The sequence below is a fragment of the Opisthocomus hoazin genome, chromosome 17 (genome assembly GCF_030867145.1).
Source record: "Opisthocomus hoazin isolate bOpiHoa1 chromosome 17, bOpiHoa1.hap1, whole genome shotgun sequence".
NCBI lineage: Eukaryota > Metazoa > Chordata > Aves > Opisthocomiformes > Opisthocomidae > Opisthocomus > Opisthocomus hoazin.
Window position 1 is genome coordinate 1,306,514 of NC_134430.1, and position 138,301 is coordinate 1,444,814.

General features: G+C 53.6%; 7 protein-coding genes across 11 annotated transcripts in view; 2 read left to right on the plus strand and 5 right to left on the minus strand.

The window, feature by feature from the left end:
• Positions 1-7,772: 7,772 nt before the first annotated feature.
• Positions 7,773-34,737, minus strand: ADPRS (ADP-ribosylserine hydrolase). 2 transcript variants are annotated; one of them, XM_075437816.1, is made up of 6 exons: positions 34,490-34,737; positions 33,295-33,391; positions 32,245-32,452; positions 31,952-32,136; positions 31,742-31,842; positions 7,773-8,123 (listed from the first exon to the last, which is right to left on the minus strand). In XM_075437816.1, exons 1-6 carry the CDS (start codon positions 34,722-34,724, stop codon positions 7,792-7,794), a joined length of 1,158 nt encoding a protein of 385 aa, XP_075293931.1. In that variant the 5' UTR covers positions 34,725-34,737; the 3' UTR covers positions 7,773-7,791. The 2 variants fall into 2 exon arrangements, with proteins under 2 accessions (XP_075293931.1, XP_075293932.1); XM_075437817.1 differs by lacking the exon at positions 7,773-8,123 and adding an exon at positions 28,984-31,183.
• Positions 22,885-27,861, plus strand: COL8A2 (collagen type VIII alpha 2 chain). Its single transcript, XM_075437818.1, has one exon. The coding sequence runs from the start codon at positions 22,887-22,889 to the stop codon at positions 24,804-24,806; it is 1,920 nt and encodes a 639-aa protein (XP_075293933.1). The 5' UTR covers positions 22,885-22,886; the 3' UTR covers positions 24,807-27,861.
• A 559-nt stretch (positions 34,738-35,296) lies between the features above and the next one.
• On the minus strand, positions 35,297-40,629 carry TEKT2 (tektin 2). Its single transcript, XM_075438244.1, has 9 exons — positions 40,467-40,629; positions 39,952-40,077; positions 39,116-39,321; positions 38,404-38,547; positions 37,725-37,839; positions 37,253-37,360; positions 36,690-36,833; positions 36,349-36,428; positions 35,297-35,773 (listed from the first exon to the last, which is right to left on the minus strand). Exons 1-9 carry the CDS (start codon positions 40,620-40,622, stop codon positions 35,464-35,466), a joined length of 1,389 nt encoding a protein of 462 aa, XP_075294359.1. The 5' UTR covers positions 40,623-40,629; the 3' UTR covers positions 35,297-35,463.
• Positions 40,630-42,400: 1,771 nt separating this feature from the next.
• AGO3 (argonaute RISC catalytic component 3) lies at positions 42,401-83,934 on the minus strand. The gene is made up of 19 exons (XM_075438243.1): positions 83,837-83,934; positions 75,052-75,223; positions 70,260-70,380; positions 69,497-69,705; positions 68,697-68,833; positions 65,957-66,091; positions 63,647-63,734; positions 63,348-63,495; positions 62,917-63,036; positions 61,529-61,651; positions 61,194-61,327; positions 60,550-60,734; positions 60,128-60,287; positions 58,833-58,923; positions 57,798-57,992; positions 57,306-57,440; positions 56,158-56,259; positions 54,410-54,609; positions 42,401-53,776 (listed from the first exon to the last, which is right to left on the minus strand). Exons 1-19 carry the CDS (start codon positions 83,853-83,855, stop codon positions 53,668-53,670), a joined length of 2,583 nt encoding a protein of 860 aa, XP_075294358.1. The 5' UTR covers positions 83,856-83,934; the 3' UTR covers positions 42,401-53,667.
• A 2,508-nt stretch (positions 83,935-86,442) lies between these two features.
• LOC104333362 (argonaute RISC component 1) lies at positions 86,443-111,742 on the minus strand. Of its 3 annotated transcripts, none has more exons than XR_012765732.1 (20): positions 111,644-111,742; positions 103,806-103,989; positions 102,946-103,066; positions 102,653-102,834; positions 102,245-102,381; positions 101,976-102,110; positions 101,610-101,697; positions 99,821-99,968; positions 99,366-99,485; positions 98,379-98,501; positions 97,879-98,012; positions 96,457-96,641; positions 96,131-96,290; positions 95,764-95,854; positions 93,546-93,740; positions 93,325-93,459; positions 92,351-92,452; positions 91,298-91,497; positions 90,428-90,910; positions 86,443-86,754 (listed from the first exon to the last, which is right to left on the minus strand). XR_012765732.1 is itself a non-coding variant. In XM_075437747.1 (19 exons), the coding sequence occupies exons 1-19, from the start codon at positions 111,666-111,668 to the stop codon at positions 90,802-90,804; spliced, it is 2,574 nt and encodes an 857-aa protein (XP_075293862.1). In that variant the 5' UTR covers positions 111,669-111,742; the 3' UTR covers positions 86,444-90,801. The 3 variants fall into 3 exon arrangements, 1 of the variants encoding a protein (XP_075293862.1); XR_012765731.1 differs by having other exon boundaries at positions 86,444-88,878; XM_075437747.1 differs by having other exon boundaries at positions 86,444-90,910.
• Positions 111,743-112,949: 1,207 nt separating this feature from the next.
• Positions 112,950-130,334, minus strand: AGO4 (argonaute RISC component 4). Of its 2 annotated transcripts, none has more exons than XM_075437731.1 (18): positions 130,221-130,334; positions 125,275-125,440; positions 124,454-124,574; positions 123,115-123,296; positions 122,589-122,725; positions 122,374-122,508; positions 122,111-122,198; positions 121,562-121,709; positions 121,363-121,482; positions 121,007-121,135; positions 120,710-120,843; positions 119,737-119,921; positions 119,280-119,439; positions 118,360-118,675; positions 117,988-118,122; positions 117,119-117,220; positions 116,721-116,920; positions 112,950-116,612 (listed from the first exon to the last, which is right to left on the minus strand). In XM_075437731.1, exons 3-18 carry the CDS (start codon positions 124,556-124,558, stop codon positions 116,504-116,506), a joined length of 2,385 nt encoding a protein of 794 aa, XP_075293846.1. In that variant the 5' UTR covers positions 124,559-124,574; positions 125,275-125,440; positions 130,221-130,334; the 3' UTR covers positions 112,950-116,503. The 2 variants fall into 2 exon arrangements, with proteins under 2 accessions (XP_075293846.1, XP_075293845.1); XM_075437730.1 differs by lacking the exon at positions 130,221-130,334 and adding an exon at positions 128,773-128,870.
• Positions 130,335-132,375: 2,041 nt separating this feature from the next.
• CLSPN (claspin) overlaps positions 132,376-138,301 on the plus strand; it is a 16,279-nt gene continuing 10,353 nt past the window's right edge. The window contains exons 1-8 of the mRNA XM_075437901.1: positions 132,376-132,708; positions 133,019-133,148; positions 133,701-134,155; positions 134,861-135,025; positions 135,384-135,473; positions 135,713-135,785; positions 136,330-136,438; positions 137,112-137,665. Coding sequence (XP_075294016.1) covers positions 132,376-132,708; positions 133,019-133,148; positions 133,701-134,155; positions 134,861-135,025; positions 135,384-135,473; positions 135,713-135,785; positions 136,330-136,438; positions 137,112-137,665 — 1,909 coding nt within the window. The remainder of the gene's footprint in view (positions 132,709-133,018; positions 133,149-133,700; positions 134,156-134,860; positions 135,026-135,383; positions 135,474-135,712; positions 135,786-136,329; positions 136,439-137,111; positions 137,666-138,301) is intronic.

Consider the following 138,301-nt stretch of genomic DNA (forward strand, 5'->3'; position numbering starts at 1 on the left):
GGAGGGCTGAGCCCACGCAGCCAAGGATCGGGTCCACCCGGAGCAGCCGAGTCCGCTCTGCACAGCGCTCGCGGTGAAGCTTCCAGCCCGCGGCCGGTTCACCTGCTGTCCGAGTTCATTACAAGTCCGAAAACTCAGCCCGGGTTGGTTTTAAGCAGTTACCAGGGGCTGAGAGAGCCTGGGGCTGATGTATGGCTTCCCATCAAAGTCATGTGGTTTTACCACGAAACTTGGAAGCTTTGGCTGCATTTTTTAATTTGGAGATTTTGGCTTCGCTCCAGGCTCGGCGCCGAGGGGCCAGAGTGTGAACCCAGGGTGTGCATCAGGGCTGGAGCGCTCGGGAGCTCCGGGTGGAAAGGAGGAGCTGTGGATCACTGCAGAGAGAATATTTAATGTCAGGACGACACAGCCATCTTTTTCAGGGAAGCGGCGATCGGGCGGCGGGAGGCTTGGCACCGAGGGGAGCTGCAGCAGCTCCTTTGCTTTCAGCCTAGCTTTGATTTCAGCACTTGCCACTTATCGCCCTCGCGTCCTGCGCAGGGCTCGGCAGCTCGATGCCAGCGGCCGAGAGCAGCGTCTCGCACGGCGCCTGCGTGCCCGCGGCGGCGGTGAGGTCCCGCTGCTCTCCCCAGTGCCCACCGGGGTTAACGATGTGGGCTTGTGCCAGGGAAGCATATTTTCAGCCTCAAACGTGCATTGTCAGTGGCTGCAGAAAGGTATTTCTCAGCTGCTCCAGTGTCCTGTAAGCCGGCCAGCCAGCGGAGAGAAACAAGTCTACTTTTATTGCTATTTCTTCATATTTCCTGATATTGCCAGTCTGGCGCTCACAACCCCCAGGCAGATCCCCGAAGGTCCGGGGTTTGGATTACAGCAGCGATACTTTTGTCTTTTCTCTGCCTTTGCTTTCAGATGCTTTGGGCCCCGAAGGGGTCAGGCTGATAACGCGCCCGCTGCAGCCGGGCGGGCCGAGCCCCCAGCCCCGTGTGGGACCCGTGCGGGTGCCGAGAGCGGAGCTCAGCACGGGGCAGCGTGGGGCATCCCCCTGGCCATGGCAGCACGAGGGTCCCGCAGCCCAGCAGCCGCCGTGGGCCCACGGACCTCCGAGGGTCACGCTGGGGGAGGCTCGGCTGCCGGTTCGTGGACGATGTGAGAGCAGAAGAAAATGGTGCTTTGCGTTACACAAACAGCCAGGTCGGGGCGGCTGCGTGCGGCTCCGGCCACGAGCGAGTGCCGTGTGCCACCGAGCGTCCCCGGCGCGGGGGCTGGCGGGACAGCAGAGTCACTCGGGGGCTTGGGTCGCTTTGTGGTTTGGATTCTGTTCCTGCTGTAGGTGACCCTGCTTCGGCAGGAGGGTTGGACTGGGTGACCCACAGAGGTCCCTCCCAGCCCCGACCATTCTGTGATTCTGTGATTTACCGGCTGCTGAAAGATGAAGGGGTGAGACGGGCAGCATCACACCAGTTCCTCTGTCTGGCTCTGAAGGAAGCTGGTGGGGCCGCGCTCAGCACCGGTGGCTCCACGCCTGCTTCCCGAGCCTCCGCCCGCTCCTCCCGCTGCCGGCACGGAAACGTCTCTGCCGCAGCCGGACCTCGTCTGCGCCCAACGCCGCGCTGCGCCGCACCGCGCCGGCTGGGAAGCGCTGGCTCCCGTGGCACGGCCCCGGTGTGAGACGCTCAGGTGTCGGGCACCGCTGCTCCGGCTGGGGCATGTTTGGTGCTGCTCGGCACGTCCACCGATGCTTTTTTCCATTACGTGTTCTCCCGTAGCGTTTTCTTCAGGATCTCGTGTGATGTTATTGCCAAACATGAGCCACGAGCTCGGGCGAGACCCCGGAGCTCCTCCGAGCAGTCATAAGCAGAGCTGTACGATGAGTCTGTAATTATTTTATACCAAGCCCGGTATTTTCCTCCCCCCAGGGGAAGGCCAATCGAGCGAACAAGAGCGGGCCCGTGCCAAACCGTGCCCGGGCAGCGCTTTTATGAAATCTTGGGTTCGTAAGAATTAATTTCATTTAAAACATTCTTTTCATTTTTCTCATAAAGCACAGCAAATCCGCGGTACTTAGGGCAGGAATGCAGCGAGCGCGCTGCCGGGCAGGCAGCGAATTACCCGCGGCAGAGGAGCCGCGGCGGCGGGGCCGCCCGTGGACCGGAGCTCGGCCGGCCTGGGTTTGCTCCGGGCGTCCGGCTGGGAGGAGGGAGATGCTGGGGCAGCCGTCCCGCCTGCAGCCCCCTCGCGTTCTGCGCTCCCCGGGGACGTGGGAGTTGAGGCGCGTCCATGCCCAAAGGTCAGGCGAATGCCAGCGTGGCCGTTTCCCAGCCCAGCGCCCGTGTGCTGCGGGGCTGTGGCATCCTGCACCGGTGGGACCGGGCATCGCAAACCCTCTCGGAGTCCCCTGGCTGGTGGGGGCTGGGCCAGTGCCGAAACCGGGCCTGGAACCCAAGCAGGCTTGCTCAGGTGATGGGCTGCAAAGAATCCAAGTGAATTCTGGGGCTGGGGGTGCCTGAGCGGGGCTGGGGGCCAGGGGCCGGGGCAGTGCCCCCGTACTGGGGGCTGGCAGCCTGTCCTGCCCTGCGAAGGCGTGAAGACCGGGGCTGTGGGAGAAGCGAACCCCAGTCCACCTTGGTGCTAGAGGCACGGCAGGGAGCACCTTCCCGTAAGCAAGACGCCCCCCAGGGCCGGCTGCTGGGGGGCCCTTGGCACGGGATGGGGTTTGCTCCCTGGCGCCCAATCCCTGCTGAAGGAGCAGCCCCAAATCCCGTTGTTCTGGAGGGCAGCCCCACGGGGAAGGGGTTGAACCCTCCTCCCTACAGCCATTTCCCTGTTGCAGCTTCCCAGGACAGGGCACCTCCTGTGACGCGTCCTCTTGGGACGCACAACGGGCGCTCGTGACCTTGGGTGCGCTTCCCCGGTGACCGTGGGGGTTAGACACGGGAGGCAGCCGGTGGGTCCGTCCGTCTGTCTGGTCCTGCTGCTGGGCTCGTCCCTGCCGCGCTCCCTCCCGCTCCCCTTGCCTGCTGGAGAGCTGGCGGTGACGAGGAAGAGGAGGATCAGAGGGCTGAGCAGGTGTCAAGCCTCATCCTCCATCCCGCGGCGAGGGAGTCCGTGGCTCGCTCTTCCCTGCTCCTGCGCCAGCCGGGGCTGCCCGTGCCCTCGGCGTGCCGGCTGCCGAGCTGGTGGGAGCGGGGGGGTCTGCGGCAGCGCAGGGGTCTGCGCCGCGCTCAGAGCCCTCCGGGAGCCGGCCAGCTTTGCGCAGTGTGAGTTTTCACAGAATCACAGCATCCCAGCATGGTCAGGGTTGGAAGGGACCTCTGTGGGTCACCCAGTCCAACCCCCTGCCCAAGCAGGGTCACCCAGAGCAGGCTGCACAGCACCGCGGCCAGGCGGGGCTGGAATGTCTCCAGAGAAGGAGACTCCACAGCCTCCCTGGGCAGCCTGGGCCAGGGCTCCGTCACCCTCAGAGGGAAGAAGCTCTTCCTCAGGTTCAGCTGGAGCTTCCTCTGCTTCAGTTTGTGCCCGTTGCCCCTTGTCCTGTCGCTGGGCACCACTGGAAAGAGTCTGGCCCCGTCCTCCTGACCCTGCAGATATTTATCAGCATTTCGAAGGTCCCCTCGCAGCCTTCTCTTCTCCAGGCTGAACCAGCCCAGCTCCCTCAGCTTTTTGCTGGACAGACGCGGTGTCTCCGAAGGAGAGGTCGGCAGCTCTGCGGCGCTGCGCGGCACGGCACCGCCGGGATGCCCAGGCACGCAGCGAGCCGGGCGATGGGGTCTGCCCGCTGCGGCGTCGGGCTGAGCCGCGGTGCTCTGCGGTTTGCCGGGGAGAGCGCGGGGCTGGGCGTGCTGTTTATTTTGGTTAAACGGAGTTTTCTCCGGGAGATTGGGGGGCGCGGGGGGCCTCCAGACAAGGGGCTTTTGTGAGCCGGGCTGCAAGCCGATCCCCTTTTGTGGTTTTGCTTTTTTGGATGATACAATTTGTTATTCCAAGAACTACCCAGCAAATGGACCCCGTTAGCCAAGTCCCCGAAGCGGCTGGAGCTGGAGCTCGCGGCGCCGCTGTCTGCGCCCACCTTGGGCCGGGTGGGAGCTGCCGGGGCCACGCTGCCGCGGTGCCTTTGTCCCCAGACGGTGCCCGGGGGAGACGGGGGGGCCAGGAGCTGCCATCCGTCCTTGCAGGCTGCGGGGCCGCGGCTTTGCCAACGGGGCATCTTGCGGAATGAGCCTGGGCTGGGGAAGCCAATGGGACCGGCGGAGAGCACCGGGTTTGTTGAATTCCTGGCACACTCCTGTCCCCTCAGCATGCTGGCAATAACCCGGTTGTTGCTGCGCTGGGGGGCTGGAGCCAGTGCCAGGGGGGAGCCCATCCGTGGGGCAGACCCTTTGCCCCCTTGGACGGGGCCGGAGCATCACCCTGACCCCCAGCCACCCGAGGTCGGCAGCTCGGCGGGGGCTGTGCAGTTCGCATCCCTCTCTGCCCGTGGGCACGAGGGCTCTGGCCCCAGCCCCAGTGGTATTTAAGGTACTTCCCCCCCCCCCCCCCAGCTTCTGTGGGAAGAGCACGGGCGGTGAGCGGGGTGGGACGTGAGGGCATCAGGGGTCCCACGGCGTCTGCAGTTCTGCAGTTACCCACTACCCACGGAGGCTCTGCAGACCCCGAGCCGGGCACGGGCACTTCTGTGCCAAGCACGCGGGTCCCGCCGGCAGCCCCCCACCCGCTCCGCCGCAGCCCCGGCACACGTGGGTCCTTCCAGGGCGGCTGCACGGACGCAGCTGCGGCCTCGCGCTGCCGAAGCCCGTCCCCGCGCCCCGGTGCCAAGGCATGTCCGTCCCGGCGGGCAGCCCGGGGCCGTCGGTTCAGCGGGAGCATCCTTGGCCCGCTCGGCGCTGCCTCCTGCCGCGCGGGGATGCTGCTGGCTCTGTTTGTCTTGGCTCCGTTGGGCTTTTTCCTGCATGCGAGCCGGCTGGAGCTGGGCAGGAGCCAGTGGGTTTATAAATAAAAGCATCGGACACCTCTCTGGGTGGTGCTGAAAGCTCCCGAAATAGCCCAGCCGCTCCACCAAGGCGCGCGTGGCCGGGCCGTTCGCGGAGGCAACCCCGAGGCTGGGTGTCCCCAGCTCCCACCCCGGCCGCCCTCGCGCAGCAGCCCCCGGGTCACCCTCCCGAGCCGGGCAGGCACCCACCGTCCCGGCAGCACCGCGTCGGGCTGCCCCGGCCAGCCGGGACGCATCCCTGCTCCCGTCCCGACGGGATGCGTCCCCGGGGCTGGCTGGCTGTCCCCCGGGGCTGGCCGTCCCCCGGCGTGGGGGGATCCCCCGGGTCGGGCAGCGGGGCTGGGTTTGCCGCAGGGGCTGGGTGCCCGCGGAAACCTCCGCGGCAGCGCGGGCACACGGTACCGTGGAAAAGGGGGGTCAGCGGCTGCGGGGACCCAAGGAGAGCAGAGCAGCCCCAGGGCGCGGTGCGGGCCGGATGCCGCGCGGAGGGGACATCGGCTGCAGCCGAAGAGCTGGGAGGAGAGCGCCGGCTCAATGGCTTCACCTCCCATGCCCGGCGTTGCCTGGCCGCGTTTTTGCCGCGGTGCTCGGGCAGGGACAGTCGAGGCCGTGGGACACTGGCCTTGTGTGGCATTTGCTTTCTGCTGGCGAAGGAAGCCGTGGTCCGGCCCTGGCAGAGCCCAGTGGGGGCCGTGGGAGGGGGCAGCCGCAGCATCCCGACAAAAGGAGCCGGGCAGTGGGCAGGAGACGGCGCCGGGAGCCAAGCGCAAGGGCAGGACCCTGCGTCCGGGGCTCCTCGCACCGGCCGCCTCCGCTCGCCGCTGCCTGCCCTGCCCGCGGCGCTGGCCTCGCAGAGCCCGCTGCCTCCCGCCGAGCCCCCGCCAAATTCCACCCAGGGCCTGGCATTTCCATGTGCCGTGCCTTCGGAAAACTGCATTTTAATGCTCTTGTAAATGAGGTGGAAAATGTCCGTGGGTTGTGCGGGAAGGCTCCCGGGAGCCCGGCCGCGCCGCAGGCACGTTGGGGTCTGGCTGAGGGGGTGGGGTGCTCCGGAGCCCTGCGTCTCTCCGGGACTTCCCTGCTGTTTCGGGCCAGCTCTGCTTCTTCCCGTCCCTTCCCTTGCAGCCGCGGGGCTGGGGCTGCACGGCCCCGGGGGGGGTCCCGCCAGCCTCCGGGTGCGGGGGTTTGGGGAGCGGCCGGACCCTCCCGCGGTGAGCGCGGCCAGGGGCTGTCACCCCCCGGGCAGGGATGGGGGGCACAGCCCGTCGCCGTCCCTGCACCGTCCCCAGCCCGGCCAGCGTCTCCACTCCTACACAACAGCTCCTGGGCTGAGGGCCGAAGGGTTTCTTGGGTTCCGTTTCTCTTTTTCTTGGTGTGTATTTTTTTTTTTTATAATTGTTCTCTAGAAAAATGGGATGAATAGGGCGATTTAATATTTTCCCCATGTTCCACTGCCACATGTGAAGGCTCATAAATGCCAGGGGAGTGTGGCAGCGCGGCACCCGCAGCCGACGGCCGGTGCTCCCCGGAGCCGGGGCTGCCACGCACTCGCCGTTTCCTAGAAGGCAGCAACGGGCCCACGCCTGCCCCGGGTCGAGGTCTGCTCCCCGGGCTGGGGTCTGCTTGTGGGTTGGGGTCTGCTCCCTGGGTAGGGTCAGCTCCCTGGGCTGGGGTCTGCTCACCAGGTTGGGGTCTGCTCCCTGGGCTGGGGTCAGCTCCCCGGGTCGGGGTCTGCTCCCTGGGTCGGGGTCTGCTCCCTGGGCTGGGGTCTGCTCCCTGGGTCGGGGTCAGCTCCCCAGGTCGGCTCAGCTCCCCAGGTTGGGGTCAGCACGGAGGGATGACTGGGATCAGCTCTGGGTTCCCTGGGATGTGGGAACAGGTCCCAGTCCCCTCCCGAGGGCCACGGCAGCAGCCCGGTGCCTGTGCCCAAACACGCGGGTGTCCCCGTGCAGAGGCGGGGGGTCCTCGCCGGGGCCAGCGCCGTGCCACCCGCATGGCCCTGGGCAGGATGAGCCCCTCTGTGTTCCTGAGCCGGGATGGAGGGGGGTTCCCACACAACACAGCCCGGAGGAAAACTCTGCCTGGAAAACAGGAGCTGGGTGTTTTTCCAGCTTGAAGCCCAAACAAAAGATTTTGTAATAAATGCGGCCCCTGGCCTCGGCTCGGCACCCGGCTCGGCCAGCCGCGGTGACCAGCGCAGCCCTCCGCGTCGCCCCGAGCTGGTCCCCGGCTTCGCACCCCGGTGCATGGCCCTGCGCCCTCACCACTCTGTCCCTTCCTCCAGCAAAGCCTGTCCCCGGGCGGCTGCAGGGACGCGGGGACAGCCCGGAGCGCCGCTGGCTGCCTGTCTGTCCGAGCGCTGGCGTCTCCAACAGAAATAAAGAAGTCCCACTAAGGAAATATTCTGTATATTCTGCACTGACTTCCACCAGTCCTTGACCTCCAGGTCCCCAGTTTTGCTTGGCGAAGGGTCTGTGGTGGCAGAGACACCCAGGGCAAACGCTCCGCACCGGCTCGCTCCTGGCTCTGTCCCGGCTGCTCCCACCGCTCCCTCCTCCCGCCTGGCTCCAGCAGCGATTTTTCACCTGGGACGGTCGGGGTGCACGAAATCCACCCCGCTTGGCCCTGGGCCGCCCCGGTGCAGCTCCGGCGGCCGCGCAGGGCACCGTGTGCCGCGGGCAGGGCAGCGCTGCCGGCTGGGGCCGCGCCAGGAGACGCAGCAGCAGCGGGAGATGGAGATGGTTTGTGGGCGCAGGGGTGCAGCCCGGCGCGGGCGAGGGGGGTCTGGAGCCCTGCAAAGCCAATTAACTGCGATACTCGATTGCCCTGGAAATTAGGAGCCTGATAATAAGGTTGTGGCTTCGGGCAGCGGCACGTTGGCGTTGCCTGAGGTTGGAAGCTCTGTGTTCAGGACACATGGGGATGGCACACGTGAGAATGGCGCCCGGCCCCTCGCGTCCCCCGGGAGGTGGCACCCGGCTGGTGGCAGGAGGGAGCGGAGCTGCCCGGTGGGACCCGCTGCTGCCGCGGCCACGGGGCTCGGGGAGAGCGGGGGCTTTGGCGCAGTCCCCAGGACAGCGGGGCCGCTGGAATTCCCTGTGAGGCTTTCGGCTCCCAGACAAAGGAAATGTGGTAACTAAAAAAAAAAAAAAAAAAAGTATAAAAAATTTCAAATTGAAAAATCAAAGCAGCTGATTCAGCGATGTCAAAACATCTTGTGACAGCGTCGGGCAAATTTTTTCCAAACATAATTAGGGGAAAAAAAAAAATAAGATCAGCCTGATTTCACACAAGCGGTGTCTGCCCCGACGGAACGGCGCGTGCTGGGGGGTGTCGCGGGGGTCGGCCCGCGGAGCCCCGCGCTGCTGCGGAGCCGGGAGCGCGGCCTGGCAGGGGCTTTGCCCCCGCCGCGGCGCCGGCCCCGCTGAAGCGGTCATTACAGAGCACGGGGGAAAAATCTGAAACCCAAGCCGGCAGCGCGGGGCCAGCGCCGGCCGGGCGGCGGGAGCGTGGTTTATGGTAGCGTCGTGTCAGAGTTTCCACTGAACACCTCAGGCTTGCTGGGATCTCGCATCAGCTCGCGTAAATTAAATTAAATAACATAAACTAAAATACTGCCTGAAAAGCGTGCGCTCCAGCCCCTCGCTGGGGTGTGAATACGTGTAAGCGGCTCTGCTGCTGCTGCCGTGCCAGAAAAAGCTCCTTCGTGGTGTGCGGCCCCGGGGCAGCAGGGGATGGGATGGGATGGGGATGGGATGGGATGGGGATGGGGATACAGATGGGGATGGGATGGGGATGGGGATGGGGATGGGATGGGGATGGGATGGGATGGGGATGGGGATGGGGATGGGGATGGGATGGGGATGGGGATGGGGATGGGATGGGGATGGGATGGGATGGGATGGGGATACAGATGGGGATGGGACGGAGATGGGATGGGGATGGGATGGGGATGGGATGCGATAGGGGTGGGATGGGGATGGGATGGGGATGGGGATACAGATGGGGATGGGATGGGGATACAGATGGGGATGGGATGGGGATGGGGATGGGGATGGGATGGGGATGGGATGGGGGTGGGATGCGATGGGGGTGGGATGGGGATGGGATGCGATAGGGGTGGGATGGGGACGAGGATACGGATGGGGATGGAGCTGGCAGGGTGGGGGCAGCCTGGGGAGCAGGCAGGGCCCCGAACCGGCAGGTACCCCCCTCCCGTGCCCCCCGTCCCCGCTTGCCCGCCGGGGAGGGGCACAGCTGAGGCTCCCACTCCTGAAATTTATTTTAATGTAAACCTAGCTCTAAGGCAGCTTTTTCTCATTTTTAAACTATTTCATATCAATCCTTGGCCTGACATTTGTTTTCTTTGAGTGCGGTGGGAGCGTGGTCGGCATTGCTGAGGAGATCTCCTCAGGAATCTTGGCAGGGGCGGCTCCCTATCTTTGAAGAAACGGCAAATGCAAACCAGAAGGCAGATATTAGAGAAGCACAGACACGATTTTCCCCCTGCTAACCCCAGGAGCGGTGCGGCAGCCGGCTCGGGGACGCGGCGGTGGGGGGACCCCGTGCCCGGACCCCACCGGTGGCACCGCAGCTGCCTGGGGTGACCCCGCGCAGGTCCCCGGCCACGCCGCGGCGCAGGGCACACGGCCAGCCCGGTCCCCAAGGGCTGCGACCGACCCGCCGGGACGGGGAGCGGTGGCAGCCGAGGAGCGATGGCACCGGGAGGGTTTGCAGTGGGGGGGGGGAGGCTGGCACAGCGGGGGGCCGGGAGCCGGGCTCTGGGGTCGCCCCCCAAATGCTGAACCCCCAGGAGAACGCTGCTCTGGGTGCGGAGCCGGTCTCACGGGCGCGTTGTCGCAGGGGGGTCACGGGGGACGTGCGTGGCGAGGGTGTGCGGGAGCGGGGGCGGCTGCCCGGCCGGGTGTCTGCGGGCAGCAGCGCGGGCAGCAGCCGGGCTCACCCGAGGGTGTTGCTAAAAAGCTGGAAGAGGAGAGGAAATGGAGATCAAAGGACCCAGCGAAACCAGGGAGACGGGATTTCAACCCCTGACAGTAAAACAAACCGACTGCTAGGCTAAACACCGCGAGGCAGCGTCCTGGGCCTGGGCTGCCCTGCTCCTCGCTTCCACACCGCGACGCTCCCGCAGCAGCTCCCGCCTTCGCCGTCGTGTCCGGGCAGCGGGAGGGCGGCAGTGGCGAGGCACGGGGCAAATGATGGCACGGGGGCCACCACGGCAGTGACGCTGCGCGGGGAGCGAGGTGCCGGCCGCAGCGCAGCCCTCCTGGGGACACCGGGTGTCAGCTCAGGAGCTGCTGTCCCCGGGCAGTCCCGCTGCCCCGGCGCCCGCTGGCAGCGTGGTACCAGACCACGATGGGCACAGCGAGTCCGTCCCGCGGCAGGGCAGGCGCGTGAACCGGGGCTGGGATGGCGGCGGTGGGGTCTGGGGCGGGAGAGGCTCCTGGACACGGTCACACGGACGGGTCCTGCAGAGCGGCCGCTCGCTGCTTAAAACCGAATCCGCCGAGGAACGGACGTCCGTGGGTTCGGACCCGGCCTCTCCCCTTGTTCACTCTCGGCAGCTCGGGCGGTTCTTGCCTCCTCCATCCCCGGCCCCAGGGTTTGCCCTGGTGATGGGTCGCTGGGTGCTGACGGTGCAGCTGCGCTTGCCGCGGGTGCCTTGGGAAGAAGGGAAGCGACGCCCGGCTTCGGGCAAGGCCCTGTCAAGGGAGCCTGAAAGCCAGCGCAGGGCTCCCGGCCTCGGCAGCAGCTCCCCGCGTGCTGTCACGGGCTCCCACTGCTCCTCCATCGCCCGCATCCCCCTTCGCGGGGGTCGCCTTCCCACAGCGTGCGTGGACGGGGGCTGGAGCAGCCATAGTGCACTCGGCGCAGGAGCCGCGTCCCCCGGCAATGCTCGCACCGCCGCGATGGGCTCCAGCAGCACCCGGCTGCTCTGTGCCGCGCCACCGCCCCGGCTCTCGGTGGGGACAGTGGGGACGGGGACACGGGAGGTCTCCAGGGCATCCCTGCCGCACGCAGCGCCCGAGCGAGCTGCCCCAGCCCCTCTGAGCACCCTGCCCCAGCCGGCTCTGCCCCGGACCGCAGCGCGTTGTGATCACGCCGGTGACCCCAGCGCGAGGCTGGAAGTTCCAATGTCTGCGGTTGATGGCCGCTTGCCTGCCGGTTCCCCGAGATGGGAATCGCTCCCCGTGGGTCCCTCCAGGCTTAGCAGATTTCTTTGCAAAACACCCTCTGCATTAGCAAACGCTGCTTCCGCGCAGGAGCTGCGAGGGCGAAGCCGCGTCCGACCCGCGGACCCCGGGCGAACGCCGTCCGCTTCCCACCGGCACGTGCGGGGCCCTGGAGCGGGGCTGCGGGGCTGCCGGTGCGGGTCCCTGGGGAGTGAAGCCCCGACCTCCTGCGGCTCGCAGCCCCCCACCCTGGGCAGAGCCTCCGCGTCCTGCGCCAGGACCCAGGCGCGAGGGGCTGTGCTCAGGTCACGGCGTGGGCTGCGGCTCACACAGCAATTTGGGGTCCCACAGAGCTGGGCCCCCGCTGCTGCCACTGCCCAGACCCCAGATGAGGGGCTCCAGACCCAGCCCGGCGGCTGCCGGGGCGGCGGGGGGGACGGGACCCTCCGGCACTGCCACCCTCGCCATGCACCCCAGCCCCAGCCCTCCGCTGGCGTTGCCGCAGCCCCCCGGGCAGGCCACCGTCCCCCCGGGAGGAGGAGGCGAGGGGAGGAAGAGGGGAAGGAAAAAAATGAATCCCCCCACAAAAATGTCTTCATAACAGGAAACGTCTCATAAAATACCTGTGGTTTGGCATGTGCGGCCCGGCTGGTCGGGCCGTGCACCTGGCAGGCAACCCCGCCATTAGTGCCGCGCGGTCTGGAATTCGGTGAGCCGGGGCTGCCGGGGGAGCAGGACGGCACCGGGGGGCTCGGGGCGCAGAAGCCGTCCCTGGGGGCTGTGGCGAGGGGGGGGACGCGTCCCTTGGGTCTCGCTCGCGACGCGGTGTGCGGGGACGCATCCCACCCGTGCGCGGCGAGGGGATCGCGGCGTCCCGGGGATGGGGTGAGCCGGGCTGAGCCCCCCGCCCCGGGCAGGAACCCGGCGTTTCTGCAGCTCCGGGCCAGGGTTGTCCACCCGGACTCGGGTCCAGGCCGGCGCAGACCCGGAGGTCTCTGCCCGGGTCCCCAGACGCCGCGGTGCCCGCCGATCCCCGGATACGGCTTCGCCTCCGTGCGCGCCCGCGGCGGCAGCCGTCAGCAGGGGAGTTCTGGCAGCGGGAGGCGAGGGATTAAGCCCTGAGCTGTGACCCGCGGCGGGCTCACGCCTTGCTGCGCGCCCGGCACGCACACGCAGAGCGTCGTTAATCCGCCTTGGCTGATCCCCGACCCGGCGGCCGCGCGATCGACCGGCGGCACCGACCCCGTCGGCAGCACTGCCGCCAGACCCCGGGCTCTTGGCTCGCGGCGTGCACCGCACAGGCCCCCGCCATGGCCCCAGCGCCAGCCGGACACCGGCACCGGGCATCGCCCCGCACGCTCCCCGCTCCCCGCACGTCACCGATGGCCCAGGCGCACCGGGAGGAGAGTCGAGGCGGGGAGAAACACCCGGGCCGGTTCTGCGGCAAGCTCTGCCTGCGACCCAGCGGTGTGCGGCCGGCGGAGCGAGCGGGGCCCGGCGTGCCACCGCCTCGTGCTGCGCACCCGTCCCCAGCGTCCTCGCGCCGCGCAGCCGCCCCGACGCAGCCCCTGGCACGGCCGCGGCTGCCCTGGGCTTCGAAGCGCCGGCTGGCCCATGGCTATGGAGAGCGGCTTGGCCCGTGGCCTTTCCTTCAGCCCGCCGCCCGCCTGCGCGGCACGTGCTAACGCAGCAGGAGTTAATTAGCACGGAGCCCCCAGCCTCGGCGTTAATTTGGCTGCAGCTCCTGCCTGGACCGGAGCGACGCAGCCACCACCCGCAGCAAGCCGGGCTGCAGGTGCTGCAGGGCGATGTGCCGTGTTGTGCCACGCCGTGCCATGCCATGCCACGGTGTGCCGTGCTGTGCCATGCCACGCTATGCCATGTCATGCCATGCCACGCTGTGCTGTGCCATGCCATGCCGTGCTGTGCCGTGCCGTGCCCGTGCTGGGGCCAGGCGCAGGCGCTGCAGGGCTGGCAGGGTTGTTGCCTGCCGACGGGGTGGGGTGTTTTTCTTTCGTCAAGGAAAATGTTTTCTTGTTCCCTCGGCTGAGGGGCGGGCGAGGCTGCGGGGCCGCGCGGCGCGTTCAGCGGCTGTTGGATCGGATCCGGTGTCGTGCATTTAAGGACCGGCTGGTGCCAAGACTCCGACCGGCGCTGCAGCCGCTGCCTCTGGCTTTCACAGCCCGGCCTACGGAAACAACATCCTCGCTCTCCATTTTCAATAGCTCACTTTTCGTTTTTGACTCGTGTTATTGTTATTTTTAAAGCATGTGTAGTGCAAGCGAAATCACCTACCTCCCGCTGGAGCCGGGCCAGCCCCGTGTTGGGCTTGGAAAACCTCCCTGCTTTATTTTTTATCGTAAATGACCGGAGGATTGAGCGGCTCGATGGGACACGGCGGCGTCCAAACCCGCGCTGCTGCAGCCCACCCACACGCAGCGGCTCCTTCCTCGGTGCCGCTTCTCCCCGCAGCGTCCACCCGAGCCGGGCGAGCCCGCGAGGTGCTCCCGGCCGCTCGCCGCAGCCTGGCCGAGCTCTGCCGCCGTTCGCAGCGCCGGTGGCCGTGCCCCGCTCCCGGGGTGCCACGTGGGGCCGCGGCCATGCCAGTGAGCCCGAGCGCGTGGCTGGAGCACATCAAAGGCCCCGTCCTGGCTCACCCCCGCGCCCCGGCAAAGCTCCGCGGGGGCCGGGGTCGATGCGGGGACGGAGCTGGAGCGAGCAGCATGCGGTGCATTTACCGCCGGGTTTGAACAAGCTCCCCAATTTACCGACCTTCGACCGCAATCGCAGATCCCCCCGCAGATCCCACCTACTGACTTGGAAAATAATTAGCCTGGAAGGGAGCGGGCGCGGTGCCCGCCTGCCATCGTTAATACCGAAATAACCAGGGCCGTAAATCAGCCGCGGCTCGGCCAGCGTCCCCGGCAGTGTGCCCCGGCGCGGCCGCCTCGCTCGCAGCGGAGTCACCCGGGGCGCGTGGGCACGGTGCTGCGGGCGAGGGGGCACGGTGCCGGGCGGCTGCGGACCCGTCTGCCGGGAACGGCCGGGAGCTCGCCGGGCCGGCGGCGCGATCCGCAGGCTGCTTCTGGAGCGAGGGGGCCGGCGCGGGCTCCTGCCAGAGCAAGGTGACATTTCTCGTCTCCTTTCTCATGCTTGAAGTGTGAGATTTTTTTTTTTCTTCTTCTTTTTTTCCCCTTTTCCCGGAGCTTTCATTGCCTGCCAGGGGTTTTTAACACGTCTGCTCGCCGCCTGCCAGGGGAGCAGCACTCGCGCCGTCAGCGCGGCGGCGAGCTCTGAAGCCGTGCCAGGGGTCTCCGTGCCGCGCCGCCGCCCCGGCTGCAGCCCCCGCGCCCCGGAGCCCAGCACTGCGCTGCTGCCGAGCCCCGGCCCCGCTCAGCGCCACGGGGAGCAGCTCCCCGGCCCCGCCGTGCCCCCCATCTGCGAGCCCCCCTGGGTCTGCTTTCTGTGGCCGGGGGCTGGAGCTGCGCCGGGGGCTGCAGCCTGTCCGTGGTCCCCGGGCGGGGGGCAGGAGGGGCTGCGATTCGGAGCCCCTGGAGCATCTCCCCTGCTCCAGGTGGGGAAGAGGTGACTCCTGGTGGGGTGTCAGCCGGCTCCCAGCCCACGGGAGGGTGGGTGGGGGGCACCCGGCCGTAGCGGCCACGGCAGCCCCGTCCGCGCCGTTCATCGGCCGGCGTTTGCACCCTGCCCTGGGAGACGAGCCCTGTGCGCGGCCGCTCCTCGTGATTAATTATCATTTCATAACGCAGGAGCTTTCAGGCATGAAAAAGCCTCTTCGCAGCCGCGTTGTGCACACTTTATCCATCATATGAACCTCCAGATGTTTCCATTTTATTCTCATTAAATCACCGCCTGGAGAGCCCGGGTGACGCGAGGCCTCCTGCCCCGGTGCCGGGCAGTGAGCGAGGACGGCGAAGCACCCGAGACCCCTTCCCCTGGGGGACGGCGGCTCGTGGCCGGGGGTCTCAGGCCAGAAGCCCCATTGCTGCCGCAGCCCCTAGGGAGTGGGGGGCAGCTGGAGCGGCGCGTCCGGACGGAGGGGGAGCGTGCGGGAGCTGAGCCCTCGCCGGGAGGCACCGGGTTCGGACGAGCCCCTCGGTGCGGAGCCAGGGGCCCTGAGCTCGCGTCCGGCACGCAGTGAAACCGCCGCGGGAGCCAAAGCCGACAGATCACCCCGTCCTCCCGCTCCCTTCCCCCGGCTCCAGTCTCCCCGCCGTCCCGCGTCTCTCCCAGGGCTGGGGTCTCGCAGAGGGGCGGGGGGACGCTGCCAACGCTCCACAGCCCCCGGCAGCGAGGGGCTGAGCCGCCCCAGGGTGCTGCTCCCGGGGCGCAGGCAGCCCATGCAGGCAGCCCAGTCGAGGGGATGGGTGACGGGGCACAGAAAGCCCAGGTGGGAGAGGAGAGAGCTGGGAAGGGAGGGGGGAGCTGGAGACAGAGGCGCAGGGGTCATGCCAGGTAAGGAAAACAAATAAATAGCTGATTCAGGGGTTTGTGCTCCTCTTTCATTTAGCAGGAACTGTATTTTTACAGCTGCGATCCCTTAGAACGGGATTCTTTTTCCCTTAAACAAATCCTTGTAAAATAATGCTTCATAAAAATAAGCGTTTCTCTTCTCGGCCCCGAAGACAGAAACACAGGAACGCCGGCAAGGCCCTCCCCGCGCCGCCGAGGAGGCCGATGGCGGCCGTCGCCTGCATCCCCGCGCCGTCGCGCGGCTGGAGGCAGCCGTGGCCTCCCCGCCGGGCACCGCGGCGCGTCCGGCACAGCACCGGCACCGCCGCCACGTGCAGAGCAGAGCTCCTCTCCCAGCGCCCGCCGCGGCCGCCGGCATCGCCCCAGGGCCCGGGCTCCATCGTCGCCTCCAGCCCCAAGCACCGCGCGGGGAGCCCGGCTCGGTGGCCACGGCTGCCGCGGCGCTGGGGACCGCAGCCACCGTGCCAAGCACCCGCAGCGTCAGGAACAGTCCCAGGCCAGGGCTCCCTGCTCCCTTCACTTCATTTGCTTTAATTTTAATTTGGGGGGTTGTTTTTTCTCTAGGCTGCACCTTTTTTTGGTTTTTTTTTTGGTTTTTTTTCACCACTTCTTCAGCAAAAGCGATTCAGGAAATTCCAACGGAATCCCGGCGCGCAGCAGCCCTGCCCCGGCTCCCCGGCGGGAGAGGCACGGAGCTTAATTCTCATTAATAACCACCACGGGTCAATTATTGCGAGGAGGAGGAAAGCTCTTCGGTATCGCGTGTTCCTTCAGCTTCCGAAAATAAATGTTCTTTGCAAATCAATCTGTTTGCAGCTCTGCGTGCGGAGCTGGCACGGAGAAGTTGCTGGAGGAAAGGTGTATTTAGAGAGAGCGTTTATGTTCAATAAACAGGCACTGCAGGCGGTGGCCACGGCTCCCGGGTGCCGCAGCCCTCCCCGGGGCTGTCCCGGCCGAGGGCTCCCACCCCTCGCGCTCCGAGCGAGCTCCGGGTGCTGCCCGCAAGGAGCCACGGCTGAGCCACAAACGCAGCCGACCTCGGGCTCCGGCGTCGCAGCTTTGGGCCAGCACCCATCAGGGAGCCGCGGCACCCGCCCAGCTGCTCCCGGGGCGGGCTGGAAGCGCCAGCAGCCCACGCTGCCCATGCTGCCCACGCTGCCCACGCTGCCCACGGCCAGAGCTCGCGTGGCTCTGCCATTGGAGACCCTGCTCGCTGCAGAGACGCACCAGCCACGCCGGGCTCAGCAGGTGGGGTTTTCATCCTGCCTTTTTCCCCCTCTCTTCTTACGTATGTTAAAAATATACGAGGGAAGCCCAACACGGGCACAAACGCAGACAAAACCCGAGAGCCTCGGAAAGGCTCTGCTGGGTGCCGTGGTTGGTTATTGCTCGTAAACCGTGGATTTATCGCGCATCTCCTCACCAGTGCGTTGGGATGGGTGATGTGTTCAGGGCATCCATGGTCCAGAAAAAGGCAAATTTGAGGGAGTCCTGCTCCCACCGGGATCCTCCCCAGGTTCCCGGCTGATCCTCGTGGGACAGAGGGTGCGGACGGGGCGGTGGGTGCCCGCTCTCACTGTCGCTTTGCCCGCAGGAGCCGTGGGGTGCAGGATGCTGCCGGACGCCGTGGGGCTGCTGCTGCTGGTGGTGATGATGATGGTCGGCCTTCGCGCAGCGGCGGGAGGAGGCGCGGCGGGCTACGCCCAAGTGAAGTACATGCAGCCCATGGTGAAGGGACCCCTGGGACCCCCCTTCCGTGAAGGCAAAGGGCAGTACCTGGGTAAGGGACGGGCTTGGGGGGCTGGAGGGGGAGATGTGGCTGCCTGCAGAACTGCCGGCACGGCGGGAAGGGGCCACAGCGTCCCGCAGCCATCAGGCGCCCGTCACCCCTTCCCCTGGGGTCAGGGCCCCCGGGGAGCAGCCTGGCATGGCCAAGGGTGCTGCTGCCCAAAGCATCATTGGCCAAGCCCGGAGGGGCCGCTGAGGTCTCCTCAACCCCTTGCAGAAGGACACGGACAGGCTCAGCAGAGCAGCGGAGCCCTTCGCTCGGGCTGGGCGGGCACCCTTGGGTGCTCAGTCTGGGGGCTGGTGCACAAAGGGGACCCCCGAGCCCTTGGCTCCCCTCCTCCTCCTCCTCCTCCCTGCACGCGTGCCGGTAGCTTTGAGGCTCAGCCCCGGGTGCCCCGGCGCTCACCGTCTCTCCCTGTCGCGCTGTTAAACCGGAGCCGTCCCGGGGAGGCTTCTCCCTCTCCTCCACCCGTTCCGGTTTCCCGGTCTGCGTTCTGCACCAGCTGGGGAAGGAGAGGGCCACGGTCGGAGCCGAGCCCCAGCCCAGCGAGGGGCGAGCAGGAGAGCTGCAACCAGGAGCTCCACGCGTGCTAAATCACTCCCCACCGAGCCACACGTGCCGTGCGGTGGCACAGAGGTGCCGGGGTCACTGCTCCACGCAGCCAGGCCTCCCGCGCTGCGTCCAGCCCCGCGTCCAGCCTGGGGTCAGCGCCCGGCCCGTGCTGCCCTGCCTGCCTGTCCTGCCTGCACGTCCTGCCTGCACGCCATCCCCTGCCTGCACGCCATCCCCTGCCCTTCCTGTCGTCCCGTGTGCCTGCCCAGGGCTCCCTTTACGCCCAGCCGCAGGTGCTGGAGGTCGGAAGGCACAGGAGGGTCCGTAAGTGCCCCACACCGGGGGTCATTAGCGTGTGTTAATTGCACACACCCTGGGGAACTGCTCAGGAACTTGGGGTCTTCACAAACAGCGAGTGCTGGGTGTGACCGAGTGTCCCTGGCGCTTTTTGGCTCACCAGGGTGTCCCTCTGCCAGCCCCCAGCACCTCCCCGAGGCGCTCGCAACCAGCACGCTGCCTTCGGCTCAAACAGGGGATGGAGGGAGGCTCTGAGCCCTTCCCTTGACCCCAAACACCGCGGTCCCCAACGCTGTCCCCAGCGCCAGCCTCGGCTGGCAGCGCGGCGGGACAGGGCAGTGCCGGGGCTCGGCTGCCGCGGGAGCCGTCCCCACGGGTTCGCCCGGACCCGGACCCTCCGGCAGCCGAAGCCTTGGCTCTGGGAGAAGACACTGGAGAAGGCTCTGCTGCCGGTGGCTGTTTTACGGCGGGGCTGAACGGCTTATCGGGAGTTCCGCTCAGCACGTGTGTCAGCAAACACACAGCAAAACCTGGAGCCGACGCAGGCTGCGAGCCCCCATCCCTGCCCCCTTCCCAGCTGTTGTAAAGCTGCTCCCTGAACCCCAGCCAGAGACAAAACCTTCCAGCGTAGCGCAGGAACGTTTCAGCTGCTGGTGGGACCGGATTCAAATATCTCCCTGCTGTTTTCCCTTCTTTTTTTCCCTTTCCTCCTATGCCTCAGAGCGGCCTGCGCTGCCTCCGAGCAGTGCTGCCTGCTAACCACGGCGGAGAGGGGAGCGGGCGTCTGGGCTCTCTGCAGGGTGCAGCGTGGGTGCAAGCTGTGCCAGGTTAGAGCGGGCACGGGTCCGAGGAGACGCTGAGGCAGGGCAGAGTGAGAGTCCCCTGGACATCACTCTCCTAAAACCCTTGGGCAAAGAGGGGATGGGCAGGGGGATGCGGGCAGGGGGTGGCTGCAGTCCGTGCCACCGGCTGCGGGGCCGCACGGAGGGGGCTGGGGAAGCTGGTGCCTCCTGGATCCCACCGAGCTCCCATCTCTGCTGAACCTCCCATTTGGCAAGGAAAATCCCCGCTGGCCTTCTGCCCTGCGCGGGGAGCTCAGCTGACTCGCCGCGACGGCGCAGGGCCGTGCTGTGCCCCTGCGGGTTACCCCCACCTCAGCGAGGAGCTGCGGGGCCCCCGCACTGGCCCAGCCTGGCCCCAGGGCAGGGACCTCCACCCGGGGGGCTGCGGGGGTCCCACTGGCCTGTGGGTGCCATCTAGTGAGAGACAGGGCTGGCATCCTCCGGGTACCAGACCCCTCTCCTGCCCCAAAACAGGCTCCCCAGGAGCACGGAGATGCTGCTAAATGCTGAAAGCATTCCAGCCGGTATCCGTACAGTTGGGTTTTATTTTGGCTTGGTTAAAACCACGGCGGTGCAGCTTGCAGCCAGGTGAAACCACGGCTGGGTGCTGGCCCGGGCTCCGGGACCCCAGCCTTTCCCCACACGTGCGGGGAGCCAGGCCAGCAGCACCCTGGCTCGGGGCACTGATGCGGCACAGGCGATGCCCAGGGCGAGGGTCCGTGCAGGCAGGCAGTGGGGTTCCCCTGCAGCAGCAGCACGGAGGGCTCACCCGGGGCAGCAGCCTCGGCCGCAGAGGTTAAAGGAGCACTTGTCACCTGCCCAGGCTTGGGCACGCTCAGCGGAGAGCCAAGGGCCGACCTCTGCCCTCAGGGCTGTGCTGCCGGGCGGTGGGAGCCGGGAGATGCTGGGCAGCGCCTGGGCTGCTGCTGCCCGGTGTCCCCAGAGAGGTGGCCCACAGGTCCTGCTGCTTTTAGAGACTCAGTCCTGTGGTCCCCGTGGGGCCGCTGCCCGCGGCCAAGAGGCCTCGGGGTCCCTTAGCTCCTGCTAACGGGGAAACATTTGCCACTTCCACGCTTTCTGGAGCCTGCTCCCATCTCACTGCCATCCCCTCGCACGGCAGCTCCGTCCGTGAGCTGGGGCCTGCACCGAGCCTGCCCCGATGCCACGCAAGACGGGACGAGAGACGCAGTAACACCGCTCCCACGCAATGTCCCTACCAGCCTGCAAAACTCACTCTCACGAGACAGGGCTTGGCAGCAGCACCGGAACGAGCTCAGCCGGGCTCTGCCACGGAGCAGCCAACCTCTCCTTCCCGCAGCGTCATCCGGCCGCGCTGGCCAGACCCGCTGCCGACTGCTCGTGGCTGGGAACCGTGTCCCATCTTGCTGGATTACTCCTCTGCCAGCCAGCCCGCGCTGCCGGGGTCCTGCCTCAGGCATGCGGGGTCCTCACCGGGACAAACACCGCTCGTGGGGGCTGCGGGGTCCGCTGGGACACGTCCGTGCTCCTCAGGAGGCGAACAGTTCTGGGGTGCCCGGGCGAGAGCCCTCAGGGGCCGAGCCGGCTCCTTGCCCTTCCCGCTGCCCCAGCGGGCTCCTCGCGTTAGCGCTCACGGAGCTTCGCTCCCGCTTCGAGGGGACCCACAGCCCCACGCTGCTGCTGCGAAACGCAGAGCTCGCAGACATGCGCCTGCGGTGAGACAGGGTCTTCTGAAATCGGATACCGCAGGGGCTGCCATGTCCCAGTTTCTCTCTGCTAACGGCCCCGGTTTGGTTTTCCCGTCTGCTTTTTTGGCCGCCTGCGAGCTGGCAGCTCTCGCCTGGCGTTCCTATTCGCTGCCTCGTGTGAGAGTGTGTGCGCGCTTTTTCCTTCCTTCATGGGCTCAGCTGAGGATCCTTGTTCTGATTCCATGCAAAATGACCTAGAAAACTAATTCTTTTCAAACCATTGCATGAAGAAAAGAAAAAGGGGGGAGGAGGAGGAGAAAACACATTGAAATAATTTTCCGGAGAAAAATTCTTCCAGAATTCCAGCCCCAGAAATCTGCTTCAGTGCAACGCTTCACATCTCCCTTGCCTTCTTTCCCACACCATTTTCTGGGGTGAGGAGCAGGAGGTTTGCAGAAATCCAGTGGCAATGTCACGACAGACAAGCATTTCCTTAACTCCCACAGCCAAGTGCCCTCCATCACGGCCCAGGATGCGGGCCAGGCTTTGAGAAGTAGATAAGCTCTGAAAATGTTTCCATTACCAGAAGAAAAACAAGCAGGCAGCAGGCTCGGAAATGGCCCGAGCTAACTGCTGTGCTTCGGAAAGGTAAAGCTGCCCCGATGCACCGGCAACGGCGCCTGCCGCCGCCGCAGTTAGGCCTTTCACGTGTCTCACATCTCCCCGAATCTTCTCCCGTTGACAGAGAAAATCTCTGCGTTGGCGGATGCCAGCGCTACGGCTGTCCGTGCTCCCGGGGCCCGGCTCCGCTCGCTGAGTGCCCAGGCTGGGGGCCAGGCTGGCAGGGCTCGGGGACCCCTCGCCTCCTCCTGGGGGCCATGCCCGGGCACCCAGCCTCGTCTCCTGCTCCCATCCCAGGCGGGATCCATCCCCACGTCGGGAACTCGCCCGTACAGATCTGTTCCCGACTGGAACGTTCAGCTTTGGCTAGATTTGGTTAAACTTCGCCCAAGGTGTCAAGGCCTTCTGCTCTGCCCTTCGCATTGCTCATCACAGCCCCATGTGTGTGCGGCTGCCAAGTATTTCCTCCATTTGGAGCTTCCCAAAAAAGTTTGTCAGATTTATTCTTTCTCGCCGGTTCCCGGCGTCACGTGGGAAGCGACACCCTGCCGGGGCCGGCCTCGGGGAGTTATTTATGCTCACGTCTGCGCTTCAAGTTCCGAGCTGCAGTGGGCATGTAATCTGGCTCTCCTCGGCTTTGTAGTCTCTCAGCCCACTAGTTTCTTTCTTATATCCGTTTGCAAAAGACCTCTGTAAATTCTTTAAATGTCAAGTGGTTGCGGCCTATTCCCAGCTGGGCTGACTCACTTGGACCTAACTGAGGTTGCGTTTCCCTTGCAGCTATTGGCTTTTCCTCCATCCTCAGCGCTTTTTGTCTGTTTGGGGAGCTTTGCTCTGCCCTGCTGGACACGGGAGCTGTGCCAGCGAGCACCGCAGGCATGTCTTAACCCATACACCAGTCACCTCTTCGGTCTCTCAAGTACACGTCCAAGAGTTTTCTTTCTAATCCAAAAGGATTAAAGGTCTCCCGAGGCCCGGGACTCGAGGGATGGGGTGGAGGGATTATCCGCAGTCTTGGCTCGCTCTGTCGCCATCCTCTCAGCTGAGCCCAGGCAGGAACGACTGAATCCCACGGTGCTTTCGAGGCCGCTGGGAAGCGAGGCAGTGGGAGGTTTGAATCCAGCTCCTAAAAAAACCCCACAGCAGGTCATTGCAAACCAACGATGCCAGAGCCGGCGGCGACTGCTGGTCTCGCTGACACGCTCTGTGGAGGGACGGATGGAGTAAGGCTTGAATTAGCACCCTGGGCTCTGGCCAAGGTCTTGCCTCAAGACAGTCCTGCTGATGTGGTGGCCCAGGAAGCCACTGTGGTTGTGTTTAAATGAAACCATTTCTAAGGAAGGGCACTCATGCCCCTGGCTTCCACGCCCAGAGGGCACCATGCTCCAGGCACGCTCCTCCATCCACCGCCAGCCCCAGTAAAGCTCCGTGTCTCCTCTCTCCGCAGAGATGCCACCGCTGCTGCCCATGGACCTCAAAGGGGAGCCAGGACCTCCAGGGAAGCCCGGCCCGCGTGGACCCCCCGGGCCCCCCGGCTACCCAGGAAAGCCGGGCACGGGGAAGCCAGGAATGCACGGCCAGCCTGGGCCCGCCGGGCCCCCCGGCTTCTCGGGCATCGGGAAACCCGGCATCCCAGGACTCCCCGGAAAGGCCGGTATGAAAGGGATGCCCGGAGCCAAGGGTGAGCCTGGCATGCGAGGAGAGCAAGGGCCAAGAGGACTGCCCGGCCCCCCAGGGCTGCCGGGGCCAGCCGGCATCTCGGTCAACGGGAAGCCGGGCCCCCAGGGCGGCCCTGGCCTGCCCGGGTTTCGGGGCGAGCCTGGCCCAAAAGGAGAGCCGGGTCCCCGCGGAGAGCGAGGGATGAAGGGTGAAAACGGCGTGGGGAAGCCAGGGCTCCCGGGGCCCCGGGGGAATGGGGGCCCTCCCGGCCCCGCGGGGCCCCCAGGGCCGGCCGGTGTTGGAAAGCCCGGCCTCGACGGCCTGCCGGGCGCACCGGGGGAGAAGGGCGACGTGGGCCCCCCGGGTGGGCCTGGTGTCAGCGGCGAGCCGGGCCCCGTGGGGCCCCGGGGCCCCCCTGGCATCGACGGCATCGGTGTCCCGGGCGTGGCGGGCGTGCCGGGGATACAGGGCCCCATGGGGCCGAAGGGAGAGCCTGGGATCCGCGGCCTCCCCGGTCTGCCGGGCCCGACGGGCTACGGGAAGCCGGGCTTGCCCGGCCTCAAAGGTGACCGTGGGCAGCCCGGGGTGCCGGGAGCCATCGGCGACAAGGGGGAACCGGGCATTGACGGGGAGCCGGGCGAGCCGGGCCCTGCCGGCATCATCGGGCCTCCGGGGCCACCGGGGTCCATGGGCCTGCCGGGCAAGCACGGGCTGCCCGGCTCCAAAGGGGACGTGGGGCCAGCCGGGCCCCCGGGAATGCCGGGGATGCGTGGCGACCAGGGCCTCAACGGCTTCGCGGGGAAGCCAGGGGTGCCGGGAGAAAGGGGCCTGCCTGGGTCACAGGGACCCCCCGGCCCAACGGGCCCAAAAGGAGAGCCGGGGTTCATCGGCCTGCCGGGGGTGCCGGGATTAACGGGTGGCCCCGGGCCGAAAGGGGACGGTGGGATCCCAGGGCAGCCGGGGCTGAGGGGCCCCTCTGGCATCCCGGGCTTGCAGGGACCCGCAGGTCCCATGGGCCCTCAGGGGTTACCGGGGCTGAAAGGGGAGCCTGGGCTCCCCGGGGTTCCTGGCGAGGGGAAGACTGGCGAACCCGGCATGGCCGGACCCATCGGGCCCCCAGGAATGCCGGGAACGCCGGGGCTGAACGGGCCGCCGGGGCCACCGGGGCCGCCCGGGCCGCCGGGAGCGCCCGGGGTGTTGGACGAGACGGGCATCGCGGGGCTGCACCTGCCGGACGGCGGCGTGGAGGGGGCCGTGCTGGGCAATGGCAAGCCGGGGAAGCCGCAGTACGGCCGAGGAGAGCTCTCCGCCCGCATCGCGCCAGCCTTCACCGCCATCCTCACCTCCCCCTTCCCGGCGTCGGGCATGCCGGTCAAGTTTGACCGGACTTTGTACAACGGGCACAATGGCTACAACCCAGTCACCGGGATATTCACCTGCCCCGTATCCGGCATCTACTACTTCGCCTACCACGTGCACGTCAAAGGGACCAACGTTTGGGTGGCACTTTACAAGAACAACGTGCCCGCCACCTACACCTACGACGAGTACAAAAAGGGCTACCTGGACCAGGCCTCGGGCAGCGCCGTGCTTGAACTGAAGGAGAACGACCAAGTCTGGGTGCAGATGCCCTCGGACCAGGCCAACGGGCTGTACTCCACGGAATACATCCACTCCTCCTTCTCCGGGTTCCTGCTTTGCCCCACATAACGGCTGTTGGGCACGTTTCCTTTTCACCAACTTTAGCCATAAACTGTCTTTTTTTTTTTTTTGATAAAAAAGTTTTTGTAAAATTAATACAAAAAAGAAAAATCACTGGGAAGAACGTGCAAGCCGTTGTCGTGGGACCTTGCTTCACGCTGTTTGATCCACGAGTCAAGAGGGTAACTGGAAAGGAGACCTCTCTCTCTCTCTCTCTCTCTTTATTGGGGGAGGGAGAAGGCAGAGAGGGGAGTGACTTCCTCAGCAATGCATATTTGGGATAAATTTTACCCTAGTGACTGTCCATCAAACACAGGAACGTGCTTGGGACAGCAAGGATCTGGCTCTCAGTACACCGCTCTGCGATCCAGAGAGGGTCGTCTGGAAGACCGGACCCTTCTGGGCTATAACCAAGTGCCCTCGTTTCCCATTCTGAGGCCTAGTTAAATAACTACAGCTGTTGGAACGGATGGCGTGTTCGCTAAGCAGCACGGGAGTCCTAGGCACTTAACAAAAACCTGTACAGCCGCAGAGATCCACGATGGATTGAGAGATTTCCTTCCCAAACCATCAGATGCCCAAGTTTCAGTCTCGCTGATGCCTGTTTTTTCAGACTGTGCTTTGAAGCAGTCTCCCCGATTCACTCCGGATTCAGTGTGGTTGGATTTATAATCATAAAAAGTGGAAGACTTTGCATAAGCACCTTCTTAGAAGAAGTAAATATTATTTCTAACCCTTCCCCCCAGCACCTTTAGGACTAAAAACGTCCAGGCATTGGCATCTGGCAGGATGGCAGACGACCTATTGCAAAGCCGCTGAGGGAAGCCGGGACCCCTGTGAGGATCCTCTCTCTGGGGTTAATTCATCCACCAGCGAGTCCGAGGGCTGGCTCTGTCCTGCCTGCTTCTTCGCAGCCCAAGGACTTGCTCGGCCTCGTGAGCATCTTGCTCTGACAACACAAGGATGGCACTGCCAGCCCGGCGCACGGTGCTTCTAGCCTGGTTTGACAGAGGGTTTAGTTACGCTTTCTTGAAAGTGCCACGTACGGACAACTTGCTTGTACTGTCTCACTATTTCGGGATGTGTAAACTTTTGTGTTGGTATCCCCCCTTTCTCTGGGGACCTTTTAATTAAGAAAAATAGTGTTTGTTCTAACATTCCATTCAGTCATTTTACAACGGTGCTATTATCTACTTAACAACGTTATTTACAAGTCTAGTGCAATATGTACCCGTAACAGCGCACCGTGCCAGGTGCCAGTCTGTGACTTAGGTTAAAAAAAAGAAAAAAAAACAACAAAAAAATCACAAGTGTCTGTTGTTACCACTTTCTCTCACTAATGCTTGAAACGTTACCGACCTGAACACGAGCTACAAGGTTCTGGGAAAGGTGTGCACGGACGCTGACCACTTGGCTGCTCTGCCCTTTGCTAGAGGGAGCAACTGCACCCCGTTGCTTTGCCGATTTTCCCACGGTAGAACAGCCATTGCCACTTGCACTTACAGTAAAGCGATTCTTCTCATCCCAGGCAAGCAGCACGCTGCTGGAGTTAGTCCACACGCGTTAACACCGCATGTCCCTCTCTCTGCAAAGGCCCACCCCTGAGAAAACAGAGCAATGTGGTCACCAGCTGAGCGACTATTACCCTTACGTTCTCCTAAAGCCTGTTCTATGGCCAAAGAAAAGAAATGCAGCAAGAACGGGACTTGGAATTGTTCTCCAGATGGACTGTACAAGATATTTAAACAACTTTTTTCCTATATGTTTTGTTTGTTTGTTTTTCTCCTTAAGCCTATCCTGTGTTTCTGCCTCTTGCCATCCAGGGCGTCCTATCCCTGAAATTAAGAAACACAAAAAGGAAATTTATGGTTGAAAGCTACTTCAGCTTCAGCTACTGCCCCGCTGCGGCTGGGCCTGGCCTGTCCCACTCCTGGGGATTTTCTCCACACAAAGCTGGAAGTTTCATCTAAAGATGAAACCTCCTCAAGCTGAAAAGCTGCCCGGCGCGTCCAATCCCACTGGACGTTTTTAACTCCTGAAGGCAGGGGGGTGTCGGGGCCATTCGGGTTTTGATCGCAACAGGTCACTTCCCAGCAGGAACAGGAGCCATGCAAAAAGAGTCCCTAAAATTAAAAGTGGAAGCTCAGATGTTTTCTTCAAGCTCAGGCTTGCGGGGAGGGTGCTAAGGTGGGGCCCGCGTCTCCTTAGTTGAAGCACCTTTCCTGTGGAGATCAGCAATGGACCCGAGCTGGCGCCGGGCTCCGCCGCGCGGCACCGCTGGCGACGCGTGCCCACTGCCTGCAGCAGGGCAGGAGCTTCCCGCGCCGGGGCGGAAGCTTCGTCCTGTTCAGCACAGCGACTTATTTATACTGTTCTAATCTACATTCCATCTCTTTTTGTTCCATTTTGTTCTCAATTTCTTGTTCTAGCTGGCAAAAAGCGATGACAAAAGTAGTCACTATAACCACACCGAGTAACTCGTGCAGCGCTGTAGATACTGTTTTGCAATCTCACTTTCCCTTCACGTGCAGAGCATAAACCATAATCAACCCTCCGCAGCTATATAACCCGTTACATTTACACAGCAACTGAAAGGCAAAGATATCACACACACAGGGTTAGGCTAGAAAAAACGATGCACAGGATGAGGGAGGCTGTTCACTAAACCGGACACTGTCGGGAAGAATTGTTTTTCTGGAGTACTGAGCACGTGCTATTCGCCAGCAGAAAGGGTCATTTTGTCGTGTGTGTGAGCGCGTGGGATTTTGGTTTCAATCACAATAATAAAAAAAGGTTGGGTTGGATGAAGTATGTCTATTTTTAATTATGAAAACTGCATTACAATGTGCATTTTTGTATACAAATTCTTACTATTTTTTTTAAATTTGCCTCCAATATCTTCATTTCTAACCTAGTATATAGAGGTTTTTAGTTTTGTAAATACTTATTACATGCACTGTCTGTCATAGTAAAAGTTGGTTTAAAATGCACTCTTTTTGTGATCAGAAACTGGCCTTCAGAACTAAAACTACAGTACTTGATTGTATTGACAAAACATCAATAAAACTTCTTGTATAAACGGTGGTCTCGGCTGTGCCTTTGTCCTGTTAGTAAGGGGCTGGCTCAGCCTCGCCAGCAGCACCATCCACCCAGGCCTCCGGCGCACACCCGGCTCACTTTTTCCCAGCAGAGCAGCAGGTTTGCTTGCTGCTTAACGTTCTCATGTAAGCAGGCACTGCATGTTTGTTGTGATGAAGGAAATGATCCCTGTCTCCAGAAGATCATTTTTTAAAGAAGGATGAAATCTGGACCCTTCCAGACTGACAATTTGAGGAATTTAAGTTAAAGTGTTGGAGATTCCCTTCCCCTTCTGTCGTTTTTTTTTTAATTTTTTTTTTTGCTACATTACACAACCTCGTCTACAGCCAGCTCCTGCATCCTGAGCAGCAAAAGCAGCCCGTTCAGCGGCACCCAGAAGAAATGGTGAATCACGTGTAAGCAAATCACTTCCAGAGGCTGAAGAAAACATGTTTTCCCACCCAATCTCTTACCTGGAAGAGGAGACGCTACTTGCTACAGCTGACACCCTCCAGCGAAGCCTGGCTGCCATGCTGGCTGCCTGTGAAGAACAAGCCACTCTCCTCCCGGAAGTCGCAGGGACCCCCAGCACGTCTCCCAGTGCCCATCGCACGCAGGGCTCCAGCAGCTGAACTCCTTCCACGCGCTGCTCCTCGCTGCAAACAGCCACAGGGCACAGCCAGCAACGCGAAAAGGCCTCTCCAGCAACCCCCTGCCATGCGCCTGACCGGTGCTCCCCACTCGCCCTGCCGATAGCCAGAACCACCGCTGCCGGGCTTCGAGAGCCCTCCGCCACCCCGCACCGCTCACAGGCAAGCGGGGCCACCTCCACGTGTCTCTGCAGCAGATTCCCAGCGCTAAAACTCACCCCAGATGAAGCACAAGTCTTGGCTACGCGCACGACGTCTCTAACCGGCACCCAACAACTCCCGTTCTGCTTTCTGCAGAAAGAGCTCAAGAAGCTGTAACAAAGCAGTTTCAGGCTGAGTCTTAACGTGAAGTGTGGGGTGGGGAGAAATAGCCCAGAGGTTTTCCAACAACTCCTCTTGTCATTTAGTATGGAAGCACAATTTCATGACTTCAATGAAAAGACAGGAGCAGTGGCTAATTAACAAAGATAACTAAGTGATTTTATTTCTCTCCAAGAAAGTCAGAGCTAAATGTTTTAGTACACATTTAAATCCTGGCCTAAAATGAGCTATATTTTTTAAACAGGAGCTCTTCTGCTCTTCATGAATTCCAAACATTTAAAATTATAAAGCTGCTTTAAAAGAAAAATACCTTCTTTTAAATAACTCCATGAATATGTTCACATCTCTGGCAGAATAACGTGAAAAAACCTGACATTTTACACCTCAGATCTGCAGCACAACACGTAAATATACAATAGGCCAAAATCCCACATGTTCTCAGGACAAGATACTCATTTATACAAGGAAAACCCGTTAAAGCATCACACAGAAGACTGGCACTTGAGGGAGGCAGACTACAGGAAAAACTGGAACGAGCCACTGCAGCCAGATTTCCCCCACGTGCATGCAGCCCGACGCGGACAAGCAGCATCTGCCGATACCACCAGGGAGCGAGCGCCGTTTGCGCAGAACGGTCGCTTCCCGGTGTCACAAGAAATACCAGAGGGATTACAGAGAATGACATTGTCACATTCACATTTATAAACATTTCCGTATGTTGACTGCTTGCCTCCTTCCTTCGTTTTCCTTTCAGTTATTAAAAAGCTCCTCACCCTTTTTAGACATGCCCTACCCAAGCTGTTACTCCCTTTCTGACCAGCTCCACCAGACAAAGGTTTTAAACGTGGAACTCTGGAACAACACAGCTCTGCTAGAATACTCTTGGCCACCAGTACCAGCTTCAAATGCACAAATTCTTTGAAAATCTCATTTCTCCCCCAATTAACCCACCTTTCCCTTTATTTTCAGATAATTCTTACCAAGTACAGCGCTTTAAAACTGTGGGAAATAACTCCTCCTTCCGACTGAAGTCATTTCTGTCACCGACTGCAGCAGAACCAGGAATTCAATCCTTGTGTAACACTAGGTTTCACAACTGCCTCCACTACAGCTCTACACAGCGATCTCGCTTGGTGCTCGGGACATACACAGGACTGAAAACGCAGGGGGCACGGGTCAGGAACAAGGGGAATGGCTAGGATAGCTGCAGCAACGGGACAGCCAGCTACGCACAGGAAGACAACAGGCAGCAGAAGAGGACGGTGGCAGGTGGATTGCAGAGCAAAGGACACCAAAGGAGCAGGAATTAGCTACGCCCTCTGCCAGCAGTAACGACCAGCTGGGACTGCGTCTGCGTTCACCAAAGGCACTTCTCACGCCGCCACTGGCAATGCAAAGGAATCCCTTCTCCAACCCCCGGCACTTCCCATTCTGCCTTTACGGAAGAGAACCTCCCGGAGGTCTCCCCTCCAGCACCCTCCCTCCACAAGAGAGGCGGCAAGCCCTGCCGCCACACAGGTCGTCCTCCCGGCTCTCCAGGGACGTGCCTCTGTGGTGACCCCCATCCACCCCCCTCGGCTGGTCAGCCGAGTGTGAACCGGCGTTTCGAGGGGGGGGTGCAGCCTTTCAGAGCCACCGCAGGACACGTCACCAACAACTGAAACACAGGCCGCGGCACACGGGAGGAGAGGAAAACAGCAAGAAAGTCAGTGGATTCAGAGACCCACCTGTAACTGCAATGACAAAATGACACAACGGCAGGACAAAGCAAGAAGCAGAAATCTTATACAAAGCTAGATGCTCCTGTACGCTTCAGAGACGGGCCACACGCAGCCACTTCCCCGCTGAGCCGTAACTGCAGGGTATGTCCCCTCTCCCCAGAACCCGCTCGTGCTTCCAGCCCTCAACTCGCAGCAGCGGGCGTCTGTCCCAGGCGGAGGCCCGCTGGCATCTGCCAACGGCGCGGATCCACCACCACACTTCTGACCAGAACAGCAGAGGTGTCCGCCCACTTTGCCTTCAGAAAACACACTCCCCTTTGAGCTCAGAGCTGCTGGCAGTAGAGTTCGTACAAGCTATTTGCCAGCTTCTGTGTCTCTTGAAAAGCTTCACAGCTCTGCTCCCAGCTTGGGGGTATCTGTTCCTCCCCATAATACGCCCCTGCAATGGCTCCTGCCATGGTCGCAATGGTGTCTGTGTCTCCCCCCAGGGAGATACAGTAGATGATGGTCCTCTGCAGGCTGTTGTAGTGATCAGGAATATCTGGGTCAGCTTCCATACAGTGCAAGAAGGAGTAAATTGCAGTGGGGACAGACCGCAAAGCGGCAATGCCGTTGCCTGTTAACAAAACCAAGCATCTTCAGTGCTGCAGAACGCTTGTGTCTTCCTTCCCGCAGAAGAGCCTTTTCCCTGCTAACTGCAGCTTCCCACTGCCCATTACTTTCAATACCAGGATCTCTGGTTTTGTCATGACAGGTGGACAAGTCTGCATCTCAGAACAGACATCTCCCCCTGGCTCCCCAGTACGACTCGCATCCTGGTAAGCAACTCCCAGCTACACCAGCACAGTCTGGCAGCACACATCTACCCGTTCCCACCCAACACGAAGATCCAAGAGCCAGCAAGACAAGTGACCTCAGAACATTACGAGATGTTATGCACGACAGTTTTTCTTAGCAAGACATTTGTCTTCCCAACCAATACAGAGAGGGAGTCACTGGGTCAAGACTCAGAATTGCTGACTGGCGAGCACAGGCAGCCTTCCCAGCAGGCTCCGTGCCTGACAGGCAGCCGAGGCTGCAGTGGGAATCTGGGGCAGGACATGTGAACCGGGCTTGCTGAGGCAGTTCTACTTCCAGCTCTTTCCTAATACTTGTAGTAAAGAAAGGTACTTACCTAATTCAAACAATACATCTGCTTTGGGAACACTGCTGAGCTCCAAAAATTCCTTTATTTTCTTTAGACGCCTTGAAAATGGTAAATCCTCAAATCCCAGCCTGGGGGGGGGGGGGAAACCAAAACCAAAAATGAGTACAATGAAGAAGAGAGAATGCGAAGAGCCAGAGCAAACTGAACACAGAGTTAGTGCTCCTCGCAGCTACTTACGCTCGGGCATCAGTGAGAGACTTATCATCTGCCTCTACATCTTCCATGTGGCTAATGAGCTGCTCGAGGAAGGTCTCCTTGCTGAGCCCTCCCTGCAGGGCGAGGTGCACGGCCAGGGCCTGCAGGATGGCCCCATTGTAGCCCAGGGAGTTGGCGTGGGTGAGCTCAGCACTCAGCTTCGCAAACTGCAAATGAAAACACATCGTTACAAACCTCCCCAGGAGACCATGGCGAGGTTGGCCTGGAAGCAGGAACTCCCAGCGCCGAGGTGCCCACGGAGCCAAGCGCGGTACCTTCTTCACATCCTGGACATCAGGATATGCCAGGGAGACGCCCGCCACCCTCATGGCACCGCCATTGCCGTAGGAGCCTTTCCCGTTAAACTGGGCTCTCGCGGGTTCAAACACATCGTTGCACTTGGGGCTCAGGAGCTTCTTGAAGACGTTGACAACGGCCATCCCATAGCCCCTGTTGGGCTCCTTCTTGTACTCCTCAGCAAACCTGGCGTGGGCAAGAGAGCAGCAGTTGTGCAGGTGAGAGAAAGCACAGGGGATATTTGGTCCATTCCCGACGTTTGTAAAGAAGCTGTACAAAGCCACCTGACAAAGTGAATTAATAACACATGGATAACTCAGTGACAGCCAGGGTTCAAGTGGCTCAGTTCTGTAGCAAAAGAATCCGATTCCCAAAAACAGGTGTGAAAGGAGGAAAGGGTGTATAAACATCACCTTTCTCAACTCACTTATTTCCCACTCAACTTTGCCTTGAAATAGAAGCAAACTGGAAACCTTTCCGTGGGTCACAACCACAAAGAAAGTCTTTTGTTCAAGTTCAATGGAAGAGTTTTCTAAACAAATAAATGCTCTCCCTTAAGTGGAACCAAACGCTACCAGGGCTGTGGATTCCAAAGGGAAATGGATCACACCAAACTGAAGCTGACCTCACTAATACACACTAACTAAATGAAGGGAGGTACAAACATGAACAGCAACAAAGAAACATGAAAGGAAATGCTTCTGAAATTTCTAAGCATTATCTTCCAACAAAGGTGAACACACAGACACGCACTACAGTGTGCCCCTTCTGCTTCATTTCAAACCAGACTCTGAACCCGCACTAAAGCTGACGCTGCTGCATGTTCCAGGACAGTGCAAAGCACACAATAAACAACAGGATTAGCCCTTACTTTTCTCATTTTTTTTCCTCCACAAATTAACAATGACTTTGCCTTCGCCTCTGTCCCCGCTCAGAGACAATGACCACGACCACTGAGTCTTAAGAAAGTTTTGCCTGCGCTAGGAAATGTCAACACCCCGGCCTCCAAAGCTGGCTGCAGTCCTTACCTCTTGGCCATATCAACTTCATCAAACTCTCGCTTGGCTAGCAGGGACTGCACCACCGACCTGCTCATGGCCGTGTCGTCCGTGTACGAAAGCGTTTCTAGAACAGAAGGTCAAAACATAACGTGACCGTGCAGGGAGAACCTCCCCTCCTGGTCTTCTCTGCTTTCAGCACCTCCCTCCTCTCCAAGGACTAATCATCTGTAGAGCTGGAGGTCAAACATTACCACAAGTTCCCCAGCACCTTGAGCTCATCACTAGCTACAGTCAAAGAAAGAAGGTGCAGAGCAAGAGAGACGCACCCGCAGCAAGAACGAGACAGAAAGCATTTCTAGGTTAGTAAGAGCCAAGAGAAAATGTTTGATATCCCGAGGCACCTATGGACAAGGGAGAGACAAACGTCTTTCTCAAGGAGTTTACAGTGTACACTGACAAGTAGGGAAAAGAAAGCACAGTTGCATTCCTGGACAAGACTGCAACAAAATCAAGCGTGTTTAAGATCCTACAGGAAGGATTTACAGGGCTTGTGGCACTGCTCAGAACCCTGAGGCGAAACCATCATCAGGTGCTGAGAGTTAAATAACCGTTCTTGTGCTTCTCTCACTCTGCTCCTTATCTGTTTCTGGTACACCTGCTCCTTGCTGACACCCCTGCTGCAACACCCTGGCTCCCAGCACACTACGGCTGCACTCGAGCAGCGCTGGCTGAGCAGAGCAGAGCAGAGCAGAGCGAACCATGGCTCCCTCCACACCAGCCCAGTGCGTAAGGAACCAGGAACTGCCCTGGGGGAGCCAGAAAATGGGTGCTGCTTCAGCAAAGTCATCCTCATCCCATGGGGGGGGGTGTGTGTCCCCCCAACACTCCACAGCGCGGGGGACAAGGGGCAGAGCAGGGCTGGGGACAGTCACAGGTGTCCCAGGGGAGCTGCCCCACACTTAGGTGAGGGGCAGGGAGGGGGGGACCCAGGCTGAGGTGAGGGTCAGGAGCGGGGACCCAGGCTGAGGCCAGGGGCGGGAGGGGGGGGGACCCAGGCTGAGGTGAGGGGCAGGAGCGGGGACCCACGCTGAGGTGAGGCACTGCGGGCCTGGGGAGTGCGAGGACGCGGGGGCAGACGCACCCACCCCAAACCCCGACTCTAGGGGTGAGGCCCGAATCCGTGGGGACACGCTCCGGGCCCGCCCCTCCCCGTCCCGCTCACCTCTGCGGGCGCTGCCAGCCGGTTCCCCCGCCTCGGGCTGTTCGGACGCCGGTTCCAGGCCTCGGAGGAAGCGTAGCAGGTCGGGCAGCTTCACGACGCTCCTGCCTTCGAAGACGGCGCCCAGGCAGTCACCCAACAACGCTCCGGCTAAACAGCCCCGGAACCGAGCGGCTCCCGGCCGAGGCCGCGCCATCGCCCGCCCGGTGCCGGGGCCTGAGCCGGCCGCCGCCGCCATCTTCTACCGCGCCGCCGCCGCACACCTCCGGGCCGCCAGGGGGCGGTGTCCGCGGCAAAGCCGCTGCCGCAGACACCGCCCCCTGGCGGCCCGGAGGTGCGGGCAGGAAAAAGTTGATGGGAGCCCGTTGTCTTCTTTTTCGTTTCCCCTTGAATTTCTCATTATCAAAATTTAGTCAAATCCAGGCTGATTTCCACCGGGCGCGGTTACTGAGCATCCTCTCGGGGAGGAAAACCAGGCCAAGCTCCGGTCCTGTCGCAGAGACGTGTGCCTGGAACGGAAGCAATAACCTCACGGCACAACGCAAGCGCCGCCATTCGATTTGAACAAGTTCTGTGGCCACAAGATCCAGAACGGACTCCAGCTCTTGCTTCTGTCGTTGCGTTAGCTCCGCAGGGCTCGCAGGCAAGGGGAAATCCCAACCCAGACTTCACTTTAATGATGAAAGCGAGCAGATTGGAGTCAGTGCCACCCCCTCAGCGCAGACCTGGCCCGCTGCCACCATCACACAGCCCCTTCTCCGAACGCCGCCTTGCACTTTAAAGGACTTAAAACCCTCAAGAGCCCAGATGGATTCAATCACCACGAAATGCTGCCAACGCTGCTGGATGACAACCTTTCTTGGGGACAGACTCTTTATTGTTTGTAACGCTCCTCGGCGTGCGGGAGGCTGCAGGCATCGTAAGGGGGGCAGACAGTTGTGTAACGAAGCAGGCGGAGGGAGGAGAGTTACACGATCCTAACACGACGCAGATGTCCGCTCCCCTCGCTGCGGAACTGAGTCACCGGTCGCTTTCTCCTCGGCGCAGCTCGCTGCACAACACGCCCCGGCGCACGAAGCCAGCTCCAGCTGCCCGTTCCTCAGCGGGGAGAGCGCAGGGTTCGTGGTCTGGTTGAAAGTGTCAACCTCAGGCGCAAACTTCTCGGCAGGGACCACGAGCTTTCTCCGGCTGTCCATGCACTTGTTGTCCAGCACCAGGGAATTGCCTTTGTAGCCAATATCTGTCTGAATGCGGTGAAGCTGTCTGTGAAGAGCGTCCAAGACATCCCTGGGAACAAGCAGAAGTGAAGAGGGGTTGGGTTCAAGTGCTGCATTTGCTTCCCAAGTTGGACAGGAAACACCCAACTTCCCACTTGCTGGCAGCAGAAATATCTGTGCAGCGTTTGCCTTTGTATGAAGAACGAACACATCAGATATTTATTTCTTGGTGCGCAGCGGCAGCGTTGTTCGGGTCTGCGAACAGCAAGCCCCCGTGCTGCTCCCGACTGCAGCGCGGAGATGTGCACCCTGGCAGCCCACGCCAGCCCAGCGCAGCGCTGCTGTTTCTTCCTTTACTTTTCACCCATTTTTTTCCCCCTTTCAGAGCTCTCTGTGCCTGGCCGAGGTCAGAGTCAAGCAGGGACCGTGGGAACCCCGCTCACCCTCCCAGAGCACAGAACCCCCGTGCTTTGCCTGCACTCCACTGCCCAGTCCAGCTCCCTGCCAAGCCCAAAGGCTACTTCCACTCCTGATCCGAGCAGACACGAGATTCTGGGAGCGTGCCAGGCCCCGGGCTGCATGCAGCCACGTCCCTCACGCACGCAGTGCTGGGCCACTGCTCTGCCCAGAGAGCAGGAGACTTACTGCGACTCTGCCAGCTTCTGCCGGAGCGCACGGATGGTTCCCCCCAGCTGGTGGACCTCATCGGTTAGCCCGTACTGGGCCTGCGAGGCGAGCAGGGAGAAGGCACAGCAGTTAACAGGGCTGAAGTGTTGTTTCACAAAGGCCGCGGTTCTCTCGTTCCCCTTCTAGCCCAGCTACGACATTTACTTCCTTGCTTTGCTACACAACTGTTGGATCCATTGCTCAGCCCCTCTGCAGTTTTCTCCAGAATGCACCCAGGTTTCTCAGACCCCCGCAAGCCCCCTTCCCGGTCAGCTCCCCCAGGCCCTCCCAGCAGGGAGGGTGCCAGGCAAGGCTGGTACCTGATCCCAACAGAGCTCCATACTGGGCCGGCACATGCGGGTCTCCAGGCGGGTGTGTGCCAGCTTCAGATCTTGCGTTTTCCTTCGAAAATCTTCCTCCAAGCGTCGGATGTCCTCCTCCATCTCAGCAATTTCCTCCAAGGTCTACAGATAAAAGACATGTATCATGAGGGACAGCCAGGGATACAGACTGGAAAACAGCCCCCAGGCGTGCCGGGCTTTTACTGTGCTGGGAACGGATTTTGAACAAGGGCTGGTGGGCTTCCGAGCACTGAGCCCCTCTGCTCATAGATTGGGCTTTTCAAGCAGACCAGGCGTGGTGTTGCTGGTGCTTTATGGCCACAGCGGTTGAGACCAGGGGTGAAGTAAAAAGGCCAAAATCTGGCACTTGCTGCTGGGAAGTGTCAGAGCAGCAGCTGTGACAGCAGGAGGTAGGATGTTGCAGGGATCGTACATATGCCACTCCACATGCTCAGGCCAAGTAGCTTCCCACACAACAAGCAGCCCTTTGGATTCATTTCCCACCCAAAGTTGTGGTCGATAATGAAGAAAGCAACATTTACATTCTGCTCCTGCCATTTCAGCTCATCATAGGCTCTCTCCAGGTCTCTAATCCTCTTGCGCAAGGCAAACTCCGTAGCTACGCGCTGAGCCTCCAGCTCGTTGTTTGTCTGCAGAGAGGACAGGCTCCAGTCACACACGACTCCCAGGCGCCTCCCTCCCCGCTGCTGCCTGCGAGGCTGGGACAAGCCTAGGAGCAAAACCAGCTGGGTGCTGGCAGCTGCCACATGTGTGCAGGTCTGGCACCCCCCGTAGCCAAACAGACAGGAACATGTCTTTGCAGTTGCCGAGACTGCTGCAAGCTCTGCAGCACAACCAAGATCCCCTTTTAAGCCAGGAGAGCAGCTGCTCTCAGAGGCCAATGCTGTCTCTCCAAAGACTCCCTTCCCCTGGCCACAGCACACGCCAGCCCATCCTCCCACACCGGACCCAGAACTTCTGCACCACCGATTCACAGCCAAGGGACTGATTTACCTGGGCAATGGCAAGCACTGTTGCTCCTCGGAGCTCAGTCGAGGCTTTCATTTCTGCCTCAGCGTGCTCCTTGTTACACTGGCTATTCTGTTCCCACTCTTCAATTGTAGTTGACCTGTGAACAAATCAGCAGTTATGAAAATAAGCTGAGTGTCTGCAAGACAGTTCAAAAGGAACCACTTGCTGCAGGCCAAGAAAGTTTTGTGCAGTGCAAAATGATCCAGGAATTCTGGAGGTCAAGTCCTGTCTGATCTCCTCACGGCACCAGCTGGAGACTGCTACCCCATGGCTCCCGCACCGAGCCCAACATCTGCTCGAAGCAGGGACACATCCAAACCACGCAACGAAATGCCAGACAAGTGAAAATCTGCAGCAACTCCCCCATAAGCTGTGCCAAAGGCTGATACCACACTGCTCACCGAGTGTCACCTGCGACCAAGCCCCAGGGAGGCACAGCAGCTAGCTTCGCTGGTTTTGCAGTGACAATCTAGACAACTCCCAAAAGCCTGTGGCTCCAGAATTCCAGAGCCACAACAAATCCCAGCAGCCAACTCCTGGTCTGAGCTCTCCCTGTAACTGCACCCATCAAGCCAGGACACAGCAGGGAAGGAAAGAGCACCCCAGGGCTCCTTCAAGCACCAGCACAGATTGGCCACGCAAGGGCAGGCTCTTTCCTTACCTGTCTGGGACCCGTGTTGGGTTGACCTTCAGGGAGATGTTGGGAGAGTTCACGTTGAGGGATAAGCACATGCGATCTATTTCCAACGCTTCCATCTTGCACCGGTGGTCACAGCGCAGCTGCTGGCGAGCTTCCTGCAAGAGGCTACAGAAAGCAGGGCTGGAGTCAGCAGGGAGCACTCAGAAGGGAGAGGCAGCTCACAATTTCCAAAGCTTTTATCACCACCTCAGCCATCTTTTCAAACAGAGTGACGAGCTCCTGCCCTCCCAGTGAACTGGGCCCAACCTGGTAAAGCAGCACACGTGCTTTATGGCCGGCGTGGCTCCCCGTGCTCTGCTCTGGCATCGCACTGGTGAACTGAGCTGCCGCCCTCCTGCAGTGCGGCAGGGACCCACGAGGGATCAGGGCCTGGGAGCTTCAATACCTCTGGGTCACTGGTTCGTGAACCGGGGCAGGTGGCACAAGACACCTCTCTGGGCCAAAATTTTCTGAGGATGCTTATGCACTCTCCCTCGATGTGCCCTCCCCTACAAACCCTCAAACTCCGCAGCCCTTGACAACAATCATCAAAAGCTCCTCTGAGGGGCTCACTGCCCAGGGTAACCACGCCTGGCCTGCCCGCCCATCTCAGCGTGACATTAGAGGCACATTAAACTTCTGGGGCCAAGCAAGGAGGGCAGAATCCAGTGAGAAGCTGTGTCATTCGCCTCACCAGAGCTGTTCGAAGATGTCATTCACTCTCTGCTGCAGTTCTCTCTTGGCTTTGTCTATCACCTTCACCTCCTTGTGCAGCTCCTCCTCCACGGGGTCCCTCACCACATCGATGGCACGGCGGCTCTCACGCAGCGTCAGGCACTCAATGGAAACCTCCAAAGGCAAGTTCTTTGCCTGGAGGGCACATTCTGCTGCTTCCTTCACCTGGAGGAGGAAGCCAGCTGGGTGTCTGTGGGGTCTCCTCTCTTAGGGATGGGAGGAAGAGAGGAAGGGGAACCCACTGATACCCATGTTAAGAGGGCCTCGCACTGCCTGCCTTTGCAGTTCTGAAACCTTTTAGCAAGCCTGGAATGGAAACTGCGAGGGCCAAGCACACTAGTCCTCTACATCTGCTGCTTGCCTTGGGAATCACACCTTGCTGGGGGCTAACAACTCCAGGCACAGCAGCCTCTGGGTTTAGAACTGAAAGAATCAGAGAGATGTCCCACCACTCTCCTCTATTTAAAATAAAACATTTTTGAATGATAGTGTTAACATATTTCTTATTATCCTTTCAGAGCTTTAAAACAAAACAAAACAAAACAAAACCAACCATCCAAAACCCCAAACATGAGCATGCAAGGTACAGCTCCATAACATGGCCTGGCTCAGCCAGGAACAGAGTGGCTTGCTTTCCAGGAAGTCACTTCACCAGGTGCGGATCTCAGTGTACCTGTGACAAGGCCCCCCTGAACTCCATATGGGCTTGCCCACTGCAGAAGACAAGCCTCAATTATTTAACATCCCATGCTGCGAGCGTAAGTTGATTTCCAGCCATCTGTCCTCCCAACGTACTTTGGCTAAGGCATCGATTTCCGCATCTATGTCTGCAAGGCATTTGTCCAGCGTCTCCTTCCATCTGTTCACACTGCTGATACGTTCAGCCAGGCGGGTTTGGTTGTCATGCTCATCCCACTTTGTCTGGAATTAGAGGAAAACCACCATTACTGTTTTTTAAATTGCAATTGTGAATCTTGCTGAAGTCCTTCTCCATTTTCAGGGCTGACTGAGCCCTCACAGGAGTACAACTTGTTGGCATTTGGTCTAATGGACATCTACACAAATGGAGAGCACAGAAAGCAACACAAATTGCAAAGGATGCAGGAATCACACCCAGGGATTTCATGACAGTACACAGGCATCATTGCACGTAGTTTTATAGCAAGTAAAGGCACGTATTTAGCGGGTTCTGTAGAGGTAAAGCTTTCTCCTGTTCCCGTGTCTACACACCCAGATCTAGATACTCTCCCGTACTCCTCAGCCCGCTGTTCTGACAAACCCGGGAGGAGCCAAGCTGCTGGAAGGCTCACCTGGTTGCTGGTTTTGTTGCGGAGAGATCGGGCTTCTTGTCGGACTTGGTGGGAAGCAGAACGCTGGCGTTCAGCATCAGCTGAGATGAGATGGGAGTTGGTGTGCCAGTCTGGCACGGTGAACCGCTGCCCTGGCTTCACACTCAGTGTGGCCATCTTACTAAACAGGTGACTAAAAGGGAGGAGAAGATTTTCACGTTTATTCATGGAAACACACCAGAAATCAAGATGCATCCACAAACTGGAAAGCTTTTCAATAGAAAAGCAGCAGCAAGCTTTAACCTGGCACCTCGCCTAAGGCAGACACACAGGTCCACACAACTGTGGAAGCACAAGGGTGGGCGATCAGAGCCACCCCCAGCCCCCGGGCCAGGAGTAAAGCCCTGTCCGCCTGCCTCTCCCTGGAGAGCGGTGCTGTTTGCAGAGAGACAAGGAGCCGCTCGCAGCACCATCTCCCACATGGTGTTACTGAGCTCGGACAAAATGGCTGGTTACGGTACTGATTCTGCTTTTGCTACAGCTGCGTAGGCTCAGCCCAGGGTTGCAGGCCCAGGGGATGCGTAGGCTCTGCAGGAGCAGTCTAGCTTCCAGCCATCCTCCCTGCTACCCAGCACATCCCCGCAGAGCTGGCAGGAATCGCAGAGACCGCTCAACAGGATCAGAGCAGCTCCTGAGCAGACTGCAGGTCCCAAAAAACCCAGTCAGGTGGAGCTCCAGGGCAGAGTGTATGTCCCATGCTTGTCCCCCAGCCCTCTCGGGCCCAGGCAGTGGGGACAGAGCTCCAGCAGCACAGCCGTCGGCGCCAGAGGCCACTGGGGAAGGCAGCAAGGGAAGGCAGCCCGGCGGGCAGGACTCGGGGCTGCAGAGACAGCGGGAGAGGAGGCTCGAAGGGCTGGGGTCCAGCGGGGAAGGCTCGATCCCCCGGCCGGGAGGGGGAACGGGGACAGGGCTCAGCCCGGTTGGACGCAGGCAGCCCTGAGCAAGGTGCCCCAGCTCCACCGTGCCAGGGCCCCGCTGCTCCCCCGGGGCTCATCCCGAGCCCGGTTCTGCTCCCACGTCCTCGGGGGCCCTGATCCCGGTACTCTCCTCTTGCCGCCGGGCCCCGGCCTCGGCCCCGCTGCGCTCACCGCCTCGGGCCCCGGCCCCGCTCCCCTCACCGCCTCGGGCCCGGCCCGGCCCCAGCCCCACTCCCCTCACCGCCTCGGGCCTTGTCCCGGCCCCGGCCCCGCTCCCCTCATCGCCTCGGGCCCGGCCCGGCCCCGCTCCCCTCCCCTCTCACCGCCTCAGGGCCGGCCCCGCCGCTGGGCCGGTTGCCAGGCACGCGCGAGGGCCGTTGCCAGGCGGCAGCGGGAGGGCGGGGCCGGCGGCCCCGGGTGCCGGTGGGTGCCGTTACCAGGGAACGCTGCCCTGCGGAGCCCAGCGACGGGGCCACCGCAGCCGTTATCACCGACAGCCCCGCACCCCCGGGGGAGCCACGGCCCGGCCCGGCCCAGCCGAGCAGGGACAAAACCCCGCCGAGGGCCCTGCGCCCCCCGCAGCCCCGCTCCTGCCCCAGTTTCGAACGCGAGCCCCGGCCCGACACCGACCCGCAGACCCCGAGCCGTGGCCCGACAGCGACCCGCGGACCCCGAGCCCGACACCGACCCGTGGACTCCGAGCCCGACACCGACCCGCAGACCCCGAGCCAGGGCCTGACACCAACCCGCGGACCCCGAGCCACGGCCCGACACCAACCCGAAGGGACGGGGCCAGCAGGGAACTGCAGGAAGCTTGCTTTCTGGCACCGGTGGGGCAGCCATGCCCCCTCCCTCCAGCTGCCCCCAGTCCCGGACACCACAGCTCCCATCGACGGCTCCGTCTCCATCTGCTCCTGCGGGCAGGGCTTTGGCAAGAAACTAAAACGATGCAAGTAGATTAAAAAAAAGTATCACATATGCATTTCAAAAAAAATTTATTTTTCAAATGAATACGGTTCGTTTACAATACACCCAACTTGATGGTATCTAAAGCCAGCAGAGAGCTGATGACTGTTGTGTGTACTATACAGAGTCACACAGAGGTTACAGATGCCTACGAGAGGGAAGGGACAGTGAAAGAAGTCTGACATTTTACTGTGCTGGAAAGAAAGCAACTCTTGCAACAGGTAGAAAATTTTGGCAAGAACAATTTGTCTGGAAAGGGAGGACGGGCAGAGGACACCGCTTTTGCTTAGCAAGTACATCTGGGAACACGCCGACGCGCACACGGCTTCCCTCCCCCCCCCCGGCTGCAGCCCACATCCGCAATACAAATAGGCACACATGGTCAAGATGGTTAAGTAAAAATAAAGGCTTTTACCAGTTTGTTTGCCATCCGCCTACCATCTATTTGTGCAATATCTCAAGTCACAGCTCTGCTTTATCCTTGAAACAATTCCCTTTTGCTTTGAGAACCCCCAGTACCTTCACAGTGGGAACGCATTCCAGTGCCTGCCCGAGCAATGGTGACACCACGACGAGAGGGGAGCAGCTCCCAGCAGATGAGAGCGAGCAAGACATACGCATAGAAGGGAATCTCAATCCACCGGACTGTTTATTAGAATTTTATTCTGAAAAGGAATCCCAAACAGCACAATGTCTTCAATTTCAACATATGGTATTAAAAATGCAAAGTTATATGCACGACATTGCTTCCAGCAGTCTCCTCAACAAACACAGCTCGATCGCTAGCAGTGATTATGGCACACACCACGCCATGCGAGCCACCTTCTCCTGGAGATACCTTAACACCCACACTGGCTCATAACCGAACGCTCCCAATTACCACGAAAGCTTTGACGTTAATACCTGCTGACACACAACGTTCTTATCCATGATCACACGCCACGTGGACAGCCGGGTTTTTCCCCACGACAAGCAACAGCACCGTTTATCCACCAGCAGGCTACCTGGGGAAGCTTAACGGCTGACATCGAGGGAAGAAACAAGAATATCACGACAGAAGAATCTGTACCCTGCGAGCCCCAAGTGCGTCACCCAACCCGCAACATGCGGATCTGTCCACCAGCGTTGCTGGCCGTGGCCTGTAAAATCAACATTTCAGACCAAAAACTCCTTCTGCCAACTCTATTGCTGAGCTGAGGTTAGCTTTTAGAAACTGCCTGCAAAACAGACACAAAACGCAACTTTCTAGAAGCACGTTTTTCTACAGGAAAACAACATTAAGTTGTCCCAAGGCTAGATTCAACACTGAAAACTGCAGAAATGAGAACATTTCACTGAAGAATAGAAATCAAGTCCAAAGAAAACTAAAAACTATAGCCACAGGAGGAAAGTGATGTACAAAACCGAGTACCCAAAAGAAGCCATTCTTCACTGCAAAGTTGCCAGAAGTCAGAAGACAAACTTCATCTCTAGCAGTCTCCCTCTCACCAAGTTTTTTTGGCATTCCATTTTCCTCACCAGTTAACGAGCACTACTCAAGTTTCCACTTTGCTGGCACCATCAGGTTCAAAAACTTCAGAAGGTTCTTTGAATTCGCATTGCTCCAGTGGGTATTACTTTGCTATTACGTCTGAGTGAACACTAACCGGCAAGACATGGATTTTCTATCCAAGAAACTGTTTTTTTATATATTTAAGAGATCTGCAAGTGTAAGCACAATGAAAGTTTATTAGCAACTATTTTAATAGCTAATTTTTGCACACCTGTACTTAAATGGGCTGTGGACCTGTGATTTATGGGCTAGCATAGCGCTGAACTCAACACATCGTCACAGTTCTCCGTGTTGCTGGATAGTATTACAGTAGGTAGTAATTTTCCAACTGCCAAATGTGTTTGAAAGACCTATATAATTCTCAGCAACGAAAAAAACACTTTTGTTTAAATAAGCTTGCCCTCTGACAGTCTGTTTTGCAACAAATGGATTATGTTAAAAGAAAGCATCAGGTAAACATCACGGGAGCAATCCCAAGGGCCCTCCTGGGCAGAGCTGCGATGAGATGCAAGTGGAGAGCACAGGCTCACATCAGAGAGACTCCGAACAGAACTGCATTAAATGAAGATGCAAACTTGCAAGAAGGTGCACAGGTTTGTACCAAGAATTTAGCACTTCTTCAATGCAGTTGATCCTCAGAACACCCAACAGCTGGCTCTCGTAAGGCGATGTGAAGCATCAACAACATTTTCTAGGTAGGGTGAAAAATGAGGCAGAACCATTTAACTGAGTCAGAGAGGGAACCCATTTCAGAGCCAGCACTGATACCAGAGTTCCTGGCCAGGTAACTCATCAATATCTCAAAAAATGCATAAAATAAGACCTATTTGAAAAGCTCTTCCATTTCCGTCTTAAAATCCACTTTTTTAGCAGCTTTAAGCCCAAACCAGCACCTAAGGACACAGGTGCCTGCTTTTGCGCAGCACACCGCCTACAACAGCCGTCCCACTACTAGCACCCAGGTGTCAGAGGAGAGGGGATCCCTTCTCCCCTCGTACCACTCTGCTAGCTCTCTCCATACCCAAGAGACCACACGATTTTGCATGCAGACATCACTACTCTCAGCTGTGGGCAAACCGTTTCTGGCAGGATTGTCTGTGATGTTTAACCCTCACCTCCACGTTCCGACGCAATCAGACCTCGGCACTGCTCCGCGACATTCACTGGACAACATTCTCCATGTCCCTACAGCCACCAAACGGGGTAAGGGGAAGAAGTAATGGAGTGAACGGAAAGCTGCAGGAGCACGGTAAAGAGTGAAAACACTACTGGACAGGCAACATTCAAATAAAGGCAGAACTAATGATTCTCATTAGAGAAACATATCAAGGTTACATTTTATTTAAAAAAATTGCAAGTCTACCAGGAAGGAGGTTTATTTGATGACATTACTCTCCAGAAACCACTTATTTTAAAAGCTTCTCCTCTCTGGATAGTTCTAATTCACAAATAATTCAGGCCTCACTTTGATTAAGTAATTCAATGTAAAACCAACTCCATTCTGACCAAGGATTCAAGCGTTAACAACAGTCGAAGAAAAATACTATCCACACTACCAATGCAAACGCAAGGTTTTCCAGCTTCTGTTCTTGATCAGAAAAAGGCACGTACTTGCTCTCCCCGAGTTCAAGTCCGACACAGAACAGTTCGGGACACCTAAGCTACTGTTTGATCTCCCCATCAACTTCCCTGCAGGGCTCGAGCTCACCTGACACCCACCCAACTCCTACCGAGCCCTTTATTTCCACAGGCAGCTGCTTTCCTCGCCATCGCACTACCACCACGCCTCGCATCCAGACTGAGCTGCTTCGCCTTCCGCACGGCTGCAGCGTCCCAAACACGGCTCATTCTGTACAGGCAGTGGAGGGAGAGTCATCCTGCCCAAGGGAACAGGGAGGTAGGTCAGAGCTGAGGAAGAGCAGAGCAACTGTAGTGCTACGGCAAAATTCACTCTACAACTGCCCGCTGCTGTTTTCCTTGGTAGCCAGGCACACATCAGCGTGAACTGTGTGAAAACTGCAACCAGAAATCTATCAGAGCGTCTCTGTTTTACAGAGGGGTCAGATATTGCTCACAAAACCCCTTGGCTCCGTTGTTTCAAATAGCACCGATCCACTGGAACTTGTATCTGTTTTGAACCAAGTAAGGTAGCTTCAAGGTTTAGATACAAAGCACAGACAGTTCAACTGCACAGCGGTTACAGGCACTGCCACCGGCTTCTCGGCACAGTCCCTTTAGGAGGCGAACAGGCACTCAAAAAAATATGGGAAAACACTTTTCCCCTCCTGTATCAGGTTTTGAAGTAGTCATGTGGGGTCTTTTGGGTAAACAGTGGATGCAAAGATACAGGTTTACAAGGCTCCAGCAGCATGAGCTTTTTTTCAGTATATTCAGCTCTTTCAATATGAAGGCAGGTTTCCTCCCTGCATTTTTAGAGCTTTCTACTGTTGGTTTAATAGCACAATCACCACTACCACTTCTCCTCCTCATAAAACACACAGCTGAGTCCATTCAGTTTTAGGATAATCCCAGCATGATTTACTATGAGTAGCATCAACTACAGCAAATTCTCAGCCTCAGACTTCGCCAGGATGAATTAAAACTATCCATGTTCTCTAGGTGTTGGGTTGGTTTGGTTTGTTGTTTGGTTTTTGTTGTTGGCTTTAAGTTTGAAGTATTTTAATAGAGTGTCTACATCTTCAGCAGTTTATTAGCTTATATTTAACTTGGATACTTTAAAACATCATGCACCCTCCAACGAATGCAACAGAAACATACAGAACATTTCTCCTGTAATCAAACCCATGTGTGCTACAGTTTGTCCTCACCGAGGCCAGACTTCTAGGAAGAGCTCTGTGCCCAGCAGAAATCAGCATCGTCAGATTCAAGTCCATTTCACTACTTTTGATAGAAAGAGGAAGCAGCAACTTCCTTCTAAAACTCAACGCCTTCAGTATTAGCTAAATGTAGATAGAAAATAAACTGGTTGATAGGCCAGGGAAGAGATGGAGACTATTGCTGCAGACAAGCTGAGGGTGCAAGATTTTTGGCCCTTTTTAGTCTAGAAGATAAAAACACCTACTACTAAGAGGGACAGCAGACAGTTTTGGCTCAATTGAGAGTGACAAAAATGCTTTCTAAATCCTAGCCTAGTGACATTAAGAAATTGGGAATATAAAATAATTGAACATCATTGCAAGCTTAAATACCAACAAAGTGGCATTGGGCACTGTAATAAGACAAAAAAGTTGGTAAAAAAACTACAAGAAACATCAGCTAATTTCTCTAACTTGAATCAGAAGAAATCTACACAGCAAAAAGCTACTGGATTTGTCGTCTCTGTGGGCAGCGTAAGCGGGAGCGCTGTACTGCGCATTAGTCGGACAGCGTCCCTTTCAGCAAAGAGGTGTGGGCAACTCCGAACAGGGGTCGCTGCCCCACGCTGGGACGGGGTACCTTCAATATTTGGTTGATTGCATCCAAATTAATCCATGTCAAAACGCTCTGCTTACTCCTAGTAAAAGGCTGGACATGAACATCTTCCTGCAAAGATACCGCTTGCAGTTAAAGTGGGAGTTTTGCGCTTAAGCTCCTAATATGAAAATATATCCTGACCGACTTCAAGTTATTCTACACCTTAAATGCCCAATACTGTATGAACAGTAATAAAATGAACACAAAGTCATTTTAGGTTTGACCTTCAAGAAACAAGGTACCAATTAAAGTAGTCTGTCTATCAAGCTGTTTTATTCAGTCTCCGCTCAAATATGACTAGTTAAGCTGACTCTGGAGAAGAAAAACAACACATTCAGAAACTTCTCCCACCTAAAAATAAGTGTTAAAAGCAACACACAGACCAGACACAGACCTATGAGCTGCACACAGATGACCAATAAATATACAGAAACACCACAATAAAGGACAAGGTTCATCATAAAAGAAAAAAGTCCAATAACCGTTATTAAGACCATTACAAAAATGAAAGTTAAGGGTGTATTTTTTGCAGGCATGTGCAAGCACATTACAGTGTAATCAAAGCAGAACTTTGCTATTATTATTACTTTATGCAGCATTACAAGGTTACTGAGGTGCAGTGTTTAATAGTCTAGTCTACAGCTTTTCCTGACCGGAGGAACGCCCACCAAACTCACCATGGACCCACGCCCTCTTCAACCCTCGGAGCAGGGCAGCAGCTCCCACCCCACCGAGCTGTTCCCACCCGGCGCATCCAAGCTCCCAGCTGGGAATTACAAGTCCCACGGATACATGCACATCACTCCTTTCGACACCCACGCCGCGTGAGCCCCGCTCACAGCAGAACTGACCGCCTCGCAAGGCTTCAGACAGCTTTCAGTTCGCCGCCTCCGTCTCTGGGAGCTTGCTGCATCCACGAGGCAACACCCGTCGACAGCGACGGGTTCCCGTAGCACATCGCCCCAGGAGCCCCGCGCTGCTGCCTCTCCTGCGCTCCCCACCCGCCCACCCCCTCAATGTGCAGGGATAAATCGCATCGACCACACCAAAACTGCGCTAGCCTACCAGCTGGATTTGGTGATCGCTCCTCAACGCCTCTCCCTCCACATGAAAACACCTTCCTGGTTATTCTTGGTCCTGACTCAGAGAAGCTGATGCTTGAAAGTACCTGAAAGATACCATCAAACACTTGGCATTTTCAGTAATTCATCTTAAATTTTCAGCCACGTACAACTGGAAAATAAAAATCTACAGCACCATCTTCTAAAAAGGCACTTTCTGAGGACTGTCTCGCTTAGAAAAAATAAAAATCACTCCAAGTTTTAAACAGTGGAACTGCTTTGTTTTGAAAGGACCCTACGTCAACTACCCGTGTTAGGTGAGGGGGTACCTCAGACGAGATCTGAAAAGGCCAGGGCATGCGGGATGGAAAGTGGATGGAGTCTCTCCACCAACACCCTTGTTTCTGTAAAACGGGTGCTTCGGCATCTGCCCTTGCAAGCCTCTCCCTTGCAGCTCCTCCCCTCCACACGCACCTTTGCCTACTCGGGGACAACAATCTGGTTTTGTTTTAGTGTTCTAGAGATCAGGATTCTCGAGACTCTGCTAGGGAGGTAAAGTGTAGGATCCTGTACCCATCTCCTTCATACCTCAACTACTGAAAGTACAAAATCATCTACTAGCAAAAAGCATTAATTAGCTCAAGCTCTAACCACTATTTTTTTAGGTTTACAAAAAACGAGTGAATTGGCTACGTGAAGTTTTATTTAAACATGTTGCGAAACAAAATGATATCCTAACACCCACTATCAACCTAAAGTACCATCTTTGGGTAGAAAAGACAGACAGGAATCTTTCCCTTTGACATCCCTACGGATTTTTTCACTGGATCCAACCAACCTGCCAGTAGCAGCCACAAAACTCCATAGCACTGAAAGGGACAGAGTATCCGCCTGGCACAACCAGAGACTGAGATGGCCGTTTAGAAATAACGATCTCTGAAAACAGAATTTATAGTTTCAAGGTACGTAATCTGAGCTTTTGAGTCCTTGGTTATAAAAGTGCTTTGAGTAAGGATCTAAACCCTCAGTTCACAAAACTGGGAAAATATCAAAAGAGGACAAGATATGAAGAAAGTGTAAAAGAAGGCCTCAAGATTTTTTAAGTGTAGGCTGAGCTTGGAATTTCACCAGAGTGAACTTCAAGACTAGTAGAAAACCAGTATTCGCCGCTGGAATTTGTACAGAAGATGACTATCTGGTATCTTATAGGACAAAAATTTGTACATGAAGAAGTGAAAATAGTTTAGGACCAATAGCATCTTGAAAGAATTTGACTGACAACTTCCAGAAACCCATTTTACTCCTGAAAACCACTTCAATGGCCAAACAAACTACCAAAAGGATGCCAGAATGAACCCTATAAAAATAACTTTTGGACGTGTTTAACCAGATTACACACTGAACAGTAATACAGCGATCCTGAGTAAAATGGCCACGGCTGAAGCGCCCTACAAAGAAAAAAAGCTACTTACAGTGGAGTCAGTCATTCTGTTAGCAGATGTTGCCAGTTTAACATCTCAACTACCACACACTCTACTTCTCTCCAACTCTGGATCTACTAGTCGCCAGGTCGCGTGTGTTGGCCGGGCGAAGCGGTGCCGCCAGCCCCGGGGAGCGGCCCCGCTCTCGGCACAGCACCAGGCTCGGGCGGCCGATGCCCCACGGCTGCTCCTTCCCCAGCCCGGCGCTGGGGCCGTTGTGCGTGCTCCCACCACGGAAGCGATTAGTGGCACTCGTTAAGTACACGTGAGGCCTCGGCGCAGCCAGCTGGTACAGTGCCTCGGGAGACGGGAGCCGTTTTCTAGACAGGCATACAGCCGAGGCCAGCACGTCTGCGGAGTACGTACAGCCGCCAGCCTCTGCCCACGTCCCTCTTTGGACTATATACAGACAGCTCCCAGCAAGAGAGGGGGACCTGGTATGCCACTCAAGATTTCCCCAAACAGCACATAAAATTTTGAGATATTTTTTTTCTTTTTAAAGGAGAGCAGGTACAAAAATAAAAGAAATCCATATACTCTGAAAATATACTGGAAACTGCCACCACAGATGAGGTACCATTTATCCCAACCCCCCACCCCCAAACTGCAAACATCAAAATATATATGTTTTTAAACAAAGGAAGAATATCTGGCTATTTAATCTCAGTTAAAATGACAGCACCCTTTGTTACACTTGATATTTCACACCAGTAATTCTCTTCTGAAAAAAACAAGATATCTAACTAACCTTGATTCCTTGCTTATCTCCTCATTCCTTAGTGCAGTAATTGTCCATCTCCATTTAAATAAATATAGCAGCTACAGCATCATAAATGTGTGGCCCTCACAACGCCAGTAACTTGATATCTTAATACAAATAAGTATCGGCACTTTACGTAGATATTTGCAAAACCAAGAACAGAGATTAAAACTTCCAAATACCCTTCACATGAAAACCAGGCAGAATGCTAGCTCGACAATTTAAGTCACTTTCCCAATGGAGTTTGTCGTTTATTTTTTGGTGAAAGTAGCAAGCAAGAAAGCTTCTCAAATCATAGTCACTGAGAGCAGGCAGGATGGGAAGCGTACAGTGTCTTTGAAAGGAGCATTAAAAGACTTTTCAAAAAGGAATTTTCATTTAAACGCCAGAAATCCACAAGAAGTCTTCGTAAAACAGTTTTTTCAAAAAAACCTCTCCATCGTAAAATAATTTTCTGTAAAAAGCCTAACCTGAACCTCTCATGAACAGAGCCACTAGCTAGCGCGCTGCCGAGAGGAATCTGCCAGGTCACAGCTGGCGAGCAACACGCGCCAGACTTGCCTGGGGAAGCCCCGTGCCCGAGCGATGCCGGCCCCGGGTCTGCGGGCGCAGCCCACCGAGGCAAGCGGCTCCCCGGACCCCAGAGACTCCCGGGCTCGTCAGGGTCTGAAGAGCCCCCCCCTCCATCCCCTCCCAGCTCCTCGCTGGGGACCCCCACGCCACAGCCAACTGCCCGCCGTCACGACTATTTCCAGTGCAATTTTAACTTTGCAAAGTTAGTCTTCTTACATTATCTTCCTTGATAGTGGGAGATAAAATGCATATATACACCAACTGTTGAGTAAAGCTCTTTGAGACAGTGTCGTGAACAGCACTACGCACACTTCCATACGATATACAAATGCACAAAATACAGTACTTTGCTTTCTGGCAGAAAAAATGGGGTAGATTCATGCCTGGTGAAGCAAAATGGGCTCAGATTTTAGGCTCAAAATACAGTATATTGGCAAACAGCGGATTTCACGAGAATGACAGGAGATAAGCGACTTCTACCAACCCACTGGTTTTCATGTGGAGAGCAGGAGGAGTTCAGAAGGGCTGGGATAACAGCAATGCCCATACAAACGATCTGCAGTATATATACTATGAACCAGTGCAAATAAAAACAGTCAAAAATGCAGTTCACGAGTTTACAAAGTGCAAAACTCCCCAGTCCCCTCACTGAATAAATGCTCGTCTCTGACATCTTGAATATTGTTTCACCTTTAAAGTGGAATGAAAGAGTCCCATTAATTTGTTTCACATTTCAGTGATTTAACATGTTAGAACTATCCCAGCCCTCTTTATTTGCAAAGTGAAATGAAGTTACCAATAACTTAATTTTAAAAGGAAAGTCATTATCAAAGAGGAAAAAAGCCTAAAAACTTTTATTAATTCCAGACATTTTACTGACGTCAAGTAGATTTAACTAAGCATGTAAAAACTTAGATCATAATAAAAAACCCTTTCCATTTAATTCAAATATCCTCTGTGTTTCAAAGCCAAAAATACAGCCAATTCCTTTGTTAAATCAAAATACTGCAGTGACAAGTAAAGCTTGCAGAAGTCTAGAAGCATTTTTGCTATTTTTTGATTTAAAAAAGGAAAATTCAAGATTCCTTCTGACTATAAAACTTTCCTTTCAAAATTAAGGCTTTTACTTTGTCCTTTTAAAATCATGGAGGTGTCCATTCTTCCACAGTTAGTGGTACAAACACTGCTTTAGTACAGCTCAATGGACACAGTTTTCCTTTAGAACGCTTATTGCACTAAAAGATAGCAAAACAAGTTGTCAGTTTTTTAAAAATAAACATGGTTACATTTCTAAAAAATAAAAGTTGATGTTGACCATATGTTCTGTAATAATTAAATTAAAGCATTATTATTACTCTAATAAATATAAAAGAAACAAAAGGAAGCTAAACTTCAAAAACACATACATATGAAATCACATTAAGGTGTGAGAGGCAGCAAGTAAACTAGCATTTTTCTTATTTCCAAAAGACCTTAGCTCTAAAGTTTCAGTTCTGGTGTTTACTGTATGTAGTCCCATAAAACTTGGGACATCTGATCTCACGTGAAGCTTCAATGCATTTGACTTGCCAGATAGAAAGTAATTGAAACTTTCGGACTAGGTAAAACAGCAGCTTTAGTAAATTCACCAGGGAGCAAGAAGAGTTTGGGTCACTACTGCCTGCACATAATACCATGAGCTTCTTTGTTTGCTTGTGAAAAGGGAACTATTGGAGCTGAGAACTCCAAAGCTGTGAAGAAAGACAAAGGCAGCAGTTGGCTAAATTATGTTCAAATTATTGGATTAGTGTGCAAAACATCTTCCTCCCCTCAATTTTTTCTAGCTAGTGCTGTACATTCAAATGTACTTGGATATGTTCACATTTGAATGCTTGATAGCAATACTGAGAGTGAAAGATTCCTCAATGCAGTGGGGTAAAAAAAATTGTATTTTCTTTTGCACACTTCTGTCCCCCAAACAATCATTGTGATTGTTCCTACAAAGGTGGTTTGTGGGTTTTTTTTTTAAATTACACCATCGATTTTTTTTTTTTTTTTTTTTGCAAAGATAGTTGTGCTGCCGAGCAACTTGAGGTAAAGGCATAAGAGGGTTAAACTACGAGAAATAAAAAAAAAAAAATGATGGCGGTGCTTCCTCCAGGAGACCGCGCCAAAAAAGCAGTTGGCTGGTTTCATATTGCATAATAGTGCTGTGTTCCTCGATGAAGTAAACAATCTTCCTTGTGTCAATTTAAGGGTGAGCCTCTGGCCCCTGCACAGCGGCAACTCCAGCACGATCGGAGGCACACCCCCTAAACCAACCCCACTGGAAACATACATTGTATGTGGCTTAAGTTTTCAGTTCTTCCTTTCAGTGAGTATGCTCCCATTTTATTGACTTAAGCGAAGTACATCGTGCGTAAGGTGTCTTGGTGAATTTGTACAGCCTTCGCGAGGGCCTGTGGATCTCTCCCATTGCTTTGTCCTGAAACATGGCTTCCTTCAGCACTGCAAGGAAACGAGAACAAGACAAGCAGGGCTGTAAACCATACTAATTTGTATCAAAAAGCCACCTTCACACTTCTTCAACGTTTAAGAGAGCAACACGGCAATAGTAATAGAACCGGATACTGAAAAAGAAAGATCTACTTGTCTATTCGCCCAGTAGCCTCAAGGCTTTTGACAAATCCCTTTACCTTAGCTGCTCCATTTGTTCATCCAAAAATAAGCCTGCTACAAACATATTGATGGCTTGAAGGTTATAAGATACTTACGATGTATAAAGCAGAGTTAGGTAACTGGAAGGCACTTCACATTTGCTTCACTCATGACTACTCTTAATTCTAAAGCAAAAAATTAAATGCGTGGCTTGATTCCCTCAGACCATGTCAAAGTAATAACAGAATCCTTTATTAAACTAAACTTGATTCTTTCAGTCCGAGTGTTACTCAGTAGAACCCACCAGCCCACTCTTGTCTGATACTGAGCAGCAGCTGTCAGAAATGATGTTAAGACTAGTCCCAGGGGTAACTAAAATTAACTGCAAAACGAGCAGTCACTACCTACAGTCAGATGGCTTTATGCCTGACGATGGAGCAAAGACCAACGGGGAGAAAAACTGAAGCACATATTTTAATTTACCTGTCATGTTCTTTGTCCACAAGATGGTATCGTGCTCTGAATGCTACCAGGTGAGCATAATACGCTGGTGCAGGTATAGAAACCGATCGTGTACAGCGCACATATGTGTGGCAGAGCTGGTAAGTCAGCAGCTGAAGTTCATCTGCAGTAAAACAGTTATCATCCCACAAAACATGATAGTGTGAAGGACGGCTGGTACCCTAAGAAGAAGGGAACATGAATTCACTTATCTTGCTTTTCCACACAATAAAGTCAGATTTTTAAGTTCAGTAAGGGCCAGACTATCTAGTCTGAACTCCTATGTTAACAGCAGCCAAAGAAAATTCAGTCCTGTGTCAGCCCTAAATGTATTTAAAGGTGAATAAGAAGTCTAACATTTACATTGATTATGCTGCTCTAATGAGACTTGCTTGGGAAAAAACCCACATGCCTTCTAGATAACCCTCAACAATCAAAACCTGCTCCCAGCATGACTAAACCATGATTACACCACCTCTTACCCACCTTCAATTAAAACTGTCTCTCGCCACAGAGAAGTAACTGCTGCTTTTACCTCTTTCCAATTCCTCAGCGCCCTAACTTAAACGTATGAACACTAGAAACAGCTCCAGATACACGTCACTCGTGTCAAGGCTCCCCCCCAGACACACACTTTCACCATCAGCACTTTAACGTTTCCTTACAGATCATTAACAAGTACTGAATAGTGACTACAGGTCTCAGGAACTCTAAAAGTTCTCTATTAAACGACTGACCTCACTCACTTTGAAAGACACTCTTTTGGAGCGAACACTCCTCTTCCCTCCTGTTTCCCCCCACAAAAGGTGTGACGCACTACATTTAAATCTTACAGTGTAACTGAATTAGGTCAATAGTTGTGGTTTAGCCAGGCTAGAAGTCTTTCTTCCGAAAAAAATTACATAAAGTATCAATCTAGTTGAGACTTCTTTGTGGCTTGCTATATTAAAAACAATGAGCTGCAACTACATCGGGCACTTCTGCTTCAACTTATATTGATACTATTTTTTTCCAAGGGGCCAAAAACTGGCTTGCCCAGACCTAGCAAAGAGATAGACAAGTAAATGGAGAGAAGCAGCAGCAGTTTTGAACCCCTGAATAATAAAAAAAAAACATTGCAAAGATTCAAAACTGGAAAAGAAAACATGCCCAGCCAACCTAAACAAAACCTGTGACAACGTGGTCAAACTCACATGATAAAAATTTAAAGAGTTGTGGTTCTTTTCCATTGTTAAGCAATATCCTGATACAATTTTTGTCATTAAGTTGACTCTCCACTGTATTGCTGGCAATACCACCACATTGTTGGATTTAATTTCCGCAGCCTGTAACTCACTAGTCTGCATTTAGTCAGCAAACAGCCAGACACTGCCTTCAGTCTTTTAAACTGTTTACATCTGAAAACTTGATTCAATGTTAATTTCATTGCAGGTATAAATCCTAAAACTAGCAAGCTTTATTCTCAGAAATAACAAAGATACAAAATAAAATGACCATTTTGAAGTAAACTTAAAGCATCACTTACCATCAATGCAAGTTTTAACAGTGTAGCAGAGACCACCTCTTAAGCAAGTAACACTCTTCATCCCACAATAATGTGGTATCTCAGATAAGACTGAATAAAATCTAAACGACATTTCCCTACTAAATAACTGTAAACACAAGTGTCACAAAAGGGAGAAAAACAACATGTTCTAAATTCACATTTACTTACACAGAACCAATCATACCTGTATTCCAGCATGGCTACAGAGGTAAAAATCAAACTCATATGGATGTGTAATGTCTGTATCTACGGTTGTTCCAGCTGGAATATTGCCACTTCGTCCAACCTAGAGAAAAGGTTTTTTTTAAGAAGTGCAGCTAACAACTGTTTGTACATCTCAACTGTCATTAAAACCACAAGCTCCTATTCAACACGTGCACGGTTTCAGTGAATGAACCACCTCAGTACTGCCTGGAATGTGTCAACGCAGCAGCCCAGGATGTTTGACAAGGGCACAGTACAGCTCTCGACCAGCTCAACACAGAACACCGCACCTACAGCACTTTAGAACGAAGGACAGAAGAGCTGCACACACATTTGTATTCAGAATTGTCAGCCTGAGTCTGGATTGACTCACTCCAAAGAACAGTAAGAGTTCCATCATTTTGCATTTTCATCTATTACAATTGCTGCAGATTTGGTCCCAGTGAGCTACACATTAGCTATAGTTCACCAACAAACACCAGTATCATAGAATAATAGGCTGGAAAAGACCTCTAAGATCATGAAGTCCAACTGTCACCCCAACACCACCATGCCTACTAAACCATATCCTGAAGTGCCATATCTGCACATTTTTTAAATGCCTCCTGGGACGGTGACTCCACCACCTCCCCGGGCAGCCTGGTCCAGTGCCTGACCACTCTTTCAGTAAAGAAATTTTTCCTAATATCTAATCTAAACCTCCTCTGACGCAACTGGAGGCCATTGCCTCTCGTCCTATCGCTAGTTACCCGGGAGAAGAGACCAACACCCGCCTCACTACACCCTCCTTGCAGGTAGCTGTAGAGAACAATAAGGTCCCCCCCTCAGCCTCCTCTTCTCCAGACTAGACAGCCCCAGCTCCCTCAGTTGCTCCTCATAAGACTTGTTCTCCAGACCCTGATGTGCAACATCACAAACCCTGATGGGGATTTTTTATTTTTATTTTTTTAAATATTAAGGTCAATGATTTTTCAATCTGGGACCACACGTTGTGCTTATCAATTCAACATCTTTGCTCAACACAAAGACAATCAGACTGACGGAGAAGCCCATGCGAGTATTTTCTGCAGCAACATAAGAGTTTGACATCAAGCTTTTCACATAAGGCTATGAGAGGGCAATGATTACCCTTTCTGTTCTGTCAGCACAGAACAGTCGTGTATGATGTCGCTTCTGCACCACAATATAGGTTATTCCAGGCTGGTAATCTTTCTCCAGACTGATGCAGGCTTCTCTAATGGCTAGCAGTTCATAATACAAAACCTACAAACACAAGAACAGAATAGTTTAAGTTCTCCTTCCATTGTATTCTACATACAACACCTAATAAATGGCTTGTAGTTAACACTAAGTGCAACTTTGCCACACAATTAGTAATTTTAGGAAGTACTGAGACATATATTGTTTCCCAAGTTCTAAGACCTTTCCTTCCCAGACAGGAGAGGAGTTGCAACTTCTCTTACCCAACATGCTTGAGAAATTCTCTCCTTGAAAGTCTCAACTATTTTGTGGTATCTCACTGTACTTGTAAGCAACTCCAACAGTACAGCTATTCAAATACAAGAACTGGAGTTACCATGTAGTAACACAGTCCTTCAGGAAACCCACAAATGAACCAACCTGCCGAAACTGTCCTTCAGAGACCCCGTCCCTATAGAAGATGATACGCGTGGGCTTGAACCGTGTTGACTTGTAGAACTGGATGAGAAGCTCTCTCACCATGGAGGCCAGATCTTGGATGATTTCCTGCCGGGGTCGCTGAACTCTGACCGTGGCACAGTACCGGCTTGGATGAGCATCCATACTACCTACAACCTTCAGGGGAAAACAACGTGAGTGAAGGCTTCAAGATCAAATCTACAGCAAAAAAACCCCCTAAAATAGCAAAAAAAAGCCAAGAAAAGCAATTTTCAAGTAAAAGATGCTTATGTTAAAACAACAGCCACAGTAACATTTTTAACTGGAACTTGTAGCAGGTCCAGGTTTAACACCTTTTGAAGGGAGGTATAAAACATGCCCTCCCAGCACCCTGAAATGCATCTGCAGAATTGGAGTCTTCCTGACAGCACCCTAACGCATATTCTTACAATACAGACTTTTATTTCTTTGAAGTTTTCTCACCTTTTACACAGAGACACACTTCAGAGTTTGCCTTAGTTAATTTAAACAAGGATACAGTTTCTGTAACTGCAACCAATGCTAAGTAAAATACCAAGGGGACAAAATAGCAAGGGGCAGATCAAGTATCCAACCACCACCTTGATCTCCTGGACTGTACCAACACAAAAGGTAAGAAGTATCAAAAACATTCCCGCCAAACCAGGCCTTTAATTACATTTTTCTCCTTTAAAAATACAAAAATGTTATTAACTATTAACTATCACTGCATTATTTCCTTTAGAATATTTTTGCAGAAATGTGACTACCATTTTACCTTGATTTAAAAATTAAAAAGCTAAGCAAACATTCAAGCAGTCTGAAGATTCAAGTAGTGTTTTTATTTTAAAGACATGATTTTTAATTACATTGGAAATGTGCACAGAGAACTGGCATAAACCCTGAAAGATATCCAACACAGACATAGCCCATGAGTTGCATTTACTATTCTAACATTTACCCAAGGTGAAAAAACACTGCTAATTTAATAAAACTTACAGCAGCTATGGAAGGCTTCTTCCCGTCTCCAGCAGGAGGGTGAGTGACATCGGCTCCCAAAAAGATGACTGGCTGCTGGAACACAGAAGGTCTTCAAAAAGAAAAAAGTGCTAAGTCACACTTGTAGATGAACAGTTGGCGCAAGGTTGTTGCTCAGTACGAGGTCTTGTTTCTATTTCAGCTAAGCTGCACAGAGAAGCCTTCTTATCAGGTAGTCTGGCCAGCCCTAAACAATGAAATCTCTGTGCACAAGATGCGAACTTGAAACCACCATAGCAGTCATTCCAAAATACGCTGCCATTTAACTGTGGCTTGATTCTAGTGGAGAAAAGCCACAGAGCTGCACCTGAACAGGACAGACAGCTTCTTACAGAAACTATCATTCTACAGGTTGATTACCGTAGTGCTTGGAGGTCAGCTAAGCGCCACTTCGGTACTGCCCCAGCTGTGCAACAAATAGCTGGGTGCAGTAGCACACACATTATTCTGGTTTACAAGATTTAAGCAGCAGGATGATCTCCCATTGCCTTCAAAATACCCTTCCACGCACCACTGTTTCACATTTAAACTTTGATTCCAGGCTCTCAGGAAAGAATTCTTAAGACTTGCACTCCAAAAGTTTTTCTGGCTTGCTACCTTGCATCATGCATATTTCCACTCAAAGAACAGATATGCCCTAGTAAAGGTCAGAGTCAACCTGAATTTCTAGTCTTCAGAACCGAAAGACTTGTGCTTCTCTAGAATAATCCATGTGAGAAAGATGGCAGCACAAGCGGGTTGGACTTCTCAACCCTTCTCACTGAAGGCATCAAAGCACGTGGAACGCACATACAAACAGAGCACAGAACAGCCACGCAAAGAACAAGTGTGAGCTGAATTACCCAGCCTATAAAAGTGAGAGAAGATGCCTCCAATATTCTTCTCCCTTTCTAACAGTACATTGATAGGTTAACCCAGAGTTACATTCTTCTGTGATGTGTTGAGTGCTCCAACACCTGCAGAAAACTTCCGATTATATTAATATTTCAACATCTCTAGATCTGCAGTTTCTCTTCAAATTTTTGGTGGTGATAAAACATTTGGAAAGCACCTTGGCGTAAGACCTAACTCACAAGCCAACTACCTCTCAGAGCCTATGCTAGAAGAAATTTAATTCTACCTCAAATATCAAGTACTACTACCAGAAGAATATTTCAACCTAAAACTTGGCCGTATTTAAATTTTGTGTGCTAAATATCAAACTTAACCACAGCTGCAAAAGCAAAACCCAAATAATTCTCCACAAAGAGTCTTACCGTTGATGAGGTACAAGGATGTTGTTGATTCCTCCTAGTTTAACATTAATCTTCAGGCACAGATTTGATAGGGTCTGCGGAGATGTTTTAATGACGTTCTTGACTTGAACACACTGCGTGGCCATTCCCAACAGCGTATCTCCCACACGCTTCACCTCCGCTGAGAAGCAAATATTAGGACACAACATTTGAAGCTATTACTATATTTTGATCTTAGCTTAAGTCACAATAATTTTAATGCATACACTCTGCAAAATAACTTCCAACTCAACTGCATGCTTCCAACTCGTTTTAACTTCAGGCAAAACATTGGTTTCTAATGCCTCAAGAATAGTCCTTAAGAATTTTCTAGCATATGCTGGGCAGCAAATTTCTTAGAACGATATTTGACCAAACAGGTGAAGACAGAGGTATTCCCTTACCATACACCGGGGTTTTCCCTGGCAGGATGACAATGATGAGCTGAAGCCCTGAATAGGTGTTCTTGAGGTGTCGAAACATGGGCTCCACGCTGTCTGCACCCTGGGCGTATTTACAGAAACAGGGCTGGCCTTGGATTGGCATCCCTGCATCTTTGGAGATCTTGCGCAGCTGGTCTGTGAAACCCCTAAGGATGAGAAGTTATTGGAATTTTCGCAGCAGCAATAGCACACAGTAGCCAAAGCAGAAGGGGACAGAAGAACTGTATTACTCAAAGGAAGACAATTCCAAATAGATTTTAAAACAGCATTTTAAAAGCATTCATTATGTGGAGGCCATAGAGTTTTGAACCATCATAGGCCAGAAAGGTAAAAAAAAAAAAGTTTAGACACCTTTAGTACTTCATTGAAGATGCCAGAAGTAACCAGATACAAAGCAGCAATATCACCAACACCTCATGGTGTACCTAGGTAGAGTGTTTTGGCTGTAGCTTCCAGCAAGGAAGCAAACCAGCTTGGATTCCCTCCCTAACATCTCAGATGATTAAAACCAGGCAAAACACTCATTATAAGTCCTATGTTCATGTTTCCACTAAGATGGCTTCCTTAAGGGAACAGTCCAAAGCCTGAACGCTGACATGCCTTACTTCAGTATTTCTTCTCTGCATTGTCTCTGTGTTGCAAAGCAAGCTATAGCCCACATTTTGATCTCCACACCAGTGTGAAACTGCTTCCCTCGCATGTCCCACACTCCATGGCTCGGGGTTGCCACTGTTCGGTTCTGCGGAAACAAAAGCAACAGATATTCAAGTGACAGAAAAAGAGAACGCCTATGCTATTTTCAGTTTCAGCATAACAAAAACAAGTCTACCATTCAAACTGATTCCTGTATTGCACAATGCAACTGAACCGACTACAATAGTCAATGTGTGTGGGAAATCACTCTTCAAAATAGAAACAAAAGAAACAGCAAAAACCTCACCCGTCCTCCATACTGCAACATCGGAGCTGGGAGCACGCGCCCCGTCACATGGGCCATCTCATCCCGGACTTTGAACTGGAACTCTTGAACAAATGGATCTGCATCGTAATTTGCACTTCTCACCTAGAAGGAGAGTTTTTCCATATTACAGAAGTATCTAATTATAATTCATAAAACAAACAACTGACAGGAATGCTGCAGAAGTGTGCCACAACAATTCCTTTTGTCATTGAAAAATGCTCAACAATATCAACCTATCCCCCGTGAAAACAATGAATACCATGAGATATGTTGGATCACTTTTTTTTGTTCCTTAGTTACTCAAGTGCTCATTTGTAGTATGCTCATTCAAAAGCATTTCGTTTACTCACAGGATGGGTCAAAAAGCATTCTCCTTTAGAGACAAGCAAACCCAAGACTAAACAAATTAATCCATTTCATTACTGCACAATAATGTCTTCTGTATTTTCCAGAACGGGCTTACTTTAATGGAAAAATCTTGGCTAACTTCTCAGCTCAAAACCCAACCCATTTCAGATTAGAGCTATCTGCTTATAAGAGTACTCAGCTAAAAATATTAATGTTTTGTAATATTAAGGGTCAGAAAAAACACCGATGTTTGGAGTGTCTGGATTCAACACCACAGAGAGATATTGGAGTTATCAGGTGAAAACATTTAGTGCGTACTAAGGAAAGCAGTCAAACACCTCCAGTACAAGACTGAGGTTCAGGAGACCTAGAATCATTCTTCTACCCTGTTACAGATTCCTTGTACAATTCTGGATGAATCAGGTTGCTCCAGTTTTTCTTCAGTGCCTATTACAATTAAGTAGTGTTAGAGTGATGCTACCATCTTCAAACTTGTAACAGAAAAAAAATGGGAAATTCTCAAGACCAAGTCCTCAGAGTCTAGCTCATGATTTTAAAAGTATTTAGCGCTGCTACAAATACAAGCACCTATAATAACAAAAAAAGTATGGTATTCAAATATCAACAGGAATCATGGAAAAGTAAAGCACCTAGAACAAAATCTTACTTTTATAAGTTCGGGTACTAAAGCCCAAGTCCATTTCACAAATTTGTTTAAAAACGCTAGGGCCCAACCCAGCAAACCACTGAACTACCCGTCCTAGGCAGTTCCAACACCTGCTGGGAAGTCATTGTAAAGACTGTAGCACAGGAGTCCATACTGCTGGACTTGTGCTATTATTGCAAGCTGTTTTAAATAAATCTTATTTAAAAAAGAGTTAAAATCTATTAAGTTAAAGGGCTAGAAGGAAGGAATGAAAAGACTAGGTTGGTTGTATGAGAAGTTTTTGCATTAATCCCATCTAGTGCAGTGTCATTTAGTGACTGGTATCTCACCGAACTGGAATTAAAGAACTAACCAATCTGCTGATTTCCTCCTGTCTATCCGGAGCAGATCTCGCTGTGGCCTTTATCATAGTTGATGTCTGATTGTCCGTCAGCTTCTTGATGCACCGCTGGCCAGCTACAATGTTACATACCTTAAAGGAAAATCAGCAGCATCAACACGCAATAGGAGCGCCTAGAAACAGGTCCTGACATACCATACGTTCACAAAACTGTGCTATCACTACAAAACACAGCCCCAGAGTGTTCCAGCAACTGCATCCTTCTTTCTCATAGTTCTAAAAAGTACTTTATAAAAATGTAGACAGTCTTTACTGAAATAAAGGAGTAGTGAACACGTAAATACATAAACATGCTTGTACTGCAAAGTGCGCTGCTACTTAGCGTTCTGCAGAATGACACAGCCTACCAACAACAAGCTGATTTATCAGAACAGGCTCATTACTTCTAAAGGCAGGTAGGTGTGTTTCTGTTCTTGTCCCACTTGTAGGCAAGGAAGATGAGGGTATTTCAGCTGGAGGTTGTATTTCTCTCGGAAATACTGTGCTACTGTTCTCTCCACAGTCTGGCCGTTTTCTAACTGCAAAGGAAAGCTGAAAATACATTTTAATAAATACATTTTAATATAATACAAAATCTTAGTTGGCAAGTATCAACATCCCAAAACTAATAAAATATTAGGCACTGTCACACATTCAGTGTTAAGCTAGCACACATTTTATGCTCTGACTAAAAGCATCTTACGTTTGATGACTCGCAGGCCTTCTCGTTACGTTACAAACACGGTATTTCCTTCTCATCGTTCCACAGTGAGTCACTTCTACCTTTAGACCTGCGCAAAAGTACCAAAAACCCTGATGTCACAACTACACAAAAATTTGCACAGGAGACACAAGGTTTCTTACAACAGAACATGTTCTAATCCAACAGCTTTGATAGTCAGCGTCAAAGAGTACAACATAAGAAATTATCATCCTCTAAACATTTTGCTTTCATTATAATTTGATTTCTGACTAATCAGGTATTATCCTCAAAACCAAATCATAATGTGTAATATTTCATGTTCAAGGTCATCTTAATTTCTTGTAGCAGTTTCACTTAACAGGCACACGACTAACCTCAGACAAACGGCTGTTTTCACCATATTCTTCTGTTCTCATTCTCAATGCTGTATACCTCTTAAAACAAGCAGTTCCAACATTATCAAAATGGCAAAACCTTACTGCTCATTCTTCCCTCTAGCTTTGTGTCCACATTCAGCCTGTAATTTTCCTTAAATTCACTGACCAAGTTTAACTTCAGATTTTGAGCAGCTGCAGATCTCATCTAAAAGCACCCAGCCAACACACCAGAGGCTCACCAGACTTGATACTGTCTACAATGACAGCAGAAACGGCAGCTTCTGGAGGCTTTCAGAGGCCATTTCTATGACCTGTGCATGCACTGCCTGTATTGCACACAAAGAGCAGACTAACATCTGTTGGAAGTACTGAGCCTACCACACAAGTGCTGCATAGCATCAACATGCTGTTGCGCTCTTCCCCAGCCCCACGGAAGGGAAGGCAGCTGAAAACAAAGCCTTCTTACCCAAAAGATTCAACCTACAGTCTACTAGTAAAGGCTTTTGAGAAAGCAGCTGGGTGACTTGTCCTGCTGAGGCTTATGTGCGTCGCAGACCAGACTAAATACCCCACATCAAATCAGGTCCCGAAGCACCAGACAGCAGGTATCACGTTCAGTAACCTAAGGACACAGACATCCCGAAGAAGTATCACCTGAACTTCATCCACTGCTGACAACACTAACTGCAACATTAACATCAGTACTACTTAGAGGATGGCATAAGCAAAATCAAACTACCACTGCCCTGATATAACATTAAGAGAAATACAAAAAAGAAACCACGAAGCACTGAGGCCAGGCAGAAAAGGGCTGTGAGTACAGAGGTATCTGGAACCCATTCACTGCTTTGTCCTTAATCTGCTGTGACACTCCAGCAGGCGCTACGCTCCCACAGAGCTGCTCACAGAGCACCAACTCTTTCAATGCAGGGTTTGTTTCACTATAGGTGATCACATCTTGGCTGCAGTTCCCAGATACTACAGTAGTGAAAACAAATATTGACAGCAAAGGTAACCTTTCATTATTCTCTGACTACGGTAGCAGTGTCTGAGGCATCCAAGATCAAGGAGAGACAGCTTCTTATTCTCCAGTTACCCATCTTCCAGAATGAAGACAGACAGGTGGATGTAAAATGGAGGTATGTTAGGACTACTACAAAATAATTCCTTTAAGCTGTTTTTCACTAATGACTATTCTATGAACACATCAATTTCTGTCTACAGTTCAAATTTACTTTTTTGCTGCCCAGTATTTCAGAGTCTAATCTTGCATCAAGTAACACAAGTGTTGAAGAGCAGAGCTTTGAAGAGCTGAGCTCTTTCAAGGCTTTTGCCTCTGCAAATTACACTGGAATGAATCGGTATGGGAAAATGCAAAGCAAAGTAGCATCTATGGAGCGAAACTACTCAAACCAGCAGCTTAGGCAATTCCTTTGGAATGGAATTTGGCCTCCAGCTGCACGTTAGCAAGTGGTACTTGTTTTTCCATAAGGGAATCAGTTATTAGAAGTCACTGCAACGGCATACTTTCAAAGAATCAATGATGTTAGCTTTGAAATCAATTTTCACTCTGCCTCGGCATTTAAACAGCGGGAGACCTACAGCTCAATACCACTACGGGCTCGGTGACCCTTGCTTATGACTAGCCACCCAGCAAGGCAACAGTCACTCACCTCGATCCAGACAGTGAACAACATACCTTCCTTCTCCCTCTTAAAGCCACTGGGAACATATCTCACTTTTCACCTTTCATGTCTGCAGAGCTGCACTGTTTCAGTCAGGACTAGAACTACAAACAGGGCATACTGCAATTCTCTTGACGGCTTCAGGGCCCTCCTGATGCACGCTAAGCAGCAGGCTTCCAGTTAAAACAAGTCCCTTAGAATTAGCTTGATTGTGTGACCCAGGACAGAACAGATACTCTTCTACTCACCCTTTATCTCTTTGGTGAATTTTACCCGATGAGAATCAGTCAGAGGTCTTGGTTGTTCATCAATATTATGAATGTCAAGAACTTCACACATAAACTGAATTACAGGTTGTGCTTTGTAGAAGGCAGTGGCAGAAACTAAAAAGAGCAAAATATGTAAAAAAAACTCAAGTCAGAATGTTGTGAAGCAGCATATAAATGAATTTTTTAAAACTCTACGTAAGCCTCAAGCAAACGTTGTGCAGCACATATTTTGAAAAACAGATTAGCAAGCGTTGCAACAACTAAGTGTATAAAAGCCAGCATAGGGCCCACAGTGACACATCAGTCTCCTGCACAGTCATCCTGCAACCACTTTGCATTTCAGGGTTTTGAAATGGTTTTTCTCCAGATACTATTTATTTCTAGAGAGCTGTAATATCCCAGGGAGACATTCTCTTTCAACTCTGTATGGAGCTGCACACAGAGACTGTATTAAGATCTCTCTACTGAAGACTTTTTAACATGCAAAGCTAAGATTATTCAATACGCAATATAATTTTGTCAATGATACGATCTGCTCAATTACTGAAACAATATTTGGTAGAAACACGAGCCCTGTTTTGACTACACACAAATTACGTACACTGTAGCGGCAAGTGCAACCCTTGATGTACTGAACTCTCTTACCCTCCCTGCATACCAATGGCACAATCACGCTAAGTGACAATATACTGGTTTCAAACAGGACAGTTGACTCACGCCATGGAAGCAAGACCACAAACAATCTGCTTGACAAAGTCATAAGCAATTGAAAGACCACCTTTTAGTAAGAAAGGTGAGGTGGTACTAGATATAGCTCAAACACAAGCAAACTACTCCATACATTTAAAACTCTAAATGGCAACAACAGAAAAATACTTGACACGCAGATCTCGTGTACCGAACCCACCACATCTCTGTGCTAACACAACGCAACATTCTTCAGTCATGCGTCACTTTAGCAGGCGGCCAACTTCACAGGACGCACTCCGGCCAACACCTCTGGGTGCCGGCTACTGAATGCACACCAAGAGCTCACAGCCCCAGCGACTGGCAGCGCGTCGTCTGTCTCCCACAGTAGCACAAGCGACACAGAGAAACAGATTTTGCGGAGAACCTCGTACAAGTTTAACAAATCAAGCGCTGGAATTTGCACGTAACCTTCGCAGCCTCAGACCACAACATAAAGCAATTGCCCTCTAAGTCGTAGCTTACAAAGTTCTGAAGTTTCTCATTCACAGAAAGGACTGAAAAATTTCTACTGCAAGAGTTGCTACTACTCTTTCTAATGCTGATAAGAAAAACTTGCTTCATAGAAAGTAACAGCGCAGTACATCATAAATGGATGTAAACTACAATTCAGGCAGGACAAGCGTATTAATTATCTTAGTACCTAGCATACAGATACTAGTACTGGTTATTTATCGGGTAAGATTTTTACATTCATTTTTCAAACAACGGCTACATCATAACTGCTGTTTGAAAGGTAATTTTACAAGAACAAACCCACCTGAAGTCACATGAGTATCATTCACAACTTAGGTAAATGAGAACGCATGGACTTGCAAATTTTCAGCATGAAAGCTCAGTATCATCTGCAACATTTTATTATGCTCCACGACAGATGCTAAGCTCAACCCGACTTAGAGTTCGAACCTAGTGCAAGACAGGCTATTTACCTTGGTTTTATAAAGCACTTCAAACAGACAGTGAGAACAGAATGTGAATTACAGAAAACTCCAGGCAGCACCTGCATCTCAAACGCTGACATTTTTCAATAGGGGTTTAACAACTAAATAGACTCAGAGTGCTTTCAGAACCAGGGAGTCTGACACGCGCACCAGTTGATTTCAGATGCATTCATCTGGGAGTTAATAAAGTGGTGCAAAGCAGATCTGATTTTGCATAAGAAAGCCCATCTCAATTAGCCCTATTCACAAAAGTGTTTGTGACGTATTTTACAGAGCTTTCTTGGAAGTACTGAACACCACCTACTGCGGACAGCTGCACGGAGACACGTCTCAAGCGAACTGCCAGTAGCACTGTGGATGTTCCAAAACAGAAATTAAACAGGAAAACAAGCTGTGCTAGGCTTTTCCTTCCTACACAGGATTTTTTTTTTTTATTTTTATTTTTTTTTTTAGCCTGGCAGGTAAATTTCTGCCCAAACACTGACATGGTGTCAAATGCAGAAAAAAGTCTAGGATATCTAGGTGGTCTTTGCCATACAGGTCTGGTCTGAACCAGCTGAACAGGAAGCCAATGCATGCACACATACCCTTCATTATTACGCTCTCACTCTACTGTTATCATTACAACTCCTGCAGCAGGTTGACTTCACAGTTACCGCTGTGTTTGATAAGGATATTACAAGAGACATCTACCAAATCCTCAACCTGACCAATGACACACAAGTATTTTTCAGGTGAAAATCCCTTGTGTATAACAATTAAAAGTTTGAAAGTTTTCTTATTCCAATACAAATTCTACCAAAATACCCCAAACTACTTTAACTTCTCATTATTTACAACATGAACTAAGAATCAGTGTAGAAGATGGCTTCTGGTTACTAGAGTCCCTCTGCACAGGTGGCACCAAAATTATCACCACGCAGAAATATGGTACCACAAACTCAAGCAAAATGACAAAACGGCAAGGTTATTTTTATTCTTAGAGGCGTGTTTGTTATTATTTTTATTCTTAACCCTGAATCCCAACTTACCATCAATATTGAGCATCATCTTCCACATGGCAGGCCGAACAGACTGATGGAATCCAAACCAGACCTCCCTGCCGCCGCCCAAGGGGTGATCATAGCCTTCTGGAGCTGAGAAAAAGGAGCGGCCCACAGGGGTATACCTAGTGAAAAAGATGACCACATGTTTATGCTATTGCTTTCCAAACAAAAAAAACCTATAATAAAGATTATAACACACAGCATTATTCTTTTTTGGAATTTTGTGCAGCAGGAATCTGTGCCTAGAACCAAGTTTAAACAATACATTCTGAATGCTTCTGTTCCAACTGCAGTGTTTTTAAATTTAGACAAAACATTTACTAGGACATTTACAACCACTTTCAGTTTTTACAACAAACCAAGAACTAAGTTAACTTACCCTTTCCGACCTTCCAGTTTAAGTATAATCTCCACCACAGCAGATTCTGTACAACAGCGTTGTATAAAACTGGACTGACCCTCAAATATCATTTTGCATGCTTTACTAGGGAACATTTGAGTACAATGTACACAGAGAACTAATAACTATGGTGGAAACAAAGTAGAGAAACTAATGTTCTCTCTCAGGTAGGAAACAGCTGCTCACACATCACCTGCTCCGGAGTTTAAATGTCTACAGAAATACACACTGCTACCTAATCAGCTTCCATCTCCCCAGCTCAGCTAACCAGCTGTGCTGCACGGGAAGGACCATTTTTCCTTTTCACCTGTGAAGAAACAGGGGTAAAGGTCTCCCAGCAGGGATACTTCAGGTAAAGAGAGACTGCAGGCAGACATGAACCTACTTCATGGAGGGCAGGTGTCGTAGCACCACATCGACAGCATGAACAGGGTTAGTGCTGATAGGCTTGTCTAGTTCCAGCGGCTCAGGCAAGGTTCTTCCTGTCAACACTTCATGCAGCAAGTGCCAGCTCACCCGAGAAACAAACTTTATTGACACTTTGAAGGGACGATCTTTTCCACCTTCTCCTGGTAAGGTCACATCCAAATCCACCTGGGTGGGGGAGGAGAAAACAAAACAAACCAGCAGCTGTTTAATCTCAAGTCTGGTAGCCTTGAGTTTTCATTCCTTCCCACAACTGGGCCAGAGACTCAAAAACAGATATTTAGGACATGGCAGATTTGACAAAAGTACATTATCAAACGCACAAAATAAAGAGAAGTGGGTCCTCACCAAGCAGAAGAGGATCATGTAACTTTTTGTCATCATGAATGAGAAAACTCTTCATTCCAGAGAAATTGTGGTTTGATTTTTTAAATAGTACTTCATTGTAAGATAACGTATTACAGTCCGTAAAATTGAGTATTTAATATATTTTTCTGTAGAAAGATACTGCTAAATTCTAGGGGATGTTCTGAATGCATCTATTATGTGTACATTTACACACACTGGAATTTGCAGAAAATATATCAGGACTCCATTTCAATACAGAAACTGTATGATACTTTCAGCTTTTCTGAACTCAGCAATATTAGAAGTTGGGCTTGTTTCTTTTTATTTCCTAAGAAGCTATTAACAATATCTTTTTCCCCCCCCAGTTACCTTACCCCAGTAGTAGCCACAGGAAGCGGATTGGCTGTATAGAGGCTTCTTTTCCCATCATAAACCGGTCTACGGTCCCCAAATATTGTCACTTTAAAATGCTGCACCATTGAGTCCACCACCTCCCTAGAAAAGTTGATATTTACATTGAAGATGTTTTCAGAGAAGTATCAGACTGGAACTGGCTCCCACACACCCTGTGTTTTGCTGAAGTAGTTTCAACAAACGTGTCACAAGTGAATTACAGAACGCCCACTCGTATTCCAAAAAGGTGCTTCACGTACTTCAACTCAAATAATAAAGACTAAACAATAGCATCATTATTAATGCAAATGCTCAAATACTGGAAAATATTGTTACTGAAATAATTTCAGAAAGTCCTAGAAACAACTGAGGCCTTTGTATAACCTTTATTACAGAAAACAAGGACACACTTACCTTAGAGGAAACCCACAAGCTAGTACGAACTCACAACTGAAAGTTAATGGTCTACCTAGTAACGTTCATCTGCTTTTCAGTTAACAAGAGTTTTGCACTCTGCCCACCTCGTATATAAAAATGAGGCACCCTAACAAAAACGTCCTAGCTTTTAGTCCTTAGTAATCTGAGTTTTTACAACAGAATTTTTACCAGGGCATGTAGTGATAGGACAAGGGGTGATGTCTTTAGACTGAAAGAGGGCAGATTTAGATTAGACATAAGGAAGAAATTCTTCACCGTGAGGGCGGCGATGCCCTGGCCCGCGCTGCCCAGAGCAGCTGTGGCTGCTCCTCCCTGGCAGTGTTCAAGGCCAGCTGGGACAGGGCTGGGATGGGTCTTGGAGCACCCTGGTCCGGTGGGAGGGGTCCCTGCACACGGCAGGGGGTTGGAACTGGGTGATCTATAAGGGCCCTTCCAACCCAAACCATTCCGTGATTCTGTGATAATGAATTAAAAGCCTGATCAAGTTTGCACACAATTATAGATTCTCCTAACTTTATTATGAGTTGATAGCAATAAAGAAAATGGTAACCTGACACAAGCACTGAGATTACACTTGAAAAAATGACCATAAAATTTTCACCTTATATAAAAAAGGTGTCTTGATACAAGTAGTAGATATATTGGGTCTGAAAAGACTTTTGCAACGCTGCTAACTGAAACATGCCTTCAGGATTTGAATTCTTTGGGGATTCTTTGCGTTTCAGTGGCCCAACGACAGTATCTTTGTTATCCTTAGTCCCTTATTCTACAGGAATTACAAACACTTTTCTTAAGCACGTGCAAAGTAGCACTCTTGCAAAGCAGAAGCTTACCAGTACACTACAGCCTGACCAGGAAACATCAACCTAAAGTCCTTCGGAAAATGATAAATACTGACTTCCTCTTTGAGCAAAATTAGCAGCAGTACTTTCACCTCTCAGCTGGGACTTGGGGAAAGGGAAGAGAAATTCTCCATTTCGCAGTTCTTTATGTTACTAAACTCTCAGAACCCAAATTATTTCACTGACTAAAAGCACATCAATACACTTAAGCAATTTGAAAATATCTACTCAGCACAATTCCGCTCCTGCACAAGCCCATCTTACCCGAAAGCCCTGCTCTGCACTGGTACGCCGCTCCCTTACAACACTACGCGGGGCTAAGTGTGCAAAAGGAACTATTTCCCTAAGTGCCAGCTCATTGGCATGTACCCTGTGACAAAAGCAGAGGGATAAAGGTTCGTGATGAAGAGGAAGAGCAGAAGGGAGCAAGCAAGAGGCTCTGTAAAACAGAGCTCCCCTAGCAGAGTTCTCAGGTGCAGCTCTGCTGGGCAGCTCACGCGCGGCACGCGGCAAAGCAAAGCATTTATTTACCTTCTGCTTTCCACACAGCGGAAACAGCAGAAAGATCACCACTACAAAGGAAAGTGAAAAGGAAACAGAAGACGCTCGAGATTTTAAAGCCTCCCTACAGCTGAAAGCTAATAAAGGTGCAGGTGAATTTAAAAAACCCAGCAACTTTTCAGGAACTAAACCCTCTATTTATTCCAAATACAAGCACATAGACAGGATGTTAGCCAGAAACTATTTCAGAATAGTTGAGTCTATGTAAATCCTGACTAACTTCTTAGAAATGACTGTCACAGCATGCAAAAAAAGGGAAAAATTATTTCTAAGGAAAATTCTTCAAAGCGGGTATTTCAGTATACTGATTTCAATTTAATGAAAGCCATTCTTCTCTGCGTAATCCACTGCACACTATCCAAAGTCATTTATTCGGCAGATGTTCTGTTTTTTTATTGGGGTCATTTATACAAGCTCTTGCAGTTTTTAACTAATGTCTGCCACATTTTTACCCACATGAAAGTCGGTAAAGTAACAGTATTTTTAAATAACCAATTTCACAGTTCCTTACTTTGAAAAAACCAACATGCATGCAAGATTTACCCTCAGCCTTGAGTTTTTAAACTACAGTTTATATTGGGATTCTTACACACTGTATTTGCTGTCAAATTTGAAAACAAATTTAGTCTTTCATTTGAAAATATCTGACTATTAAAGCAACTCGTTAGGTTTGCTGCCTGTGTTCAGCTAGTCGCCTCAGTTTACCTTGACAAAAAACAGATGACTGCTTCTATCAGTTGGTAACGCAGACAAGGAAAAGCAAGACAGTGTCTTTCCTGGTAGAATAGGAAGGTGATGAGGTTCTGGACAAAGCTACACATGCATCTGAACTACATCTGTACTACAACAACTAAATTGATTAACGAGAAACCTCAAAACCCACTTTAACTCCAGTCCATAGACGGCACAACCAGCCCTCACACAACCTCACAAAAGTCAAAAGCAATGGTTAGATACGCAACCTGAGACTTGCAAAAGGCATGAAAAGTTGTCTCAGTTGTAAACATGCTCTTCAGAAAATTACTATTTAGGTAAGCACAAATATTGATAATTTCACAAAGAGTTACTTCACAAACTCAAACCAAATGCTTTTGCCTCTCCACATGAGCTGAAAACGTCAGAAGACACAGCATTTATCTAAGGCATAACCAATTAAAACAAGCTGTGATAAATCTTAACTCTGGTTTTGCAAGCCGGCTTGAAATCACCCTACAAACAGGACCATGAAAGGGATTTTTTTTTCTTTTAGATTTTAAATAAAATTTAGTTGCTATTTTAAAACAACATATTTGAAATTCCCTGTTTTCAAACAATGGTAGTTTTCCCCCACTGCTGTGGAAACAGCTAACTACACAGAGAATCACAGACTGCCACTGCTGGAGCGAGCAGAGTGCTTACAGCTTTGTCCCCCTCGGTCTATTTTAATCCAGCATTTCCATACAACAGACAAAAAAAGTGGTTTTAGTCAGCAGATTTTAAGTGAAATTATCTTCATAACCAGATCACACTAGCAAAGAATCAGATGTACAAAACGGTAAGTCAGTTTAGAACAGTTATATTCTCCCTGTATCCCTATGAGAGTATGATTGTATTAAATATTAATCCACACAGGACTATTATACCCCAATTTTAGCAATTTATTAGTTTCCTTTTAGCTAATACTTAACATAAGTATTTATATAGCCTTCTTAACTGCAGTATGCAAATAGCAGCAGAAAAAAATCACCAGCCAGAATCAGGCCCTAGCAATATGTTATTGTTAAAATGCAAAAAGCCAGAGTTGCAGATGAAAGAGAAAAAAAAATGCTTTTCAGCTACCCTGAACTTTACCTGATGAAATAGATTTCACAAGAGACTAACGAGTAACTCCTCCTAAAAAAATTATTCAATGCTGAGAAGAAATACAGGAAATACAAAATGTTGTAACCTTTAAAAAGCAAGAATGATTACAGCTCTAACGTTAGGTTTTCAATTAAACACACTTTCTGAGAAGGCTTCTCTGGCACCCAAAATTCATGAGGTTTAGGACAAAATACATGAAGGCCGTATATAAAAAGCTGTACTAGCAATCCGTTAAGGCTAAAGAATCCAGCACTCAATAGGTAGAGTTTATTGGATCACCAAATGAACAGGGATACAGAATATGAAAATATTCTCTCCACTTAACCAGCAATCTAGACATAAAGTAGCTTAGGAAGAGATTTAACTGACCCTAATACAGAGCAGACATGAAAATAAGATGAGATACAATGTCCTACACAAAATGTTGTAACAACAGAAAAGGGACACAGGTGGAGCTCAAACCAAGTCTGACCATTTCAAATATACAAAGCTGATTGTATGAAATTATCTATTAACACAGGGAAAACTAGTTTGTTTGCAGTGCTTTCATACAACTACTCCTAACAGAAGTGTTCCAGCTGAAGGCTGTCTCCTCCTGTGCCTACAGCGATGGCTTTTAGTCACTAGCTTCTGATCACAGTACTCGAGTGAATTAAGCCGGCAAACCTTTCAGATTAACCAATGCTGCAATGTATCTCGATGTCAACTGGGGATAAAAACACCCACAGGAACAGATTCCTGATAACTCAAATGATTCAACAGCCAGTATTGCAACCAAAAAAGGTAACTGCCTACAGCTATACCATATTTCTGCTGGCCTGAAGAATAGGGGTTGCTGCCAAACGGCTCGCAAAGAACTGTGACCATTAATGGCTGGCCCGCTTCACAGCATCTGGTCATAACCAGAGAGAACCTGGAAAAGGCTCTGTACCCATCTCACAGATGTTTCTGAGAACTTGTACTCCGGTCTCCACAGCACAATGATCAGATTTCAAGCTACACAGAGACTATATTTACTTCAGTAGGTCCCTCAGTTGCCTTAAAAATTTCAGTATCAGTATAATTTACAAGACAAATTTCACCTTCTTACCTGTTCACCCTCCGAGGACACTTATCTGGTTTGATATCCACCTCATAGAGGTAGACATCAATCTTTGGGATTTCAACTTGGAAGCAGTTGGCCAGCAGTTTAATGGGTTTGCCCATGGTGCCATAGCCAGGACGTCTGGGCACCATGAGTAGGGGCTGTGCCCCGACGGGTCCTGCAAAAAGAGAAAAAGATCACAGATTAGAAGACACGCACAACAGGCAAGCTGTGCCGCCAAGGTACTACTTGCTTACATTTTGGCAGTTTTAAATACACACAGCTCCTTGCCTTTGCAGGTACGCATACTTGTCTCCCACTGAGACTCACTAGCGTACTCCCTTTTTCAGCCTTCCCTGAACCAACTCACCGGGCAGGCACCCGAGCCAGCACACTGGAAGCAGGGAACAATCAGCTGTATCGAACAGCACACACCAAATGGCACGCTACCCTGTCAAGCTCCAAAGGAGCACTTGCCTGTTTCTCCTCCATGAGCCTCCACCTACATCTAGACCGTTTTCTTAGCGATGAGTTTCAGCTTCTGCGACTACCATAAATAAAATCAGATTTCCTAACAAACCAAGAAAGTGGGCTTTTCCTTATAACACTTCACTATTGTGGAAAGCCTGTCCGCCACTAAAACATAAAAGTTTTACAAGTCTTTTCCGAACACCCTAGCAATAACAAAGTTGCCGCACAATACAAAAATACGGAAGCAGTTCTGGACTGAGGTATGTTGTTTGCAATAAACTCTTGATTTAATTGCCATTATTAGCTTAGTCTTGGAAGACAGGTCATTCTTTAACTGTGCTGGCTGAAAATGGATGAAGAGTAAAACCGTTACCTCCTGTCTAACTGCAGCAATAAAGCCAATTGACCAGAATAGGAAAGATTCAGATTAAGACACAGGACTGTAAAACTCCTGATGACTTCTACATTAGAGAAGAATGCCCATAGCTGCTCAGAAAAACCATCAAAATCTGCAGTAAGAGATGGGTATTTTGAAAGCCAGTTAAAATGCCCATCTAGTAATATAAGTTACATTCTCCTCTGGTTATCTATTTAATGTACTCTGCATCATTTAGATGAGAATCTTCAGCTCAAGATCGGGGTTATTCATGCCTTACAAAACCAAACACAGTAGTAAACACACTCCACTTCCAAGAATTTCTACTGGTATTTCCACTTTAAAATATCTCTTTCCAGTCAAGAAACAACAACAAACCAAACATGCTTGGTAGCCTGAGTTTTAAAAAATTACTCATCGTACAAATGTCATGATTTACAGACCATTCGATTAGGTTAGTTAAAAGTTCTCCCCTCTGCTCCTACTCAGTGACGCAGACAGCAATTCCAGCCCACTCATTTTCATAGAAGAGTTAAAATGTCAAGTACTGGTAAAAATGTCTTCTTTGCCTTTTGATTAATCGCCACCATTCCTGGAAAAAAAATCGCATTATCTTGCAGGAAACCATGTACTGAGAATAAGTGGAACTTAGCTTTGATGTTCACCAGAACATTTATCTGGCTCTACCCAGAAACCTACCAAAAAATTCTGAGTGGGCTTGGCTTCGAGCCACAAGATAAAACAAAAACATAAACCAAGCAGCATCATTTCAAACACCCTCACAGGCTATGCTTATATCAAACTTGTTCCAAGCATCTGTTTGCTTCAACTTTTTCTTCATTTTAATACTGTCACACAAGCAGCTCTACAATTTACTCCAGATATATTTTCAGAATATAAGCACATGCAAAAAGTTACTACTAAACATTTGAGTGACATGAATGACTCAAGAGCTTATTTTAATGTTACAAAGACACACACGCCATAGTTTATATTCAGCTCGTGTCTGTAGGAAATGCTAACAAAATTGATGAAATAAAGTCAACATTAAAAAGGATGCTATAGTCTGCTCTGCCCTGTCTCCTCCCCCCACGCCATTTGTTAAAATCATGCAAAATGTAAAAACAGTTGCTAAAATTTGTAAGCGCACAAGAAAGTCAGTGTGAAGACAAATACAGTATGGCCAAAATCTTTGTCACCATCTCCCCTGGAAGCTGAACTTTTTTGAACCGAGTGCTCAGCTGCTGAAGAAGAGACAACCTGCTTCACCGGAACGCTACCCCGCTATCGACCCCTTTGCTGAGATTAACAGAATCCTAGCGAGCAACTGCACAGGGGCAAAAACCTGAAAGAGAGGAATGATACTCAGTTACTAAAACGTTGCAGGGTGCACTTCAAAAACCTGGGTCATAAAAAAATGCTCTACCCAAAGCCAAGTATGCAAGCAGGCCTCCAACCTCTGGCCCTTGGAAAGCAGCGGTGAACAAAACAAGAAAATACCGGTTGTTCAACAAAAGCTTTCTTCAGCCTCGCTTGTTCAGCCGTACCACACACGGCTCCTCAGGAAACAGCTCACCCTGGAAGAAGTTAGAACCCAGATTTTGGCACAGAGGAATTAAGTGGCAATAAATGAGTAAGAAGTGCAGGTCTACACACTATTCCCTTGGACAAGTTCACTTAAAAACATGCGTATGTTGTAACTCAATTCTGCTGCCACCGTCCAAATACACTAGCACCCACTCAGAATATCCTGCTTTCAAAATACGCTAAATTGCCAGATAGCACGTAGCAAAAGTCTGTGTCACTGGCTTCAAACCTGTGACTCAAAACCCAATAAAAGACAAATAACCAACGACACCCTCCAAGGTCAGCTACTGCTCCCGTAGCGTATCAATGACTCACTCAACCTCATGCCTAAGTCCTGTGTCAGACTAATGGAAATAAACACACCAAGCAAAAATACTAAAGGAGTAGTATTCTAAAGAGCACAGAATGACTATGATTGGCAGACCGATCCCTTCATGTTACTGAACCATTGCAAAACCAAAACCCTTAAAGTTTCAAAAACCTTTGCAAAGCACTGCTGCAGCGTGGCCTGGCTCCGCGGGAGACGGAGGAACGCTCAGCCTCCCGGCGCCTGCCACAGAGCAGAAGCCCTGCGCTGTTCAGTTGCCCACAAGAGCAGTTTCAGAGGAGAAACTTCTTTGTGTTTAAGAAAATACTATTACTCTGCCATCAGAGCATCAAATATGTACATATACCTAGTATGCTCTTAAAAATCCATGAAAAAAACATAGATCAAGTCTGTATGGCCTGGCAGAATAGTACTCAATTCATAAAACCAGTTAAGGAAAGTCCCCAGCGTTGAGTCAACCGATTTACAGCACAGAACAACGGATACACAGAGCGGAACTGAAACTGGTGCTGCAGACAGGTTCTTGGAAGGCTCTTAGGCAGCCAGGGAGTATGTTGCAAGAAGATACAAGATGAGCCACTAAATAACTTGAACTTTCTGAATGTATGGTTACTCATTAGAAAAGATACAGGAAAAATCTGCAGAGAAAATATTTAACTAAGCATTTAAATCAGTAATAACACAAGCTAGAAAAAAAATGTCTCTTTGGGACCTGAAGGTGTATCAACTTATAAATTACCATTCACAGCATTTGCTGAAGTAGTTATTCATAAACATCCGTCGGCAATGCTGAAAGACTCTTTTCTCACAAGTGAATGCTCAGTGAAGAAGCAGGAGCAAAAGCCCTCACAGCATACCTGCAAAACAGCCTAATGCTGAACCACAGCAGTTCCACCTACTCCGTGTACCCGCAGTGCCCCAGGGCGCGCGTACACCAGGGCACAAAGACCACGCTGTGCTCCCCACCACACTGCCACGATTCGCAGCAGGGACCTCGAACCCCCGTGGCATTTCCCAGGGGATTTAGGGATTTACACCGGCATTTCCCGTGGGCATACACGGGATGTTAGTGCACGTCCGTCTGGCTGTCCGTCCGTGCCTGCCGCACGAGGCTGGGTACCACGTCCCACAACCGATGTCCCGTAACCACGCAGCTTGCTGATGAGAGACGGGAGATCTTTTGAAGAGCTTTCCTCGTATTTAATCTAACATGTCAACAAAACCCAAAAAGAGATGAAAATAGGAATTATCACTTTTAGAGGGCTTAATGAGGAAACTAATATCTCAAAACATTAAAAAAAACTTTGCTAAAATGGACGAAGTGTATGGTTTATGAAATACATTCTGAAGAAAGAGCTCATACCAATGCTACTTTTTCAAAAGCCCAAAGTTGGGAGTAACATTAAAAACATGTGGACAATGAAATTAATTTCAAGTGTGATTATGTGGCAGCTCTGCCAACAGAAGCATTTGCTCCAACAGAATTTGAAAACGGTGGAAACGGGCAGTTGTCAGTATTCAGCTCCACAATCTGAAAATTCCTGTTAAAGTCAGATCACATTCTGGACCAACATGGAAGTGCCTCTAAGGGTTTAAGTGAGCTCTGAATCGGAATCTTGTCTACCCTGTTCTTATAGATGCTACAATAAATATTAAACACAACAAAAATTGACTGTAATTTCTACGGCAACACAGCCAGCAGCGTGGAACACATCTGGCGTGCATCCAGAACGCAGGCCTGAATCTACCTAGCAACCAAACGAAGCCCTAATCGGAATAAAGCCTGAACAGAAAGTGCACAGGCACAGGAACCCGCAAATACTTTCAGCAAACCATTTTACAGAAGACTGAAGCTTTTGGCATGTGAGACAGTTTTATGGCATGAAGCAAAATACTGATTTCTAGCAAGATGCTACTAGAAAACACGTATTTCCTTACGTGCTCCTTTCCTTATAGAGACATCAGCACCAAGCTTCTAGCAAAAAATTATCCTCTTTCCAACTGTAGCTTCAGCCTTACAAACCCAAAATAATATTAACAGATGATTGCTTAGTTCTATTTTTGTTCTAAAATCTGTAATTGAATGGGTGACTGAACAGCCTTAAACACATGGCAGAGGACTTAACAGGTAAAATATGATTTAAACTCTGGCTCAGTGACACACGGCAGATTTGTCTAACAGATCCTGTCCTCAGGCTGGAGCCTGCACATGGGAGAAACCTCTCCATGGAGGTGGGAGAGGATGGAGGGGAAAAAAAGATTCCCTTTCAGAGGGCCTCCGGCCTCTGCTTGGACTCAGAGGCCCAGCCTGCGGAGCTCAAAGAAAATTCTATCACTACTAAAAAAATAAGTTAATTCTAGATTAAAAAAAATAGATAGGTAAGATTACATTTAAATGTTGGTTTCAATAATCGAGCTCCTTACTTCTGCCAGAAATCATGAATTGCCTTATTTCTGCAGCAGCCGCCTCGCTGGGTGGCATTACATTATTTATGAGTAATGCAATCCACGTTTTCTAAACATTCCTACTTTCCATTTAGGCTGGTGGGGGCTTTTTTCTTGTTTGGTTGGGTTTTTTTAAGGTTTCAGATCATAAGTTATGTTAAAACTCATCGAAAGCCAACATTTTGATGCCATGCTCCGCAACAGCCAACTGCACAAGCAAATCACGAGCGTGCTAACTTGTTCTGTCCTAACGAAGTTACAGAACATTCAGTGAAGGGCTTTGGAAGCATTTGCAAGATCATACACTCTTCTGAACCATTAAAAAATACAATCATAAAGAACTCTAAGCTCAAAAAAGCAGCTTTTGTGCAGATTGTAAAGTCACTACCTAACTGCTCTGGGAGAAGGGAACACGACAGCCCCCACGAGCACAGCGATGCTTCTCCCTTGAAGGTGTCTCCACTGACCAAAATCGGGATGGCAAACCGGCACACTCTTTCTTGTTGTGTGTCGACAGACCATGTTTTACTACCAAAAGAAACCCTTACTAGCATTTACGTTAAAAAACTCACTTTCTAAGAAAAAGTGCAATTCTTCACACACTCATTTTTATTTTCCTGGTTTCATATTTACTGTTTTGAAAAATATGTAATTCCTCCCCCTTACTCACTACCTTTGAATTGCTGTTACGGAGAGTGAAACGTGCTGTCCACCTACTGCTGCTTAGGTTTGAAATGTAAGATGCAAGCGGTTCCCCTTTTTCCAATGCACTGTCTGAAAAATCTCAAAGAGCGGAACAGTAAGACCTGACACACACGGCCATATTACTCAATTTAGAACCACGCTACCAGAAAGCCCCTTGCAAAATGAAATACCATTTTAACAGTTACTAAACAAAAGTACTTTAAACATAATACTAGAAATTACATTCTAACAAGTTTTGCACATGAACAAAATTAAAAGCAATAGATTTATGACAAATGTCATTGTTTTCAGAAAAATGCATTAGAGCACACAGAAATGCGAAACGACGACTGAAGAATTTAAAGAACAAAACCAATTTGTAGCCAGCTGTAGCCTTTTCTTTAATTACGAGGCCAATGCTTTGCACAACAGTTCAGATACACAGTCTAGTCTAATGAGAGAGAAAAATTATCAGGATATCTGTGATGGCTTGGCAAGTCGCCCTGCTTGCTGCTTCAGCCCAAGCCCTGGGACCGCGGGCCGGGCCTGCAGACCAGCCAGGAGCATCGCAAACCCCAACCGCAGGCTGACGCTCCGCGCTCCGCTGCAGCAATCGGCGGGAGCTGGACACGGAGGCAGCCCGCGGTTCAGTCAGCGTATTGTTTAAACATGTAACAGATGTGTCGAAAGGCATTTGAGCTGCATATTCCTGTCATTTCTTTAACTTTCTGCTGGAAGTCAGCTCAAGAAACATCCCAACACCTTTACCACTAAGGAAACAAAGCTCTGAGGATGAAGCAATTTGTAAAGTTCATCTTGCAAGTCAAACAGCTACCACTGCAACTCGAGAGGAAAACTTCCACTCTGACTCCCATCACACGTGTTCCAGAGCAGAGTAACTTTTGACGGCACTTATGATTCATTCCCCTTTCCTCCTCCACCCCAGTCACAAAAATAGGACTTTTAATGGTCCTCCCAAATCACTACTCTTAACGCAGAAAGAGAAAAGCAAATGCTCAGAATCTCATCTGCCCAAAGTTTGCATAGAAAAGCAAACAGAAGATTAAAGATGTCTGTAGTGCTTAACGACAAACATATCATACTAGAGCCAGGAAAACCCGATTTGACACTTCACACAAAAAGCTGTGAACTCCGAAGGAACAACTTGTGAAACGTAAATGCAGACACATAGAGCACTCCGATCCGACTCGGCTCCACCACAGGGCATCCCCAGCTCCTCGGCAGCACCGCTTCAATACACCCGTCTTTTGGAAGTTTACTTTACACGCTCCTGGTGGGAGCATGATGCATGACATCGAGTTTGATCTTTTATCGAGAGCTGCTTTTATCTTGCTTCACCTTTTTACAGTAAGCATTTTATTACTATCCCTCAGTTTACTTGATTTCACCATATCCTGCACCCTCAACAGCCAGCTTCACATCCTTCTTCTACTTAAAACCATATTCAAATTATTTGGGCTGGAAGAGGCATACTTGCTGGATTTCACAGGCTGAGCCTACCCCACAAATAGGAAGACACCTGCAGCACCGCCTCACCTGAAACACCCGGGGACATGCTTCCACCACAACCTGATCTTTGCTTCCCCACTCTGCTAATTCTATCCCGTGTTCTCCTTCACACACGGAAAAGGCAGCACGCCTCAACGTCCTTCTCCCTCTTATGACAGAACTTTAACCCTTAGTTGCTCTGCCAAGGATGGTTTGTGTCCTTGTGTACCAACACCAGTGTCTGCTGGCGAGAAGGCTCCCTGAAACACGGACTGTTAACATCGCACTTCGCCTTTCCCTCGTTACACAGCAAACATGGAAAGAAACACCCCTCGGGCTGCGCACGTGCTTGGCAGCTGCGCCCATTCCGAGCACGGCCTCACGGCACGCCGTGCCGAAACCTGGCACCCTGCAGCCTAACAACACGTAAACCCCTACCAAAGAAAAACTAGAAAGCTCATGTGCTGCTCTGGCAAATCTGTTCCTTATCACGAGACAACTAGAACTCCACCAGGCTATAACTAAAGTTTTTTAAACACATCCAGATTATGAGCATACCACCTGAAGTCCACCAGATTCCTAAAATCCAGCATTTTCCTAAAATGGTTTCAGCTCCATCCTATACCTCGTTAAGCAAAGACACAGCTGAGATAGCAAGTTTTTAGGGCCAAATCCAATCTGGAAGCAGTTTCTGACAATCCCTTTGCCCCCCAGCTACGTCACGAACTGCCCACTAAACACTGCCCACACCTGAACTCTCCCTTCCACTCCTCTGTCCGACTCGAAGACAAAACCTTTCGGAGCGCTGCAGCAGTTCCTTCTCCGACTCTCCAAACTCGTTTTAAACACACGGTTTACAAACACTAAGCGTCTGCCTCCCGTAACCCAGCGACGGAGGGCAAACCCGGGCAGACCGCGGGGAGGCGGCCGTGCACCCTCCCGAGGGCGGCTGTCGCCGGCCGTGAGACCCCCGGGCCCGCGTCCCGCTGCTCTGCCCGCTCGCTGGAACGAGCCCGCCCGGGAGCGGCCTGCTCCGGCGGCACCGCTCGGCTCAAAGCCGCCGCCGCTACCGGATTATGCAAGGCGGCCTGCGGCCGCTGCCCGCGAGACGCGAGTTATGAAATACGAAATGAAATTCGTTCTCTGCGATCCCCGGCGCCGGGCGGCGGAGCGGGACGCGGTGCCCGGCTCTCCCCGCGTATCGGAGCCGCCCCGCAGGGGCTGCCGCGGCCCCCCCCGCCCGGTTCGCTCGGCCCGGCCCCGCCGCTCCCGCCCTCCCGCGCCGCCGGGGCGGGCACCGGGGCGGGAAACGCGCGGCGGGCGGGGGCGCGGGGCCAGGCCGACGCCCGCCGCCCCCCCCCCAGGGCCCCGCCAGGCCGCCCCGCGCTCACCTGCGCTGCCGATTTCCATTCATGGAGCTGGGCGCAGCCGCTCGGGGCTGCGGGCTCCGCGGCTGAGCCGGGCCCGGCCCGGGCTGCGCTGGGCTGCGCTGGGCGGCGGCGGCCCCCCCGCTACCGCAGGCCGCGGTCCGGCCCCTGGCCCCGGCCGCCCGCAGCTCCCAGCCCCTCAGGCGGCGGCGGCGCGCGGAGCCCCCCCGGGCGGAAGTTGCGTGGCCGCCCGCAGCCCCGGCTCGCGCTGCCGCTCTACCCCGCCGCGCGCGCGCCAACCGCCGGAAGTCCCGCCCCCGCACACCTGGCCGCGCGCCCTTTTCCGGGGGCGGGGCTTCCGGGCGCGCGCGCGGAGGGGAAGGGGGAGGAGGCGGGGCCGGAAGCGGCCGGTGCCGCGCGGCGAGGCGGGAGCCGGCGGCGTTGCCCGGCAACGCGCGAGGGGCGGGAAGGGCGGCGGGCGCGAGCGGAGCCGCCTCAGGGCCGGGCGCGGGGCTGCGGCCCTTTCGCGGGCCTCGGTGGGGAGCGGCCGCAGCCGGAGCCGTAGGGCCGCGGCCTGCTCCTCGCCCCAGCGCCCGGCGGTGGCCGGGGCTTCCGGCCCGGTCCCGAGGGAATCGCGCTGCTGCCGCCTCCGCCGCCGCGTTTGGAACCCGCGCTCGGCCCTCCCGAAGCAGGCCCGCGCCTCGGCCTGGGTCACGGCCAGGCGCGCAGCGCTCCGGGAGCGTTCGCAGGGCGCCGGGACAGGAGCACCGCCAGCTGCCGGGACGCGAGGGCTTTGTCCTCTGCGCTGGACAACCGGGCAATGCCGCAGGGCCCGCGGCCGGCCAGAGGGATGCTGCCAGGCAGCACGGCGGGAGCCCGGGGAGCGAGTGGCAGAGCGGGCTGCCGGGAGGGCCAGGCACCGGCCAGGCACCAGGCAAGGCCAAGGCGTGAGGCGCTGCGGCGGGTAACGAGGGTGCAGGGGTGAGTACGCAGCCTCCCACCCACAGGGCTGTGAAACGGCCGTCTCGGGGAGCGAGATGGAAAGACACCCGAGAACCGTGCGCTCGGCTGCAAAAAAGCTGGTCAATGCCCATCGTCCTTGGATGCTCCCCCAGCAGCCAAAGGACTGACAGAAGGCTCGTTTGGTCTTCCAGTCTGCAGAGGAGCAAGGGCTCCACGTACCTAGGGTTTGTGAGAAGAGCAAAGACCGTGATTCACTCAATCGGCATAAATCCAGAGCATACGTCTGCCCTTTTCTCAGTTTTTGGCAGTGTTTTTAACAACGTTTAGTACCGCTTTGTATACATTTGGTGCACAAACTGTCACCAAGCGAGCAGAGGGTGGAAGGAGCAACGCGACTGTGCGCAGGTGGGGCAGGTTCAGGTGCACCAGGCTCAGTGCCGGGCCAGGCACCCTTACCTCCATTTCCTCTTCCCCTAAAATACCATATTTTGGTAAGAACAGGACATTGAGACTTGTCCCAGCAGGTCTGAGCTGCAACTCGTTACGAAGAAACGATGTTGCCTTTGCGGGTGGCGAGACCGGCACTTCCCAGCCAAACAGCCAGGGAGGCATCGCAGAACTGGAACTCTGGGCCAGCAGAAGAGGAGTTTGAGATTCATAATCCAGATTTCAGAATCATTATTAATTATGACCATCCTGGGACTGCCAGCTAAATCAGTCTTAAAAAGCAGAAATTTAGTTATTGGGCAAGGTACAGAGTAAGGATTCTAAACCCATGCAAATTAAAATTAAGCTACCAGAATATTTCCTTAACTGAAATCCTGAGAGGGAAGGGGAAATGTGATCCCCAAGATCAAGCAGATATGGCGGCGGGAGGCATCTCTGCGGCGTGCACAGACTTCAGAGGCACGCGAGCACTTCTGGTTCGGCAGCTTAGGACTCTGTAATCAGAACCAAGCACCAGGGCTCAAATGCCAACCTAACATTTGAAACCCAGGAGTCCGACCTGTTTTCCAGGACTCTGGACCCAGCTGCACAAGGCACAATTTTCTGTTACACCTCTCTCACAGAAACGGTCCCCTTGGAACTGCAAAAGATTTCCGTTATATGGTAGGAGTTAAAGAAGAGGCTATACGACGTTAGAAACAGGAGGAAGATGTGTGCAGATGCTCAGTTCAGTACGACACATTCTGCATGCTGCAGTTCAGGGCAATCAGCTAGTGAGTGCGTGCATGCCATTAGCAAGCACTTCCTTGCAATTCCTTGGCATTATTCAGAAACCCACAGCTGCAGCTCAGCTGCTAAATAATTCATCATCTACAGGTATGTCAATGCACATTTGCAAGGTAAAGCACAAGCAGCTCCAAGGAATTCAGTGGATGGCAAACAACCTCCAGTGTTGGGCCCCAAGACACAGCCAGAAGCTGTCGGGTGTTTGCAAGGAACTCCACAGCTGGGAAACGTAAAACCTGACGCAGTACAGAAACCCAGAGGACTGCGTTTAACCCCAATGCAAAAGGAGTCCAAAACCTGTCCTTAAAGCACCTCGGAGCCACCGGCCTTTTATAGCCCCCGAGGCACATAATGTAGCTGGAGAAGCAGCCTATTTTGGGGTACACTTCTGATATCTAACAACTGAAGGAGCTCAGACGAAGCCAGTTCTCAGACAGATGACATTTTAATAAAAAGTGGAATTGGCTACCATATTCCAAGAAGTTTTAAGCACGTATTTGTTCGCTCCAGTGTTTCATTAAATTGAAATCTGGGAAGTGAGGGGTTTTGGATCCTCCACAGCAGCTGATGCAATTCAGCTCCAGTCAGCATTTCACCGTTGGTCCCCAAGCCCTTCTCGAGTGAGTGGCCAGGACTGCGCATGCACCTTCCCCAGACAATCTGACTCAGGAGCATCACCCCAACGTATTCACATTGCTTTTATTTAGGTCTTCTGCCGACAGTTACAGGGTAACAGACACTTGGGACTGCAAAGTCAAAGTTGCAAGCAAAAATCAGGACCAAGGCAAAAAAAAAAAAATCCACAAACGCAATCAAATCAAATATAAATACAATGTTCTGGAGCTCTTTCATCATACCGTTTTCTTTAATAAAGAGGTGGTTATGATCTTACAGTATTTTCTTTTGGCCTAATCCAAGGATTTTGTTACTCTTTACCAGCCTTAATTCCACACATAGAAAAAAAAAAAAGGATATTCAACCTTTAAAATATAAGCCATATTTTCTTAATAAAATAAGGTTTGTGCTGCTGCTTGTTTAGTAAGTACTGTACATCAACTGTTCACGTCTATTTAACAAATGGACCATACAGAGTTCAAGCTAAAGCAAAAAAAAAACCCACAAGAAAAATAACAACCCAAACAGGGTGCCTTGTAAACACCCTACGTACAGTTCAACACTTGCTTGTATAAAGGAGGTACGAAAGGGGCTAGAAATCGAACACAAAAGCACTGGAGTCCCGTAAATTTTCTTTCACAACTATTGAAGTGCAAATCACTCAGGCAAGATATGAATTTCACTTGTTTATTGCTGTCCTGCTGTCTGGCTTCCCTTCCTGAAAGAATCACATTCTTTTATTTCACACTAATTTTCCAAGAAGAAAACCTTCCGTGAGGCAACGTTGAATGCTTGGGCTTTCTGACACTAAGACATCAGCTCGTACGCGTGCGAACACCAGAACACCCCGACTGGCCCTGGGAGCGCTGGGGAGAGGGCTGCTCTGCCCTCTCGTCCCCCGTTCTGTTCGGATATGAGATAAGGGAAACAAACAGCACCCAACAGCCGACAGGTAAACGGAAGTCACTCCTCTTCCCCCTGGACTGCACGCACCCGGCGACGCTTCCAGTTGCAGAAGGAACACGTGCGCGTGGAGAAGGCAGAGACTCGGGAGCCATTTGGGATGTCCCTGTGGGGTTTGTGGCTAACTACAAATGCAGGGATGTGTCTGGGCTAACACCCAGCCGCTGTGGGTAGCAAAATGCACAGCACCTCGACATGCAGCTACTCGTTTGCATCTCGGACAGGAAAAGGGTAGAAATGCTGAATGCCGGAGCCGTGTAGAAGGTACAGTGCATAGTCCATTATACAAAACACGCGGGTAACTCAAACCCCTTCTAAATGTCTTCAAAATGCAAACAGGGTTTAAAGGGCACAGCAGCTACTGAGTTTGGCTTTTTTATTTATTCAAAACCAAGAAAACCCAACGCAGAGGGTGAAGTAAGGGCAGAACACGATCTGCAAGTCAACGGCTGAGAGTTTCAGAAGCTGTGAAGCTTTTGTGTAGTTAAAATTGCTGTTAAAAGTAGGTGCTACATCAGCAAGTCTTCATTCATAGTTTTCTATGAACAGCCACCTTACAAATGAGTGCAAATCTTAAAGGTCCATTTTACATTTCAAGTCTCAAGGTTAAAAAAAAAATTGTTACAGAGCAACAAGCTGTTTCTGTAAATGCCCACACTATCTCTTTTCAAATGATTAAAAATGGCACGTGCTATGCCACAGCTACTAAAAGACATTTCAGAATTCTAGACCCAACTAAAACACTAAAATAAAAACTAGAAATCAAAATATCTTTGCCCCTTGCTGCAGAACGGCAGCCAGGTGCGTTCCGTTGTAATGCTGGTGAACAAACTGATTTGCAGAGAGAACCTTGACCTTAACCCCGATTCTATTCTTAGCGAGGGGCATTCTAGCGCACGGTGAGCGGGTACAGCCCCTCTGAGATCATTTCGCTTTCAATGAACACAAGCCAGAGTTCTGCGGATGAGATGGAGAGGTGCTGAACTGGTGTCGCTATGCAGGCACTTGTGTACAGGAATGTAGGCTTCTCACGTTGACGCTTAGTGTTGATGCATTCCCTGCTCGCTAAAAGCCTTCCTAAGACTTCACCACCCTACTGACCATGAACAGTTCCCGGTCTCCTCCCCGTCACCTTGCAGATATACAGCAGTGGAGGTTGACACAAGGTGCAAGGGAGAATGCGAACCAAATACTGTAGGTCTTGAGGAAAAACAGGACTGTGCTAAACGTAGGATCTTCACAAAGCGTGACATCAGTGGGCTCAGCACTTAGTTTGCATAGCATATTGATGTCTTCATTTTTCACAAACATGTTGCCCAAAAAGAAAACGGGTAGAGTGAATTCCTGGTGCTAGGACAGGTCAATGGGCCAACACGACCAATGCGGTTTTCATGAAGGCAAGGCAAGTTTAAATGTCAGAAAGTACTAAACAAAAAGGTGTGCTTCTATCCCCGCGTACTGACAAGGGGCAGTGCTTGTGGTGGACCTGCCTTGGAAACGCGTTCGCGCTTGGCAGTAAAATGACAGCAGTGCTCTTCCCTGTAAGAGCTTGACAGGAGTGTGCATGTCATTTTTTCTCTTGAAGGAAACGCTGTGCACACTTCTATATAAAAAAAACCAAAACCCCACAACAGAATCTGCCCACATGATATTGAGTTGCTACTACTGCCCCGCTGTGCATAACGGTCATTCTGTGCAGCAAAAGGAGCCTGGAAAGCAGTCGCTATGTTACTGTTGGGAAAAGGCTTTTTTCCTCTCACAAACACAAATCAGTAGGAGTTTCCCCCATGACAATAACAAGGATTTCATCATTCTGACTAAGGAACAAATCTGGTGTGCTTTCAGAATAAAAAACCTTGTGCATGAGATCGGTGATGCCATGACACAAAGAGCAGCAAAACCTAGCAGCAGAGAGGGTGACAGTCTGGAGGTGCGGGGCACGCGGTGCTTCAGCCAGCAGCCGACCCGGGCAGACGTGTGCCGGACGCACACGGGAGACGGGCGCTGCGGGGTACCCGGCGCTGCACGGACCGCAGCTGCTAACACTCAGAAACATTAGGAACCAGGGAACGTTAGAAATCTCTGGCGTGAGCACACAGCCTCGGGAAGCGCAGTGATGTAAACTCTGAGAATGTTAATGACTTGTGTATTTTGGCAACAGACTCAGTATCGTATAAAAATAATGTTTAGTAAAAAAATCCCGGTGTCCATCATAAAAATTCAGGAAAAAAAAAAAAAGAAAAAAAATCGATAGCGATTTCTGTCCTCATGGGATGAAGATGCCCCCATTTGTCAGAAACAGTTTTAAATAACAAATAGTACATTGGAAACAAAAATGGGTCAGCAGCCATTAAACGTGTCCTATATGAAAGTGCACATCTTTCAATGGAGTTTAACCACCATGAGGTCGCGATCTAACACAAACTGCAACTTAGGACCATAGAAATCAACTCCTTCCGATGGAAATATGGACCACCATCAAGACAAGGATACTATTTTCCTTACAAGATTAAAAACATTGAAATTTTGCAGCATCATAGTAAGGCACTCACCCATGGAAAAGTCTGTGACTGTTGCTTCAAATGGCAGCAGCTAACTAGCTTTGAACACGAGGAAGACAGTTTTCAGTTCTGAGCTAAGTGCTAGGGTGCCTTACATTATACGGGGGGAATTATTCGGGGGCGGGGAACTGTTAGTGTTAGAATTCTCCTATAAACTAGCTGTTTTTCCCCTTAACCCATTAAAGCATCTCATATTCTAAAATATTAGTTTTATAAATCTAGTCTTCTGTTTTAAGGCTCTAAAAATCCCCTCCCCCCAACCCCCACAAAAAATACCTACCAGCGCCGGGTGGGCAACGGAGGACCAAATCCGCCATTTCACAGTCAGGAGTCTATAGTATTGCATCTTAAAAACGAAAACCTGCTTCTGCCTCCTGGGATTTTTATCCCTTCCTTGAATGCCTTCACGTGTTTGGTCAGGTCAAAACTTTGCAAAGCCAGAAAAATTAAAAAAATAATCATCGGTCTCTTCCAATCCTACAGAGGTGTCGGATCTTTCTGTCCCGTGGTGCTGGTCTCCTGCCTCGAATCGACGCTGCCTGCCCTGCAGTGATTTCTCATTGGAAAAAAACCAAGGTGTCCCAATGCTTCCTTTTTTGTATGGCTCCTACAAATCTGAAAGCTTTCTTGAGTGAGGTAACAAAAGTTAGGCTTTCAAGCAAAGTACATGGTACGTAAAGTGTCCTGATGAACCTGCACAGCCTTCGCCAAGGCCTGGGGGTCTCTGCCGTTGCTCTGTCCAGATATATGGCTGCCCTCGCCACTGAAAATCAAGGAAATCACCACATAATTATTTCATATTTCCCCCCCAGGAAACCCCCTTGGAGATGAGAGTCCGCGAGCGCTGGCAGCGCAGGGAGGCATCAGCGTACAGGGATGCTGGGTGTGCTGGTGACCATGTCGGGTGCTGCAGAGATCCCGGCACCTCGAGGTGGCTGGTAACGCTCAAACACCCCGGGACGAGCTCCGGCTGGGATCTAACCCTCCTTCACCCCCAGTTCCCCATGGCTGGTACCAAAGCAGATGCAGCTGCTTGCGGGTCTCCCCCCCAGAAAGGGCCTGCAGCAGCGCTGCTCCGACACAGAGCACTGAGGCAGGGTGGTGATGCCCCTGCCCACCCCCCACCCTGGGGTCTGCCGTGCCCTCTCACCTGTCGTGCTCCTTGTCCACGAGATGGTACCGTGCTCTGAAGGCCACCAGCCGGGCGTAGTACGCCGGGGCCGGGATGGAGACCGACCGGGTGCAGCGCACGTAGGTATGGCACAGCTGGTACGTGAGGATCTGCAGCTCATCCGCGGTGAACCGGTTGTCATCCCAGAGCACATAGTAATGGGATGGCCGGCTCGTACCCTGGGAAGGAGAGGAGGCACTGAGGAAGGTGCTGCCCATGCCCAGATGCAGGCGGCCACAGGCAGCTTCCTCACATCTTCATCCCTCCCTCCCTGACCAGAACGGCCCAGCAGGCAGCCTGGGCAGGAGAGACGCCTGCGCTTCCCTGATGTGAGAACCCCATGCGGGCACAGGCACCGCGAGGCAGGAACCAAGGTGCAAACCAGCAGTAACGCAGCTGCTCCGTGCCCAGGCACTGCTGGTGCTTCTGTGCTGCCAGCCCTGGCTCCTGACGCCGCACAGCCACTGCGTCACGTCTCGCACCGCCTCCCCGCCAAACCGGGCCAGACCCCGCTTTCCTGGCAGGGGGAGAGGACGCCAAAAAGCCTCCCTTGCGGAAGCAGCTGTAGATGAAATGAGTGCAATTTTTTCAGTACGGTTTCTGACTAATCTTGGCTGCCTGAAGAAAGGCAGCTGCAAATCAAGCTGCCTGCTCCAGGGCTGGCTGGCCCCAGCTCTCCCGCCCACAGCCAGACAACAGGTCCCTGCTGACGACCAGACACCCCAGCGAGCCCGGCACGCTCAGACACCAGCTGACAAGCTGCTGAGTTGGCCACTCTGCAGGAGAAAAATCTCAGAGGAGAGATCCTTGGCTCCAGGAGAGAAACCAAGTACGTGCCACACAACGCGGCAGCAACGCCATCCTGGCATCTGCTCGCCAAACCACCGCAACGGCAGCTTGGACTAAGTGCCCACGTCTCCGGCGCTGGAGGAAGGCGATGACAGGGCCAGGTCAGGTGCACGAGAGTGCAATCTGCAAGAACCGCCGAAGCAGCCCAGCAGCATCACAACAGCCAGCTCCACAGCGCGGTACCTGAATGCCGGCGTGACTGCACAGGTAGAAGTCGAACTCAAAGGGGTGGGTGATATTTGTATCCACTGTTGTTCCTGCTGGGATGTTCCCGCTCTTCCCAATCTACAGGGAACAGAAAGAGAGACCCAAGCACTGCAGAGTTTGGTTATTTCCAGCTGCCCAGAGCACCATCTGTAACACACCTGCCCTGCACCAGGGCCACAGCGCAGGGTCCCCACCACAGCATCTTAAGTTTGAGAGCACCGTGCAGAGCCGCTCCCCGAGTGCCTGTTAAGGGGGAACAGCAGCAGCTCATCCTGCTCTGCTCCCTGCCTGAACAGGCTTGCTGGCATTTTCTGCAAGCAGCAACACCAGGCATGACGCGGAGATAGAGCAAACAGCATCAGAAGGAACGCAGGCAGGGTGAGGGCTGGGCACTGGCCCATCCTGCTGCAGAAATGAGGATTAAGTGAGCAAAACTCAAGGGATCTCTGCAGACAGTGTACTCTGCCTGATCAAAAACTGCCCTCGGTTCCCAAGATTAAATCCTCATGCTCAGGTAAAGCCAGAGTCTGGTTAGACTAGATCTAACCACTAAATTTAGATCAAATTAGGAAAAGCTACAGCGATCAATGTCACTGCACAGCACACACGAACAAGCTGCGAGCAAGCAAGGGGTTATTAGTCCTGTCACGTCAGCAGCTACAGCTATCACCAAAACAACAGATGTTTTCAAGCTGACAGCGGCTATTTCAGGAGAGTCACCAGGATCATCAGCACCCAGCAACTCCTAATAACAGCAAACAGCTGTCCGGGTTTCCAGCAGCAGCCTAATCCGCATGGATGCGGGAGTCAACCGAGCGGCACGTTTCATTCAAGAAAGAGCTCTCTGCCTGCCAGCGGCGAGCTTTCCCCTCGGCAAAGTCAGGGCTGACTCTTCCGAAAGGCCAGGGCTGCATCAGCCGCCTCCGGCCCCGGCACCCTGTGGCGCTCACCCTCTCGTTCTTGTCTGCACAGAAGAGACGGGTGTGATGCCTTTTCTGGACGACGATGTAGGTGATGCCAGGCTGGTAATCCTTTTCCAGTTTGATGCAGGCGTCTCGGATGGCTAGGAGCTCATAGTGAAGGATCTGGAGAGACAAGGGCACGCAGGGTGAAGGGGCACGCTGGCACGCAGTCGTCCCTGTGCACCCTTCGGTATCCGAGGGCTCCTCACCTGCGGGAGCTGCCCCTCGGGAACGCCGTCGCGGTAGAAGATGATCCTGGTGGGTTTGAAGCGCGTGGATTTGTAGAACTGGATGAGGAGCTCCCTCACCATGTAGGACAAGTCCTCGATGATTTCCTGGCGAGGACGCTGCACACGCACCGTGGCACAGTACCGGCTGGGGTGGGCGTCCATGCTGCCCACAACCTGCAGCAACGGAGACAGGCCAGGCCCACGCGTTACAGCAGGAAGGATGGAGGGGACGTGGGACATTCCTGGCCTCTGCCTGCTGGCAGCGGGCAGAGCACCCCGAGCTCGCAGACTGGCAGATGGGACAACAAATACTGTGCAGGCAACTAGCGCCCAAAAAGGATGTCCCCAGTTGTGGCCACGTCCTGGTTTCACACTCGGCCGTGGCCCTCGCGGTGTGTGTGAGAATTTCCAGCGAGACAGCTTGGCCAGTGCCACTGAGCGACGTGGCTGTGGGGCTGCTGCTGCTCTGCCCCTGCGTCACTCCTCCTGCTCAGCAGCAGAGGGGCGAGGGGGGAGCGGGGCCGCCCATCCCACCGCCTGTGTAAGACTTTCTCCTTCCACCCCTCACTCGGAGCTTTTTGGCTTCCCCAGAGGACTGTGTGACCCCAAACCCTGCTCCGCTGCTTTCGCCAGGGCAGTGACAGCCCCAGGTACGACAGCTGCAATGCCACTGCTGTGAGAGCTGCTGTGGAGGTACCACAGCAACGCTGGGAGCCCTGCCATCGGCCGGTCCTCGCCCCTCCAGCTGTGGCACAACTGCCCTGCCCACCCCGGGCTGCCTGGAGACCCTCTGCCAAAGGCGACTGCACCAGGGAAATGCCCGCACGGAGCATCCACCGGCATCACATCCTGTGCTGGTGCAGACGGCCGTGGTCTGCCCCGTGGGGACCGAGGACACGGCGGGGCTGAGTCACTGCGCAGCAGCCGTCGAGCGGGGAGTTCCCATCACAGCCAGGCGCTCTGGAGGGGAGACCTCGAAGACGTCAGGGCACAGAGCCGAGAGCAGCTGGGCTCGGCCGGGACGCAGGGCTGGGGCACAGCGTGAGTCATGGGCGTCACAGAAGGTGCTGGCCCACGCTGGGAGACAGATGCCCGGCTGCTTCGCTGCACCCCCGAGCGGAGGGGAAGCCCCCAGACCCCACATCCTCACGGCGTCGAGCCCGCTGCCCCTGCCCTCAGCGCTGGTTTTACTTTTGCTTCGCAAACGGAGGTCTCGGGTCTGGGCTGCACCAGCAGAGCTGACGTGCTCAACAAATGTTTCCCTTGGCCTCAGCCATGGACCCCCTTTTATTGTCTACGGACCAAGGACAAGATCAAGTCCATTTGAAGGCTCAACCCTTCTCCTCCCCTGCAGCTTCAAAAATGCTTTTATAAAAATTAAGGAAAAAACCCCCACAGTGGTCCAGTACAAAAAACACAGAAAATGTTTTCGGAGTGGAAGTGCCGCCGCCAGGAAACAGACTGTTCTGTCCCACCCACACCTACAGCAAACAGCCAAAAGCACTTCCCAAACCCTTCTAATTAAGAAAAAAACCACTCCTCCAAAGACACATTTGCATGCCAAGGAAAACCTGAGCTATGAGTCCTGGAAAGTTAAGAACTCAATAGGAAAATGCTGACGTACTTAATTAAAACAGACGCTACGAGAACCTGACACGCTCCTTCGCTGCAACGAGCACAAGGCGACGTCCTACAGCCTGACGAAGGGCACGAGCTGCCACCCAGCCTCACCGGCGCGCGAGCAGCACGTCTCTCGATGGATGCTCCCTCTTCGCTTGGGGCGAAGGGAAAACCTCCTCTCCAAGAGGCTCAGAAGCAGCCCTGTCACCCCAGCTCTCCCCAGCTTCCCTGCCTGGGGAAGGTCACTCCCAGGGCTGCACCGCGGGACCGGGATGCCCAGCGAGGGCTCCGGCTGCACACCCGTCCGGCAGCGGGGTCCGGCACATCGTGAGCCCCATCTGCTGGCAGCTCTCCCGGCAGCTCCCCAAAACCACAGCCCCTCTGCGCAGAGGCAGGAGGGGACCGGGGACCCACCTCCCTGGAGAGGGACTGAAACACCCGATAGGGCACGGGGCCACCCCGTGTCACCGCGGGGACAGTGGTGACACAGCCCCTCTCCAGACACGAGTCCTGTCCCAGCTCCTGCGACCCCGCAGGGCTCCCCGGCACCACGCCTGGCCCCGGACAGGGCACTCACCGCCGTTATGGAGGGTTTCTTCCCATCTCCCGCCGGCGGGTGAGTGACGTCGGCCCCGAGGAAGATCACCGGCTGCTGAAAGACGGCAGAGCTGGTGGGAGAGAAGAGAAAGCAGCAGTCAGCCTTTCGTTCAGGGTGATGCACAGCCCAACGGCGACAAGCAAGTCACACAGAGGACATCTCCCGAGCTCCGGGCTCTGGCCTGGGCACCCCAACAGCTCATTACAAGGTGAGACAGGCTGTGAACCCCCATTTCAAGCAGTTACTTTATGCAGCCACCCACAGATCACTTTTCCCCAGGCAGGCAGCACCACGAGGGACGTGGGGAACAAGCCCCAGCACCGTGAGAGGCAGCGGCCATACGCACCGCTGGTGAGGCACAAGGATGTTGTTGATCCCGCCAAGCTTGACGTTGATCTTGAGGCAGAGGTTGGAAAGGGTCTGCGGGGAGGTTTTCACCACATTCTTGACCTGGACGCACTGCGTGGCCATTCCCAGGAGGGTGTCCCCGACGCGCTTCACCTCGGCTGTGGGCAGAGGAAGCAGGTGAACACACAGGCAATCAGCAATGCACCACTTCCAGCAGCATCTTCGGAAACGGGGAGAGAAATCGCTGCGGAGGAGCAGCGCCAGCCCTGCTGAGCCAGAGCCAAGCCCCTCTCCTCCGCCCACCCACCCCTGCCCCAGACGCACCGTACACCGGGGTTTTCCCTGGCAGGATGACAATGATGAGCTGAAGCCCTGAATAGGTGTTCTTGAGGTGTCGAAACATGGGCTCCACGCTGTCTGCACCCTGGGCGTATTTACAGAAACAGGGCTGGCCCTGGATCGGCATCCCTGCGTCCTTCGAGATCTTGCGCAGCTGGTCCGTAAAGTTCCTGTCCCCGGGGGGAGAAGCGTTCAGCCCTGAGCCCCGCCGCACGGCAGCTGCCCCGACCACCGCGGAGCGAGTGCTGCGGCACAGGACTCAGACGGGGACATCACCACCACGCCACCGCGCCTCTGCTTTACAGCATCCAGCAAGCGCACGGCACGGGAAACACAAGACCAAGACGTATCAGAGCTGAACCATCCCCTCCTGGCACCTCCTACCCGGGTACTGACTCCTGAGGGGTGACAGAGCTGCGAACCGCTCTCCGTTAGAAAGCTGGAGAAGGGGGGAGCAGACCTGCTTGGTTTCCAGACAAGTGGCTGATGCAAGCCTTCCCTTACCAAACCGGACAAAGCGCTCAGCTGCACTCTGGATGTTTGCATTGCCAAGGATAAATTTGATGCGGGGAGAGCCCGAGGGAGCGCAGGGCTCCCAGCTCTGCCCCAAAGGGTCACAAGAGGAGCGCGGTGTCACTCCCACCTCCCCCCCGTCACTGCAGACACAGAGGCTCTGAGCTGCTCCAAACCATCACAGACCATGCCAAACAACCAGAAGAGACACACAAAATGCTCGCCTCGATGCATCCGCTCTGGGTCAGGTGAAACCTGAGTCCCCGGCACAATCCAAAACCAAGGTGACCATTTCCCTCCATCAAATAAACCGTCCCCGCTCTGTGTCGCTTTGCTACGGAAGCAGAGAACCTCTAAGCCACCAAAGCTTTTCAGAAAGCCAAAGACTTCGTAATAAAAACCCGTGGTGAGTTAGGATGCTTCCTACATGAATTATATTATTTCAGGAAGGCTATTGGGGAAACTTTTCATTAAATATCCCTCACAACCCCATCTCTCTGAGGAGATTCAGCTGAGAAGAGTTCAATACAGCTTTGGGGCTGGCAGTACGGGATCACGATACTGCAGCTACCTGATGCAAAGAGCAGCTCGAGGAGAGCCTGACAGCCAGCTCGCACATGCTGAGTGCCGATGTGCCCACCACAACCCGGCAGGCTTTGCAGTGGCTCAGGGACTGTCTGCAGCCAGGCTAAACAGCCAGGCGCTCCGGATGAGCTAACAGAAACAAGACCGAACACCCAGTCTGCACCCGGATCAAACCTGTGCCACGAGCAATCCGGATCCACACCTGATGACGCAGGGCATGCAGCCCCAGGCTGGGAGCAGCAGGGTGGCCGCACCACGAGCCACGGCCCCCCACGCCATCCCACCCGCGCGGGCTGCCCCTTTCCTTACTTCAGCACCTCCTCGCGACACTGCTTCTGCGGGGCAAAGCAAGCAATCGCCCAGACTTTGATCTCAATGCCGTTGTAGAACTGCTTCCCTCGCATGTCCCACACGCCTTGGTTGGGAGTTGCAATGGCCCGGTTCTGCAAGGCAAACAGACGGTCAGAGCGGTGCCGCGTCCTGCCCGGCCCCACGCCGGCAGCCCCGGGGGAGCACCCTGGCTGTGCTCCCCATCACAGAGCCGCGCACTGCCAGGGCCTGCCGGGCCACGTGGCGACGGGCAATGCAGAGTCTCAGCTCCTCAAAGGCGATGGCAAATTCACCCGAGCTGCCTTACCCTGAGCATCCTTCTCCCCTTCAGCTCACTTTTTTGTCACTGAACGACTTCTGGCCACACTTCCAGAACATTTGTATTGCAAAAAAACCCCAAAACCCGAAACCCAAACCCTAGGCGCTCTGATCAAAAATTCAAGCTCTAACCTGCAAACCTGAAAGGCAGCCCTGCTTACCCTGCCTCCGTACTGCAGGATGGGCGCGGGCAGGACCCTCCCCGTCACCTCTGTCATGTCATCTTTCACCTTGATCCCAAACTCCTGAATGTACGGATCCAAGTTGTAGCTGGCGTTCTTCATCTGCAGAGGGAAGGAAGGGCCATGGGAGGGAGTGAGACCGACTGCTACATCCCACGCAGCTTCACCCGGCCGGGAAACACGGGCACCTGAAGTCACGATCTCTACGGAGCTGAAGTCCTCTCCATAAGGGGAGGGCAAGCAGTTTAACAAACAGGGCCAAACCCTGTCCTCCAAACTGACCCATGGCGGCCCTGACTTCTGAACGCACTGACCAACACAACTGAGAGCGGAGCCTGCTCCTGAGATTTAAGGCTCCAGTGGGAAGGTTCAGACTGGTAAGAGACTGTTATCAAGGGTCCCAGAAGCAATACCAAATGTCCCCGGCTTCGAAAGCCCAGAGACATCGTTTGGGTAACACCAGCACCATTACCACCTCCTGGCCAGCTGCTGGCGGAGCCGGGTTTGCTGCTCGCTTGGCTCGCCCCGGGCTGACCTGCAGACAAGAGTTCCTGTACCACAGCCCCACAACGCACAGGCCCCATGTACACCCAGAGCCAGGGTCATTTCTCTAATTTATTTTCCTATTTTTAGTTCCAGCTCCCTTTGGGTCAGGTTCCACTACTGCGAGGACCTGGATTTGCTGCACACGAGTTTCCACGGTCACTTTGAGCTGTGCTCCTCTATGCCAGTGTCCATTACACACGTCCAGACATCTCTGACCAAGGATTCAGTGAGCAGAGCGTGATAAAACCAAGCCATTAACCCCACCAGCATCTTCTGAGCAGGTCGCAGCTCTCCAGTGCAGAGCAGCTCAGGAGCAGGACCACAGCAAGGTTCACCACGGACATGATGCCGTAACGCGCCATCAGAGCCGCAGCCCCGACACCGTCCCTCCCATCCCTTCCAGGGACTCGTGCCACGTACCAGGCGACTGATTTCCTCCTGCCTGTCTGGGGCAGACCTGGCTGTTGCTTTTATCATGGTCGATGTCTGATTGTCTGTGAGCTTCTTGATGCACCGCTGGCCTGCCACGATGTTGCACACCTGCGTGGCAGGGGAGAGACGGCAGCCACGTGTTAGGGACAGGTGAGACACGGGGGACCACGGCTGACCTGCCCCGTGGGCACGCACCTGGGCCCTGCAGCCAGCCCCAGACCAGAGACGCTGAGCCTGCAGCTGCAGGAAAATGGCATTTCTACAGCGTGGTCTCCTCCCTCGCTTACTAAAAGCAGCTCTTGCCAGGTCACCATTGAGGCAATTAGTGCCCACGACACATTAGCTGCAGAACATTGTCACGCGTCTGGCAGCAAAGGCCGCTTGCCTTTGTTTTGCACGGTGCCCAAAAGCCGGGGCGCCCAACGGCGAGGGCCAGCACTCACCTCCAAGGGCAGGTACGTGTGCTTCTGCTCCTGGCCAACCTGGAGACAGGGCAGGTGGGGGTATTTCAGCTGCAGGTTGTATTTCTGCTTAAAGTACTGAGCCACTGTGCACTCCACGGTCTGGCCGCTCTCCAGCTGCAGGGGAAACCTGGCAGAGGCAAGACACAAAGGATGCACCCACTCAAGACAGGCACTGCCAGACCTCCAGCACTACCTACCCTGGCTGGGAAGAGAGGGAACTGGCAGGCTCCCACTCCCAGCTACCATAAAAGAAAGTAAAAAGCGCGACAGTGGTATTTTCAGAAATCGAGTCTGGAATACTCTGACCTCAGTGTGGGACTGAGGGCCCTAAATAAAGCTCTCCCTCACTAATCCAGCTAATCAGGACAAATGTTTATTGCAGGACGTGCCACGCATGCCACTGCCAGGTACATAAATACAGCACACTGCCATGCAGGAGAGCTTCTGTGCTCGGTGTCCTCCCCGGGAGCAGGGCTGAGCTCCAGGGAGTGGCTAACCGGGCTCTCTCGGCACGGGGCAGGGGCTCCGGGGCGGGCAGAGCACGGGGGGCAGGAGGGGGGAATCTCCCTTCAAAACCACAGGAAAAAAATCAGCCTTCCCGGTGGCAGGGCTGAGGGCCGCCGTGCCGCCCGTCCACAGCCGGGGCGCGTGACGCCCAGCCTCCTCCAGCACCAGCTGTTCACGGCTCCATAAAGAGCTCCGTGAAAATGAAGAATTGACCCGATATTCTTTACGGAGCCAAAATTAGAGAGGCGAGCCAGCCCGCACGCCCCGGCGAGGCGTCGCATTCCTCCTGCGCGCACCAGGCCCCAGGGCTGGGACCCAAGGATGCTGGAGCGCGGGGGAAGTGGGGCGGACACGGCGACAGGCGCAGGAACCCCATGAGGTACCCCCGGAGATGAGGCTGGGCGAGGGAGGTGCCCCCCCTCTGGTGGGGGCTCCGAAGCCGGAGGGCGCCAGCCTGAGCAGGCACTGCTGGTTTGGTATCAGGCAAGCACTGGGAGATCTTCTGTCAGCGCTTGGGTTTGTACAGCATGAGCCAAAATTTCTTATTGTATTGGGTTTTTTGTTGGGTTTGTTTCGTTTTGTTTTTCTCCACTGTTGGCAAAATTTCTGGAAATACTCCTGCCCCAGCCCTGTCCCCACCGCTGCCCGCACAGGGGGGTCCCGCCTGCTCCCCCCCCGCCTCTGCCTCCAACCCCGTCCTGCTTCCCAGCCTCCCCGAGCGCAATTCCCAGGGCAAGCCCCAGTGACGAGCCCTGGGAACACCCATGGGCCGTGGCACCCGGCGCTTGGTGCTGAGGGTCCCACCTCCGCGGCGCTGCCGTCCCGGCTGCGGGAGCAGGGCAGCCCCCGACACGCAGAGGGGCCCAGGCCCAGTCTGCTCCCAGGCACACGCAAATAATTTCAAGGCAGGGGATCGCTTTATCCCTGTCAAAGCCTCTGCTTTGGCAGTGTCTATTTTAAGAAAGAAGAAAACCAAACTCGGAGGTAAAAACTAGGGCAGTTCCTGGCGTGTTAGCTCCCGCCCGCTGCAGCACGCTGCCTGCCAGACCAAGCACCCTCCGCGCTCCCACCCTCCCCTGCATCCCGCCCGCTTCGCCACGCGTGGCACGGGGCTGTGCGAGCCGCCGCACAGCGCCGAACGCATCTCCTCTCGCCACCGCAGGCTGGAGCTTCCCCGTCCAGCTCTCCCTAACGACACCAGCAGCTGCTAAAAGGGAGGACGGCTCGGATTTTTCCAAGGGCATCTCCCCACCCGCCTTACGTCTGGTGGCTGGCCGGCCGCCTGGTAACGTTACACACGCGGTATTTCCTCTTCATCTGCCCGCAGTGGGTAACCTCGACTTTCAGACCTGATGCAAGACAGGGAGACGCAGCAGAGTCACTGGTAAAGGCAGGAGTGATCCCCCTTCACCCAGCTTCCCCGGAACGCTGCCGACGCCTGCCTTCAATAATTAACTGTCTGCAGGGCAGACGTGCTTGCAGACGCCCTGTCAAGTGCACGGGGGGAGGCAACAGTGCCCAGGAGACATTTTGCGTGTGCCCCCCCTGTACCCCCACGTCGCTGCAGGGGCTGGCCAGCAGACAAGGCACGGCCGGCGTCGGGTCCCCAGCGCTCCTGGGGCTCTACCTTTGATCTCCTTGGTGAAACGCACTCTCTGCGAGTCGGTCAGCGGCTTCGGCTGCTCGTCGATGTTCCGGATGTCCAGCACCTCGCACATGAACTCGATTACGGGCTGGGCTTTGTAGAAGGCGGTGGCCGACACTGCAGGACAGATAGCACGATGCGTCTCCGCTCCCTCCCAGCCGACGGACCTGGCCCCAGAGCCGGCTGGACCCGGCCTCCCCAAACACGCCCAGCCCCACTGCTGCAGATCCCCAGCGTGAAAAATACATCACCATCAATGTTGAGCATCATCTTCCACATGGCAGGCCTGACCGACTGGTGGAAGCCGAACCAGACCTCCCTGCCGCCGCCCAGGGGGTGGTAGTAACCTTCGGGGGGGGAGAAGAAGGAGCGACCCACAGGCGTGTACCTGCGAACCAGGGCACATGGTGTCACACAGCACCCGCCAGCCCCACCGAAGCACCCCCAGCCCCCCCACGCGCTGCCTGCCCCTCCGGCTGCGTCACCCCGTTGATTTCTTCTGCAGGAGCATCCAGAGCGACTGCACCACGCAGCACGGCAGGCACGGCCGCCTCCTCCCAGGGACCTCCCAGGCCCGTCCCAGCCCTACGGCCGGCCGAGGGCAGCCGGTCCCTCCCCGGCACGCGCAGTGCTCGCAGCACGGCCCCTGCCGCCGGTACCTCATGGAAGCCAGGTGCCTCATGGCAACATCCAGCGCCTGGACGGACTCCAGGGGCACGGGGATCTGTCCGCTGACCAGGGCCTCGTGCAGCATGCGCCAGCTCACGATGGCCATCCACTTGATGGAGACCTTAAATATCCTGTCCTTGCCTTCCCCCGGGATCGTCACCTCAAAGTCAACCTGGGTGCAGAAGGGAAGGGGAAGCGATGGTGGCATGCCCGCAGGCACAAGGGGACAAGGCGGTTTTTAGTCGGTCCTTCTGCCCGCACGGGGCTCGCCGCCCCCTCTTACCCGCTCGTTTCCGATGGGCAGGGCCGTGACAGTGTAGATGTTCTTCTTCCCATCGTAGACTGGCTTTCGGTCGCCGAAGATCTGCGGTTTGAAGTGCTGCACCATGTACTCCACGACCTCCCTACGCAGCCGAGCGCGGCAAGCAGAGGGGCAGGGGGAGAGAAGGAGGAGGTTGCTTTTGCCGGGTTGTTGACAGCCCGACGCCTCCTGCGACCTGCCCGTCCCCAGCCTCGCTGCCCAGGGCACTGCGAGCCGCAGGGCAGCACAGAGCAGAGCTGAGATCCCCAGGCAGGAGCCCCCGACAAGCAGCCTCGCCCCGCAGCTCGGTACGTCGGCTTCGGCAGAACGCGTTTACGGGGCACGCAGGAGCGCGCGCCCGCCGGAGACCCCCTGCGCGTGCTGGGAGGGCGAGAGGGAGCGACCCACTGCCAGCAGCCACCAAGAGCATGTGCAGCATCTGCTCGTCCCAGTGCAGAGCGACCCAGGCTGCCGGGCAGGAGGGGACAGGCAGCGAAGAGGGCGTCAAAAAGAAAAACAAAGAAAAGTACGCAATGGCCCGAGGTCTGGGGCTTGCTATTTTTAAATACAGGATTGTTGCCAAAATAGCACAGCTGCTTTGAAGAAGCAGGGGACTGTGCCGAGGTTCAGGACCTCCGAGGTGGCAGGGCCAGGAACCAGCGCTGCTGCAAACATGGCTGAGGTGGTCCAGCCACCTGTGGGTGCCAGGCAGCGCCCTGAGCCTTGCCACCACGTCACCCTGATGGCATCCACTGGTGACAGCAGAGACAGGCACTTACGGAGCCTCCACGAGGAAGCTGGAAGTGGAGAATGAGTGCCAAAACCTCTAATACTTGCCTTACCTGTTGACTCTGCGTGGACATTTGTCGGGCTTGATATCCACTTCATAATGGTACACATCGATCTTGGGAATGTCCACTTCAAAGTAGTTGGCCAAGAGCTTGATGGGCTTCCCAACGGTTCCTATCCCGGGCCGACGCGGCGCTTGAAATACCTGCTGCAAGGGTGGCAGGTATGCGCCTGCAGCTGCGGGGAGAGAATACGGGTCGGGAGGGACGGGAGAAACCCCCTGCCCAGACAGACAGACAGACAGCGCAGAGTCGCGGCGCTCCCCGTCACTGCCTCCCGAACTGGGAGGTCTCCCACCACCCATGCTCCTGGCAGGAGGTGGCAGTGGCAGAATCCGGACCAGCACAGCTGGGAGCAGCTTCCCTGCGCGCCATCCGGCAAGCGCCGGCGCCAACCGCGCCGTCGCAGGGCAGCGCCGAGCCCTCTGCTCCGCTGTGCCACCACGGGCTCTGCACACGCCAAACCACCCACCGATAAATACTCCCTGCTGTGCCGTAGGGACCGGGACTCGCCCAGGGCCCCGCGCGGCAGCAGCACAGACCTCGGGAGGACAAGGGACTCCCGCTGTCCGTCTGTCCCGAGCACGGGCGCACCCGCGTCCTGGTGTGCGCGGCGATACCTGTAACTCAGCTCCCCGACCAGGCGCAAGGACAGAAGGCCAGGATCGGTGCTCCTGGCACCGCAGGGCAGGCTGCACCTCATGTCCATACTAAAAGAGCTTGGAAAGCGCCCGCTACGCTGCCGCAAAGCTGCATTTCAGCTTCTGTTTCGCCCAAGAAATGTCGCAATACGGAAACAACCACGAGAGCGGCAAGAAACTCGCCAGCCCCGGGTTTAGAAAGCAAGAGAGCCCCGTCTCTGCGCTGCGAGCTCGCGCGGGTCTGCGGCAGCGACCTTCACCGGAGGCGGCTGGGGACACCGGCACGCCGAGCCAGCGGGGTGTTCTCACTGCCCACCCCCGCAGCTCCTGCGGGATGAATCCCTCCGTCGGCGTCTCCCCGGGCACCCCCAGCATCCCAAGGAGCGCAGAGCGGGCCGAGCATCGCCCGCCCCGCGCACGGCAGCCACGGCGACATCCAAGCCGACCCGCGCTGGGCTCGGCGCGCAGAGCTCTCTGCTGCAAGGGCAGCTCCAAAAATAGCCCGGGCCTGCGAGCTCCCTGCGCCGAGCAGCAGGGTCGGGGCTTGCCGGGCGGGGGGGCGAGCAGAAATGGGACGCTGCTGCGGACCCCAAGAAGAAAGCCCCATCAGGGGACCTAATATATGCTTACAAATATCTGCAGGGTGGGGGTCAGGAGGACGGGGCCAGACTCTTTCCAGTGGTGCCCAGCGACAGGACAAGGGGCAACGGGCACAAACTGAAGCAGAGGAAGCTCCAGCTGAACCCGAGGAAGAACTTCTTCCCTCTGAGGGTGCCGGAGCCCTGGCCCAGGCTGCCCAGGGAGGCTGTGGAGTCTCCTTCTCTGGAGATATTCCAGCCCCGCCTGGCCGCGGTGCTGTGCAGCCTGCTCTGGGTGACCCTGCTTGGGCAGGGGGTTGGGCTGGGTGACCCACAGAGGTCCCTGCCAACCCCTGCCATGCTGGGATTCTGTGATTCTGTCTAACGCTGCCAAGGGGCTCTGCCACAGAGTGCTGTTGCCCAGCTCCGTCTGCCAGACGTGGCAGGTGGACACCCTCTACCCCTGCCTCCACGCGTTCTCCTCCGAACACGTCGCCCTTCAGCCCACAGAACGCCCGGGGTCGGCTGTGGCAGGGAAGGGGGCTGCTGGCACCCCGTGCCCCCGTGCCAGGGCTGGGGTGGTCCTGCTGCGGGAGCTCAGCCGGGTGTCCCGGCAGCGCAGGCAGCGCAGGCAGCGCAGGCAGGCTTCGTCCCACGGCCGCGCCAGCCCCGGCGCAACGGGGAGGCTCTGCCTGGCGGCAGGAGGCGAGGGACCACGTCTGCCCAGGACTTCTGCCAGGGGCGAAGCGAGGGGCCGGCAGCAGCCCCACCGCCTCTCCCCGCCGGCACGCGTGGCACAGGCTACGGCATCCGCCGCGCCCGACGGCGAGCAGCGCCGGCTCCCGCGGCACGGAGCTGCAGGGCTGCCGGCTCCGCGCGGCCGCAGCTCCCTGGTCAGCAGGACCCGCAGACGCACGCGTTCCCCCTCCAGCCCCCAGCAAACTCCGGCCCGCTGCCGGAGGGAGGATGCCACGAGAAACAGGAAACAGGTTACTGCATCTGCACGATGCGATTATTTAACGGCCAGATTTCGCAGGGTAACAGCTCGCTTTGGTTTTATACCGGTTATTAACGATGGCGTTTCGAACTCCAGATAACTCAACAAGATAACTCAAGTCCCAGCACCTGAACTTTCCTTTTATGCTTAACGTAATTCTCAACGGCTCTTCAGCAAAAAAACCCCAAACGAGTCACATCGATACGGAAGGCCAACCCCAGGGAAGCTGCTGGTAAAAACCAGAGAAAATGAAAAACATTTTGATGAAAGCTTCCTCTGGATGATGGGAGGCAGCAAACAAAATATCAACCCCAAATCCCACTCACAGCAGCCTGTGCCCCAAACCCACACCGAGAGAAGCACCGCTGCTCCCAAAGCCTCTGACGCAGACGTACGAGGGAAGCCCTGGGGACGGGCGCCAGGGCAGGGCCACGGGACCGAGCTGCGATTCTGAGCCGACAGCACCCTTGGGCTCAAAGGGACCTTAAAACACGGCCGCAGCACGGAACACCACCGCGCTCGAGGCGCGATCTGCCCTTGCTGCCCTTCTCCCACTCTGCCCGTTTCCACCTGTCCCAGTTTGCATCTTCCACCCGTTCCTCGCATCCCGAGGCCGCGGCCGGCGGGGCCGGGCGCGGGGAGCGCGGCGTGCGGATGTTCGGAGCGCTCCGTCCGGGCGGCCGACTGCCCGCGCCAGCCCCCACGCAGCGTCCCGGCTCCTGAGCACACGGTGCTCTTCGCACCCCTTGCTCCCTTCCACTTCCCTTTTAAATCCAAATTTCAGCTCCAGGCTAAAAATATCAGAAGTGGGAAAACACGAGAGCAGCAAACCAAGCTTCAAACCCGCTGTCTACTTTTGCACCGCACCTCTGCAGGACCTCTCCTGCCGATGGCAGGCCACCGCGCCGCAGGACACCGGGGGACGAGACGACCCTCGAGAGCATCCCGGGGCTGAACTCCGCTTCTGCACAGCCAAGCTCTGCTCTTGCTCCAAACTCTGCCGGGAGCCCCGAGCCTGGGGCTAACCTGGCCCCGGCCCCCTCGGACAAGGCACAGGGGACGCGGAGCACCCCGAGGAAGAAGATGGTGATGTCCGAGGCCGACGTGGGCACCGCCGAGACAAACAGCTGCGCTGCGCCGCAGGGGCAGCTCGTTTGAAGAAACTGCCCTTCGGATGAGCTACTGGAACATTTCTTGGCAACTGCCAGCTCCCTGGCTGCAAGCGGGGCCATTTTTAAACCACGGTTCGCAACCGAAGAGTTGCCAGCGCCGCTGGAGCCTCCGGTCCCTGCTCTGCCTTTCGAGCAAGAAACCGCTCAGCCCCCTCCCAAGCCCTGCCAGAGGAGAGCAGCTCCCCGCTGCCATCCTGCAACCACACCACGGCCAGCACCCGCAGTTCCTCCCCTCCCGGACCTCCTCATCCCCGCGACGATCCCGGGAGCTGTGCGTGAGCAGGACGGCGTCTGCACGTGCCCACGGCATCCCCACGGACGTGGGGACGCAGCCCGGCACCCGTCAGCGCCGGGGAGGAGCTGAAGCAGCTTCGGGCTGGCAGGAGCCGCGCTGCAGAGGGGCGACCGGCCGCCCCGCACCCACCCCGCACCCCAGCCAGCCCCAAACCAGCGCTCCGCCGTACAGACCCTCGCGCTGGAGGATCAGCAGATGCTTTCTGAACTTGAAGCCTCGCGATTAGGATGGTGAATCACAGGACTCAGCCCCCAGCAACGCAGAACCTGGCTCAGGACTTCGATTCGAGCCACGAGACACCGCGGGCGCGAGGTAACGGGCGGCCGGAGGGAGCCGCACCGCGACGGCAGGGAGCCGCTCAGCAAAGACCAGGGCAGGACACAAGGCCGGCATCAAGGATGGGAAAGCTCAGCCCTGGGCTGACTGAGGGTTTTATTTTGGCGACCGCAGACGCACACGGCCCCAGGCTCGCCGCAGGGGTCATGCTCAGCAAGGCAGGGAGCGATAACGACTATTCCTTTACAAATTACTGTGAGATCCAAAAGATTTTGAAGAAGCCATTACCTCCCAGTGCCTGTGCATGGCCTGGCTCTTCACAAGGACAGTGACACGGGGGCAGCCGGCGCGGGCAGGGGACCGGGGTGATGCTCAGCACCCGACGGGAGCTGCGGCATCCGGCGCTCGAGACCGGCTCTTGCGTGGCCTCGGCTGCTTCGCCCAGGCAGGAGAGACCCCGGAGCCCTTTGGCGAAGGCGCAGGCTGGGCTCGCCCCTTCCCACGCCACGTCCCTGCCCTGGGGTGCTCAGGGTCCCCCCACGATTTCCCTGGTGCCAGAGGCTGCGCAGCGGGGCGTCCCCCGGCACCTCCGAGCCGCAGCGAGCGGCCAGCGGCGAAACGAGCCGTTCCCCTCGGGCAGAAGCAGCCTCGTTAAAAAGCGACCCAAAGAGAGGGGGGGTTCTGCGTACGGGGGGCTGCTGCGTACGGGGGGCTGCTGGGTACCTCGACTCTCCATGGCGAAGCCGCCCAGGCTCCCACTTTGTCATGTAAATGCGGGCGCTGGGCCGGGGGCTGGGGGCCAGGGGCTGGGGGCCAGGGCTGCTCCCGCAGCACAATGCGGCCAGCGAGGGGGATGAAATCCGCCCGCCATTATAAATCCAGCGGCCCTGGAGAAATCCCAGACTTTCACACACAAAAGCCGTGCCCCGGGGATGCGCCGGCGGCGGGAGCATTGCCGCCGCCTCGCTGGGCACGCACGAGGCACCGGCGGGCAGAGATGGCGGCGAGGGCAAGGGAAAGCCCGTTTGGGGTAATTAGTGCTGGAATACGCTTTGTTCCTCTCATTTACTGTAACAGCTGGGGTACCCGACCCGCTGCCCAGCAGCTGCCCGCGCCCGGGCAGAGCCGCCGCTGGGCCGGCACCAAATTACCATGTCATTTCAATCCTCCCCAGCGCCGCATTCAGCCGAGGGGCCGCGGGAACGGCGCCCAGACAAAAGGCAGTTTTATTGCGGCGGCGGCGGGTCCGCGACGGCCCCCTCCCCGCACGCCCTCCCCGCCGAAACGCAGCCGGGAGTCGGCGAGGAGCAAGCAGGGCCCCGGCACGCCGGGCTCAGCGTGGCCCACCCTCGCCCTGAGCCGTCTCCCACCCTCACCCTGAGCCGTCTCCCACCCCACCGCAGCCCCAGAAGCCCCCCAGGGAAGTGAAGCCCCCCGTCGGGAGCCAAAGCGAGCGGTGGCAGGAAAGGCCGGCGGGGCGAGCACTCGGCTTTCCCAGTCTCCAGCCTCAACACCTCCAGAGCCGCCGGCTCAAACCACGCGGTCACCGACGCCGTCCCGCAGAGCCCAGACTTCCACAGGCACCATCCCACCTCCCCAGCCCCGGCACCGCTCCGGCCGCCGGCTCCTTCCCGAGTCGCCGGGAGCACGACCGGCGTCGCGCGGGCGCTCTTCGGTCCGATGCTGAACTGAGCTGCAGCAGCTCATGCCCAGACGGGGCAGAGGGCTCCGGTTGCGGCATCGAACCCACCCCGCGCCCCAGAGCCCACCTTCCGAGGGAGTCTGAGGGAGTCTGAGACGCCCAAGCGCTGCTCGTGCCCCGCGTTGTGATGGCCGCGTCCAAGAAACGCGCGAAAACGGGCTCTGCCCTGTTTTGCTGCGGGATTTACCTCTGAAAGCCGTTTAGTTCTTCGCAGCCTCGACAGCGAGCGCCAGGCGCGGCAAAGGGCATCGCTGCGCCGCGTCAAACCGCGGCTTTCCGCCTGGAAATCGCGGGCGACGAGCTCCGAAGCGTGAAGCTAAAAACCTGCTGCCATGGCCGGTGCCGCCACTCCCCGGGCACGCGGTCCCCCCGGCCAGCGCGAAGCTGCGGGCGCTGCGACGGAGCACGGCAGCAGCGGGAGCATCGCCACCGCCCGCTGCTCCGGCTCGGGGAGCGTGGCACGGCGATGCCAGCGGCACGGACACGGCTCGAAGCGCGGGGGCCTTGCCGAGCCCAGCGGCTCCGCAGACTTCCCAGGCAGCAGCCGGGGACGCGCGGAGCCGCGAGCAGCAGACAAAGGCAGCCCCCAGCGCCGGGGGGGACGGACAAAGACGACGCCGGCTCCTCTCCGTGTCCCACCGCGGCCCCGTGCCGGCTGTGCCGCACCACGGGCAGCCCCGCGGACGCGGCGACGAGGTTGAAACCCGCCCGCAGCTCCGCCGCAGAGCACCCTGCCGAAAGAGCAGCGCTGCTCTGCCTGGTCTGGCTGCCTCTCAGCGCCTGCCATCTTGGGAACTCGGCCCTGTTTTGTCCTTCCCCGGGTTTGGAGCGAGGCTGCGGAAAGTGCTCCGAGATAAATCACACGGGCCGCGTCTCGGGGCAAGGGGCTTCTCCCGGCTTTGTTCCTCGGTAAAATCCCGTCCCAGAAACATGCACGTGCCATTCCGTGTTTCCTGCAGATAAGGGGATCCAGCAGACGGAGCAGCTCCGGGCTTTTTGCGGGGTTTAGCACAGGAAGACAGCAGCTCAGACCAACAGCGCTTAGGAAGTTTGCGAGGGATAAAAAAACCCCAAAAGCTGGGGGGAAACCGACTTCAGCTTTTAAGGGCAGCCAGCGCGTGCCCCCCGCGCAGCACCTGCGGGTCGGAGACGCCGCGGGCTCCCCCGCCGCGCGCGGGCCCAGGCGCAGCCGCTTGCGGCCGGGTCACCGCGGCGGGTGGCAGCCCGGGTCGGCAGAGCTCGGCGCCAGGCCCAGCCCCACCGGGGCTCCGTCGGCCGGGAACGCGGTGCCGAGGCCGGGCGGGGGCCGCGGCGTCCCCCGCGACGCGGGGTCACGAGAGGCTCCCCGGCACGCGGGGTGACCCGGGCGGGAGCAGGCGACCCCCCGCCAGGCTTGGGGAGGAAAGGGGGAACGGGTCAGGGCCCGCTCGCAGCGCAGCCCCCACCGCCCCGGGGACCCCGAGGGTCCCCGTCCCGTCCGGGGGGCTCTTGGGGAGCCCCTTGGCAGCTGGCGGGAGGGTGCGGGCGCCAGCGCCGTCTGCGTCGCCCACGGCCCCGCACAGACCCCGCATCGCCGCTGCCAGCGGCCATCGGTCAGCCCCGACACCACGCGCCGGGGGCCAGGGGTGACGCGGGGATGGGGAGACCCCCGCGCCGCGCCCGCAGCCGCTCCCCGGGCGGGCGGACGGACGGACGGGCCGGAGCAGCTCTTCCCCGCGGGCAGTGACCCCGCAGCCCCCGCCGCCCCCTCCCCGCCCCCGGCCCCCTGCGAACCCCAGCGGTGTGCGGGAACCCGGGGTGACCCCGCAGCTGTGCTCCCCCCCCCGGTCCGGGCCTGGGAGCTGTCAGGGCATTGGGGGGGCGCGGGGGGGGGGGGCGGGGGTGCTGCTGCTCCCGCGCGCAGGGCTCGGCCCCCCCAACCCCCCGGGCGGGCCGCGGGCCCGGGCCGCAGCGCTCCCCGCGCCTCCAACCCCCCCCTCACCCCGGTACCGCGGGGCTCGGGGCTCCCCACGCCGCAGCCCCCCCCGCCAATCCCCGTACTGCCCGGCCCCCCCCCCGCCCCCCGCCGCGGGGTTCCCCGGCCCCCCCCCCCCTCCGCACCGCACGGCCCCCCCTCCGCACCGCACGGCCGCCCGGCCCGCAGCGCCCGGTCCCGGCCCCGCCGCCGCCACCTGCTCCCGAGGGTCCCGCTTCCATCCCATCCACGCGGGCGCCGCTGGCAGCCGGGGCCGGGCAGGGCCGGGCAGGGCCGGGGCCGGGGCTCCACCGCCGCCCGCCGCAGCCGCCGCGCCCCGCCGCGCACGCGCCGCCCCGCCCCCGCCCCGCGCCCAACAAAGGCGGCGCCCGCCGGGCCCGCCGCCATCTTGGGCCCGCGCGAGGCGGCGCGGCCGCACCTGGCGGGGGGGGGAGGATGGGGGGAGGCACCGGGGCGGGGGGCGCCGGGGCGGGGGGCGCCGGGGCGGGGGGCAGAGCCCGAGCCCTGGCCCCGGGGGCTGGGAGCAGCGCGGCGCCGCCCGGGCCTGCCCCACTCCGCCGCCCAGACCCGTTTTTGGGTTTTTTTCCCCTTGTTTCGCGTCTTTGGCGGCGGCGGGGGGAGCCCCGTCCCGCGGCGGCCGCTCCCGGTTTGCCCCGGCCGTGCTGGGGGCCGGGAGACCCCCGCGGCCCCGGTCCACGGCACTGAGCAGCGGCGCGCAGGCCTCCAGCCGCTCCTCGGGCCCGCGACGGCCGAGTCGGGAGCGCGGCGTCGAGACCCGGCGGAGCGGGAGCGCAGCCGTTATCCCCGTCCCGAGGGCGTGAAGCCCCCCAGGCGCGAGCCCCAGCAGCCCCTTCGCCTTTCCCTGTGGCGCCCGCCATGCCGGCGTGGGGCACGTCCCGGGCCAGAGGCCAAGGCACGCGTCACCCTCCCGGGGATCTCCCCGGCGTTTTCGGGAGACGAGGACGGAGCCCCCCTCGGCCTCTGCGCTGCTCCGGGGATGACCCGCCCCATGCCCAGCCCATGGGCCCTGCGTGGCGCGGCACGGCGCCCGCGTGAAGCCCCGGCACGACGCCCGGCGCGGGTCGCTCGAAGCAAGGGCGCGTGGCGAGGTCCTTCACAGCGCCCGTGCGGGGGCCTCGTCCCGCGGCGCCGCGCGTCCGCAGGGCGCAGCCGGGGTGGGAAGGAACGCGCCCGAGGCCGAGCGGAGCAGAGCAAGCACACGGCTCCCGCGCTCGCTGCCCGGTGACTCTCGGGCGGAGGCGGCGCTGGCCACGGAGCTCCCGCGAACACCGCAACCCCCGCCCGTCCCCCGCCTCCCTGGGAGCAGCCGTCGGAGCCCCCCTGCCCCTGGAGACGTCACCCACGTGGGCTTCCAGCGCCTTCTGCAGCCTCGCACAGCAGAAATAAAGATGGCGTGGCAATGAGTTCCACCGGTTACACGTTGTGTACAAGTTTTAATTAAAAGTTAAATAATTTAAGACATTTGTTTACAGGCAGCAGTGTCGGTTGCTCACGCTGTACATTGCATTTATTGGACATCAACAAGGAAAAACAACATTTGGCACAAGAATGCCAATTTTTTTATTATTATTATTATATTATTTTTGGACACATGAACACAAAATATCCCTGCAGGCTAAAAAAAAGAAAAAAAAAATACATTGCAAGTTGTACACGACCAGCATCTCACCGCAACATGGGGCTGCTAACCCGCCCAGGACAGCTCAGAAAGTACCTCGTATTGCTATAGACATACACCCAGTCCCCATTTAATAAAATACAATTTTAAACGTTACAAGTCTAACAATATAGAAACAAAAATTACATCAGGAGTCAAAAGGAACAAAAGCCAACATCTTACACTGAAGTTTCAGCCTCTAGACATAGAAATATGAAAGTGTCAATAGCAAGGTACAAGATCTGCAGGCGACGGCGCGGGATCTTCCCTCCGAAGCAGGAGGGAGAGACCTGGCAGCGGACAGCGCCGGCCCGACGCGCTCCCGACGCGCTCCCGACGCGCTCCCGACGCCGGCGACGAGGAGGAGGAGGAACGCAGCGCTGCTCCCTCGCTACTGAGCAAGCCCAATGCGGCCACGCGGCCCCGGGGGCGGCTGGGTGGGCTCTGCCGAGCGCTGGCTCGGCCCCGCGGCGCCCGTCCCCACCCGCCCAGTGAAGCTGCCGGCGCGGCCGGGCGACGACGCTCATGGCCGGGACGCGGCGTGGCACGCGCTCGCCGGAGCATCGCCGCCTCGGCGCGGCCACGGGCGCGGCGCTGAGCCGGGGTGCTGGCAGCACGGAGACAGAGGCCGGGCTCCGCGAACGGTCGAGAGGGGCTCACTGGCGGTTGCCAGAGCTCGCCGGGAGTTCAGCCGTTCACGAAGCACGCAGAACTGCTCGGAAAATGGGATTTCTGCTCTTTTTTTTTTTTTTTTTTATTCTTTTAAATGTCCACCATCCCCATCCCCAACTCTTTAAACTTTGCTACATTTAAAATCTTTCACACCACATAGCTAAACAGTGGCCGACAGGCTTTAGTTATTAAAAAAACAAACCCAACCCAAACCACGCTAGGAACTACACCCACAGAATGCACATCTCCCATTGATTGACACATGCATAACGACTCCGTCCAGACCGCCGACCCCGCCGCGGGCCCGCGCAGGACGGCGCTGCCGAGCGCCGGGGCTCCTCTCCCGCGGGGACAGCACCACGCCCTGGGCCGCGCTCCCACGCGGGAGGGAGGCGAGGGTCCGGCCCCGCGCCCAGGGCCCGGCGAGCCCGCGGCGAAGCGACCGGTCCAGCCCCAGGCGCACGCCGGAGAGGCTCTGCCCTCGCGCGGTCCGGGCCAGCGGCGCTGGGCACTGGACAGCTCACTCACTGGTGTAAAATTCAGTATTCCTTACGCACCCTCGATGAAACCAGCCACCTTCTCGCCTAGTGCACAAACTCAACGTAGCGATCTTTGATCCTACAGCCTCAAAAGGGCGCTCGGTTTCTTTGCAAGGTGCCAAAGTTCTCCGTGTGTTGGGTCAGTCAGAGTTCATCCTAAAAAGGGGGTTTTTGTATTCTCCCTGAACGAGTACTGAGAAAAGCAGCCATCTAGCTGAAGCAGCGGTCAGTCTCCCACCCACACGTCCTGATTTTATTACACAAGTGAGGTATTCTTTAAAAGAAAAATTAAAGAAACTAAAAATAATATCTTTTTTTCAATCTAAACCTGTCCCCAGTACGTGCTAGGGGCAGAGTTCGCTTCAGTCCCCTTTTCAACAGAAATGAAAAAGTTTAAAATTAAATTAATCAGACTTACTACTTGAAATAAGGTTCTAAAACCGTTTGAAGACCAAGTTCCGTGCACTCTGGTACAACTGAGAGAAACAGCATTTAGAAATGTAAACTTCGGTTTATTTACAAGCTCAAAGACTGAAGGAAACAGCGTTTCCTATTGCTGGATTTTTGAGGGGGCTGGTTCCTCCGCTCTGGCAGCGCAGCCAGCTCGGCAGCGAACCCCACGCGAGCGTCGGAGCCCAGGGCCGCCGTGGGGCGGCCCCCGCGTCGCTGCCGACGCAGCGGGGCTGGCCCGGCTCCGCTCCGGACCGAGCTTTTCATCTGCGCTCATCGGGGTGACGCTCGCAGGCATCCAGCCTTCGCGTACTCCGTTCGTGGGCTCCAGGAGCGCGCCCTGAAACCAAGCCCCTCCTCTATCACGAGCTGCAGCTGACAAAAGCCAAGAGGATGAAACCCCCCCCGGTTTCTCGGCGGGGACGGAATCGGAAGAGGAGACGAACGCCGGTCAAACGCGCTGCTGAGCGCGGCTGCGTGCGCAGCCCGCTTCCCGGGGGAAAACGGTTCCAAATGCTGGTACGGTCCTTAGGGGGCCTGTCACACGACTGAGACTGCGCGGCTGGCAAGCCTGTCCTACACGTAACACCCAGGTTCCAAGCTTATAAAAAATGTTCTAGACAGGACACCAACAGTGAATACAAAACAGTTAAAAATAATTCTTAAAAAAAGCATGGAAGTGTGTCTTTTCTACTCGGTTTCAGAAACTGCCAAATTTTGTGTTCAGAAAACGACACGAGAATGTTGGTTCAACTCATGCACAATCCTCAGCTAGAAAATTACGCTGTCAGGGGGGCTTAAAAAACAAACATTTATTGCCAAAGTTTAACCTTCTATGAGAAAAAAGTTTTAAAATCGCTTAGATTTATCAAACCACACAGCAGCATAAAGTGGGCACTTTTGTAAAAGTTTGCAAAATACCTAAAAGCTAATTTTTTTTTTTGTTTGTTTTTATCATTTTTAGCGGGGGAAGCGATGGTTCGGTACTCGTTACGATACCACGGCAGTATTATTTGTAACCGTTATAATTAACATCTACTGACAGGCATCACTACCCGGTTATATCACACATTCACAGAACAAGAACCACCGATCTGAACTCGCGGTATAGTGCAATTGCTTTGCAGCCGAAGTCTGCAGAGATTAAAAAGATAATTAGTAAAACTGACAAAAAACCGCAATACCTGTGAAAGTTATGTTTGTTAAAAGGCATTTACAGTAGTGAAGTCTAAAATCTCCATTAAAAAATCTATGGCCCCACACAAGAGAACGATTACACTGAACGGAGGAAAACGCTCTGCCGGGACCCGCACCCTCGCCAAGCAGTGCACGAAGACAGGGAACCAGTCGTCACGATAAACTAACGCGATGAGAAGAGAACTGAGAAACGACAGCTAGCAAAATATTCAATAGAAACCTTTCGTGCCAAGTCCTTTAAAAATTTCAGGATGATCGGCCTTTTGCGCTTTGAGGTAAAAATTCAGTCCAATGCGTCAGAAAAGAGAGTCTACGGATTTCGGTTACGGAAAACAACGAAACCAATGGCTCAGCTGCGTTGGTGCGTCAGACATTGCTGTGAAGTAGAGTCAGTGCGGCTGCTCAGCGCTGCCGGCAGCGGGCAGTCTGAAGCCAGCGGGGCCCTAGCTAGAGCAGCAGGCATTCGAGGCCTTTCAGGACTGCACGGGTGGTTGGGTTTGCCTCATCCTCCCGGCTGCTCTCAAGCAAAATACATCGTATGCTGCGTGTCGTGGTGGATCTGCACGGCCTTTGCCAGAGCCTGGGGGTCGCGGCCATTGCTCTGTCCTGACACATGGCTGCCTTCAGCACTGTGGAAACGCAGACACACACACAGAGAACCGTGAACAACTGGCCCCGGCAGCACCTAACTCCGGGCCGTTCCCTGGCTCCCCAGGCGGCGAGGCGCAGTTCCTTACCTGTCGTGATCCTTGTCCACAAGATGGTACCTGGCCCTAAAGGCTACCAGCCTGGCGTAGTACGCAGGAGCCGGAATAGAGACCGACCGCGTACACCGCACGTACGTGTGACACAGCTGGTAGGTCAGCAGCTGGAGTTCGTCTGCGGTGAAACAGTTGTCGTCCCACAAGACCTGGTAGTGGGAGGGCCGGCTGGTTCCCTGCGGAGAACAGACGAGCAGTCAGCTGGCCAGCATCGACAGAACCAGAGCTGGTACCTGACGGTGGCACCGCCCGCCGGGGCACGGAACGGATGCGACTGCAAGTCTGCCACGCTATAAACACACGCAACGTTACTCATCGGGACAGCGGCGAGGATCCAGTCCCAGAGCGGGAGCACAGCAGAGCTGAAACGTTACCTGAATTCCTGCGTGGCTACAGAGGTAAAAGTCAAATTCAGAAGGATGCGTGATCGTGCTGTCCACCGTAGTGCCTGCTGGTACGTTGCCGCTCTTACCCACCTATTGAGGAAATGTTATTATTAGCCCAGGGCTTTTTTTGGAAGTGACCCAAAACCACCTCCTCCCTATGGTAGGCTCTACTCAAAGCTGTTTGAGAATTTACTGCTCAGAAAGGTGGAAAAATATTAAGGTCATTTACACAGGAGGAACGAAAATGTTCTCTGAGAGTTCATTTTTAGAAACTTCACCAAATCCAACTGGTGTGTCATCAGAGAAAAATAAAATACTTGCCAGTAAAATTGCAGCGTGGGATCAAGCCTACACAAGCAATTCGGGATCTGAAAACGCAGGGTTTCTGAAGTAAATTCATTTCATACCCTTGTTTGCGCTCACACCCCAGAGATCCGTATTTTTCAAGCAAACCCAAGATCAAGAACTTCCCTAAAAATGGTTTCTTAGCTGGCTTGTGGGTTTGTGGCACTGGCAAATCTTACAGACGCATCTAGAGGCAGGACAGGCACCAGACTGCCCAGCCAGCTCGGTTCACATCAGGAATCCCAGACTGCAGCTCCTGCTACACCAGTACAGGGACACCCACTCCAGCGGGGGCTGGGAACAAGCTGTTCCACCTGACGGCTGGATCTGGGGCAGCAAGAACGGGGAGGAATCGGTTGTTGTGGTAGAGAGAGTCTGTTACTGCACAGAACTGCTACTGCTCCTACTGATCAGTTCAGTTTTAGTGGGCAAGATGGGTACCACCGCACTTCACCAAACACTCTACTTTCCCGCTGCCATCACCTCCTTCTTATGCAGTAAACATTACTTGCCCTTTCAGTTTTGTCAGCGCAGAACAGTCTGGTGTGATGCCTTTTCTGCACAACAATGTAGGTTATTCCTGGTCTGTAATCTTCTTCCAAACTAATACAGGCCTTCCGGATTGCGATCAGTTCTGGCCAAGCTACCTGGAAATAGAAGAGTTAACTCTTAGGAGCTGAGTTCAGTACGTATTATTTTCATTTTTTCCACGTACATATACCACTTCATAAGGAACGTCCAACAGGATAACTGTACGTTGTGCTCGGCCAGAAAAACTCAATGAAACTGTCAATTGTCCCCGTACCAAACACAATCCAGATAAATATATGTATTTTCAAGGGCCAAGCGCTTTTCACAAGCAACAAGACATCATCAGGCAATACCTGCTTCATCTGTCCTTCTGATACTCCCCCTCTGTAGTAAATGATCCTGGTGGGCTTGAAACGAGTGGATTTGTAGAACTGGATCAACAGCTCCCGCACCATGTTTGTCAGGTCCTGTATCACCTCCTGGCTGTAGAGCAGCTCCTGGGAGGTCTCCTGGCGGGAGGTCTGCACCCGCACCGTAGCACAGTACCGGCTCGGGTGGCCGTCCATGCTGCCCACCACCGCGGCGATGGAGGGCTTCTTGCCGTCCCCAGCGGGAGGGTGAGTGACATCTGCTCCCAGAAAGATCACTGGCTGCTGGAACACCGACGGCCTGTTTAATACCATTAAGGTTCATTAAATAACAACAACAATAACAATACAAAGAAGGGGGGTGAGGAAGGAAAAAAAAATGACAGCCGTGGAAGGTATATCCAAAGCCCTCCAGAGAACGGAAACCCTGGCAGAATCTTTAAGGGCAAAGTTCTCTGCCTCAAGCTCTTAAAGTCCAGAGAGAACAGAGCGTGAGAAGGACCAGAGCAACGGCAGACAAAGTTACAAGCATTTATCACAACTCGCTCTTCCTCCCTCCTCTTTCAGTCTGGAAGGAAATACAGCATGCTTAAGGAGGTGGCAAGAGAAGAAGGTAGACTGAGGGATCCCAGAGGCCGGAGAGAGAGACGTGGGAAAAAAAAAAGCCTTTGTGAGCTTGTTGTCACACAGACACACTGCTGGACGGCTCTGACGCCAGAGTCGCTCCTCGGCACAGGGCTCACTGGGCAGACTCTGTGTGCAGAAGCATCCTCTGTGTCACTGCAGACTGTGGCCATTTCTAGAGCACGCAGTACTTTGAAAGGCACCATTTCAGAGAACAAAACACATGACACTGTTTTGCTCGACAATCCAGACTTCAGGGAGAGCTTCAGGTTTAATCTCACCTTTGATGAGGTACAAGCACGTTGTTGATTCCTCCGAGCTTCGCATTGATCTTCAGACACAGGTTGGACAGCGTTTGCGGTGAGGTTTTCACCACGTTCTTCACCTGGACACACTGAGTGGCCATTCCGAGCAGAGTGTCACCAACCCGCTTGACTTCAGCTGTGACAGAAAAACAAGTCAGGGGTTCCACATCCCTGAACAGTCACCAGTTCAGTCTGCTTGCTCTTATTTTTTTGCGTTATTACAATTCAAATTCTTAAAAGTTCACTGACAAAGGCTCAGTTCGCTCTTTGGCAATACACAAGTACTCCAGTCAGGCCTGACAAACCCATCACCAAAACCCCCTTTTAAAAAGGAACACATTGCCTGCTCTGCCTCCTTCCTGCCGCTGAAGGGCACGGTAAGATGCCCACTTGCTGTACAACTAATTAACGCTCCACAGCCTCTTCTCCCTACCGTACACAGGCGTCTTTCCAGGTAGGATCACCACGATCAGCTGCAGGCCAACGTAAGTCAGTTTTAAGTGTTTAAACATGGGCTCCACGCTGTCTGCACCCTGGGCGTATTTACAGAAACAGGGCTGGCCCTGGATCGGCATCCCTGCGTCCTTCGAGATCTTGCGCAGCTGGTCCGTAAAACTCCTGTAAATGAAATACAGATGGATTCGTCCCGGCCTTTTCACTGGGTCTCACTTTGCCATTAATTTTATCAACATGATCTGAGCTATTTCAGCTATTTCACAGCACTTCCAGTTTGACACTACAGTAATTATTTTTCAGCAGTTCCATCACTATAAGAAACTCACTAATGGGATTCTAAGCCTGACCGAGGACATTTCAGAAGCTTCTGTTTCTTCATTTTAGACATCTTGGGGAAACAAACGCACATTTGAGTTGAACATTCTGAGGCAGATTCCCACGCTAATACTGACGCTCCGGTAGATTTTCACTCCTCCACCAAACCTATCTGAGCGTTACTGCAGCCATGACTTTTGCTGAGCATTTCAGTGGTTCACACAAGCTCTACCTTCAGGATTCTGTAGAATAACGCGAAGGACAGGGGAAAAAGTGTGGTGTATGCTGCCTGGGAGGCAGTGAAGGCTAAAAAAAAAATAGTTTAGGTTTGAGAATGAAAGACCATCATCAGTTATTTGTAAAAACAACAGAACGCAAGTGGAATGCAGCCTCCAGAGCAGGAAACCCAGCCTCAGCAGTAAGGGGATTCAGGCTTTTCCTAGCTGGCCAATTAGGTGATGAACTTTGTCACAGTCTCCTCCCAAACTGCAAATATTTAAGACATTGCAGAACTGTAATTTCCTCTTTTTACTATTAGATGCATTAAAATCCACTTATACTGCCTATCACCTTTCAGAAATGTGAGGAAAATAAATCTTGAGAAAGATATCCCACATAAATAGGAAAATACTTACTTTAGTAAGTCTTCCCTGCATTGTTTTTGAGGAGCAAAACACGCAACAGCCCAAACTTTAATCTCAATGCCAGCATAGAACTGTTTCCCTCTCATGTCCCACACACCTTGGTTTGGTGTGGCCACAGTCTTGTTCTAGGTAAAAACCAAAGGCAAATTAAAAACAAAACCCTGGCTTTGATTTGACTGGAGCCGAACAGCGCTCACACAAAGGAACCTTTATGAGAAGATATACGAAACACTTAACAAATTTAAGTAACCTCAGCACAAGGTATTTTACAAGGCACGGAAAACTCACCCTGCCTCCATACTGCAGCATTGGTGCTGGCAAAACTCTGCCTGTCAACTCCGTCATTTCGTTATGGACAACAATACCGAACTCCTTCAGATACGGGTCAGGTCCACCCACCATACTGTTACTTTTCACCTGGTGACAAAAAAAGTCTTTCTGTAGCTACAGCCAATGCTTCAGGCGGCTCTGTCCTCTCTGCCATGAACAGGCTTTCTATTTCAGAGGGTTTGTTTTAAAGAAGTCAGATTGTTTAACTTCTGCAGCTCTTGGTCATTCTGCTTACGGTTACACATGCTACACTGCTGCTGGAAGAGCCACAAGAAGTGACAAACGCAGACTGTTCAGCTGGCAAAAACACTTACTAGTCTGCTGATTTCCTCCTGTCGGTCCGGTGCAGATCTCGCCGTCGCTTTTATCATAGTCGACGTCTGATTGTCCGTCAGCTTCTTGATACATCTCTGGCCGGCCACTATGTTACACACCTGCACAGAGCGGCGAGAGGCGGCGTGACGCCGTCTGACAGAGGGCATACCGCAACGCAAGAGAAAGTTCGATCCTCACCTCGAGCGGTAAGTATGTGTGTTTCTGTTCCTGTCCTACTTGGAGGCAGGGAAGGTGAGGATATTTCAGCTGCAGACTGTACTTCTGCTTAAAATACTGAGCCACTGTGCACTCCATAGCCTGCCCATTTTCCAGCTGCAGGGGAAACCTATAAAGGACATTTGCTCTGGTTAGACTTCTTGAGATTTATTTTTTTTAAAGGAAAAAATGGTATGGAAAATCTATTCCAGACTAGAAATGCTGGAGACATTTATTTTCCTTAGCTACTGGATCTGTTCTTTATGAAAAGATGTTATAGACTATATACTGATTTTTTCATACCTATTTCAAAAATTGTAGCCTGTGATAACAATATTTAAAAGCCAGGATACAGCTTCAGTTTCCCTGTGTTGAAGGAAATAAAGCAGTGGTCTAAACCCACTCTATTCCTCTACTCAGCCACACAGCTGCCTCACCTCCAGAATCAACCAATCTTGCATAAACAACATACCTAGTATACCAAATAGGTTCTAGATTTTTTAAATTGTCAGAAAGTGCTTCTATACATACGTCTGATGACTGGCTGGTCGCCGAGTAACATTGCAAACTCGGTATTTTCTCTTCATCTGGCCACAATGGGTAACCTCTACTTTTAGACCTGAAAACCCAACACAAAAGTCGTCTAAATAAATTCAGGCTTAGGAGTCACCGTTGCAAAAGGTGAGGGCAAAAAGGAACAGGCCAGCTTCCCAAGCGCCCTGCAAATTTTCATTACAACGTAATGTCAGCAGGTTTCCAGCATTTTGTTGCAGCAGCTTAGAACGAGCCTTTACCTCTGATTTCTTTGGTAAACTTGACACGCTGGGAGTCCGTAAGAGGCTTGGTTTGTTCATTGATGTTCTGAATGTCCAAGACCTCGCACATGAACTCAATGATAGGCTGGGCACGATAGAAAGCAGTTGCTGACACTGAGGTAAAAAAAAGAGGGCATTTAATTTAGCAGCAGTGAGAATGCTGTTACATTAGCGAGACAGAATTTCATCCGTACCATCAATGTTGAGCATCATGTTCCACATGGCAGGCCTGACCGACTGGTGGAAGCCGAACCAGACCTCCCTGCCGCCTCCCAGGGGGTGGTAGTAACCTTCGGGGGGGGAGAAGAAGGAGCGACCCACAGGAGTGTACCTAAAAAAAAGAAAATGACTACTTTGATCACTCCTTTCTGATACTCCTTTTTACATTCATGCTTATAATGTTTAAAACACATTTCTGCAGTACTTTAGAACTGCTGGAGTGAACTTACGGCAAGCATACGAAGCCTCTACCCGCAGGCAGTGCCGCTGGACAGGCTACAGCAAACTGCCATTAGAAACGTGACCAGCAGATACAAGTCCCGACTTCAGATCGGATTTCCCTACTCGAGCGCAAATTTGTAAGGCAGGCGTTGAATTACACAACTGCACCCCTCATCCCTCAGAGTGTAACAGCAGTAGAATAGCAGCAAGTAGTAACTAATACAAACGTTACGACAGGTACAAGATGCAGCCAGACAGGAAGGCTCCGACAGCACCCACCGCATGGAGGGAAGGTGCCGCGTGATGACGTCAAGCGCCTGGACAGAATCCTCCGGAACTTCGTTCAAGTGCCCTGCCAGAGCCTCCAGCAGCAGCTGCAGGCTGACGACGGACACCCACTGAATGGAGACCTTAAACGTCTGGTCCTTCCCCTCTCCTGGAAGCGTCACCTCCATGTCCACCTGCCACGGGCAGAACAGAACGAAGCACAAGCTTTTGTTACGGACTGCAGACGATCACAGCACTAAGCAGTGGTACGTTTTTCTCCTAGGTATCTTTTGAATCTGTATTTTTGACAATTAAGTTTGTGTAATCCTCTTTAAATATTACAATTGGTTTCCTTAGGATTCTGAAAGCTTGTAATTTATTCACCTGAGAAACTGCAGTGAGGTATCTTTAAGTGTAAATTTGTAAATTTTAAGTAGTAATTAGTATGGTGACATCAAAGCTCTGCAGAACTGTGAGGCTTTTTTTTTTTTTTTTTAGTCAGCCAGTTAATAGCAAGATGTCTCGTGAACCAAAGCGGAAGGCAAAAAAAACCCAATCCTTTTGGTCAAAAAGACAACTCACTGGGAAACACAGATCTGAGAGTTCCAGCACAGCACTTCAGATCACGGCAGGGGGTCGGGCTAGCTGACCTCTCAAGGTCCGTTCCAACCCAAACTATTCTGTGAGTCCATGACGATCTCACACACCATCAGCCCGAAGCACAAACGTGAACTCCTTTCAGCATTCCTCGCGGCACTGTGCCAGCAATAACCAGATCCCCGGGGAGAAGAGTGGACGGGGGTTAAGTTTTGTATCGGGACTGGTCAGCACCGGCCGCAGTCTGTTAGCGCCGGTGTGCTGGCGAGCAGGGCCGCGAACACGCGGGGCCCGCGCAGCTGATCCAGCTGTGGACGCTGCTTGTGCCACACGATCTGCTGGAACGGGAGGAGGTAACTCAACAGTGCAGCCAAACCAAAACAGCGTATTTGTCATCTGCGACTGCTTTATCGTTTAGCAACAGAACACGGGTTAGAACAGAGAAAAAGGAAGTTTCTATCAGGGTGGGGGAAAGAAAAAATCTACTTGGAGCTGAAAGAGCACAGCATACTAACTGACACTATCACTGACAAATTCTCAACTAAGAGCTGGGAATTAGAAACGTGGAGAAGCCAAACTTCAGTAAAACACCAGTAAGTTCCTAGAGATCCCTGACTGGCACTGCCTGTCATTTCCAAGACTCGACTAACACCTGTGGCACCATTTTGGGTTGATGTCAACAAAAGAACACTTTTCAAACGACACTGTAAGAGTTTGCCCACAAAACCTGAAAACTGCTTATAGTAACACTTACTCTGTCCCGGCCAATAGGTAACGGGTGTGCAGTGTACATGTTCCGCTTCCCATCGTACCCAGGCTGCCGGTCACCAAATATCTGCATCTTGAAGTGCCTCACCATAGTGTCCACCACCTCTCTGCAGAGGGATTTATCGAGTTAGGTTGAAGAACAGGAAATCCGGCAACGGTCTTACACAGGTTAAAATCCCTTTTTTCAGCAAGGTACGAAAACCACAATGCACTAGAGTATATGAATGTCAACACCAGGAGCTTTAGGAGTCACCTCCAGGTTCTGAGATCTGAGTTTCACCACACAGGTGTCTACACGCCAGGCAGGGATCTGCACTGTCGGCAGAGACACGGTCACAACCGGCAGCGGAATCTGGAGAGCTGTTCGCACACAGAAGCAAATACAAGCATCTGCCTGGGGCGAGCAGGGTGCTCTGTGGATTGATTCTACCGACAAAGCATCGACGTGTGGACCCTCAAACGCTGGTGTCAATCTGCAAGCCGAATTCCCTCCCCGCAGCTGCTAACACACGGTTGTATAACAGACTGCGGAACAATTAGCAGGGACATTCACTTGTAGGCTGTAAAATAACACCAGCTGTAGTTCAACGCTTAGTGCCTTTCCTAGAGCCTTCCAGGTCACAGGCCAATCGCAAAACATCTTAATAAAAATAAGGCAACTATTTTATTACAGTTCACTGAAAAGCAACCGCTAACCCTAGTACAAACATAAACTGGCCTTTACCAGAGGGAGAATTTCTAGGATGTAGAGTTTTCTTAAACTAAGGCATGTACACTTTTTAATTTTTTTTATTAAACCACTCGTACCTGTTCACTCTTCGGGGGCGTTTTTCTGGTTTGATATCTACATCATAGTGATAAACATCGATCTTGGGGATCTGGACCTGAAAGTGATTGGCCAGGAGGCGGATGGGTTTCCCAACAGTTCCCAGGCCTGGGCGACGGGGGGGCTGGAAAAGGCTTGCCGGGGGCCCTAGGGAATGCAACAAATACGTATGAGATGGAATTGAGCATTCAGTGCAATATCCTTTCAGGCTTTAGCTGACATTCAGACAGGGCAGAAAGAAATCTTCCGCAGCTTTCTGAGGCTGCACACGGTGGTGTTCCAAGTGGCTCAGCCTTCCAGCTGCCCGGAACTTCCAGGTAAAAAGCATGTTCCCCGAACCATACACAGGTTAGTGCCATCATTCATCCTCAAAATTTTACAGAATCACAGAATCACAGAATAGTAGGGGTTGGAAGGGACCTCTGTGGGTCATCTAGTCCAACCCCCCTGCCGAAGCAGGGTCACCTACAGCAGGCTGCACAGGACCTTGTCCAGGCGGGTCTTGAATATCTCCAGAGAAGGAGACTCCACAGCCTCCCTGGGCAGCCTGTTCCAGTGCTCCGTCACCCTCAGAGGGAAGAAGTTCTTCCTCATGTTCAGACGGAACTTCCTGTGCCTCACTTTGTGCCCATTGCCCCTTGTCCTGTCACTGGGCACCACTGAAAAGAGCTTGGCCCCATCCTCCTGACACCCACCCTTCAGATATTTGTAGGCATTTATAAGGTCCCCTCGCAGCCTTCTCTTCTTCAGGCTGAACAAGCCCAGTGATGTTTATTCATGACCGTGGTTATGGACTTCACAGAGCTCCGAGATGGAACGCAACCATTTACATACCATGTATTTTTATGTATTGTAAAGATAAATATATCCCTACCACCATTTCTGGAGCTAGCCAATAGCCACACCAGCCGCATTTTTCCATTGTTTTCACTATAGGTTTAAAGTTTAGATGTGAATGGTTGTCACTCTCGGCACACTTTGGACATACATCCCCAATTTTTATCTGAAAATTGCTACTATCTGGAAATGGGTAAGGGATATTATTATTCAAACTAAATTAAAAACATATTCCCATACTGGATCTAAGCTAAAACAGTTTTGTCATTTCCTTTACATCATGAATGCATCGTTTTTGTTAATAGTGAAATGCTTTTCCCCTAGAGCACAATTTCAGCCAATTTAAAATTCCAACACAAAGAAAGGAGTGAGGAAAGCTTTAGGCTTTCTTCTAAAAAGACGAGCAAGGGAGAAAGCATGAAGACAGGTACAGACTCCTAACAGACGTGGGGAAGAGAACTCCTCTGGACAAAACCAAGAGCTTCAGGAACAGTTCTAAGGTACTAGAGGCTTCGAAAAGTATTCACACAAGCCAGTCACTAGTTAAGTCTTTGGTTAACTTCCTCAAAGAGCTAAGATCTGAGATACCATCTTAACAAGATTAAACAGACTTTCTTTAAAACCTGTCGCAGCCTCAGCTGACACTGCACATAATGCAAACTGAAATAGTATGTTTTCATGGGTTTTGTCTGTATCTGCCAGTGCTTTGTGTGATCAAAGCTTCTTCCCTCTGTTGCAGAGTAGCAAAGGAGAGGGGGAAAAAAAGTATTACAACACGAGAATGCAATAATATACCAATCCTAAAACTCTGGGCAAATTCAGTATCGTAAGACTGTGTCAACCTGCCGGTACCCATCTAAGTCACAGGCACACAGTTCGTACCAGGAGGGAAGAGAGGTAGGCAAGCCGTGGGTGGACAGAACTCCTGTTTGGGGACACTTCAGGGCGCAGCAGTAAACTTTAACACAACCATAAACTAAACCCAGGACAAATCCAACAAGCCTTCTACGCTGGGTTTATAAGCCATCCAATGGCTACTGCCTTACCAGTTAGAATTACCGCTCTGAGGACACGAACCCCAAAATATTTTTAAGCAGAAGCAATACTTAGAGTGTGTAGGCAGCTGTAGCCCACCGGACACGTCGGCTCCCCAGCGCTGCGGTGGCAGGGTGGCTGCCGGGGCCACAGCCTGCCCACGCGACGCAGCGCTGGCTCTGCACCCGCCTGGCTAATTGCGATCTGTCCAGGAGGAGCTCGCGAGGACAGAGTTAAACCGGTTGGGGGGTACAGTTAGTACTGTAAAAAACAACAGCTGTCTTGACGAGAGTGAATCATCAAGGGCAATCAACGTTTGCTGTGCTTATTTGGATACTAGAGAGATGATCCATTAATCCAACGCTAATTAGTCTGAAGTAAGTGCAGGCATTGACCTCCTGCAAGAGATTAAATGACAACTATATTTACCCATTTTCCTCCCTTGGTATTGACAAGTTCTGTAAACAGGCAAGGCAATGCTGACCTCAGTCCATTTTGATCAAAGGAGACAGAACTTACATCTTCTCTTTCCTGAAGTTATTTCTCACAGGACTCCAGAGAACCAGCCAAGAGCTGCCTTCCCACTTGCAGCCAGGCTGCTGTGCGATTCACACTTACTTTATCAGGATTTTTACCTGATCAGCCTGACTAGGGTTACGTGTTCTGTTAGCCTCTTAATTTCTTCTGCCCTGCATCGCTCCAGCACCCCCAGCTAAGTTACTTCCGACAGGAAGCAGTTTCGCAAAGCTAAAAGAGGATCTGCTTCTGCAGCTGGAACTCAGAGAGGACACGCTCCCTCACACCGACGCACCGCAGACCCTCCGAGTCAGCCCCCTGCAATCTTCAAACCTGGACTCCTCTGGAATCGCACCTTTCTGTCACTGAACATTTCCTATCGCACCAAAATTAACGCTACTTCCATTACACCAATAGTTTGAACGGGACCCTGACGGATGAGCTGCGCAGACCGCTGAGGTCCAGAAATGCGTCCTGCAGACATCTGACAGAGGAATAATCATGGAACGAGGCCCAAGGAGGAAAGCGCCACACGCAAAATGCCACCGGTGCTGACCCAAAGTCAGTTAACAACGTTAACAACGAGGCCTGCGTTTTCAGGAAGTGCCGCTGTGGACTCCGCACCACGGCTCAGTGTCAAAACCACGCTCCGTCCCGCACAGGCAGCAGGACTCCGCGCAGGGAGCCCGTTACCGCGCGGATCCGGAGAGCCCCGGGGCCCTCCCCACCCCCGGCCCCGCCGCACCCGAGGCCGCGTCCCGCGGGGTCCGGGCGGGGAAGCCGCCGCCAGCCCGGCAGACAGCTCCCGGGGCGGCCGGGGCCTCGCCAAGTCCGGGGCCCGCCGGCTGCCGAGCCCGCTCGCCTGTCAGCCCGCCGCCGGAGGCCTGCTGCGGGGCTCCCCGCCGCCCCGGGCCCGGCCTGCGGCACGCACCGCCCCGCACCGCCCGCCCCAGGCCGCGGCGGCTGCCGGCCCGGCCCGCGGCCTCCTCCCCCCCCGCTGACACGGCCCGCCGGGCCCGCGCCTGACAGCGCCGGCGCTGACCGCCCCCCGCCAGGCCGCCCCCGCCGCGCCGCGCCCCCGCCGCTCTCACCGGGTCCCAGCGCTTCCATGGCGGCGGCGGCGGCCTCGCTGCGGTCCCCCCCGGCCCCGCCGCCCGCCCCGGGCCCCGCCGCCGGCCCCGCCGCCGCCGCGTAGCGCTTGATCTCGGGAATGTTGGCTGCGGGGTGGGGGCCCGGCGCGGGAACGGGGGCGGCGGCGGGGCGCGGGGGGGACGAGGAGGAGGAGGGCGGGGGGGGGGCCGCGGCGGGGAGCGCTCCCCGGGCTCCGCTTCCCCGCGCGGCGGCGCGAACAATCCCCCCGCTGCGCCGCCGAGCCCGCGCGCGCCCCCGCCGCCGCCAGCACGCGCCGCCTCCCCCCGCGCGAGGAGGAGGAGGAGGAGGAGGAGGAAGAGGCCACTCCACGCTGCCCGGCGCCGCCGGCTCGCGCACGCGCGCCGCCTCCTGCCGGCGGGGGCGCGCACGCCGCCCGCACCCTTTCGACGCCGGCGCGGCCCCGCGGCGGCAACAGGTGACGGCGGCGGCGGCTTCCCGCGCGCGGCCCCGCCCCTCGCCTCAGGGAGCCGCCTCGCCGGGGGGGGGGGGGCAGGGGGGGCTGCTCCGCCACAGCCGCGCCGCTGCGGCTCCCGCCCGGCCCCGAAGCGGGGAGCCGGCCCGGGCTCATTAGTGACATTAATTAGCTCCCCGTGCCCGCTGAGCCGCCCTCGGGCGATTTAAACCACCCGAAACCCCCGCGGTCGTAGACGTCGGGCGAGCCCCGGGCGCCTCAGGGCGGCCCGGCCCGCCTCACCTCAGCGGGGCTGGCGGCGGGTGCGGGACAGCGGCCCTGGGCCCCGCCCGGAGAGCATCCCCGGGCCGCTTTCAGCTGGAACCGGCGGGGGAGCGGGCCCACCGGGAAGGAAGGCGGCTGCCGGAGAGGCAGCGTTTGGGCCCAGTACCCGCAGTGAGGGGGCGACTTGCTCCCCGCTCCTCAGCGGCTCGGCTCTCCGCTGCTCCCGCACACCCCCGGGTTCTGTCCAGCCAGTTCGCAGCTGGCTCACACGCAGGTCGGAAGCCAAAGCACTTCATAAATAATAAATGCCAAGTCCATTTTATTTGCCTTCTCCCACCTGCAGGGTTGATATTTTCCAAGGTGAAACATCAAAACCCTATTTTAAAGTGAAATGAGGTTCTCACACAATCGCCTGACACCAGTTGACGCTCAAGGGAAACACCGGTTTTACAAGAGCAGTAACCAACCCCCGTGACATCCGGCAACATCTCCACGCCATTATTCAGCATAGCTCCGTGTAAAAAACCCTCTACGCAGAGCCACACACAGAGTACTTGGAAAAAAACCAAGATGCAATCTCCACCCCAAGAAACCTGCAAAACAAAGGCTCGGTGCTGTAAGGGTGCTGAGTACGACAACTCAAGCCTATTCTTCATGCATTATAAATTCAAAAAAGTCAGGAAAGCAATTAAGTTGATAAACATTACGTACGCGTTGAGGCATCCTGACTGCCACAGTGGCCAGCACCTTCTTCCTGTACGTTAGCCCTGCCTCCTGCTGCAAACAGCTGCAGGTTTCCAGCGGCGAGACCCAGTCTGGTTCCGACAGACAGCAGTCACGACAGGCTCCATTCTAAGGATCCGCTCTGGAACACCTCACCTGCCAGAAGCTGTGGAAGGAGTATGTTATTTAGTAAAAAAACAGACTAATAAACTAGCTTTAATTAAAAAAAAAAATCAATGTTTTAATATTGTATTTTATCCAGTGCTAAAAAAAAAAGTGTGAATTCAGTTTAGAACTTCCTTCATGGCAAACGCTGACCAAGAGTTACCGGCTCTGTGAGACCGCCTTGGTGTGCCAGCTCCGAGTAACAGGACTCGGGGTCAGAAATAACCCAACACGGCAGGTAGCTCATCTTCTTGCCACCTTTTTCTTCCAAGCTGACTCTCCAAACCATTCCTACCATAGCAATGTGATTACAGCCTTGAGGAAGTACAATAAACTGTTTGCTAGTATTTCTTTTTTTTCCTGGCAGACTACCCAGAAAGATCCCCAGACTCCAGGAATTGCCCGGGCGATGGCACCACCCTTTCTGCACTGTCAGCAGCCAGGGAACAGCCCCGGGAAGCACAGGGCTGCGCAGTTACTGCTTCTTCAGCAAGGAGCTCTGCAGAAAAAGGACAGGCAAATGCTAGCTGAGTAGGTCTAGTTTACCATTGCACAACAGTCTACAATCTCCAAGGTTTTATTTGTTCGCAAAAGTGAGTACCTTTTTTAAAAGCAGGTAATTTTGTTTGTTGCTAAAACTGAGGACTGTTTTTTCTCTTCTTTCCCTGACTTTATCCAGTAGGTGAGAGACAGTGTCTTAATTACACAGACTAATGGTGTTTCCGTAGAGACAGCTTCTGTCCCCCCAACATTAAGTAGTAATTATTAAATTACTGTAGCTCCTGTCACAGCTACAGGTTCTGGGGAAGCAAAGCAGAGGTGACGCACACCCCGCAGCCACTGACAGCAGACCAAAGCGTTCCGTTTTCCCTCACCTTCCCACAGGCCAGCAGCAGCCTCTCGAGCACCAGGGCCGAGCTCAGCCCGCCATCCCTCCCCTCCTCGGCAGCGCTGGGGCCCTGCGTGCTGCGGGCGCGGTGGCGTTGCGTGGCGGCAGCTCTCCCTACGGAGCGGCCGCAGAGAAGCCAGGCGCCAGGCTGCTCCCTCCTCGGGCCCGCCCGTACTCACCGCTCCCGACCGCGGTCCCACTGCCGAACGCCCGCAGGTGCCCGGGAGCCGGTCCGCGGCCTCCGCGGGTGAGGCAGCACCAGGCGCGGACGGCAGCTCCCAGCGGCTCCGGAGGCCGGGCCGGGCCGCGCTCACCGCTGAGCCCCCTCAGTGACACGGCCCAGCCCGGCCCGGCCCGGCCCGAGAGCGGGGGGCCCGCCGGACCGCAGGGGGCCGTGCGCGCAGAGCCCCGAGGCACCCCCGCAGGCCGGCGCCGCGCCGGGGGGGCTGCGCTCCCCTGCTCCCGCCGGCCGGGGCCCGCCGCAGGCCCCAGCCCGCCCCCGGCCCTCACAGCCGTCCGCCGCGGCGGGACACATCGCCTCACCGAGCGCCGCCGCGGGGCGGGGTTATGGGACGCGCGGGTGGCTGGAAGGGCGAGCAATGATTGGGCCAGGCTGAGAGGGCGGGGCTACACGGAAAAAAATCTCCCAATAAAGAAGCGTAGGGCCGGGCTCCCGCGACAACCCCGGACAACCATTGGCTGTCTCCTGGGGTTAGGCGGGACTGGGGCAGCGCGCGAAGACTCGAAGCGGCTTCCTCGGCGGCCGCGCGCGGGAGCTGGGTCGGGCCGAGGCCATGGCGGCCCCCGCTGAGGTGAGTCCTGCCGCGCCGCGCGACCGGCTGGCGGCGGCCCGCGGCCTGGGGGCTCCCCTGCCTGGGGCGCGGCGGGGGGCCGGGAGGGGCGGCGAGCCGGGTGGCCGTGGTAGCGCTGCCTCCTCGGCCGCCCCTGAGCCCGGGCGGCACCGCCCCGCCACCGCGCTGGCTCCCGGCCGCCGCCGGGCTGGCTGCTCGCCTGGCACCGACTACAGCTCCCAGCAGCGCCGGCGGCTCGCCCTTCCGCCTGGCCGCCCTATCCCCGCGGGCGCGGTGCATGCTGGGAGGGGCGCGGGCACCGGCCGGGAGCTGGGTGCGCGCCGGGAAGGCCGGGGCGGGCGCGGTGCGTGCTGGGAGCGGCGGTGGGGCTGGGTCCGGCGCGGGGCGCCCCGGACGGTGTCGGTCCCCGTCCCTGCCCGGCTGCCAGGGCCGGCTCAGCAGGGCTGGGAGCGCCGCCGGGCCGGGCCGTGCTGGGCTGCGGGGCCCGCGGGGTGGCAGCTGTGAGCGGGTTCCGGGGGCGCGGGAGGGGCCTGCGCGCCGGGCCTGGGCCGCTTGTCGTGGAGGAGCCGTGCGGGAGAGACCCCGCAGGTGTCCGCTGGTCCCTGTTCGGGTAATTTGGGTGAAATGTGGGAGAATGCAGGTGTCGTTGCAGTGATTCTGGATAATAAGCAGCGGAGATCGGCCAGTGTGTGGACTCTGGTTTTATCCTGTGTGCAAGCTCGCCTTTGAATACTAATAAAAGTTGACCTAATCTCCCTTCACGTGAATACTAATTAATTCTTAAAGTACAACGATAACGGATGTGAATATAATTGCGTCTAAGGGGTTAGCTGAGGTTTTGGAGTGGAGTTAGACACCACGAGTCGTTACTCCATAAACAGCGCTTGTCGCAGTGAGGAGACCTTTCTTTCGCTTTGTAGCTTCCGTTAGAAGATGCGACTTCAGACTTGCCGAAAACCCTCGACAGCGACTCTGACAGCGGGCAGGGCAGCTGCGAGACAGCCTCTCCGGGTCACCGCAGCAAGGGGACCGTGGCTCCTGACGACAGAGGTCTGTGGTGGTTCCATGAGCTGTGCCTGCTGGGTGTTGCATTCAACAGGGCATTTTTCATTTTATAATCACCTTTCTGGAAGTCGTCGTTACTTGACCTATGTGTATCCAAGCTGCCTTTATTTGTTGCTCAGAACGTGGGAAGACATCTGTAAATCTCTGAAAAGCATTTTTTGAGGTGCAGAAAGGAAAATAGTAAATGGGATGTGTCTTCATTGGTTGTTCCCTTTCCTTATATGGTTTGCTTGAGCTACAGAGTTAGTTACTTACAGTGGGCTTTATTACTGTTTCGAGGCAAGCCACTAATTGTCAGTGAAGGATTTTCAGCTTTGCCTTTTTTTTAAAGGTTAAAGAGCTATAACACCAATTTGGGTCAATTATAGACTGCACTACAGGGAGAAAACTTGAGTTCAAGCTGATTTGCTATAGATGCTGACATCTGTGAAATTTAACAGATGTCTAACTGTCTAACTGACGGATTGTTAGTTAACTTGTGGAATTTTCCTCTCCGTAGCGTGCATCACTTTTTTTTCTTTTAATATATTTTGTCAGATTCAGAGGAAGAGATTGTTGTACGTAAAAAAGCAAAAAGCAAGAAGGTGCTTCAGGAGAGTGAGAGCGAAGATGGAGAGGATGGTGGCTCTTTTGTGCAGAACAACACTGCGGATAGAGATGAGGAAAGCGGAGAGGAAAAAGAGAACATCAGTGCTGAGAGGAACAAGAAATCTCACCGGATTCGCCGAGGTCCGCTGGACAGTGATGACAGTGACACTGGTGAACAATTGCAGACTGAAAACCTTGAAACAAGCAGGAAGTCTGGTTTGCCTGAGAAAGAGTTGGAAGAGGGGAGACCCCTAAAATCTGGGAAGAAGTACAGAAAACATAAACGTGGTTTTGAAGAGCAGACATCAAAAAAAGCTGCAGAAAAATCAAGGAGAAGAAAGGAGAAGGAGAGAAGAATCGAGTCCATTAAACAGCTGAAAAAAGAAAAGAAGCCTAGAACAAAGGTATGTATTTTGGCAGAAAATCCCAGATGTTTCCTCAACTAAGGTAAATTTATTGCTGCAGTTGGATATTACGTTTTGATGCTTCAGCATTGCTGGTGCCACATTCCTGCAGCAGCTGTGGGATCCGCAGGGATCTGCTGAACACCAGACAAGCCTGCCAGCTTCCTCGGCAAAGAAAGTACAAACCCTGATGCTTGATGATTTACTGTGAGTGCGTGTTACGCCAGGCAGAAATTCTCTGAGGTCTTTGGATTCGTTGGGGGTTTGTTACGTGCGCAAACGGCTTTGATGGGTATTTCAGCTTTTCTCTACGTTGCTGTGCTGGTTTCTGGAGGAAGCTTTGGGCTACTTTCAAATGGGAATGCTGGTCTAAGTAAATGGCTGCTTGGGAGGTTACATATTGTTGCTGTTTACACAATGCATATTTCAAGTGTTAATTTATTCTCTCTGAGCCATTTTGGTCTTCAGTAATTACTGAAATTCCCTGCTTCTAGATGTAGGGAACGCTGCTCCATGAATTACCTTATCAGCTTCGCGGTGCTATGAAGTGAACATGACTCACAAGATGCTAGGTTAAAGATGGCATGTACCTTTTCTAACTTCTTTCATCAAGGCCTTTTGATAGTAAGCTTAATGTCAAAGAACTGCAGGGGACCTTCTGAAATGAAATGAATTACACAAACTCTTTATCCTTATGGCACGCAGGTGGATGGTGGTGAGAGGTATCCTTTCAACGACAGTGGATGTCTTCTTGATGACAAAGAACTTTTTGATAATGGCTTAGAAGAGGAAAATGATTGCCCCCCAGAGGATGAAGAGTCGATAGAATCAATACGAGCGGCAGTGAAAAACAAAATAAAAAAGTACAAGGTAACATTTGATAACTAATTGGTTATTAGTGGGAATTATTGTACCAGAGCATGTGTTAAAACTCTTTGTGACAGTGGTGCATTTCTGCTGCTAAGAGAGAGGAGAGAATGGTCCTCTGCTTTTTGTTCTTAGAGTTGGAGGGACGTTGTCCTGGGAAGTTATGAAGATAATGCTCCAGTAGAAGCTTTGGAAATCTACCATAACTATTATGTGGTGTTTGGGTTGGATTGTGAGAATGCTTGCTGGCTTTGATGACCGGTGATGATTCTGTACCATTATTTTTTACTTTTGACTTGTTTGCCCTTGGTGGTGCCTGCATGTCTAGACAAATTAATGAATCTCTTTCTATGCACTGCAGAACAAAGAACGGTTTTCTGAGGGTGAAGGCTACAAACATGTATTTGACGATGAGAACGAGGAACCGGTATTAAAAGAACCAAAAAGGAAGGTGAAGTATTCTTCTTTTTAAAGCTCTCCGTTGTTTGTTGTAGTGACTCATATGTTTTTTGTATGCACGCTGTCCAGTGTTTTTGTTAGTTTGCTATTTTTAGTTTGTTGTTTTTTTTTTTTTAACTGGCTGCTTTATTCTGACTCCTTTCTTTGAAAGGGAAAAATAAGCTTTGTAGAAAATATAGAGTTCCACATTTAGTTTTCTGACTTCAGAAGCCTTTCTTTTCTTTCTTTAAGGAGCGGAAAGCAGCAAGGTTAAGCAAAGAAGCCATTAAACAACTGCATAGTGAGACCCAACGACTTATTAGAGGTAAAACTGAAGTTCTTTATATGTAGAAGGGTATAAACTATCCAGAAATTCAGTGGAGAAATTGAAAGAATTTACCCAAAAGGCTAGAGCCTTCTCTCACCTAGCAGGAGTTATTTAGGATTGAAGGGTGCATGACCATTTTTAGTCAAGGACCTGTTGAAAGATACCTTTGTAACCAAGGAAAAAAAAAAATCATTGTGCAAACACTTGAGCCTGTAAACTTGTGTAAAGTTAGTAGAACGTTCAGAGGGTTTGATAGGCATGTAGTAAAATTGATACTGGTCCTGCCATTCTGGTATTAACGTCTCAGTTCATTTCCAAATGAGTCCGTGGACATGTTGCAAATTCACTCTGCAAGACTGTTGCTGTTAGAGCTCTCCCAGACAGCAGTGTTTGCTGTATTCCAGCTTAAACTGTGCGGTTTGTGCCTAGACAGATGTCTTTGCTGCAAAACACTTGTGTCAAGCTTCTTTGAATTTCAGAGATATCAAATAAATGCCTCGGGTAACATTTTAAATGTTCTTTCACCTCCTTTCTCTGGTAGAATCATCTGTGTCTCTCCCGTATCATGTGCCTGAGACCAAAAGCATTCATGACTTCTTCAAGCGCAGACCTCGAATAGTATGTCAAGGAAATGCCATGGCATTGCTGAAGTAAGGACTTCAACCTTCCTCAGATTTTTTCATGAATTTTCAGGTTATCCCAGCTTTGCTTTTCAGGATAACCAGTTTTTTGTATGCTGTAGGCATCGTGTGACATACACGCCTGCTCTGTTTACAGTCACAGCTTCTTTCTGGTTTAATTTTAGTTGTTGCTTTGACTGGAAATTTTTATTAAGAAATTTTCTTAGGCTCCTTTAATTCTGTGAACACCTGGAAATGAGGAGCATGTCACTATTAACATAAGGCAATGCTGCACTCTTGACACAGTTGTACTGTTGAGGTAATCAGGGCCTGATAGCAACTCCAGGTGAAGTAACATGCTCGTGCAAAGTTACTTGAATGTGGTTTAGACCGGACCACGATGTTTTACTTGGGCTATTTCTTCTTCTGAGTAATGTGTAGGAAAATACTTAAGCTATTGTTGTCACAAAAATCTCTCAGGAATTTTATACTGTGATAATGTAACTGGCTAGTACAGACTCTTTATACTACTCTACACTTCCTTATCTCCTCAGAATGAAGTTTTCCAGACTTCTGTCCTTCACCTCTTCCTACACATTAATGACAATAATTAGAAAATAATTTCTTCCTCTGAGTTTGCTCTCAACCTCTTCTCCCCTCCCACAAAAGCCGTGGGTGATATGTTTCTTTCTGCCTTCATTAGGTCCACTAAGTACCAGCTATCCCTAAATGAAGAATCTGCAGACACTAAGAACTTGAGCACGGATTGCAAAGATGGGCAAATCGAGGGTGATCCATCAGCAGCTAATGAACCAGAAACAAGCCTTGGCGGAGATGTTGGTACCACTGTGAACAAACCTCTTGCTGATGTAGGGAGGAACTTGGCAGATGACTGTGCTGGAAAGCCCAGGCAGGACACTGATGATTCTCATACCGTTAGGACTGTAACAAGTGATAATAATACAGAACAGCAGCACTCTAGCTTCGGAAGCACTGATTGTAGTGAACAAAAAGAGAATGAAATTTTGCTAGCAGTCGGAGGAGATGCCCCTGAGCAAAGAGACGAAACACCACCAGACTTAGAATGTGAAAAAAGCAATCAACAAGTGGGGCCTGGGTTGGTGGCACAACCTGAAAAAGTGAGGAAGTCCAAGCTGGATAAACTTCGTGAACTGGGAATAGACCTATCCATCCAGCCAAGAATCTGCTCTGGCAATGAATCCTTCATAAACCTCGACGAGGCTGATTCAAATAAAGGTATCGCTTTTATTGTTGTAGTCTTGTCAGATCTGTCCAAGTAAGCAGGGTTAATCTGACTTTAACTGGAAAATTGCTGAGAAGTGTTGAGGTGATGCAAGAGAATGTGCCTGCCTGTGCTTCGTGTGGATTCTTTGCTTAATGTTGGTATCTGTTTTCTTTCGCCTGATGTTTGAGGGAGGTTCTGAGTCGTGAAAGCTTGAAGGACTGCTCAGTGACAACTATTTAGTGATGAATGATTTATTTTCATTTTGTTGTAGTGAATGACGTTGGTACATAAAGCACATGGGAACGCTTTTTTCAAATTGATTCAAAATGAGGCATGCACTAATGATCTGGAAACAAAACTGGCCTGTGGTCCAGAGTGTTTACCACTGAGTTTGTTAAAAGGCAAGGCGGGGTAGCAAGCAAAAATTTACTTTTGTAGCAAGAGTGTTTTGAATGTCTTGTAGGTACTGGAATTTGAACATCTATTCATCAATATTAAATAGTTGACCTTATTTCAAGGAAAGATTGAAAATAATCAGGCATTTTTATAATTCCGCTAAATCTGTTAAGTATTAGAGGATACTAGGAGGATGTCTGGATTGGATCCTACTTCCATGCATGCAGGAGGCTGACCTCTGCCAAGAAACA

What these genes read in the sequence shown, in the direction of transcription:
- TEKT2 (XM_075438244.1), bottom strand. Translation starts at nt 40,622, where the DNA reads ATGGCCACACTGAGTGTGAAGCCAGGGCAGCGGTTCACCGTGCCAGAC. An exon ending in AAATCGATGCCTTAGCCAAA is followed by an intron (nt 39,322 to 39,951) that starts GTACGTTGGGAG and finishes TTCCTCCTCCAG; the next exon opens with GTGAAGGAAGCAGCAGAATG. An exon ending in TGAAATGGCAGGAGCAGAAT is followed by an intron (nt 36,834 to 37,252) that starts GTAAATGTTGCT and finishes TTTTATCTGTAG; the next exon opens with ACCTTGGAGGAAATTGCTGA.
- AGO3 (XM_075438243.1), bottom strand. An exon ending in TGTCCTCGGAGGGTGAACAG is followed by an intron (nt 70,381 to 75,051) that starts GTAAGAAGGTGA and finishes CAACTTTTCTAG; the next exon opens with GGAGGTGGTGGACTCAATGG. An exon ending in GTGCTGACAGAACAGAAAGG is followed by an intron (nt 56,260 to 57,305) that starts GTAATCATTGCC and finishes CCTTTTCTCTAG; the next exon opens with GTTGGACGAAGTGGCAATAT.
- COL8A2 (XM_075437818.1), top strand. Translation starts at nt 22,887, where the DNA reads ATGCCACCGCTGCTGCCCATGGACCTCAAAGGGGAGCCAGGACCTCCA.
- LOC104333362 (XM_075437747.1), bottom strand. Translation starts at nt 111,668, where the DNA reads ATGGAAGCGGGACCCTCGGGAGCAG. An exon ending in AGGCACCTGGCTTCCATGAG is followed by an intron (nt 102,382 to 102,652) that starts GTACCGGCGGCA and finishes CCTGGTTCGCAG; the next exon opens with GTACACGCCTGTGGGTCGCT. An exon ending in TTTCACCAAGGAGATCAAAG is followed by an intron (nt 101,698 to 101,975) that starts GTAGAGCCCCAG and finishes GTCTTGCATCAG; the next exon opens with GTCTGAAAGTCGAGGTTACC.
- ADPRS (XM_075437816.1), bottom strand. Translation starts at nt 34,724, where the DNA reads ATGGCGGCGGCGGCCGGCTCAGGCCCCGGCACCGGGCGGGCGATGGCG. An exon ending in GGCTGGCAGCGCCCGCAGAG is followed by an intron (nt 33,392 to 34,489) that starts GTGAGCGGGACG and finishes CTTCTGTTCTAG; the next exon opens with AAACGCTTTCGTACACGGAC. An exon ending in GAAGTTGATATGGCCAAGAG is followed by an intron (nt 32,453 to 33,294) that starts GTAAGGACTGCA and finishes TGCCCACGCCAG; the next exon opens with GTTTGCTGAGGAGTACAAGA.
- AGO4 (XM_075437730.1), bottom strand. An exon ending in TACCTATTGGCCGGGACAGA is followed by an intron (nt 123,297 to 124,453) that starts GTAAGTGTTACT and finishes TGCCCGTGGCAG; the next exon opens with GTGGACATGGAGGTGACGCT. An exon ending in CAGAAGGACAGATGAAGCAG is followed by an intron (nt 118,123 to 118,359) that starts GTATTGCCTGAT and finishes TTCTATTTCCAG; the next exon opens with GTAGCTTGGCCAGAACTGAT.